This window comes from Solea senegalensis, unplaced genomic scaffold (assembly GCF_019176455.1).
Source record: "Solea senegalensis isolate Sse05_10M unplaced genomic scaffold, IFAPA_SoseM_1 scf7180000017714, whole genome shotgun sequence".
In the NCBI taxonomy this organism is placed as follows: domain Eukaryota; kingdom Metazoa; phylum Chordata; class Actinopteri; order Pleuronectiformes; family Soleidae; genus Solea; species Solea senegalensis.
In genome coordinates this window covers 3358-147536 of record NW_025322504.1, presented here as the reverse complement: position 1 = coordinate 147536, position 144179 = coordinate 3358, and the positions used below count along the sequence as shown (strand labels likewise).

The 144179-nt window shown below is 41.0% G+C and overlaps 2 protein-coding genes and 1 long non-coding RNA gene across 4 annotated transcripts; 1 reads left to right on the top strand and 2 right to left on the bottom strand.

Moving 5' to 3' along the window:
* The first annotated feature begins 51229 nt into the window (after positions 1–51229).
* Positions 51230–89924, top strand: LOC122764857 (NADPH oxidase activator 1-like). 2 transcript variants are annotated; one of them, XM_044018817.1, is made up of 16 exons: positions 51230–51381; positions 56789–56963; positions 57523–57605; positions 62326–62434; positions 71526–71660; positions 72760–72867; positions 73344–73403; positions 73484–73521; positions 74890–75028; positions 75356–75424; positions 75948–76038; positions 78085–78176; positions 84199–84359; positions 84800–84908; positions 87997–88120; positions 88224–89924. In XM_044018817.1, the coding sequence occupies exons 2-16, from the start codon at positions 56790–56792 to the stop codon at positions 88358–88360; spliced, it is 1629 nt and encodes a 542-aa protein (XP_043874752.1). In that variant the 5' UTR covers positions 51230–51381; position 56789; the 3' UTR covers positions 88361–89924. The 2 variants fall into 2 exon arrangements, with proteins under 2 accessions (XP_043874752.1, XP_043874753.1); XM_044018818.1 differs by lacking the exons at positions 51230–51381; positions 56789–56963; positions 57523–57605 and adding an exon at positions 62102–62234.
* A 3311-nt stretch (positions 89925–93235) lies between these two features.
* LOC122764854 lies at positions 93236–96286 on the bottom strand. The gene is made up of 2 exons (XR_006359891.1): positions 95988–96286; positions 93236–94397 (listed from the first exon to the last, which is right to left on the bottom strand). It is a non-coding gene; the product is annotated as an uncharacterized LOC122764854 (long non-coding RNA).
* An 8419-nt stretch (positions 96287–104705) lies between these two features.
* Positions 104706–138090, bottom strand: LOC122764856 (syntaxin-binding protein 1-like). Its single transcript, XM_044018816.1, has 15 exons — positions 137965–138090; positions 136561–136709; positions 136318–136402; positions 133569–133699; positions 132587–132694; positions 131797–131857; positions 126161–126226; positions 125755–125835; positions 124577–124715; positions 123852–123961; positions 123157–123258; positions 122159–122244; positions 120983–121137; positions 119771–119905; positions 104706–105142 (listed from the first exon to the last, which is right to left on the bottom strand). The coding sequence occupies exons 1-14, from the start codon at positions 138088–138090 to the stop codon at positions 119778–119780; spliced, it is 1527 nt and encodes a 508-aa protein (XP_043874751.1). The 3' UTR covers positions 104706–105142; positions 119771–119777.
* Between the last annotated feature and the right edge of the window lie 6089 nt (positions 138091–144179).

Here is a 144179-nt window from a genome sequence, read left to right as displayed (position 1 = left end):
TCTGGAGAGAGACTGAAATTTTGTTCTGACTCATGTCTTAATGTGTGTTGGTATGACAATAAAGAACTCTTGAATCTCTTAGGTGTTAGGTAGCTTCAGAACAACACTTGGGCACATATTGGTCAGAGCATATAACAACAATCTTATCAAGTAAAGTCTTTTCCTCGCCTTCGTATTTGACCACAACACCCAGACGCATGGTCCCATTTAATGCTAAACTTGGTGCGCATACAACCAATAACTCATTCCACGTGGATCCTGGCGTGAGCTAGTTTGCTGGTCTGTTCCACATCTTTTGCATCCAGTTGGCTGCGGCCCCTGGTGAATGCAGGGATTTTCAGTGTGGCACCCTGCTGTCCACCTGTGTTGTCCATTGGAGCAGCATCATACTGACATGTCTGTGCCTCTTAATCTGACGACCCTGTTTCCATCTCAGCTACAGATGAAGTGTTGTCTGATGGTGATAAGAATAAGAAATATTATTGTTATACAATATCATTTGAAATCCAAAAACAAATCACAAGGTGCTGTAATATTTATCATACAGATGCATTGATCAGTGAAACATCATATCCATTAATTCAGGGATAACAAAGTACCAAAACATTTACCTGAAAGAGCGGTAATTTCTGTGTAAGTCACGTTTGTTGCATGTGTGAAGTGATTTCCAGAAGCCCGCATTTTTCACAAAAAGAGAGCAAGAGTGGTTATTTATTTATATTTCCATCACTTAAGTTTCTCAGATTTCTGCTCTCTGAAATATCCAAACATCCAGTTCTGGTCTTGTATTACAATGTGTCTCATTCAGTGTGAACACGAACCGTAGGATGTAAGGTGGGGGTGCACCCTGGACAGGTCAATGTGACTTCTTAATGCACCGTGAATGCGTGTCGCGTTTCTTACTTCATCTGCCATGATTCAAACAATAACACCTTGAATGTTGATGTAAAAGCCCTGAAAAGGGGAGTAATGAGTGACAAATACACGGACACACACTTTCCTCAGATCACTGATGTTAATGACTGAGAGAAAGGAGTGAAGTGCAGCGTAAGGTAGCTCAACAGTGCTACGCTTCCCCGACTGTTGCCCTCAGGTAATTACAACAAAGCATAAGAAAATACAAAAATACTGATATTAAAATGGCATTTTGGACAAATTATTTAATAAAATAACAGCTGGTAATACAGAGACAATTCAATCCGTCACATTGACAGGTTTTGTTTATTCTATTCTCATATCGTAAGTGCCTTCGGACAATGACGCTCTCACGTTTATAGAAAAGAAGCCTTCACATATAAAGGGCACCGACAACGTAAAGGAAAGTAAGATTTCTTGAAGTGCATGTAAAATAAAGAACATAAAACAAATCATAAAAGAAAAGCATTATAATCTATACATTAGAAATGATATGCACATACATATGGATTAGAACAAATACAACAATAACTTAACAATGTGTCATCGAAAAAAAAAAACGCCACAAGATAATCCTTTGACAAACAAATGTTCACTCACTGACTAGCTGGTTGAAATGAAGGCAGATATGTCTGAACATTCAAGTCAACTACAGTGCATGTTTTTTTATATGTGGAAAAAAAGGTGGAGACTCAATGTATCTGTCTCTGGTAAAAATGAGCAGACCCTTCCAGGCTCATTTAAGTCCAATGTGTGGAGAAAATGAATCAATGTGGACTTGAAGAAAGTGCAGTCACTTTGGTGGCACTTTTTCTTTTTTTAAAGTTTCAGTAAACAAGCGAGTTGTTGACCTGGGCAGCAGCTGAGATCAGAGCTGTGCAGCAGTTTCACATGGCGAAGGCTTCACAGTGCATAAATATTAGATTGTTGCCAGGGCACAGTTCACCATGCTACCACGTTTACAGGTACCACAGGCAGCATTTCTAATCTTTCCACTGTGAATTAGTGTTCTTGTATAATTTTCAGAACATTTCTCTTTGTATTGCCAATGCACAATTAAAGGACGCTGCTGTCAGTCACTGTAAATCTGCGAGAAACTCCAATCAGGAGCCAACATTTCAAAAAGCTGATGGGGTTCAATAAGAGCAGTGTTTCCAGTCAAACTGACGTTTGATGTTCATAAATATGAAGGTGTAAGTCACTTTGATGAAATGTCTGCTAAATGACATGTAAAAGATGAATGAACCAGTCTTTCATTGCAGTTTTAAAAGTTCATATTACTCAATCAGCAAATACACACACACGCACGCACACACACACACACACACACACACACACACACACACACACACACACACACACACACATTCCTAAATTCACACATTCATTCCTAAACCCACATTCACACCATACTATGATAGCCCTAAAATACACCCATATCATTTTAGCTTCAGATATTTATTGAATTGGCTGTGTGTTATATGATAATGAAAAATGTTGATATTCCCTGACAGTGGTAGATTTATATTACATAAAAAATAACTTCACCTACACCAAATTTGAAGCAATTTGCATCAACACAGCCAAATATATCCTCAAAAAAAATCCAAAAGCACAAAGAATGCAGAGGATTAATCTGCAATGTTTTTATTACAAAAATTCTTGGAAGTGAACATTTCTGCCATGCATGTATGGTGAAAAAAAGGGGCAGTTTATTTCAACTACTACTGTAGCTTTAAGATAATTATCGACCATCATCACACTCCAGCCAAGCAACGTAGTTCCCCACCACAGCAGCAGCGGATTAATATCCAAAACGTTAACAGGTTAGTGTCTGCTCAGCAGGTGGATGAACATGTAATGGAGTTGCAGCATCAGTCGCTGACCAAGGAATTACTGGGGAAGTTGGTGGTAGAGGGAGGCTATTGACATGTCACAGGAAGATGCTCAAAAATTTAGAGGTAAGTGAAATTTTACATTATTATAATGAGCTCCTACACAAGGTGTATCTAGTGTAAAACAAGATGTGAATCAGTATATGAAATCAGTGTTTTTCTCTTTCTCGTTCTTAAATATGATGTCATCATCCCAGTTTCTTGAATGTCTAGTGAACTAAACATCATTTAGGGAGATAACCACGTCCTGTGCCAAATTAATAAAATGCACATGGAAAGTGTGACACTACTATTGTTCATGAAAGATTGCACCAAAACAACTCAAAATTAAGTGAACTAATTTCAAATGTACTGGTTTCTTAACAGTTGACCTTTCACAATGGCAGCATTCAGTGTTTTTTTTGTTTTTTTCTGGAGCCTTTAACTCAAATAATGCAATAATATATGAAGAATATTATCAAACCTCTTACTGACCTGAATGACGGTGGTCTAATAACCACAGTAGGCATGAATGATTGTAAAATTGATTACAGTCAAAATAATATAAGATGTAGCTACTTGATTGAATGACATACAGCATAATATTTTCATAGGGGTTAATTCAGTTATTTACCAATCAGAGTGACAGCTGACAAAATGGAATCATCAGCAGGATTAATCTCTACTGGCTCTTGCCCTGGTCTGGCAGAGCTTCAGATAATACATTTCCATGGCAACCTAACTTTATCAATTTATTACTTTTTGAGCAAGAGCTCATCATGCTTTTGAAGCATGATGATGGTCGCCACAGTGGTCATCTTCCAGATAGAGAGTAGATAGAAAATAAAAACTCCAAACTCAAGGAATAAACACTTGACTTTTGCGAGAACAGGGTCACATAGTGTACCCTGAGACATTATTGCTCTGGACCACAATCATGAATTGGACTGATAAGAGATTACCGGCATCTTGTGAAACGTGCCAGTACACAAATAAAAGTGCCGGTTCTGTGTACTGGACAGTACCGGGCCACTTCTAGTTAATAATTGTACTGTAGTGACAGTGATGGTATTTTATGTACACTTAATGTCTCTTATGTGATCTTATTCTTCAACAAACAAGTGCACAATAAAATTCACTGGGAATTCTAAACAGCACATTTCAATTTCTTCAATTATTATCAAAGTATTGATCAGTATTACAGTGAAAATGAGAGGAAATGTTTAAGGTGTGCGCCCCTAAAGGTTCTGCTTGTTCTCCTAAAACATTCAGTTATAGGGGGAGCTACTGTGCTCCTAGTAAAAAGTTAGTCTGGTGCCCTGCATACATTGTTTTAAAGGGTTTATGGTCTTAGTTCCTCTTCAGTCGAGCTGCATGTCCACAATGTAAATTTAATTTTACATTTAAATGCAGCGCTGTCAGTCCCACCATGTGTGATTGACAGCTCTGCATTTCATCTGCATTTCATGGTTGCAAAGTTGTAGTTATAGGTGGATTTGTAGTGGACAAGCTATTTGTATCCATCCCTTCTCTTATAACTATGGTTGTTTCTGGTTTCAAAAACTAACATGGTGTTGCCCAAAATACTAAACTCCAACATTTAAACAGGGGAGTCTACCCATCAGTGGCAACCCAGTTAGTTGACACTTCCCAACCTTATGAGAACCTGCCTCTCAAAATGGGTTATGGATTCATATTTTATCTCTGACAAATGGAATGTGAACTATGATGAGGAAGGCTTGACAATATTATATCTATATCATGACATGAGACAAGATATGATCTTAGAATTTTGATATTGTCATATGGTGATCAGGTATTTGTGGTGAATTTTCCTGGTTTGAGAATTTTGGAGAAAATCAAGCTCAAAAGTCAAGATTTTCACAATTATTTTGCCCTCTAATGGCCTAATATGATTTCCCATGAAATATGTCACATGCTTTGCATACTACAGCTCCTTATTTTTCCAGTGATGTCCATATCTACTGTGGACTATAGGAGGAAGTCCATCTAAAATATGAATGCTGACTGAATTCTATTGCAACCATTCCTGAATTTGCACTTCTCCCTACTGGCCGAAATGTGCATTTTCTTAAGGTGGAATCGAAACTTAATGAAAATCAGAAGTGAATGTGGAGCCACCTTCAGCATCATCATGTCATTGTTCCCAACAGAATGAGTGCGCACGTTTTTGGTTTTTTATATTAATATAATGTCAATGTATTAATGATATAAAGATAATGATGGTGATGATAACAATAATAATATTAACAGCAACAATAATAATAATAATAATAATTATAATAATGATATGATTACAATAATAATGTGTGTTGTGAAAGCAACACTTGTTGAAAAATATTTTTTTAAAGTTTGATTATGACAAATAACCATACAGTTAACTGAACAAATGAAGTGTTCAACTTATATGATATACTTTTGTACTCTTAGTGTTTAATTTTACAATGATTTCACTGTTTGGATGTGTTTTTCTATTGAGGTCTGTTTGTGTGCGCATTCAGCTGAGATAAGGCTGTTTTTGGATTTTTTTCATTTTTCTGCTGTCCCATAATATAAACCTCACAAATGAAGTTAACATCTTAAAAATTTAGTTCTGTATCTTCAGTCTTTGATTTTGCAAAGATTTCACTGTTGGGATGTGTTTTTCTATTGGTGTCTGTTTGTGTGTGCATTCAGCTGAGATAAGGCTGTTTTTGGATTTTTTTCATTTTTCTACTGTCCCATAACATAAACCTCACAAATGAAGTTAGCATCTTATAAGATGTACTTCTGTATCTTCAGTGTTTGAGTTTGCAATGATTTCACTGTTGGGATGTGTTTTTCTATTGGTGTCTCTTTGTGTGCGCATTCAGCTGAGATAAGGCTATTTTCTGACTTTTTTCATTTTTCTACTGTCCCATAACATAAAACTCACAAATTAAGTTAACATCTTAAACGATATACTTCTGTACACTCAGTGTTTGATTTTGCAATGATTTCAGTGTTTGTGAGTGTTTTTCTATTAGTGTCTTTTCCTGTGTGCATTCAACTGAGATAAGGCTGTTTTCAGACTTTTTTCATTTTGCTACTGTCCCATAACATAAACCTCACAAATAAAGTTAAAATCTTAAAAGACTTAGTTCTGTACACTCAGTGTTTGATTTTGCAATGATTTCACTGTTGGGATGTGTTTTTCTATTGGTGTCTGTTTGTGTTCGCATTCAGCTGAGATAAGGCTGTTTTCTGATTTTTTTTTTTTCTGCTGTCCCATAACATAAAAATAAAGATAAAATCTTACAAGATATAGTTATATACCTTCAGTGTTTGATTTTGCAATGATTTCATTGTTTGGATTTGTTTTTCTATTGATGTCTTTCTGTGTGTGCATCACACTGAGATAAAGCTATTTCCGGGATGCGGCATGAGACTGGCGTCGTTCCGCTGGACTTGGGACCCCAAACTTGGGACCCCAAACGACATGAAATGTAGTTCCTCCAAATCTTTCACTCTGGCTAAAGGGTCTAAGACTGTATAGAGTCTAACGCGACCTGATTTTCAGTTTTTCGACACAGAACAAACAGGACTTTGGGCTTTTTTCTCCCGGCCAAAAAAGACTGCCAATAAGACAGTCTGTAAAATTCAAACGTAAAAAAGATGGGAAACTGTCTTTTCTTCAATAATTCCTAAAGGCAATGAGCCAGGATGCTGATTTCTCCGTATGTGTATCAGGGACTATAGTTGATCCAGGGTGCCGAGTTTCAGACCTGCGCAACCTTCGGAAAGGTCAAAGGTCAGTCGTTCAGGTGTGTTTTTTGTAATAATTCTTAAAGGCATTAAGCCAGGAGTCTGATTTTTCCGTATGTGTATCAGGGACTAAGGCTAATCTAGGGTGCCCAGTTTCAGACCTGTGCACCCTTCGGATAGGTCAAAGGTCAGCCGTTTGGGTGTGTTTTTTGTAATAATTCCTAAAGGCATTAAGCCAGGAGTCTGATTTTTCCGTATGTGTATCAAGGACAAAGACTGATCTAGGGTGCCGAGTTTCAGCCCTTTGCATCCTTCGTAAAGGTCAAAGGTCAGCAGTTGGTGTGTTTTTTGTAATAATTCCTAAAGGCATTGAGCCAGGAGTCAAATTTTTCCGTATGTGTGTCAGGGACTAAGGATAATCCAGCGTGCCGAGTTTCAGACCTGTGCAACCTTCGGAAAGGTCAAAGGTTAGCCGTTCGGGTGTGTTTTTTGTAATAATTCCTAAAGGCAATCAGCCAGGATGCTGATTTCTCCGTATGTGTATCAGGGACTATAGCTTATCCAGGGTGCCGAGTTTCAGACCTGCGCAACCTTCGGAAAGGTCAAAGGTCAGTCGTTCGGGTGTGTTTTTTGTAATAATTCTTAAAGGCATTTAGCCAGGAGTTTGATTTTTCCATATGTGTATCAGGAACTAAGACTGATCTAGGGTGCTGAGTTTTGTTATAATTCCTAAAGGCATTGAGTAAGGAGTCTGATTTTTCTGTATGTGTATCAAGGACTTAGCCTAATCCTCGGTGCCGAGTTTTAGACCTGTGCAACCTTCGTAAAGGTCAAAGGGCAACCGTTTCGGTGTGTTTTTTGTAATAATTCTTAAAGGCATTTAGCCAGGAGTTTGATTTTTCCATATGTGTATCAGGAACTAAGACTGATCTAGGGTGCTGAGTTTCAGACCTGTGCAACTTTCGGAAAGGTCAAGGGTCAGCCGTTTGAGTCTGTTTTTTGTAATAATTCCAAAAGGCATTAAACCAGGAGTCTGATTTTTCTGTATTTGTACCATTGACTCAGGCTGATCTAGGGTGCCGAGTTTCACACCTGTGCAACCTTTGGAAAGGTCAAAGTCAGCCGTTTGGTGTTTTGTAATAATTCCTAAAGGCATTAAGCCAGGAGTCTGATTTTTCCGTATGTGTATCAGGAACTAAAGATGATCGAGGGTGCTCACTTTCAGACCCGTGCAACCGTCGGAAATGTCAAAGGTCAGCCGTTTGGGTGTGTTTTTTGTAATAATACCTAAAGGCATTGAGCCAGGAGTCTGATTTTTCCATATGTGTATCAGAGACTAAGGCTTATCCTGGGTGCCGAGTTTCAGACCTGTGCAACCTTCGGAAAGGTCAAAGGTCAGCCGTTTGGGTGTGTTTTTTGTACTAATTCCTAAAGGCATTAAGGCAGTAGTCTGATTTTTCCATATGTGTATCAGGGACTAAGGCTAATCCAGGGTGCCGAGTTTCAGACCTGTGCAACCTTTGGAAAGGTCAATGGTCAGCCGTTCGGGTGTGTGTTTTGTAATAATTCCTATAATATAAAACCCACAAATGAAGTTAACATCTTATAAGATATACTTATATTCCCTCGTCGTTCCACTCGTCTTGGGACCCCAAACGACATATGGAAAATTCACACTCCTGCGACCTGTAGTCGCAATTCCTCCAAAACTTCCACTCTGGCCAAAGTGTCTGTGACTGTGTAGAGTCTGACATGACCTGATTTTCAGTTTTTGGACACAGGACTTTGGGCTTTTTTCCCCCGGCCAAAGAAGACTGACAAAAAGACAGTCTGTAAAATTCAAACGTAAAAAAGATGGGAAACTGTCTTTTCTTCAATAATTCCTAAAGGCAATGAGCCAGGATGCTGATTTCTCTGTATGTGTATCAAGGACTCCTGGCTGATCCAGGGTGCCGACCCGTGCAACCTTCGGAAAGGTCAAAGGTCAGACGTTTGGGTGTGTTTTTTGTAATAATTCCTAAAGGCATTGAGCCAGGAGTCAGATTTTTCCGTATGTGTATCAGGGACTTAGCCTAATCCTCGGGTCAGAGTTTGAGACCTGTGCAACCTTCGGAAGGGTTCATTTTTCTACTGTCCCATAACATGAACCTCACAAATAAAGTTAACATCTTATAAGATATACTTATATACCTTCATAGTTTGATTTTGCAATGATTTCACTGTTTGGATGTGTTTTTCTATTTGTGTCTGTTTTTGTGCGCATTCAGCAAGGATACGGCTGTTTTCTGATTTTTTTTATTTTTCTACTGTCCCATAACGTAAACCTCACAAATAAAGTTAAAATGTTATAAGATATAGTTATATACCTTCAGTGTTTCATTTGGCAATAATTTCACTGTTTGGATGTGTTTTTCTATTTGTGTCTGTTTTTTTGCGCATTCAGCAGGGATACAGCTGTTTTGTTATGTTTTTCATTTTTCTACTGTCCCATAACATGAACCTCACAAATAAAGTTAACATCTTATAAGATATAGTTGTATGCCTTCAGTGTTTGACTTTGCAATGATTTCACTATTTGGATGTGTTTTTCTATTTTATCTGTTTTTTTTTATTTTTTATAACATTTATTTATCAAGTGCATGTGCAGAAAGTGCATGAATGAATACAACATATTTTTCTTTTTTAAACTTAAACATAAACGAACAACCCCCCCTCCCCCATCCATGGTCTTCATAAACAATTAAAGTATATCATGAAAAAAAAAAAATTACATACATGTGAAACAGGTAAGACACAAAATAAAAACAAACAAACAAATACATAAAATAAACACAAATAAATAAAAATACATATACACATACAAACATTTACATACATATCAAATAAAACAGAAGTAATTCAAGAATAAAATAAGAATGTAAGATGCTCATGCTGAAAATTAAATGTGCAAAGTATCAATGGCTGCCTACTCCTCAATTAACAAAATAAGTTTGTTATATTGGAGTAAGTGGTGAACAAATCATGGGGGAACCCGCCACAGGTGGACCGGAACAGAGGAAAGAGTACATATACACTCACACAGTGGAACATTACAGAGAAACCTCTAAAGCAGGTAGCCCATCTAAATAATCAAGTCGTGGTCTCCAATGAGTATAAAATCTGTTAGCTGACCCTCTGAGAATTTGATCTTCTCCAGTTTCAGAAGCCCCAAAATATCATGTAACCAAACTTTGATTGATGGTGATTGAAGAGACTTCCATAATAAAAGAACTCTTTTACGAGCAGTAAGGGAAGCAAAGGCAATAACATTATTTTGAATAGCTGTAGTACGGAATCCGTATGGGGGTGTGCCGAAAATATCGACATGCGGGGTTGGAACTAGAGTTACTTTTAATATATCTGAAATGGAATTCAGACAGCTTGGGACAAGCCCAGAATATGTGAGTAAGATTGCATGAGTTCTGCGAGCATCTATTACAGTTCTCATCAAATTTATCTGGATAGAGCCTTGATAGTTTTTCCTTACTATAGTGTAACCTGTGGAGGACTTTAAATTGTATTAACGACAATCGAGCACAACTGGATGACGAGTTAACAATCCCCATAGCTCTCTCCCAGAAGATCTCAGAGAAATCAATTTCGAGTTCTGACTCCCAGCTCACCTTGATCTTATGTAAAATAGATTCATTGGCCAAGGACAATAAAAATAGGAGATATGGCCCTTTGACAGGGTTTTAACTTTGAGAGCCAGGTCCATCCCACTGGGTGCAGGTGTCTGTGGGAATGATGTAGCGTGCGTTTTTACAAAGTCCCGCAACTGGAAGTACCGGAAAAAGTCTGATTTATGTAAATTAAAGATAGAAAGTAATTGGTTGAAGCTCGCAAATATACCATCAATGTACAAGTCTCCCAGACTACGTAGCTCCTTGTTTTCTAAGACGGAGAATCGTGAGTCAATCTTTGCTGGAATGAACAAGTGATTATTGCAAATAGGAGTTGCTAGAGGAAGGGTGAGCCAACCAAAGTGGCGTCGTATTTGTGTCCATATTTTTTGGACACAAAACAACCGGATTAGAGGTAAAACTTGACGGGGAAAGGGGCAAAGTACTACATGTCAAAGCTAGCAAAGATGAGGAGCAGGAGGCTGACTCACTCTGGCACCAGCTGGATTGAGGGAAAGTGAACCAAGAAATTATTTTATGCATGTTGGCTGCCCAATAGTAGCCAATTAAATCGGGTAGACCCAGTCCCCCAGCCGATCTATCCCTACAAAGCAGTTTACGACTTGCCCTTGGTCGTTTACCAGCCCAGATGAATGATGAAACAATATTATTTATAGCCGTGAAAAAGGATTTGGGAAGGAAGATAGGCAGACATTGAAAAACATACAGATATCTTGGTAACACATTCATTTTTATAATTTGTATCCTACCAGCTAGGGACAATGGCAGGTAATTCCATCTTTGTAAATCGGTTTTGACCGTTGTTGTTAATGAAGTAAGATTTTGCTCTCTCATAGTGCGTAAGGAACGTGTAAAGATATTTAAATCCTTTGTTTGCTAGTTTAAAGGGCATAACTGAAGGTAATATGTCTACAGCTAATTGGCTGATTGGGAATTATTCGCTTTTAGAAATGTTTAGCTTATATCCAGATAGATCACCGAAAGATTTTAATAATGTTAGAATGCGTGGGATGTTTAACACGGGATCACTTACATAGAGAAGCAGATCATCTGCGTATAATGAAACCTGATGTTTTATGCCCCATCTTTCAATCCCCCCAAATCCCTCCCCCATTTTTAGAGCAGCTGATAGTGGTTCAATCGCTAGTGCAAATAATAACAGGGACAATGGACACCCCTGTCGTGTACCCCGAAAAAGTGGGAATGGAGGAGAGCGTTGATTGTTTGTACACACTGAGGCACAGGGAGTGGAGTAGAGTAATGAAATGAAGTTAGTATTAAAACCAAACTGTCTCAAGGAGAAGAGGAGGTAGGCCCACTCCACTCTGTCGAAGGCCTTCTCGGCGTCAAGAGAAATTATTACTTGCGGGATGTTAGAGGTAGTTCGAGAGAGGATGACGTCAAGAAGCCTTCCTATGTTGGAATAAGAGTCTCTTCCCCTATAAATCCCGTCTGGTCCTCTGAAATAATCATAGGCAAGACAGATTCCAATCGTCGAGCCAAAATTTTTTCAAGTATTTTAACATCCACCGGGAGAAGTGATATTGGCCAATAAGATGCGCAGTTCAATGGGTCTTTACCCTTTTTATAAATCAGGGAGATGAAAGCTTGCGTAAGAGTGGGTGGCAGAATACCATGTCGAAATGAGTGGTGAAACATTTCGAGTAGAAGAGGAGCTAACTGATCTGAGAATTTTTTATAGAACTCGACCAGATAACCGTCCGGTCCTGGGGATCTACCGCTGTTCGTTGATTGTATCGCCTCTTTAATTTCTGAGAGAGCAAGAGTGGCGTCAAGTCTTAGATTATCATCGGGTGATACTTTAGGTAATTCCAATTTTCAAAGAAATTATTTAGTTGGTCTTCATCTGCGAGAGACTCAGAGGTATACAGCTGGGAAAAGAATGATCTAAAAGTGTTATTAATTATGTCTGGGTCAGAGGTTATTAAGCCTGAGTCGTCAGTTATCTGCGTAATTTGATTCAATGCTGTTCTTGCCTTCAGCTGATGAGCCAAGAGGCGTCCAGCTTTGTCACCATGTTCGTACACCAACCCCCGAGAACGAAGGAGAAGCTGTTCAGCTTCAGAAGTGAGAAGAAGATCAAGTTCCGTTTGGAGCCTTATTCTTTCTTTATATAAATCTGGTGTGTTTGTGGACGAAAGTGAACTATCTAAATCTGCAATGGCATCTTCCAGCTCCTTCTGCCGAGATCTGCGCACTTTATTTGCATGAGATGTGAAAGAGATAATTCTACCCCTTATGTAGGCTTTGAGAGTATCCCATAGTATGGATGGGGAGGTTTCATCATTTTTATTAGTTTCGCAGAAAAAAGTGATCGCTTCAGAAATCTGTTTGCAAAAGTTAGTATCTGCCAGCAAGAGAGGATCCAGCCTCCAATATCTGAATCCCTTTGTCTTCATACTAAAGTGAAGATCTAAGATTATTGTGGCATGATCCAACACTGTTATGGGTAAATACCAGGTAGAGACAACTGCTGGAATAAGTTTTTTATCTATCAATATTATTGTCTTACAGAAGGGTATGAAAATCGCCATGAGTCCACCAATCCAAATTGATCCATAAATGTGGAAAGAGCCTGGGACATTTTCATGGGCATGGTTGACCGTAGGCTAGACCTGTCCAGTGCAGGGTCAATCACACAGTTCATGTCTTTCCCCATTATCAGAAGGTGAGAATCTAAATTTGGAATAGTAAAAAATAATGAGCTTACAAAGTTATGGTCGTCCCAATTGGGAGCATAGACAGATGCCAGGATCACCTGTTTTTCATACAACATACCGGTAACAATGACATAGCGACCATTTGAGTCTGTCATTACTTTATCTAAGGTGAAATGAACATTTTTCCGAATTAGTATGGCTGTGCCCCTTGTTTTAACATTGAAATTGAGAGTGGAAAGTTTGGCCAATCCAAGGTCTATTTAATTTTCTATGGTCAGAGTTACATAAATGTGTCTCCTGAAGAAACATTATGTCCGCATTCAGATTTTTGATGTGTGTCATAACTTTTGTACGTTTGATTGCAGCGTTTAGCCCACCAGTGTTTAGTGATATAATCCTCACCCATCCACCCACGGCACCCCCCCGGTTATACTCGCCATAGTTCAGCATCCAACAGTAAGATTGTCAGGTCAGTCTCACAGAGTAAGCAGCGAAAAGCAAGTGAAATCCTCTGTACAAAAACAACACAATGCAAAATAAATACACACATAGCACAGAACTCAAAACAAACAGAATCAGGTGAAGACACTTTTCCCCGTCCCCTCTTCCCAGTCCCCTTTACCAAAACTAAACCCAAAGGAACATACTTCCCTTTCTGCGTTGTCCTTTCTCCTTTCCTTTACATGTCCCAGCACCCGCAGCTTTCAAAAGCCAGTTGGGACCCCTATAGTAATGAACATGAACCCTGTACATACTTTCCATAACACTCATGTAGTATGAGTATAAATCAAAACAACCTGAATATTAACAGTGATTCAGATGAGATAAAGTGATTAAATAAAAATGGTAAGATAAAATAAAAAATTTAAATAATAAAAAAAAAGTAAATGCAGAGTAAAAATAAAATACAGGGTATTGACCATCTAGAATTAAACATTGAGTGCAGAATAACAGTAAAGTTAAACCCTTTTCCATCATAATAATAGTTTCAACCATGCATAAGTTTGACAATCTGTTAACTTAAATAAAATTAAACAAGACAAAATGATACAAGCTGTTATGTTCTCTAATTAACATCAACTTCAAAATTAGAATCAGATTTAAATGGAGTGTAACGCAACCCCAGCTCCTGAACTAGCCGAGCCAGAGTCCAGCACATCAGTTAAATGGTAAACATCAAGCCCAGGCCCTACAGCGTTCAACCAGTCCTTAAGTCCCTTTAAAATAAACACAATAACTCACTCAGCATATCACTCTTGTAAGAACGATGAGTGCCTGGGGTTAGCAGGTTCCCGTTTCAATGTTAAGACTTACCAATACGAAAACAGCTCCCCCTGCACGAAGCTAGGTTAGCATAGTCCACAATAGCCGTAGATAAGCTAGCCATGCTGACGATGGCTTCCTCGGGAGAAGAAAATCTCTTCCTAGCCCCGCTCTCCAGAGTAATCTGCAAGCGGGCTGGGAAGAGAAGCGCTGGTCGAAGAGCGAGGTTGTAAAGATCAGCCATCACTGCCGGATATTTAGATTGTTCCCCGGCTACTTCTGGTGTGTAATCCACCAGATTGGTGACCCTCGGTACTGAAGTTTCCCACGACTCTTACAAGCCTCCCGAATAATCAGCTCCTTAATCTGATATCGATGAAGGCGAAGAATTACCGGTCTGGGCCGTGAGCCAGGTTGTGGTATAGCGGTGAGTGCTCTGTGCGCTCGGTCCAATTCAGGAGGAGACTGAAGGATTTGGTCGCCAAGTACTTCAGACAGGAGATCGGCAAAAAAGCTTGTGGGCCTGGGCCCTTCGATTGACTCCGGGACTCCGATTAACCTGATATTGTTTCTACGGCTGCGGCTCTCAAGATCGATAGTCTTCGATGTTAGCTTAGTGTTGTTTTCTGCTAATGCTACATACCTCTCCTCCAGTGCTTGAATTCGTTGGGCATGCAGCTCAGCGTGGGATTCCAATGAATCCATTCGCTGACCATGTTCCTTTATCGTTGTCTGCATCTTGTCGAGTCTCAGTTCCAAAGCAGCAAATGTTGACTTGAAGTCGACTGCGATGCTAGCTCTGTGGTCTTCTAGCATAGTGGCTATGCTAGCTAGCGCTGTGCTGTCGCCCGCAGGAGAGGCGTCCGCTTCAGCCTTTTTAGACACTTTTGTCGCTTTAGACATGCCTCTAGAGTATACAGGGTTCAAGTGTTAGGTCTCCAACTGTCAGTTGGTAGGGGTTTTGAGAAAAAAGTAAGTTTTCAAAGTTATCTGGAGGGGTGGAGTGGCGCAGTGGTTAAGACCGGTACCCTGTGTGCGAAAGACATCATAATCGCAATGGTCGCAAGTTCGATTCCACCCCTAGCTGATTGTAATCAATTCAATTGTAAGTCGCTTTGGATAAAAGCGTCTGCTAAATGACATGTAATGTTATCTTGTGTCTGTTTTTGTGCGCATTCAGCAGGGATCCAGCTGTTTTCTGATTTTTTTCATTTTTCTACTGTCCCATAACATAAACCTCACAAATAAAGTTAAAATCTTATAATATATACTTCTGTACCATCAGTGTTTGTTTTTGCAATGATTTCACTGTTGGATGTCTTTTTCTATTTGTGTCTGTTTCTGTGCGCATTCAGCAAGGATACGGCTGTTTTCTGATTTTTTTTATTTTTCTATTGTCCCATAACATAAACATCACAAATAAAGTTAACATCTTATAAGATATACTTCTGAACCCTCATTGTTAATTTTTGCAATGATTTCACTGTTTGGATGTGTATTTCTATTTGTGACTGTTTTTGTGCGCATTCAACAGGGATACGGCTGTTTTCTGATTTTTTTCATTTTTCTACTGTCCCATAACATAAACCTCACAAATAAAGTTAACATCTTATAAGATATACTTCTGTACCCTCAGTGTTTGATTTTGCAATGATTTCACCGTTTGGATGTGTTTTTCTATTTGTGACTGTTTTTGTGCGCATTCAACAGGGATATGGCTGTTTTCTGATTTTTTTCATTTTTCTACTGTCCCATAACATAAACCTCACAAATAAAGTTAACATCTTATAAGATATACTTCTGTACCCTCAGTGTTTGATTTTGCAATGATTTCACTGTTTGGATGTGTTTTCTATTTGTGTCTGTTTTTGTGCGCATTCAGCACGAATACGGCTGTTTTCTGATTTTTTTCATTTTTCTACTGTCCCATAACATAAACCTCGCAAATAAAGTTAACATCCTATTAGGTATACTTCTGTACCCTCATTGTTTGATTTTGCAATGATTTCACCGTTTGGATGTGTTTTTCTATTTTTGTCTGTTTTTGTGCGCATTCAGCAGGGATACGGCTGTTTTCTGATTTTTTTCATTTTTCTACTGTCCCATAACATAAACCTCGCAAATAAAGTTAACATCCTATTAGGTATACTTCTGTACCATCAGTGTTTGAGTTTGCAATGATTTCACTGTTTGGATGTGTTTTTCTATTTTGTTCTGTTTTTGTGCGCATTCAGCAAGAATACGGCTGTTTTCTGATTTTTTTCATTTTTCTACTGTCCCATAACATAAACCTCACGAATAAAGTTAACATCTTATAAGCTATACTTCTGTACCCTCAGTGTTTGATTTTGCAATGATTTCACTGTTTGGATGTGTTTTTCTATTTATGTCTGTTTTTGTGCGCATTCAGCAGGGATACGGCTGTTTTCTGATTTTTCATTTTTCTACTGTCCTATAACTTAAACCTCATAAATAAAGTTAACGTCTTATAAGATATAGTTATATACCTTCAGCGTTTGATTTTGCAATGATTTCACTGTTTGATGTGTTTTTCTATTGGTGTCTGTTTTTGTGCTCATTCAGCAAGGATACGGCTGTTTTCTTTCTTTTTTTTTCATTTTTCTACTGTCCCATAACATAAACCTCACAAATAAAGTAAACATCTTATAAGATATAGTTATATACCTTCAGCGTTTGATTTTGCAATGATTTCACTGTTTGGATGTGTTTTTCTATTTGTGTCTGTTTTTGTGCGCATTCAGCAAGGATACGGCTGTTTTCTGATTTTTTTTTATTTTTCTACTGTCCATTAACATTAACCTCACAAATAAAGTTAACATCTTATAAGATATAGTTATATAACTTCAGCGTTTCATGTTGCAATGATTTCACTGTTTGGATGTGTTTTTCTATTTGTGTATGTTTGTGTGCGCATTCAGCGAGAATACATTACATTACATTACATGTCATTTAGCAGACGCTTTTATCCAAAGCGACTTACAATGGAATCAAGTACAATTAGCCAGGGGTGGAATCGAACTTGCGACCATGATGTCTTTGGTACACAAGGTAGGGTCTTAACCACTGAGCCACTCCACCCACTCCATTTTTTGAAAGAAATCAAAAAATACGGCTGTTTTCTGATTTCTTTCATTTTTCTACTGTCCCATAACATAAACCTCACAAGTGAAGTTAACATCTTGAAAGATTTAGTTCTGTACACTCATTTTTATATATTTTATATACAATCATTATATTATTTTATAATGATTTCACTGTTGGGATGTGTTTTTCTATTGGTGTCTGTTTTTGTGCGCAATACGCTGAGATACGGCTATTTTCGGATTTTTCATTTTTCTACTGTCCCTTAACATAAACCTCAGGGAATAAAGTTAAAATGTTAAAAGATATACTTGTGAGCCCTCAGTGTTTGATTTTGCAATGATTTCACTGTTTGGATGTGTTTTTTTATTGGTGTCTGTTTTCGTGCGCATTCAGCTGAGATAAGGCTGTTTTCTGACTTTTTTAATTTTTCTGCTGTCCCATTACATAAACCTCACAAATGAAGTTAACATCTTAAAACATTTAGTTCTGTACCTTCGGTGTTTGATTTTGCAATGATTTCACTGTTTGCAAGTGTTTTTCTATTAGTGTCTGTTTGTGTGCGCAATACGCTGAGATAAGGCTGTTTTGGGACTTTTTTCATTTTTCTACTGTCCCATAACATAAACCTCACAAATGAAGTTAACAGCTTAAAAGATATACTTCTGTACCCTCACTGTTCGGTTTTGCAATGATTTCAACTTTTGAATGTGTTTTTCTATTTGTGTAACATAAAAATAAAGATAAAATCTTATAAGATATAGTTATATACCTTCAGTGTTTGATTTTGCAATCCCGGGTGCCGAGTTTCAGACCTGTGCAACTTTTGGAAAGGTCAAAGATCAGCCGTTTAGGTGTGTTTTTTTGTAATAATTCCTAAAGGCATTGAGTCAAGGACTTCCCGTTGGCTGCCGCATGGAGTAGACACAACGCGCGAGCGCTCCCCTTTACTCTGCATTTTTCTCACTTATTCGCTCCTTTATTTTGCAAATGTACAATTTATATTGAGCTATTAACTTTGGTTTAACATACACCTGCTTCGAAAATGACTTCACATCGTGGCAAGTCGGGGAAAAGAGACGACCAAGCCTTGACCATGGAGGCTATTTCGGAGCTACTTGAGCAGCACAGGCAGTCGCTAGCCGACGACTTTAAAACATCTTTCAACCAGCTGGAAAATAAATTTGACGAGGTTCGCTCCACAGTTGACGAGCATGGGCAGTGCCTTTCGTCGTTAGAGCTCGCTGCGGATGACCTGAGTCAGCGTGTCGGTGAGCTGGAAAGTGTCTGCGCTAACCTACAGGAAAGCAACTCCAAGCTAACGGCTAAAGTTATTGACTTAGAGGGTCGGAGCAGAAGACAAAACATTCGCATCTTGGGTCTAGCGGAGTCTATTGAAGGTGCGAAACCTACAGCCTTTTTTTCTGATTTGCTGTGCAAGGTTTTTGGACGCTTCCATCTCAGTACGAGATTGACAGGGCTCATCGCTCGCTAACAGCAAAACCAGCCCCCAGTCAGAGACTGCGTCCTGTCATTCTCCGTCTGCACCGCTATCAGATCAAGGACCTTCTGGTCCGCGAGGCCCACCGTAGAGGGAAACTGGCGTACCGCGGCCAGCAAATCCGAGTTGTCGAAGACTACAGTCCTGACGTTCAAAGCAAAGCCAGCATGCCGAGTACAGAGCAGTCATGGCAGATCTCTACAACCGAGGGCTCAAACCATCTCTCCTCTATCCTGCACGGCTCCGCATCACACTTCCAAGCGGAGACAAGAAGTGGCTCCGCTCGACTGATGAGGCACGGAAATACATCGATGACCTGCCTTCATCTGTTCCACCGTAAATGACTGCTTGACGGCTATGCCTGGCTGTTTGCAACTGCTAACATGCTATCTTTACTCTGGTCATTACCATATACGATTTCGGTGATCAGACCACAGCTGGTATGGAGCAGCTTTCTTAATCATTAGTATTACAATCACCCTGGCTGTAAGTATGTGAGTATATCACCCAACGTTGAACTTAGTTTGCTGCTACATGCGAGTGCGTACAACCTGCCAGAGTCTATGTTAATTTGTTGAAGCAGCATGTTTATTTATTTTTGTTCTGCGATATTACTTTATATGTATATGCATATATATATTTGTTATTATGTTTGTACTCGTGGAATAGTTCAAATGTGGTCCTAGGAGTGTTGAGTGCATTCTAACACTTCAATAAGGAGCTGAAGATATGGGGGTAACTGACAAGAAGTTCATTTTGATATCATTTCATAATGATTGCTTTGAAGAGCTTGCTGCTATGTTCTTTGTCAGCTGTCTTGTTGTGGGGTGGGTGGGTGAGGGGTTTCTTTTCCTATGCCAGTACTGTTTTATTATCCTACATGAGCTATGTACAGCTCATTCCTGGTTTATTATGTCCTTTATTCTCCTGGAGTTTTGATTTCGTCTGTGTTTATCATTCTGCGGTTTCAGTTGTAGACAGTGGATAGATCATTTAACTTTGTTAGATGGAATGTAAAAGGTTTGAATCATCCTGTTAAAAGGAGGAGAGTATTTTCGCATATAAAACAATTTAAACTGGCATTTGTTTTTTTACAAGAGACACACATTCGTGGTTCTGATAACTCTCGCCTGATGTCACGGTGGGCGGGGCAGCACTTCCATTCCTCATTCCAAGCAAAGGCCAGGGGGGTTTCAATCCTTGTTGATCAAAGTATCCCGTTTGTGCATCACAATGTTGTATCAGATACAAACGGTCGTTTTATCATTGTCTCAGGGAAATTATACAATACAATGATGGTGCTTGCCAATGTCTATGCTCCAAATGGGGTTTTTTTGAACCCCACATCGAATTCACGCTTTGAATTCTCTCCCGGACTTGAGCTCATACTCTCTTATACTGGGTGGGGATTTCAATTGTTGTGCTGGACCAGTCTTCGCCCAATCCTGTCTCAGTTGGTGGGTCTGCCTTATTCATTCAATCCTTTTTATCCAATTTCGGTGTCTCTGATGTATGGCGTTCCCTCCATCCGAATAAGAGAGAGTACTCTTTCTTCTCGCACGTTCACCATACCTTCACTAGGATTGACTACTTTTTCATTGATAATGCACTGATACCTTTGGCGTGTTCTTGTACTTATCAGGGCATAGTGATATCAGATCATGCTCCTGTTGTGCTAGCTTTGGCACTGCCTGACCTTCCTCAAGCTAAAAAACACTGGCGCTTTAATTCGACTCTCCTGTCGGACAATGATTTTGTAAACTTCATGAAAGAACATATATCCTTCTTCTTTCAGACAAATACCTCCCCGGATATATCCAGTCTAGTAGTTTGGGATGCTTTTAAGGCATACCTTAGGGGGCAAATTATTTCCTACACCGCAAATATGAAAAAAAGGCCCACCGTGAACGATTAAAATTAGCCGATCAAATTAAGGACTTAGATAATCAATATGCTCAAGTTAAAGACCCTAACCTATATAAAACGCGTGTGGAGCTTCAAACCAAATTCGATTTGGCCTCGACTTATCTGGTTGGACGCCAACTCTCAAGGAGTAAGAGTTTGTTCTATATTCATGGTGAAAAATCTGCGAAATTGTTAGCTAATCAGCTGAGAGGACTCAAAGCAAAGGGTCATATCACAAATATTAAAATGGAGGATGGTAAGGCTACTTCGGATCATGTAGAAATTAATAAAACATTCAGGAGTTACTACTCACAGCTCTATACCTCTTTTCGAATAATGCTGTATTAATGGATAATTTTCTGAATCGACTTAACATTCCCACGCTCTCCCCCGACAGTAGAATGAGATTAGATGAACCCATAACGACAGAGGAGATAGATGCTGCCATTTCCTCACTGCAGTCAGGAAAATCCCCGGGACCTGACGGGTTTCCCACAGAATTCTCTAAGACATTTTCCTCACTACTTTCATCGCAGCTAAGCATAGTGCTGTCTGACTCATTCAAGCAGAGTAAGCTTCCGGCATCATTTTGTGAAGCATGTATCACCCTTATTGCAAAGAAAGGCAAGGATCCGACGGAGTGCTCTTCATATAGACCGATCTCTTTATTAAATGTTGATGTTAAAATTCTGGCTAAAGTTTTGGCCCGAAGGTTGGAGAACATTTTACCCTCCGTCATATCTGAAGACCAAACTGGCTTTGTCAAGCATCGTTATTCCTACCGAAACTCCTGAGTGTGTCCTTTCTTTAGACACGGAGAAAGCGTTTGACCGGATAGAGTGGGTATATTTATTTAAGACCTTGGGGAAATTTGGCTTTGGTCCGAATTTTATCACCTGGATTAAATTACTGTACTCAAACCCCACTGCTTCTGTCCTTACCAACTCTCAGCTATCACAACCATTTACAAGGGTGTCCTCTAAGCCCCCTATTATTTGACCTGGCCATAGAGCCATTGGAACATAAAGTGGCCCTATATGTAGACGACTTGTTAAGTTTTATCTCACATCCAGATATCTCTCTGCCTGCCATGTTATCCCCACTGAATGATTTCAGCCAGTTTTCAGGATACAAATTAAATCTAAACAAATCTGAACTTTTCAGTGAGGGGACACCGGCATCAGACTACTCCAACCTCCCTTTTAGGATTGTGGAAAACAAATGCACTTACTTAGGTATTATAGTTACGAAGAAGCACAAGTGTCTTTTCAAAGAAAATTTTCTTACCTTGCTAAATCACACAAGGCGGTGCCTGACCCAGTGGTCACCCCTTTCTATGTCTTTGGTTGGCCGAATTAATTCTATCAAAATGAATATTCTCCCTAAATTTTTGTATGCATTCCAATCAGTACCAATCTTCATTCACTAAATCATTTTTTGATACATTGGATTCTGTTATATCATCCTATGGAAAGGGAAGCATCCTAGGTTAAATAAGGTCCATCTCCATAGACCTAAAGGAGAGGGGGGTATGGCGCTACCTAATTTTCGTTTTTACTATTGGGCAGCCAACATTCGTTGTCTTACATTTTGGTCTTATTTTTACAATCGATCTGAATGCCCTTCATGGGTGGCAATGGAGTTGGGTTCTGCTAAAAGCTGTTCAGTTTCAGCACTTATTGGATCTAAACTTCCTGTCCCACCAAATAAACCCACAGATAATCCAGTTGTCTGGCATACGTTGAGGGTGTGGGCTCAGTTCAGGAGACACTTTGGCTCCTTTGATTTTTGCCTCTTGAGTCCCATTACTGCCAATCACTTTTTTCAACCTTCCTTATTGGACACAACATTCCAGGAATGGTGGAGACTGGGTATTGAGCGTTCAGGGATCTTTTCATAGATAATAATTTTGTATCATTTGAGCAACTAACTGAGAAGTTTAATCTTCCAAAGTCAAATTTTTTCAGGTATCTACAAATAAGACATTTTCTTCGCTGTCAGATACCAAGCTTCCCTCAGGCACCTGATGTGAACATTGCTGATGCACTTCTCAATTTACAGCCATCACGCAGGGGTTTGATCTCAATTGTCTATAATAAACTGCTAGGTATAAGACAGGCCCCACTCGACAACATTAAAATTGCATGGGAGCTAGATCTGGGTTTGTCCTTGTCAGACGAAATGTGGGACACAATTCTTAAATTGAAAAACTCAACTTCGCTTTGTGCCCATCACTGCTTGCTGCAATTCAAAGTTGTACACAGGACCCATATATCCAAAGCCAAATTATCTCGTTTTCGCCCAGATGTGGATCCCTGGTGCGACAAATGTAAGAGAGCAGAGGCTTCGCTCGTCCACATGTTTTGGACATGTCCTAGCCTTGAGAAATACTGGAAGGAAGTTTTCCAAACCTTATCCCTGATTGTCAATTTGAACATAGAGCCCAACCCTTTGGTCGGTCTTTTTGGAAAAAAAGGGTGGGGTCGATGTGTGCCTGACCCCAGCTAAACGGCGAGCTTTGTCTTTCGCCTCTCTCCTGGCCAGGCGTGCAATATTGCTGCGATGGAAAGATGCTGTCCCGCCCACTCACGCTCAGTGGTTGAGAGATGTTATGTCTTGTCTAAATCTCGAAAAAATACATTACTCAATCTGTAACTCCAAAGAAAAGTTTCAGAAAGTGTGGGGACCCTTTCTGGAATACTTTCATAATTTTAAATCAACATAGGGACTGGATCCCTCACACTTTTCTTGTTTTTATGCTACCAATATCAAGTGTAAAAATTGGCCTGATGCCTGCTTTTGACCCATCTGTGGGTTCATAATTTATATGTACCGTATTTTCCGCACTATAAGGCGCACCGGATTATAAAGCGCACCGGATTATAAGGCGCACCGGATTATAAGGCGCACCTTCAATGAATGGCCTATTTTAAAACTTTGTCCATATATAAGGCGCACTGCATTATAAGGCGCATAGAATAGACGCTACAGTAGAGGCTGGGGTTACGTTATGCATTCATTAGATGGAGCTGCGCTAAAGGGAATGTCAACAAAACAGTCAAATAGGTCAGTCAAACTTTATTTATAGATTACAAACCAGCGTTCTGACAACTCCGTTTACTCCCAACATGAATAAACAGCTGTTTTATGTGATGTGGTATTTCGTTTAACTTTTAACAACAGCAGGGTATAACATGTAGTGCAACATTTATATCACATAGTGGAGGGGAACTTTTCCTGGATTCAATAAACACGTAAAAAACAGTCTGATACTGTTACGGTAAATCAAACGTTAGTGCTATCACAATATAGTAACACTCGAAATAGTGCAAAGCAATAACAATATATAAATAACTCAACGTTGCTCAAACGTTAATGTCACACAACACAACACACAAAATAAACATGTAAAGCTCACTTTATCAAGTTATTCCTCATCCGCGAATCCCTCGAATTCTTCTTCTTCAGTGTCCGAATTAAACAGTTGGGCGAATACGGGATCCAACATGCCCGGCTCCGTCTCGTCCGGATTATACGGCGCACTGTCGGCTTTTGAGAACATTTGAGGTTTTTAGGTGCGCCTTATAGTGCGGAAAATACGGTATATATATATATATATATGTATATATATGTTTATGTATATATTCTCTTTTCTATCTTGTTTTACTTAATTTTACTTTTTCAGAGTAGAACCTGAACTTCCAGCTGTTACCTGGACCACTCAAGGAATTAAGCACAGTTGGTGGTTATTCTGTTTATTAATTTGTGAATGTGTCTGGCTAGGTAATGGTTAATGGTGTGTTTTGAGGGGTGGGCTTGGGTTAGATAAGGTTTCTTGTGATTTTGTAAAATGTTAAAACTCAATAAAAATATCTTTGAGAAAAAAAAGGCATTGAGTCAGGAGTCTGATTTTTCCGTATGTGTATCAGGGACTAAGGCTAATCGCGGGTAACGAGTTTCAGACCTGTGCAACCTTCGGATAGGTCAAAGGTCAGCCGTTTGGGTGTGTTTTTTGTAATAATTCCTAAAGGCATTGAGCCAGGTGTCAGATTTTTCCATATGTGTATCAGGGACTAAGGTTGATCTAGGATGCTGAATTTCAGACCTGTGCAACCTTTGGAAAGGTCAAAGTTCAGCCGTTCTGGTGTGTGTTTTGTAATAATTTGTAAAGACATTAAGCCAGGAGTCTGATTTTTCCGTATGTGTATCAGGGACTAAGACTGATCTAGGGTGCCGAGTTTCAGACCTGTGCAACCTTCGTAAAGGTCAAAGGTCAGCAGTTCGGGTGTGTTTTTTGTAATAATTCCTAAAGGCATTGAGCCAGGAGTCTAATTTTTCCGTATGTGTATCAGGGACTAAGGCCAATCAGTTCAGACCTGTATCTTTCTAAAGGTCAAAGGTCAGCAGTTTGGGTGTGTTTTTTGTAATAATTCCTAAAGGCATTGAGCCATGAGTCTGATTTTTCCGTATGTGTATCAGGGACTAAGGCTGATAGAGGATGCTGAGTTTCAGACCTGTGCAACCTTCGGAAAGGTCAAAGGTCAGCTGTTTGGGTGTGTTTTTTGGAATAATTCCTAAAGGCATTAAGCCAGGAGTCTGATTTTTCCATATGTGTATCAGGAACTAAGAATGATCTAGGTTGCTGAGTTTCAGACCTGTGCAACCTTCGGAAAGGTCAAGGGTCAGCCGTTTGGGTGTGTTTTTTGTAATAATTCCTAAAGGCATTAAGCCAGGAGTCTGATTTTCCGTGTGTGTTTCCAGTGACTAATGCTAATCTCGGGTGCCGAGTTTCAGACCAGTGCAACCTTTGGAAAGGTCAAAGGTCAGCCGTTCCGGTGTGTTTTTTGTAATAATTTGTAAAGGCATTAAGCCAGGAGTCTGATTTTTCCGTATGTGTATCAGGGACTAAGACTGATAGAGGATGCTGAGTTTCAGACCTGTGCAACCTTCGGAAAGGTCAAAGGTCAGCTGTTTGGGTGTGTCTTTTGGAATAATTCCTAAAGGCATTAAGCCAGGAGTCTGATTTTTCCGTATGTGTATCAGGGACTAAGGCTGATCTAGGGTGCTGAGTTTCAGACCCGTGCAACCTTCGGAAAGGTCGAAGGTCAGCCGTTCGGGTTTGTTTTTTGTAATAATTCCTAAAGGCATTAAGCCAGGAGTCTGATTTTTCCGTGTGTGTTTCCTGTGACTAATGCTAATCCCGGGTGCCGAGTTTCAGACCAGTGCAACCTTGGGAAAGGTCAAAGGTTGTTTTCTGATTTTTTTCATTTTTCTACTGTCCCATAACATAAACTTCACAAATAAAGTTAACATCTTATAAGATATAGTTATATACCTTCAGCGTTTGATTTTGCAATGATTTCACTGTTTGGATGTGTTTTTCTATTTGTGTCTGTTTTTGTGCGCATTCAGCAGGGATAAGTACAGAGCCCCTAAAGGGACATTGAAAAAAAAAAGATCTGTGCTCTGAGATACTTTCTCAGAGCACAGAGCAGCAGTAACTCTGCCTGTATTGATGAAATGATCCGCTGACATCGCTGTCATTCGATGGTGATCGATAGATTTGTTGTTTGGATCCTGTGGACATACATATACATACACATGCTCTGCTGTAATATATCTATTTTCCACATGGTACTTGTTACATTTTCTATCTCTTCTGCCATTTTAGGAGGGATTAGTCAACACCATGTCTTGGCCACAGTGATTGCACTGTAGGAGACGGCAGCATTTCCAGTCGCTCCGCAGCACTTTCTTCTTTTCTACACTTTTACCTCTTTTTTACTCTTTTAAATACCTTTAAACTTCTTTGTGAAGGATTTAACATGTATCCCATGGATACACTGAACTTTAAAACACACACAGGAGCCAGCTCTCTCACTTATTCTCGAGAGAAGTTACTGGCTCTCAGGAGGACAACAGACGGACTGAGGCACAACATCCCAGCGGAGCTGCGGAGGAGCTACCGGGGCTGTAAGGCTGGGGCCAAGCTAAAGGCTAGGCTAGCGGAGAACCGGAGGCGCTTCAAACCATCGCTTCCCTCCGTGATTATGGGGAACGTCAATTCACTGCCGAATAAGATGGACGAGCTGGCCGCTTTGGAGAACCAGTGGATCTATCGGGAGTGCAGCTTGTTCATCCTGACGGAGACATGGCTAACCAACAGCATACCGGATGCTAACTTGGACCTGCGGGGATTTACTGCGGTGAGAGCCGACAGGAACGCGGAGGCATGCGGCAAATGCAGAGGTGGGGGGCTCATCATTTACGTCAACAACCGATGGTGTAACCCCGGCCATGTCACCGTGAAGGCGGCTTTGTGTGACCCGAATCTGGAGCTGCTTGCCGTTAGCCTGCGGCCATACTATCTGCCGAGGGAGTTCAGTCACGTGATCGCCCTGTGTGTTTACATTCCTCCGGAGGTCAAGGCGCAGGCTAAAGCAGACGCTGCTTGTGATGAGATTCTTAAAGTCACAGCACGGCTGCAGAGGCAACATCCTGAAGCCTTCATAATTATTTCTGGAGACTTTAATAATGTCACCCTGGACTCTACCCTGGCTGCTTTTCACCAGGTTGTTAACTGCCCCACCAGGAAGAATAGGATGATTGACTTACTGTATACCGTTAAACGTAAGCATACAGAGTCACCGCCCTACCCCCACTGGGAAAGTCAGACCACAACCTGGTGTACATACAGCCCCAATACACCCCCCTGGTCAAAAGGCAGGCTGTCATCACTCGCTCCATCAGGAGATGGACTCCTGAAGCTGAGGAGGCACTGAGAGACTGTTTTGATACCACGGACTGGGATGTGTTGCTGGGTGAGCATGTTGAGGACATTGAGGGGATGACTCACTGTCTCACAGACTATCTCAACTTCTGTGCAGACGTGGTCGCCCCCACCAAGACTGTTCGGTGTTATCCTAATAACAAACCATGGGTAACACAGGAAGTCAAGGCCGTCCTCAACAAGAAGAAGAAGGCCTTCAGGACTAATGACAGAGAGGAGATGAAAGCAGCACAGCGGGAGGTGAAACTCTGCCTGAGGGAGGCAAAGGATTCCTACAGGAGGAAAGTGGAGCAGAAACTGAGGGATAACAACATGAGGGAGGTCTGGGAAGGTGTCAAAACCATCACAGGCCACAAAGCCAAACCCAGGACAGAGGGGGGAGGAGTGGAGAGGGCAAACAATCTGAATACCTTCTTCAATAGATTCAGCCACTCCACCCCACCTCCCACCCTCACTGCGGCCCTCACTGAAGCCTGCTCCCCTCCCCCTCCTAGCACATCCCCACCCAGGTGGCACAGTGGAACCTTCCCCTCCTCCTCCCCTCCTGCGACCACAGCCACCCCCCAACCTGCCCTCCCACTCCCACCTCTCTCTGACACCAGCCATCCCCCCCCCTTCCCTCCTCTCAGCCACCTCCCTGCTTCACAGCTGATCAGGTGAGGGGAGAACTAAGGAAGCTCCGGCCCCGGAAAGCAGCAGGACCAGACCAGGTGTGTCCACGGCTCCTCAAAACCTGTGCTGCAGAACTCGGGGAGCCACTCCAACGGGTTTTCAACCTGAACCTACAACTCGGCATGCATCGTTCCAGTTCCAAAAAAGAACCGGCCCAGCGAGCTGAATGACTTCAGACCGGTGGCACTTACTTCACATCTGATGAAGACTCTGGAGCGGCTCTTCCTCAACCTCCTCAGGCCTCAGGTACAGCACGCTGAGGACACCCTATAGTTTGCCTATCGGGCAGAGGTCAGTGTAGATGATGCCATTCTCTACCTCCTACACCGAGCCCACTCGCATCTGGACAAGGGAAGTGGCACAGTCAGGATCCTCTTTTTGGACTTTTCGAGTGCCTTCAACACCATCCAGCCCCTTGTACTAAAAGAAAAACTCACCAGAATGCGAGTGGACCCCTGCCTGGTTGCTTGGATTTCCAGCTACCTCACAGACAGACCACAGTATGTCAGGCTGAAGGACATCACGTCTGACACGGTGGTCAGCAACATCGGAGCTCCTCAGGGGACTGTGCTGTCTCCCATCCTCTTCACTCTGTCACATACAGAAGTTCGCAGACGACACGGCCATCATGGGGTGTATCAGAGACAATGAAGAGGAAGAGGAATATAGGAGCCTGGTGAGGAACTTTGTTGTCTGGTGCCACATCAATAACCTGCAGCTCAACACCTCTAAGACCAAGGAACTGGTCATCGACTTCAGGAGGGACAGACCCAGTTCGAGACCAGTTCTAATAGGAGCAGAGGAGGTGGAGGTCGTTCAGACCTACAAATATCTTGGGCTGTGGCTGGACAACAAGCTGGACTGGACAAGCAACACAAGGCATCTGTACAAGAAGGCCCAGAGCAGGTTGTACTTCCTGAGGAGGCTACGATCCTTTAACATCTGCAAAAAGCTCCTGTGGATGTTCTACCAGTCTGTGGTTGCCAGTGTTCTCTCCTACGCCGTGGTGTGCTGGGGCGGGAGCACAACTAAGGCAGACTTCCACAGACTGGAAAAACTCATCAGGCGGGCCGGCTCGGTGTTAGGAATGAGGCTGGACCCTCTGGTGACAGTGGCAGAGAGAAAAACTGTGGACAAACTGCTGAGCATCCTGGACAATGCCAGCCACCCTCTGCACACTGTCATCAGCAGCCAGAGGAGCCACAGAAGCCTCAGCAACAGGCTGCTCCTCCCAAAATACAGGACGAACAGGCTGGGGGACTCGTTTGTCCCCCGGGCTATCAAACTGTACAACTCCTCACTGGGGGGGAGGAGGGCAAACAAATAAAAAAATAAAAAAAACGGTACGAACTAAACAAACAACAACCACAACAATAACATAATGTGCAATAAAACCATAGACATGTGCAATAAAACCCTGCATTACGGGGTAACTCTAGGTGTGTGTGTACCTATGTGTGTGTGTACCTATGTGTGTGTGTATATGTATATGTATATATATATATATATATATATATATATATATATATATATATATATATATATGTATGTGTATATATGTATGTGTATGTATGCATATATATGTATGTGTGTATGTATATATGTATACATGTGTTGTGTGTATGTAGGTATACATACATATATATAGCATGGGTCACTTTCATTGTTATTTTCATATTTTTATTTTTATTCCTATCTTATTTTATTCTATTCTCTATTTTTAACAGTGCTGTGTATGGATGCTGGAGCTGTTAATTTCCCCGAGGGAACCTCCCAAAGGGATTAATAAAGTCGTCTGTCTGTCTGTCTGTCTGTCTGTAACTTACATAGCTGAAAAAAAAAAAAAATCACAACACCTCATTGGCCCAAGAGACTCAGGTGACCTCCACTGAACATACAACTTCAAAATAAAAGTACAGAATAATAATACATGAGAACACATATTTCTATAAAAAATATATTAATAAATTAAGTTAAATATTTAAAATGAGAAAATAATATATACGCATTTATTAAGAGTATTTGTTATTATTTATTTATTGTTCATTTATCAACGCTCTGTGATGAGGCTTAATCTAATGACAGCGATGTCAGTGGATCATTTCATCAATACAGGCCGAGGTTACGCTGCTCTGCCCCACGCACTGTACGCAGTGAGTGTCCACGGGGCTGATCACCTCTGATAGCGTCGCTGCCAAACTATAAATACGTCATTATCATGAACTATGGCTGAACAGAACAAGGGACTCAAATGCAGGACTCAGAACACGAATCAGTCTGTAACAGAGTTTAATTCCAGGCAGAGTTTCGATACACGGGAGGTCAAAGAGATCAGGCAGAGGTACAGAAACGTTAGGCAAAGAGGCAAGGTCAAAAAGGGCAGGCAAGGTTAAAAAACACGAGAAGACAAGACTATGGCTGTGAAAAAGAGTGCTGGAACGTGAGCTATGAACTACAACGAACTGGCGAATATAATGGGAATATAGGCAGTGCTTGATTAGGGAGTGATAGAATGCAGGTGTGGTAGACACAATCAGGGATCAGGTGCACGCCAACAAGGAAGGGGGCGGGGTAGACAGGAACCTGAAACAGAGACAAGGGTGAGTGATTTCAAAATAATAGCAGGAAGACAAGACATGGAACATGAAGGGAGAAACAAAACAAAACACTTAATGGAGGTGACAGATCATGACAGTACCCCCCAAGGGCCGGCTCCTGAAGGCCCAGGCGCGTCAGGGTGGGCGGCATGAAAGTCCCGGATGAGGGAAGGGTCCAAGATGAACCTGGAAGGAACCCAGGAGCGCTCCTCAGGCCCATAGCCCTCCCAGTCCACAAGGTACTGGAGCCCCCGGCCCCGACGACGAGAAGACAGGAGCTTCTTAACGGTAAACACTGGGTCATTGTCAATGAATCGGGTGGGAGGAGGGGGCTTGGCCGGAGGGACGAGAGGACTAGTCTTGACGGGTTTGACGTGGCTGATGTGGAAGGTGGGGTGGACCCGCATTGACCTTGGTAGTTTGAGCTGGACAGAGACAGGGTTGATCACCTTAGTGATAGGAAATGGACCGACAAACCTGGGAGCAAGCTTCTTGGACTCCACCCGAAGAGGCAGGTTCTTGGTTGATAACCACACCACTCTTTGGCCGCTGTGATAGTGTGGGGCAGGGGTCCTCTTGCGATCCACGGCAGCCTTGTAGGATTTGGACTGCCGAAGGAGGTTCTGGCGGGCCCGCTCCCAGGTTCTCTTGCCTGGGCCAATGTGGAGGGCACAGAGGACTCAGAGTCTGTGGAGGGGAAGAGAGATGGTTGGTAGCCGTGAACAATGTGGAATGGGGACAGACCAGTGGATGAACAGGGGAGTGAGTTGTGTGCCATCTCCACCCAAACCAGTTTTTGGGACCAGGTTTCGGGGTCCTGGGAGGCGGTGATGCGGAGGCCCGTCTCCAACTCCTGGTTTAAGCGCTCCGATTGGCTGTTGGTCTGTGGGTGGAAGCCTGATGAGAGGCTGGCTGTGGCCCCAAGAAGACTGTAGAACTCCTTCTAGAAATGTGAGATAAATTGGGGTCCTCTGTTTGAAACAATGTCCAAAGGGAAACCATGTATCCTAAAAATGTTATTCAACATGACCTCCGCCGTTTCTTTGGCGGAGGGGAGCTTCTGCAGGGGAATAAAGTGAACCATTTTCGAGACTCTGTCCACCACCATCAAAACCACAGTGTTACCATAGGACGGTGGGAGTCCTGTGACGAAGTCCAGGGAAATATGGGACCAGGGGCATTGAGGGATTGGCAAAGGCCTGAGTTCTCCTGACGGTCTCTGATGAGAAGCTTTGTTAGTTGCACAAACAGAGCAGGCATTGACATAGTCAGTGACATCTGAGACCATCTTAGGCCACCAAAAACGTTGCTGTATTACAAACAAGGTTTTCTTTATACCCGGATGACAGACAGTCTTGTTTGTGTGGGCCCAATGGATCACTTCCCCCCTGAGAGCCTGGACCACAAAAAGCTTGTCCGCAGGGCAATCAGGAGGCACAGTGACACCATTGGCTGCCGCCTTAACCTAACTCTCTATCTCCCATGAAAGAACTGATATGAAGCATGTCATGGGAAGGATTGTCTTGGGTTCAGGATTAATTTGGTCACAGGTGAATATACGGGACAGGGAGTCAGGCTTGAGATTTTTGGAACCTGGTCGGTATGAGAGGGTAAAGTTAAAGCGGCTGAAGAATATTGCCCATCTAGCTTGCCTTGCATTTAGCCTCTTAGCTGATTTGAGGTACTCCAGATTCTTATGATCGGTCCAGACCTGAAATGGCTGGGAGGCTCCCTCCAGCCAGTGTCTCCACTCCTCCAGGGCCACCTTAACTGCCAGCAGCTCGCGGTCACCAATATCAATATAGTTTTGTTCAGCAGAAGTGAGTTTCTTGGACAAGAAGGCACAAGGGTGTAGTTTACCATCTTTGGAGCAAAATTGGGAGAAGATCGCTCCAACACCAACGTCTGAGGCGTCTACCTCTACCACGAACTGCTGGCTGGGGTCCGGGAGGATGAGGACAGGGGCGGAGGTGAAGCTCCTCTTAAGGCTCTTAAATGCAGTTTCACAGACAAATGGTCTGTGTGGAGAGGAAAATTTGTGCAGGAGTGAGGCAATGGTGCTGTAGTTACGAATACATTTTCTGTAAAAATTAGCAAACCCCAGAAACCTCTGAACCTCTTTACGTGAAGTGGGAGTGGCCCAATCTGCCACTGCTGAAACCTTCTCAGGGTCCATCCTGACCTCCCCCTTGGCAAGCACGAACCCAAGGAACGAGACCGAGGGGCTGTGAAACTCACACTTCTTTGCTTTCACGAACAGCTGGTTCTGGAGTAACCGCTGAAGCACAGTGCGGACATGGAGGGTGTGAGTCTCCTCATCGGGGGAAAAGATCAGGAAGTCATCTCGGTGCACATATACAAAAACATTAAGCATATCGCGAAGGACATCGTTTACCAAGTTCTGAAATACCGCTGGTGCATTTGTTAAACCAAAAGGCATAACCAGATACTCATAATGTCCAGTGGGAGTGTTGAAAGTGGTCTTCCACTCGTCCCCCTCTTTGATCCTGACAAGATGGTAGGCATTACGTAGGTCTAGTTTAGTGAAGATCTTTGCCCCCTCCAACAGTTCAAAGGCTGTGGAGATGAGGGGGAGGGGGTACCTGTTCTTGATGGTGATAGCATTGATACCACGATAGTCTATGCAGGGCCGGAGGGTCTTATCCTTCTTCTCCACAAAGAAAAATCCAGCTCCAGCAGGGGAAGAGGAGGGACGGATGAGACCAGTGGCCAGGGAATCCCTAACATAGTCCTCCATGGTTTTGCGCTCTGGGGCTGAAAGGGAATATAATTTGCCCCTAGGGGGGGTGCTGCCTGGTAGCAAGTCTATGGCACAATCGTAAGGACGATGAGGTGGCAAGGAGGTAGCTTTCGCCTTGCAGAAAACCTCAGCAAGGTTGTGATAGCAAGGTGGTACGTTGGTGAGGTCAGAATAAGTGGAGTGGGAAGTAGGAAGTGAGCTGTGGGGTTTGGGCAGGCAGGTGTTGGCACATTTTGGCCCCCAGCAGGTTACCCTTCCACTAGCCCAGTCAAAATTTGGGTTATGGGTGACAAGCCACGGGTGCCCTAAAATAACCTGATGAGCCATCGAGTCTAAGACATGAAAGCTTAGCTTTTCAGTGTGAGAGTCTGGAAAAACCAATGTCACAGACTGGGTGAGGTGAGTAATTTTACCCAGAGGGCTGCCATCTACGGCTCTCACTTCCGAGTTTCCTGGTGAGAGAAGAGTTCATAATGCTAGCGTCTGCACCAGAGTCTATGAAAACAGGCACGAGCAAAGAGCCAGAGTCAGAAATAATTTTTATCTGTGGCTGGTGCGGGGTGTGATGGTAGCCGAGGGTGCGCTATCGAGTGGGTGTGGGTTTGGCCAGGAAAAATCAGAGGCAGAGTGAGAGTCACAGTGCTCACACGCAACATGGTCAAGACTCACTGACATAGACTGGATGCACAAACATATAGCAGGTGGCCAGCACCATTTACACTTAAGGGGGAACATATAACCAGTAATTAATACATAAATAACAAGACAGACTCTAAACCAAAGTACATGTTCTTAGTTGTCAAAAAGAGACAGATTTACAAAATAAATACCAAACAGTCCACTATCTTGCCCATGAAAAAGGACACATCACAGAGGGGGTTTGATCAAGACCCACCTCTGTCATCCCCATGGTCATAATGACTGTGGACTAAGCCAATTAGGCCCGGAACCAAATAAATGTTCACGTTTCTGGCCGGCTACTTTTCGCTGCCGGACAGACGCGGCCAGACTGCGGACCACAACAACCCCTCCAGCACAACCGGTAAACCATGTCCATGCTACGTTTATTCCAAGCTCAAGGTTGCGCCCCTGCTTGAGCACCTTAACTATCCACCGCATCCTGAACAATCCTGTGCGTCTCCTCTTCTGCAGAGGCGCACCGTGGCTGCTCCGCACTCGCCCGCGGCAACCGCTGCATGAACAAGCACAGCTGCTAACATCCTTTTATAAGAAGGTGTGTGTGTGTGTGTGTGTGTGTGTGTTTCATCAGCCTGGAGGGCTTCTCTGTGCGGTCGCTCCGTGACCGTCACACTGGGCAGGACTGTTTAGCACCAGGCTTCGACTCACCATGAGAAGTCTTTTGGGCAGTGCTCCACCCCCCTTGATGTGGCAGGCACTTAGCACATGACCCAGTTGGGCACAGTAGTAGCATCTTCCGTCTCTTTGTCGACGTAGACGCTCCTCTGCGGAGAGATGAGCCTGTCCCAGTTGCATAGGCTCCTGAGGAGGAAGAGGAGAGGAAGGCGGGCTGGTTGTTGGTAGCTTGGCCGATCCTCAGGGCTGCTCCTCCATCCCCGGTGAGGCGATGAACGAGCCCGAAGACATCCCCGCTCCTGGTGCAGCTCAGTGAGACGTTCTTTACCACCAGGGCGATGAGGGAATCCAGATCTTCCGGAAGGTCGAAGTTGATCAGCTGGCCCTTCACTGACTCAGAGTCCTTGAAAAAATGCATCAGACAGGGCTCCACTCGCTCTCGGCGGCGAGGGTGCGGAAGTCTATGGCATAGTCCGTTACCTTGCGCCTTCCGTGCCATAGCTTGAGCAGCGATCTAGCAGCTTCTCTGCCTGGCGCGGTGTGCTGGAAAATCTGCTCGAGAGCCCGTGTGAACCTGACGAGTGAAGAGCAGGCTGTTGAACGTCAGCTCCATTCGGCAGTAGCCCACGCCTCTGCACATCCCGTGAGGTGGGAGATTATGAAGGTCACCTTAGACCGGAATGCAGGTGTGGTAGACACAATCAGGGATCAGGTGCATGCCAAGAAGGAAGGGGGTGGAGTAGACAGGAACCTGAAACAGAGACAAGGGTGAGTGATTTCAAAATAAAACAGGAAGACAAGACATGGAACATGAAGGGAGAAACAAAACAAAACACTTAACGGAGGTGACAGATCATGACAGTCATATCTTAATACACAAACCACATTTTTGAATTCTAAATGACTAATTTCACGCCTCAAATGAGCTTAAAACTGCGTTCATGGACATCAGGCGCGCATACAATGCTTTCTCGTGCGCACCAGAAAGTATCTTGTGCGCACCAGAAACATTTTTTTTTTTTTTTCTCGATGTCCCTTTAGGGGCTCCGTAGATAAGACTGTTTTCTGATTTTTTTCATTTTTCTACTTTCCCATAATATAAACCTCACAAACAAAGTGAAGGTACATAAGATATACTTCTGTACCCTCAGTGTTTGATTTTGCAATGATTTCACTGTTTGGATGTGTTTTTCTATTTGTGTCTGTTTTTGTGCGCATTCAGCAGGGATACGGCTGTTTTCTGATTTCTTTTCATTTTTCTACTGTCCCATAACATAAACCTCACAAATAAAGATAACATCTTATAAGATATAGTTATATACCTTCAGTGTTTGAATTACGCTGAGATAAGGCTATTCCCAGATTTTTTTTCTATTGGTGTATCTCTGTGTGCACATTACGCTGAGATAAGGCAATTCCCAGATTTTTTTTCTATTGATGTCTTTCTGTGTGTGCATTACACTGAGATAAGGCTATTTCAGGGACGTGGCACGAGACTGGCATCTTTCCGCTCGTCTTGGGACCCCAAACGACATATGAAATTTCACACTCCTGCGACCTGTAGAAATGTAGTTCCTCCAAAACTTCCACTCAGGCCAAATGGTCTAAGACCGTATAGAGTCTAAGTTTTTGGACACAGGACAAACAGGACTTTGGGCTTTTTTCCCCTGGGCAAAAAAGACTGCCAAAAAGACAGTCTGTAAAATTCAAACGTAAAAAAGGTGGGAAACTGTCTTTTCTTCAGTGATGATCTACGGTGCCGAGTTTCAGACTTATGCAACCTTGGGAAAGGTCAAAGGTCAGCTGTTCTGGTGTGTATTATGTAATAATTCCTAAAGGCATTAAGCCAGGAGTCTGATTTTTCAATATGTGTATCAGGGACTAAGGCTGATCCAGGGTGCAGAGTTTCAGAGCCGTGCAACATTTGGAAAGGTCAAAGGTCAGCCGTTCAGGTGTTTTTTGTAATAATTTGTAAAGACATTAAGCCAGGAGTCTGATTTTTCCGTATGTGTATCAGGGACTAAGACTGATCGAGGGTGCTGAGTTTCAGACTAGTGCAACCTTGGGAAAGGTCAAAGGTCAGCCATTCTGGTGTGTTTTTTGTAATAATTCCTAAAGGCATTAAGCCAGGAGTCTGATTTTTCTGTATGTGTATCAGGGACTTTTTATGTGCGCATTCAGCTGAGGGGTGGCAAAGTTGGCGAAAATTTCTATTTTTCGTCACGGGCAACAAAACTCTTACAACTTTGCAATAGAAGGTCCCATCCCAACCAAATGTGCTAGGGTTGATGATGGACCATGGCTGAAGACGTCTATGCATAAACTGTACATTTTGAAAACAGCGCCTCCTGGTGGTAACAGAAAATCCAAAGAATTCACGATTTCCGTAATAACTTTTTCAGAGTTCATCGTATCAAACTCAAGCACCGCAAGCGGTGAATAAACGAGAGATGAGCTAGAGGACTCGTGCGGTGAGCCCTTTTTCTACATGAAATAAAATGACCATGTTTTATTCTGTCGCTTATTATGCAAAGACAACACACTAGAGAGAGACGGACAGAGAAAGAGAGACAGACAGAGAGAGACAGACAGAGAGGGACACAGAGAGAGAGACACAGACAGAGAGAGACATATACACACACACATGCTCTGCTCAGCTCTGAAACTTGCGTTTCTTTCTACACAGTCTATGGTATAAACTCACTAACAATCGGCTTCTGATGGCAGTGGGACCCGCATCGCCACTCGCACTCAATCAACATGTCACAACGAGAAAAAAGAGCTTCTCATGTTCTGTGGACGGAAGTTTTTTTTTTTATTATTATTTTGCTGCGCCTTGTCTTGAAAACTACGGTAACTCTCCCAGGCCTGGGCCTCCTACAGGCCAGCAGCAGCTTGCTGGTGCTGGCCGTTTGTAAAAAGAGATAAAAAACAGTCTGCACATCACATAAGTGAATCCCTTGTGAATCACTCTAGTGATGAAGAGGTGTTTACACTGCACAATCTAACAGAGCCAAAAATAGAAAAAACTGACCCCATTACCACTCAGCTAAACCTAAATGGTCACATAGTCAAATTTGAAGTAGATACAGCTTGCAGTGTGACAATTGTATCAAAGATGGAGTTTGCTAAGTTATGGGCAACAGCAGGGGGTACCCCAGAGCTGCAAAATTGTTCACTGACCCTTAAAACATATACTGGTGAGAGAGTACCCACACTCGGTGCAGCAGAAGTAACTGTGCAGTTCAAAGACCAAAGTTGAAGAAGTTGTCTAGTGGTGAAAAGTTTAGTAAACTGGACCTGAGCCATGCATATCAACAGGTGATCCTAGATGAAGCATCAAAGCCCTTTGTCACCATTAACACACACAAGGGTCTGTTTCAGGTGAACCGTCTGCCATTTGGGGTTTCTTCCAGTCCAAATGTGCATTCATGGAACTGGAAGCAGAGTTCTTAGGACATAAAGTGGATGCCTCGGGACTCCATCCCCTGCCACACAAGGTTAGTGCAATACAGAAGGCACCAGCACCCACTAATGTCACTGAACTGCATGCGTATCTTGGGTTGCTCAATTATTACAACAGATTCCTGCCAAATTTGTCCACATTGTTATTTCCCTTGCACGAACTGTTGAGAAAAAGAGACCAAATGGAAGTGGGGAACAGAACAAGAGAGCGCGTTTGGGAAATCCAAACACCTCATGCAATCCTCTGAAGTATTAGACAGTCAAAAAGACTTGATCCTGGCCTTGATCCTGTGATGCCTCGCTCTATGGAGTAGGGGCAGTGTTGGGGACACTGACATCAGCTGAATCCAACTACTCACAATTAGACAAAGAGGGCCTGGCAGTGATGTTTGGCATTCAGCGCTTCCACAAATACCTGTATGGATGGAAGTTTGTCATTTGTACTGATCACAAACCCTTGTTATCCCTTTTCAACGAGATGAAGGCTGTGCCTATCATGGCATCTCCTCGTATTCAGCGATGGGCTGTAACGCTGAGAGCGTATGAATATGAGATTATCTACAAACCTGGAAAACATCATGGTAATGCAGATGCGATGAGTTGCCTCCCTCTGCTGCAACCTTCAGCCAAGGAAGAACAGGAGGAAAGAGTGCTCATGATGGAGACGGTAACACTTGTGTCAATGGTGGAGGTGAGCCGGTGGAGACCCTGTATTGTCCAGAGTTGCACAGTTGATCCAACATGGCTGGCCAATGTACGATTTGGATCCAGCTTTCCAACCTTATTCTGTGCGAAAAACAGAGTTAAGTGTACAAGATGGATGTGTACTGTGGGGGTCACGTGTTGTGGTACATCATGGTCACATTGGCATCACTAGGATGAAAGCTTTGGCATCACTAGGATGAAAGCTTTGGCACGAAGTTATTTCTGGTGGCCAGAATTGGACGCAGACATTGAAACTGTAGTTAAAAGTTGCATCACATGCCAAGAACACCGTAACCTGCCTTCTGCAGCACCACTTCACCCGTGGGAGTGGCCAAGCAAACCGTGGCAGAGATTACACATTGATTATGCTGGACCTTTTATGGGACACATGTTTCCAATACTGATGGATGTGCATTCAAAGTGGATGGATGCTAATCCTGTAACAACCTCCACCTCAGCTATCACAATTGAATGCCTGCGAAAGAGCTTCAGTAATCAGGGGATACCAGAGACAATTGTGTCTGATAATGGCTCGTGTTTTGTGAGTGCGGAATTCAAAGAGTTTCTAAAAAAGAAATGGTATTGAGCACATCACATCTGCTCCATATCACGCTTTGTCCAACGGCTATGCTGAGCGTGCAGTCCTGACGTTCAAGTCAAGCATGAAAAGGGGAGGCCGGGGAGGGCAGCATTGCCACTAAAGTGTCGAGAGTGCTGTTTAATTATCGCATTACACCACAGTCTACCACAGGGCTCTCACCTGCAGAAATGTTGCAAGGAAGGAAGTTGAGGTCTATGCTGGATCTGATTCATCCTGATCGCAGGGTAAAGGTGGAGAGGAAACAGAACAGCCAAAAGAGACATCATGACAAGCAGAAAAAAGGGAGAGGATTCCAGGAAGGAGATGCTGTGGTCACGAGAAACTTCAGTCATGGTCCTAAGTGGATTCCATTTACTTTTTTCTGCCTTGAAGGCAATTTTCTTGGTTTCTACTGAAACTATTATTAGTATATCCCATGGATACGGATTAGTTTACGGATTAGTTTAGAGACTTGTGTATTCAAGCAACTTTTTGCACGCTCTGAGAGCAAAGTCCCGCATCGGTGTGACTTTGTGTTTACCTGTGGACGTGAGGAAGCCGTACCGAGGCTGCAGAGCCGGCGCTAGGCTAAAAGCTAGGCGGCTAGCTAAGAAGTGGAGATTCAAGCCTCTGGTACCTTCTATGATCATGGGGAATGTGAACTCACTACCAAATAAGATCAACGAACTGGCTGCGCTGACAAAGAATCTCAAGATCTACAGGGAGTGCAGTTTACTGTGCCTAACTGAAACGTGGCTAACGGACAGCATCCCAGACGCTAACGTGGAGCTACCGGAGTTCGGCACAGTCAGAGCGGACAGGGACACAAGAGCCTGTGGAAAGCGCAAAGGAGGGGGAATCACGCTGCATGTAAACAAACACCGGTGCAATTCCGGACATGTGAGGATTAAAATCTCCACCTGCTGCAGGGACGTTGAACTCCTGGCGGTAAGTTTAAGACCAGGTAAGTTTCCTGCCCAGAGAGTTTAGCCACGCCACGAGTTTAGCTGACACGGAGGCTGCGTGTGACGTCATCCACAGCGCTGTGGCTAAACTACAAACACAGCATCCAGAGGCTCTTGTGTTAATCTCTGGGGACTTTAATCATGTTACTCTGGACAAAGTACTGACTGCTTTCCACCAGTACGTGGACTGTAACACCAGGGGGAATAGGACTTTAGATCTGATGTATGCAAATGTGAAGGATGCATACACAGCCACCCCCTGCCTGCACTGGGGAAAGCTGACCACAATCTGGTCCTGTTAAAACCTCACTATATCCAAAGAGTGAGGAGGCTGCCTACAGTCACACGCTCATTCAGTAAGTGGTCTCCTGAGGCTGAACTGGCCCTGCAGGACTGCTTTGAGACCACAGACTGGGATGCTTTACATGGATCCCACAATGAGAACATTGAGGCGGTGGTTGACTGCACAACTGAGTATATCAACTTCTGTATGGACGTTGTTGTTCCAGTAAGAACTGTACGCTGCTTTGCCAACAACAAGCCCTGGATTACAAGCAACATCAAGGGTCCTGTGAACCAGAAAAAGATGGCCTTCAAGGATGGTGACACCCAGGAGCTCAAGCGGATACAGAAGGAACTCAGAGTCCAGCTCAGAGAGGCGAAGGAGCAGTACAGGAGGAAGATAGAACAAAAGATTCAGGAAAACAACATGAGGGAGGTGTGGGAGGGCATGAAGACAATCACTGGCTGCAGCTCCAAGAGGAAACCCCCCATGGAGAGCGATGTGGGAAGGGCAAACCAGTTAAACCAGTTCTTTAACAGGTTTGATCATCCCATTCACACATCTGAATGCAGCTGCCCTCACCCCTCACCTCACCCCCCAACTCACACAAGCCTCCACAAACACAGATGAGGACAACTCCCAACCCCCCACCACACCACCCACAACCTCAACAGCTCAGGTTTATGGAGAGCTGAGGAGGCTGCGCCCTAACAAAGCCAATATGTGAGACTGGGGGAATGCAGGTTTGACACGGTGGTCAGCAACACGGGAGTGCCACAGGGGACTGTGCTCTCTCCTTTCTTGTTTACCCTATACACGTCTGACTTTCAGCACAACTCAGAGCTCTGCCATGTGCAGAGATTTGCGGACGACACTGCCATTGTTGGCTATATCAGGAGCGGAAAGGAGGACGAGTACAGGGAGCTCATCCAGGACTTTGTCAAATGGTGTAACAACAATCATCTGCTCCTAAACACCGCCAAGACCAGAGAGATGGTTGTGGATTTCCGGAGATCCAGGGTGCACCCAGAACCAGTTCTCATCAAAGGGGACTGTGTGGAGGTGGTGCACACCTACAAATACCTGGGAGTACAGCTGGATGACAGGCTGGACTGGACCACCAACACAGATGCTCTGTGCAGGAAAGGACAGAGTCGTTTGTACTTCCTTAGAAGGCTGGCATCCTTCAACGTTTGCAGGAAGCTGCTACAGACCTTCTACCAGTCTGTGGTAGCGAGTGCCCTCCTGTACTCAGTGGTGTGCTGGGGGGGCAGCCTAAAGAAGAAGGACGCTTCACGCCTGGACAAACTAATAAGGAAGGCAGGCTCTGTTGTCGGCACAGAACTGGACAGTCTGACATCCATAGCTGAGCAACGCACACTCATCAGGCTCCTGTCCATCATAGACAATCCACATCATCCACTACACAGCACCATACACAGACAGAGGAGCAGCTTCAGTGACAGACTGCTGGCAAGTGACTGCTGAGGAGATCACTCCTCCCCCATGCCATCAGACTCTTCAACCTGCATCATACATGACACATACACGCAAGCACACATGTACATGTTCATCTCCTTCTTTTTAAACGTCTTTATATTTTTTTTTCTTTTTTATACATGTTTCAGTTTATATTTAGACTGTACTAATTATGTATTAATGGTTGAATGTGTAATGTAGATGTGGGTTGTAAATGGGCAGAGAGAGGAGCGAGAGTGGAGCGGCTGCGCCAAGGAGCCTCCCACCAGCCCGACCAGAGCAGTGGAAGTTTCCAACGATCATCAAACTTGGCTATACTTCTAGCTCTCCATCACCTGGCCAATTCCGTTATTCAATCTGCCTCAATCTCCAAATCGTACGATCAGTGGCTCCGGTAGTACTCTTATGTTTCAACATTATGTTACTGCAATCCATTTAGTCCCCGGCGTGCTCCTCTCGCTGCTGCTGGCAGCGAGCCCCAACAGAGTTATGTTACGTAGCGGCGCAATGTGATGACGTAGCAGCATCATCTTACGTTGCACGAAAGGAGATAATAATAAAAATAATAATAATAATAATGGGTTTTTTCACCCGGGTTACAGCTGTTTCACCCACAGCAGTAAGGGATGTGTCAGAGACTTCAACTCTGGCAGAAAACAGCAGTAGACAGGTGAAGAACACTTCACTATCTACCTGATTATCTTAATTCCTGCTCCGGATGATGCATCTCCATCAGTGTCTAACGTTCCACCTCCAGATCCGGCAAGGCTGTCACAACCTGTGGTAGAAACCGCGCGCCGGTCACAAAGGACTGTGGGAAAACCAAGTTATTTGAAGGACTATGATTGTTAAATGGATGGGTTGGAAAAGTGACTTGGTGATTGTTGAGGGGTATTGTTACGTTGAAATGTGGGTTAGCCCTGCAAATTCCCACGGATGTGCTCCTGAGAAAGTTGCCTGAACAACTAACACTAACCACGTCGCCACAACATTACCAAGTTTTTACGAACGAACCCCAAAGGAGGAACGTTCCTTAAACCTACAAGGGAAAGCTCAAATTCTAATATGTGCACCGCAAACCATCAATACTGTCCCTTAGGCTATTTCAAAAACTATCTCCAGCTCTTTACAAGGTAGCACTAAACCTCTAACCTTAACCATACATGCACAACTGACAAACAAAGCCATAATATATGCAATAACCTTAACCAAAGCAACTAAACCTATTTAACCAACCAAACTAATGTTAACCACAACCAATAAACTATGTGGCCTCCCACAACTAGTACCTACTAGCTATAATATCCAGCCTACCAGCTCAGATCATACATAGCTAAACCGAAGACAAATTTACTCTCTATCCTAAAGGCAAAGCCCAAACCTAAACTAGTACATACTAATCTGAGATAGAGGTAACAAAAATAGTATCAGCTAGTTCAGACCTAACAGCTGATACACAAGCTTCTACTCAGTATTAGAAACCTACTAAACAAAGCCTTCGGACGAGCCCACACATAAGTCCACACATAATCTGAACATAATTTAACATATTTTAATTAAATTAAAGTAATCAAATATTTAAACATAATGTGTAAACCAAAACAGGAACCAAAATGTCAATCGGCAGGCCAGAGGACGAGGGGGAGCATCTGTGGCAGGTCTGCTTAAATAGCCTCTTGAGCTGTTTGCAGGTGTACTGCATCACTCACTCAGCCACAGCTCCACCCACCTGAAAGACAAGGCAGAAACAGCCCACAAGGGCAGCAAACATGACCAGCCCTGAATCCGTCACACTAGCTTAAGGGGGAGGAATGTAGAAGAGTGACAATGTTGTGTCATGAGGGGAAATGTCCTCAAGGTGGCAGCAGAGGCTAGGTAGATGTGTTGATTCCTTGACCTGTATGTATGCCGGCCATGTTAAAAATGTTTGAGTAAACAAACCCTAAACGGAGCTCCCGTGTCAGTCCTTCTTTCTATAATATCGCAAGGATCTTACAGCAAGTTAAATGTTATAAGGGTGATTATGTAGGAGCGGCCAGTGTGCACTCTTGACGGTCTACAAATGTTGCTGAAAACTGGCAACGCATTTCGGTATGTGTATGAGTCTGTCTGTGTGCTCTGTCAGCGAGTGTGTGGCGGCGTGTGTATGTGTGTGCGTGCACGGCTCTCTCTCGAGAGGGCTCTGGCTCTAGACCTGCACTGTCAGGACCCTTCGTTGCAGACCTGCACTGTGAGGTCTCCTGCACTGTCAGGAAGGGAAGTTGATTCGAAGCCTTTCAAAATAAAAGCGAGCATACCGGAAGCACGTATTTTTCGTTCCCGATGTTTATTTCTTGGGTCTTTATTTTATGTATACAATGTAAATATGTTTATGTGTATCCATGTGTTTAATTAAAGAGATTTAAAAAACCGTATATCTTTCCAGTTCAACTGGATAAGGTGAAAAAATGCAGGAAAATAATAAAGATATAAAACAAACAAAATATTATAAATAAAATACAAAACGTTATGCCCACTTCTAGGGTTATTCTACAGATAATCAGTGCAAACTAGATGTACAGCTATTGTTATGATCCCCTTAAAACATTATTAGCCTACTCAAAACATGCATTATTTTACTCCAGTATTTTGATTTAATTCATAAAAAGGACAGCTGTTAGTTTAGTGTGCACTACAAATTCATTTTGAAATAATAAATCTCTGCAAATACACCTTAATGTGTGATGGCATAATGCATCTACACTCCAACCTATTGCTGACTGTTATTTGCTTCTATACCATTATTTATCATTGAAAATGTAGCCCCCTGCACTGTTGGATCCATTTGCATATTGATTTACTCATTTTTTTATATAGGCATATCTTGTGTGTGTTTGCAATTGTAACAACTCATAATTCATTTAATAATTGCTTAATATTGCTTGCCTGTGCTGTCGGACCACATGGATTTGCCAATGGAGGGTGTGAGGGTTGATGATTACAAATTAACTTAGCTTTGTGTATTCAAAGTGAATTACTGAATACCTAGTTACATGACCCAGATAACCCATAACCTCTGTTACAAGAGAAAAAAGTAGACACAAAACAAAATGTCAAATGTCTTTTTCTTTTCTTTTTTGGCTCACATAACTCACATAAATTTTAACTTGCAGAGCAGAGAATCTGATTCTAAACTTTTCATTTTTTAAGTTAGTAGCATTGGCTCATACTTATGAGTACAAACACAGAGACAAATACATTATGCTTGCCTTTAAATAAAATGCCACCTTTCCTATGTACCTCTAAGGGGTTCTACAGATTGGACAATTTTGTTTGTTTCATTTTTAGGCACAGGGGCAGTGAAATTGCTTGCAGCATGACGTGCAGCGTTCAACTTTGGGCGTAGTGCCGGTACTTGAAATATAGATTGAAATATGCATCTGTAAGAGAAAATTATGTCATAATAAGTAAAACAAAATTATATAAAAACTATATGATATAACTCAGTTTTTGGTCTTTGAGTAGGTAAATGGCACATTTAAGTGAGCACTATCGATATGCTAACAACGCTAAAAACTACCAAAAAGTCCAAAACCCAATTCTTTCAAATTAATATAACTTTAAAGGGCAATATATAGTGTGCAACATAACGTTCTAGTGAATGAAGACTGTTTCTGTTTCTTCGTATGACGCAAAGTTGTTGTCACTTGACTTTTACTCACCTCGTCATCGCCACACTTCACATGGGGAATGAAAAATACGTGCTTCCAGTATGTTCGCTTTTATTTTGAATATGTGCTTCCGGTATGCTCGCTTTTATTTTGAAAGGCTTTGAATCAACTTCCAGTCCTGACAGTGCAGGAGACCTCACAGTGCAGGTCTGCAACGAAGGGTCCTGACAATGCAGGTCTGCAGCCAGACTGTCTTGGGCTCTCTCAGTGGGTGTGTGTTGGAGTATGTGCGTCTTTGCACTATACTAGCGAGTGTCATGTCAATGTCCTGTCATTTAGCAGACGCTTTTATCCAAAGCGACTTATAATGGAATTGAGTACAATCAGCCAGGGGTAGTGTCCTGCGACCAGGATGTCTTTCGCACACATGGTACCGGTCTTAACCACTGAGTCACTCCACCCCTGTGTGTGCTCATTAGTTACGAGTCGCTCCGTCACAACATTATACACGGACACACACACAGATCAGACACTCAGTTACTTTTGCACAGTTTTGTGTTTTTCATTTTGAGTCAGTCCTTTTCTTGGAGTCAGGGATTGGATCAGGGCAGTCAGTCCACTAAACCTATATTAAATGTATGTAATTTGTTCTATATGAGTGTCAATCAAGAGGTCTGTAGCAACCGATAACGTAATAGCGACCAATAACGTAATAATTTAAATGTAATAAAATCAATAATGTAATACATTGCCAATAATTTAATATATAATATATATAATAATAATAAAGTTGTTGAGCCAATAACGTAATAACTTTTTGTTTCTGGTTATTATGTTATTGGCCTTGCATTAAAAAAAATCCTTTGATAATGTAATAACTGAGCCAATAATGTAATAACTGAGGTATCACTTTCACATTTCTTGAGAGAAAGTGTCACACTTAGTCTTAATATTGCATCTGGCAAGCTTAAATAGCCAACCTTATAAATATCCCTCCACCCTCAAATCCCCCTCCACAGGAGGCTTAAAGGAGCAATTAAGAGTCAATTTGGATTTATATGTCACTCTTAAGGTTCCATTACTGTGACCATACAGACGCTTTGACGGGGTAGTGCGTTGCAGTTTTCAGTATGGTATTGCAATTCACCGCCAGAACGCTAGGGCAATTCACCGCCAGAACGCTAGGGGCTGCGGGAATTAGTCGTTGACTGACCAATGACAGCACCGTGGTCTCCATTGGTCTCAGTTGCCTCGACAGATGATAACATTTTTTGGAAGCACACGTCGGGCTACAGAGAGGCTCTCTGACAGGGTTGCATATGCTCTAGATATGCTGCTCCTAAATTGATTTAATGCACTCATTCACCCACATATGTACAACCATATGGTTCTTGAATTAAAGAAATCTGTTAATTCCATAATGATAGTTTTAACTTCCTGTAATTCCAGAGGTTTTTGCAGTGTCTTATGTGTACGTTTTTGTTTAGTTTTTGTTTTGGTATAGTGGATTACATTACATTACATGTCATTTAGCAGACGCTTTTATCCAAAGCGACTTACAATGGAATTGATTACAGTCAGCGAGGGGTGGAATCGAACTTGCGACCATTGCGACCATGATGTTTTTCGCACATAGGGTACCGGTCTTAACCACTGAGCCACTCCACCCCGTGGATGGCATAGTCACATAAACACATGTCATTACCACTAGCCATACTGGGCACCTCTCTTTCTTAGGGTCAGTCTTTTTAACAGCTATCTGCTCATTTGGGTCTTTAGTCATTACAATTCTTACAGATATTGTTGTATAAATAGACAGTTGCTCATAATGGTGCATGTAACATGAAATCATGTCATCATGAGGATATTGCATTCACAAATGATTTCAACATATTTTTTCTTGGAAAAACATTTTTAATTTTTAAATAAACCATTTTAGAATCTCAAAATGCCTCAAAGGGGTTTTACTGAGGGCTACATAACTCCAAGTGATTTATTGATGATTTGATTTATTCTGAACAAACTGTAAACTCTGAAACTGTCAAACTGTCATTGTCATTACAAATGTAATGCACATGTTGTAAAAAATGGAACTTAGCATCTCAAAAGAAAAATGATCCAGCATTTTACAAATGTAAAAAAGGAGAAAAAAGCTTGAGCAGGGTAAATTTGAATAGGGCAAAGTTATCAAAATGGAACTTAGGCTGGAGGTCTCAAATGAAAAGTAGCTCTCACTCCTTTACTACTGTAAATAAGACAAAACATTAAAATAAAATTTAATTTAGGCCTACTTTTTCCAGAATATGTTTTTGATTTTTGTACTTTGTAATGCCCTCATCCAGCAGCTGACAACAACAATTACTTCAAATGCATACTGAGGCCACTGTTGCGTCTAGTGGCCTTGTAGAGCTTCATAACGCTAATTGAAAAGTCATTATCTTTATCTAAATCTAGGCTCTCCAATATAAGTTGGGGTGGAATGATAAGACTTGATTGAATGTCCCAAGCATTGACATATCTTGGATTAGAGACAATTCTATTATTCTTGATAGGATCTCTGTGGGTAGGTATTGAGCTCCTGGCTCATTAACGGCATCCCCAACAACATCAAATGAAGGGTTAGCCATAGGCTGAGCATCAGCATTAGGTATAAATACTGATTCAGGTTCAGACAGAGAGTCAGATTCATGAGATATAGAGTCACGTTCAACTGGAGACATAGAGGTAGGTTCGGCATCAGACAGCGAGCCAAGGTCAGTGTCAGACAGAGGGACAGATTGAGACACTCACTCTTGAAAATGTGTGATACTCTCTGATGCCATCCTCTGTATATAATAATCCTCCCATGGTTCCTCAACATACACTGAAAGGGGTGTCCCATCCATTCCATTTGGATGAAATGTTAGGTCAGCAAGTACTTCTCCACACAATCTTTCTGCAGAGAAAGAAAGAATAGTGGCCAATTGAAATAATCAGAAATAGCAGGTTAGGTACATGTGTGCTGTATTTAGTATTTAAATATATTTTATACACATTGATGAATACAATTAAATACAAGTAAAAAAATTTTTTCAAACAAGACAGCAACAACAGTATGTTTGTGTGTGTGTTTGTGCTAGCCTGGATGAACCTCACCTGAATCTGCAAGCAATTTAATGTTGCTTTGTAGATCAGACTGGCCCTAACACTGTTTTGGCCAATTCAACAATCCCAGATTAAAAAATTAAGTGCTCTCTATAGCCACGCATAGCCCTCTCAATCGTCGCAAACCCTGTCAGAGAGCCTCTCTGTAGCCCGACGTGTGCCTCCAAAAGAATTTTATCATCCGTCGAGGCAACTGAGACCAATAGAGACCACGGTACTGTCATTGGTCAATTAACAACTCATTCCCGCAGCCCCTTGTGTTCTGGCGGTGAATTGCAATACCATACTGAAAACTGCAACGCACTACCCCATCAAAGCGCCTGTATGGTCACGGAGAGTACTATAACGGAACCCTAAGAGTGACATATAAATCCAAATTGACTCTTAAATGCTCCTTTAGGCCTCCTGTGGAGGGGGGTTTGAGGGTGATTATTTCTGTGCCACAGGCACTTGCATGAAACTGCTCTTGATCTGTTCCTATAAAAGAACACTAGACTACACTTTGAAAACTCTTAACAATCAGAGACATCTGCCTCCTGTGAGGCAGTTTGTTGCAGCAGCTCTAGCTTTACTGTAAATTTCCTCACTGTTGGACTGATAAAGCACAATCTCATTAACCTTGAATTTATGCGAAAGCATGTATCACTCTTCAGTTACTGTGCTCAACAAGCAGCGGGTGCTGCCGGGATCCCCTCCCCCTCCCAAAGTACTCACAGGCGGGCAGTCTCACATTAGCCTCCACAGCAGTCCCAGACATTGGACATTACAAAAAACTAGGGTGATGAATTTTCACATTAATTTCACAATCATTTAGCGTCTTCTAGCTATTTTTAGGACAGCCAATAGTTACTATCCTTACTGAGGAGTTGGCAACACTGGCTAAAATTAGACACATAGACTGTAGCGTGTGGGTTGTTGCACTGATGCACTTAAACCAGGGGTGGGCAATTATTTTCCCCAAAGGGGGCCACATGAGAAACATAAAATTGCTAAAGGCCATACCAATGGTCTGAATAAATTCTGCTCAATACTAATTATAAGAAGCAGTAAATTGTATTGTTTTGGTGTAAATTGGGCAGCATACAAACACACAATAAATTAAATTAACGTAATTGCAGATTTTATTCAATTATAACTAAATAATTAAAAAGATTACTACACTTTATATTGAATGCTATTATACTATACTACTGTGGTGACACAACCACAGCAACCTCCAGGGGAGGGAGATAATGGTGACTCCTGAACTTAAACCAAGACACTTGACTTCTTAATGTTGACTTTGATATATGCTGCACAAGCTGTGTGTGGAGAGAAGGAGCAGACAAATCAGCTGATCTATTTGAGTGTGTGTGTGTATGTGTGTAGGAGAGAAAGCTGCGGGGCAGGGAGATAAATGAAAGGAATGTCAGTGTTGATGTCGCCACGCATAGATTGACGTGGGAAACTCTGGAAATGTTAGGAGCATGTCATATACTCTATAACCCAGTTATTAACGTTCATTTTCTAATTTCTAATTAACCTCATGTGGGCCAGTCAGGGAGGGTGAAAGGGCTGCATGTGTCACGTAGGCTGTATAATGCCCAGGTCTGAATTAGGCTGTCCAGATGAATTGAAGTCAGTGAGAGTCCTTAACAGGTTTGTTATTATTATTATTTTTTTGTTTCGTAAAAATGTTTCACTGGTCATTTTATTTATAAAGAAAATCAAAATTCAGTGAAGGCTCAGATCCAGTACAAAGTAAAATAACATATGTATACAGATAAGATGGTAGGAGGACAGTGCTGTTCTGTGTTTATCTGTGGAATTTCTAGGAAGGGCAGGGCCACATGAGAGCTAAAACAGAACAACAAAACAACCTGTGAAGCAGGTTAGTCAACACAATGTGCTGGTGTGCTCCTTGTGCAATGATTAACCAATGGAGTAGGGAATTTCCTTGTTTACAACATCTTTGTTCTTACATGATTCATAGAAAAAGCTGTCAGTGAATGAATGGATCTCATTGAAAACTCATCAGTAACACAGTATTGTAATTCTATATTGTAACTTTGAATTTTATTCTGTGTGACTCTGTCTGTGTGTATGTTGATATCACTTAGCGCATGTGCCACAGTGGTGAGTGAATTCCAAAGCGATTGCATCTCTGTGGGTTTTTCCAGGAGAGTAAGGCTGAGAACTTCCTTATTGCAGCAAGGGTGGAGTCTCAGCAGGAGGCTTGTTACACCCACTTTATAGACAGTGTAGAGGACAGCAGAAAGGAAGCAGAGCTACACTCAACTGGTACTGGCCTCTGGTTCAGCAGCAACAGGTAAGCACTCCAAATATAAGTTATATGGTTTGCGTAAGAGCCATGCATGTAAGTTTTGCTACTTTCATTAAAGGTTAAGTTTATAGTTCCAGGTGACATCTAGACTCTAGATGTCGCCTGGAACTGAAATTTACAATGATGTCTGCTCACCCCCTCCCTTACTTGAGGGCTACGGTGGCCTCCACCGATCAAGTGCCGCCCTCGTCATCTGTGACCACATCAATAGATGAGGTTCCCATATAAAGACATGAAATACATTTTACTTGAGTATATTGTTAATTGTATAGATCATAGACGTGTATGATACTGAAACTTATTGTTATTTTTTTCATATCCTGTTAGGATTTGAGCGCTACTGTGGGCTAGCTGTTATCAACGTAATCGTAAATAATAATATGCGATAATTGCATTTTACGTGGACACACATGGTCAGTCTCGTTCAGACTGACCACGTGTTTCCAGAAGCGGACGAGACGGGAACAAACGTCACCCGAAAAGAGAAGCTCCTCACACATTGTAGACAAGTAACACAGGTTTGTTGTGTTGTATGATTTTCTTACCTGGTCTGCTCAGTAACAACAGAAATACAATATGTATTTATATAACGTTGGTGTCTCTATCACATCATATTGTAAATGACAGTGTAATCTACAACATCAATTTGATGTGTTATCTCATCACAGTTGTTGCCTGTGTAACTTCAGCTGAAAGATTTTATGATGTATTACATGAAAAGCAGGAGGGAGATTTAATATTAGAGATTGATATTTATGCACAGAGCAAATTATGTTCCATACTTTTTTTATTGTGGGGCCAAACTGTGGTGTAGTGGTTAGCACTCTCGCCTTGCAGCGAGAAGACCCGGGTTCGAGCATGGAGTTTGTGTGTTCTCCCCGTGTGTGTGTGGGTTCTCTCCGGGTTCTCCGGCTTCCTCCCACAGTCCAAAAACATGCAATGTGGGGATTAGGTAAATTGGACACTCTAAACTGACCATAGGAGTGGGTGTGAGAGTGAATGGTTGTTTGTCTCTAGCTGTGTGTGGCCCTGCGATGGACTGGATGTAGCTGAGATTGGCACAGCACCCCCCGCGACCCTCTGGTGGAGGATAAAGCGGTAGATAATGACTGACTGACTTTTTTTATTGTAATACTGAATAACCTACTAACCATAATATGCAGTACATTGTCATTTCATCTATCAAACAAACACTTTATTTTTCTCTCTTCTGTTTTATGTTAAAAGACTTGTGGTGAAGACGGCTGGAGGAGCACAGAGATCTAACAGCTCAGTTGCTGGAGACTAAACCAGGTCTAGTTTTTAATGCCCTGATGACGCATTAGTGCGGGAATGATAACCCACCTTCTGCTGGTGTGTCAGGGGTAAACTGGTGTTCTTGTGCCAACATTCACAGACACTTACCTTATCCTGCCAGGAGATATTTCATATGTTAATTTCAATTCAATTTATATAGAACCAATTCATAACAGATATTATCAAGATACTTTACAAAGTGACAAGCTGCTGTGTTTAGAATATCAGGGAGAAGTTTCCTGATCCTCAGGGACAGTACAATGGTTTCACACTGTTTTCATACCTGGCCTCTAAGTCTCTGACATTTTCACATAAAGCCACAAGTATTCAAACATCACAATTACTATAATTATTGGTAATGTATTTTATGTTAAAAATGTTTTCTGTATTTTAATATAATGTTACACTATGTACTTATATTTATAACTGGATATTTTTCTGAAGAGGAAAAGGCAATAAATAATAAAATATGAACAGATATATGTGCTGTATTCCTTTCAATAATATCACATAAATATCTGTACTGTAACAGGAAAAAAAACTGAGACTTGCATAATTCATGGTTTATTGTTGTGAAACAAAGTGTGGTGCACTCCAGCTGTTTTCAGTCCACATCAGCATCAGTCTGGAAGTCAGGTCCTGTTGAAGACAGTGATTTCATATATTAGAATCACCTCAGTGTATGATTGTTGTTGATATGCCGCAGTAAAGCCAGTCAGGTAACACTTATAAGGGTCCCTTAATTAACGTTAGTTAATACTTTATTAAGCATTAATTAACTGTTTAATAACATATTATCTATCATTATCATGTATTACTTAGCATTGTTAGCACATTAGTTAATGCATTAATAAGCAGTTAATTAATGTTTACTACTCAGTTAATAAATTATTAAGTGTTAATAAAAGTTTAATATTGTAATTAGTTATCATTATGTATGCATTATACAGCATTAGTTAACATATTAGTAACTGTTAATAATGGCTCTAGTAATCACAGGTCTTCTTCCAGGACATACACACTGTATCTGCTGGGGGGTTTTCTTCTACAGTATTCTGAAACTGTAATCACAAACATTTTAATTCAATATCTGTTATCTATCATGACGTACAACATTGAGTCAACATGTCAACAAATATCACTTATGTACAAAAAGTAATATAATGGACGTGTCTATCCATAAAGTGAAACGAAATATTTCAAATGTAAAGACGCATACATTATTATCTTTGTCTTGAACTATTCAACTTTTTCCATTTAAATCTTTATTTCATTTTATTTATTCTTTGTCATACATTTTAGATAAGATTTGGTCTGTCTCTGGTTTAACTGGTAAGCCTGATGTACAGTGTGAAGCAGATTTCTTGTAACCTTGGTTGGGATGAAGGAAGAAGGGGCTTTTTTGATGCGAGGGGTTGTGTGAAAGAATGTGAATGACCTCAGTCTTGAAGAGGTTTATCGGAAGGTGGTGGTCCATGATCCATGTCGCTATATCTGCATTAAAAGCTGGGGTCCATGATGAGAATGTGGAAGTGTCTGCCTAATGAAAGAGATACAGTTGGGTGTCATCAGTCGAGCAGTGGTATGAGAAATCATGTGAGCAGATTGGACACAGGGAAGTAGTGTTAAAAGAAACAGGCCCCCTGTACTGAGCACTAATGGCGCATGTCCACTGGCTCTACCTGCCTCGCCTCGCCTCAGCACGGCACGACTAGGTTACATCTCCTCTGCGAAAAAAGGTACCAGGTACCAGGTACTAAAAATAGTACCAGGTACTATGCTAGTGGAAACACTACTTAAACCGTTCTGTGGCGTGGCGAGGCGAGGCGAGTAGAGCCGGTGGAAATGTACCATATGTAGACTGCACTGAAAAGAGGATAGGAAGAGGATACATGTCCTTTCCATGCAATATTATAGGAGCACACTTATTGATATTCATATTGTTTTTTTATATTCATAGAACATCCCACTAATCCATATATACCCAACAATTGCACATTACTCTGTAAAAGGAAAAAAAAATCTACTTCTGTACATATATACATATTCTTGCACTTTCTGCTTGTTGCACTTCTGGTGGGATGCAAACCTCATTTTGTTACCCAAAACTGGTATTTGAGTAATGACAATAAAGTTGAATCATCTCATCTCATCTCATCTTAGGTAAGATTTTATCCAGGAGAGAGCAGTGCCTGAGATATGTTATGGAGCACAGATAACAGGATGCAGTGGTTAATTGTATTGAGGGCCAAGAAGACTAGTTGTGTCAGACAATATATTAACTACACTACACCACAGAAGTATAGTATTACTACACTATATAATGAATACTATTGTATTCATTATATAGTGTAGTAATTTGATATTTTCAATGGAGTTAGTTAAAATCTGCATTTACCTTAATTGTGTTTGTTGTGTGTTTGTATGCTGCCAAATTTACACAAAAACTCCTTTTTTATAAAGAGATAAAATTAATATTGTTTATTTCCGGGTTATGCGGCCCATAAAGCATGCTCAGTAGTGTTACTCCCATAATGCCTATCGCCTATGTGAATGAGCTGTCTATGTTATCAACTTGCTCCAAGTGTCCATTCCATGGATGTACATTTCTCTTAAAGTTTTCACATCTTACGGTTCCCTGACAGTTTTTCTGGGCTTTTTATGGCCATTTTTACAAATGTGAAACTCCATGAATTTAAAATATAGTATTATTAAGATCTATACATGCCTATGTCCATGTCTCGAGGTGTCTCGGGACAGTTTTATAGGTGTCTTTTTTACTATTGCTGTCATTGCTTTTTGGCCCGCATGAGTATTTTTTGTTGCAGTACCACGAGTGGCCACCATGACAAAATTGTCTTCAAGGCAAAGGGGGCGGTGCTCTATCCAATTCTTATAATACATCCATGGTGCAGCAACCCACAGGCTACAGTCTATGGGTCTAATTTTAGCAACTTTAGCCTGCTGGGAAAAGACAACTTCAACCAATCATTGCACTCGTTCCAATCCCGAGCCTCAAACACAAGTGGAGAGCTGGAGAGAAGCCAAATTGCAAGGAACTGATCAGGAGCAGTTTCACACAAGCGTATGTGGCAGAGAAATAATCCTATACAAAAAATATGGGAATAATTTTGATTATGGTGTGTGTGTGCCTTGCAGTTAATAAGCAAGCCATCTGATGAGGATACTAACGGGGAGAGAGAGTGCAGCAAACCTAAACAGAAGAGAATATGTCTGTTTAAGAGACATAAAATGCCTTTTGTGATTTTTAGTTAGCTTGTGTAGACCTACATTTAAAGTGAATCACAATAAGATAGACAACTTTATGGGTTTAAATCAAATATTAAATAAGAATTGCCTTTTCATTAAAAACACTTTTTCTTCACGTTTTCTTCATTGTCTATTTGTATGTTGAATACCTGACATAGAAGTAATTGGGGAAGTGATTAGTAAGCATGTGAGCGATACATCATCAGCCAAAATTACAAACCAAAAAGGGAAAGAAAAGGGGTCCCTAGACCTTCCAGACAGAAACGGCTCTTAGAAGAGCAGGTGAACAGCTACCACTGTTCCCCCGCAATAGCCAGCGTTTGTGCGCTGAAGTGTGCTCCTTTTTAACCGACTGTCAGCCTGTCTGTCTTCCGTTACAAAAAGCACTAGAAACTTGTAATATACAGTACTTAGGGTCAAATATGGATACATATTTATAATATCAAATAAAATAAAATACATTTAAGTCGCTCTGTGGTGTAGTGTGGATGGATTAGTCGCTGAATGAGCTCCTGTGGCTGATCAGCACATTGTGAAATGCAATACAGCTGTAACAATTACAGTATATAGATATATACAATAAAGTCAGTTATAGAATCAACACTGAAAATAATCTAATACTGATGAAATCATTGGAAAAGTGTAAGTGACAAGTAACAAGTATTTAAAAATAAAATATGTGCAGCTGTATTTATGAAGTTTAAAAATAAAAATATGGGTAAAAGCACTTTGTATGTATGAAGTATGAATATGCAATGTCAGCTACAGTAAATGTGCATTTATGTGGGTGCACCTTTGTTTCTGCTCTCCTCTCTCCAATCTTTAGGATGCTTTACACTGAGTTATTAGAGCTGTGGGATGAGTCTGTGCAGGCCATGAATATCAAGGACTGGCAAGGAGCTCTGAACAAACTTGAGCAAATTACTGAACCCACATCTCGCACGCTGTTCAACACTGCTTCAGCTCACCTGGCTCTGGGACAACTGGACCTGGCCCTGCAGGTCGTTGCATACATTATTATAACTTTACAGCAATTGTTGTATAAACACAAACAAGGAAATACAGATAAACAGCATGAACACATAATATTTAAGTCCTTTAATTGGTTACTTTAACTCCTCTTGAAGACAAATACATAAAACAAAATGTCATAGGTCAAGTCTGCAGTGTAAGATAAATATTTATTTTTATATATTTATACTGTATATAAATAATTTTTTTGGAATGATCCCTTGAGATGTAACATCTGATTCTCAGAGTGGGTCATGCCAATTAATGCATTTCAAACGCAATATTTAAGAGATAACAAAATAGTTATACAATAACAAGTGTGACAAAACATCAACAAACATTTGGATATTCACTCCCAATGGAGCCAAACAGGTTTTACATAAATATACTTTTCATACATTCACAATGTAGCATTATAGTAAGTATAGTAGTAAGAATTTGATCCAATAAGATTTTGCGAAGTGGCTTCCCATCTGTGATGTCATCAAATCACTGTAAAAACAAGAAACATTCAGTGTAACCTCATATTTTCCCCTCTCTGATGCCCAGGCTTTAGACCTCACCATATGCAAGGATGAACGACTTGCTATTGCTTTCTTCCAGAGAGGAGCAGTGATGATGCAGATTGACAGGTAGGAACTATCACAAATACTGTCACAAAGAATATACTTCTTCTCCTTCTCCAGGTATGTCATCCCCTTCTGCTGTCCCCCCCTAATCTCTTCAAAGTACACAATCTGTTCACTTGTTAGAACATTTCTTTCTTCCCAGCTCTGTCGCTCTGTCTAGACAATGGAGACAACAAGTCTCCTTCCTTAGGGCATGTCCACATGGAAACTTACCCACAGCTTTGGGAAGATAGTATAAAATAAAATTGAAAATTATAGTTCCACATCTCTCTTGCACTGATATTCACTGTCCCTATCTTGTGTTTGGAGTTTGCATGAAAAGATGCTTGATATCGCCAGAACACGTTCTGTCCTCAGTGAGTTCAGTAATGTGATTGAAAAACTTTTTTGTCACTGGGTTGTCTGTAAAATCACTAAATATAGTGACAAAGTCATGTGGCAACACATGATATGTCCTTGGGCAAGATACATAAACCCACGTTGCTCCTAACGGCTGTGTCGGCAGCGTATGAATGGGTATGAAAGATGAGTGATAGAAAATGCACTCCACATAGATGCGCTGTATGAAAGTGTGAGTGAATGGGTGAATGGCAAAACTCCAGTGTAAAGCAGCTTTGAGTGGTCAACAAGTCTAGAAAAGTGCTATATAAATACATACCTTAGTGTCCAGCCACCAAAAGAGTATAAGCCTTTTCCTTTGCCACACATGAACATACACACACACTCAAAAATACTTTGCATAATTAAGCATAAAGTCAAACACACACAATTCCACACATTGATAAAACATCCTGAGTTTTTACAAATTGAAGGCAGTTCGAAAGAGGTGGGTTTTGATGAGCATTTTGAATGTTGGGAGGTCAGCGTAGTCTTGAATATTTTTGGGGAGAGAATTCCAGGTTGGCTTTGTAGGACTTTAAAATTGATGTGTTGTTGGACCGGAGGCCACTGGAGGTATTGGGGATTGGGAGTTATGAGGATTATTGAGGACCTTGGGAAATGTAGCATGATTAATGCTCTTGTAGTAATCTGTTCTGAAAGAGATGAAGGGTTTTAGCAGCAAGGATGGAGATGGACTTTGTTTTTGGGACAGAGGAAAGTGAATTTGGTGTCATGGTTGACATGGTGTTCAAATGAGAGATTGCTGCGAAAGTTGAAACCAAGGTTGTAGATGTATGGGGATTATGGGTGATGAGTGGAGCGAGGACTGAGAGACAGTTCTTGATGATATCAGATGGGATGGCATCGCATCCAGAATATAAGTGTGACTTCTCATTGTTGTAACAAGAGTTCACAGCTCCATTGGGATACTAGGGTAAAGTGAGACAGAGGTGGGGGAGGTGTCCCCTATCCATGTTTGTGTAAATAGAATTGATTTTATTTTGAAAGAATGAGAGGAAGGACATTTGTGCCCATGCATGGAAAAAACTGGCACAAGTCTCCTGAGGGACATTTTGATTTATTAAGAGATTCTGAAAGTGTGAATTCTAAGCTTTCCAACAATATCTAACACATGGAAAATATTCGAAGAAGATGTGGCCATTTGAATTTAGGCACTCCTCAAACTGCTTTAGGGAAAATTTTAGCCTCAAAGATTTACAATTTCAGGGGAGTTAGGTGACAGTATCATCACATTTACATAGACCAACTCCCTCCTGGTCCCGCTGTCAGTGACATCTGATATCTGTTAGCCCACAGGACAGAGACTATTAGTAGTATAGTTTGAACAATGAGTATTAATAGCAGGTCTAGGGACCCAGAGCGTTCCCAGAGAAAAATAAAATGAAATATGAATATACATATCATAAAAATGAAAAACAAGAAAGGTTAAAGGCTAACTTAAGAGTTAGAAGGATCAAATATAGATACATATTTCCAATATCAAAAGTGGCTCTGTGGTGTGGATGGATCAGTCTGTTGCCAAATGAGCTCCTGTTGCTGAATGAGCTGATGATGTCTCTAACTCTCAGCTAGTTGCTAAATCATTAGCATCACAGTCAATACTTCATACCCAAAGCTGTGTCATTCACACATTATTCAAGCACATCAGGTAGGTTTGTTATACATATTATTAGCAGATGCTCACATGCTCCCGTTACAGCTTAGTACGATCAACTGATCGAATAGAAGTTTCAATGTGCATATCATTTGCATTTTAAAATTAACTTACTGAGCTAGCTAATAACAATGTTAGTCACATAATGTTTCCTCAAATTAAACAGTGATAAAACAGAAATCGTCATTATTGGCACCAAATTGTCAAGACTGGCTCAGATGACTTGACAAAAACAAAGAGGTACAAGAGATGGCGGCAATTTGATATTTATTTATCAAAATAATAATCTAAACCAAATACAACCTATATCTGTAATCAGGTGAATATGTTGTAAATGCAGGTGCATGAATGTGTGTGAGTGTTGGATGTGAAACTAAGAACAAACAATGTGAGCTGCAGGACGCCAGGCCGGAAATGGTGAGAGAGAGTGAGAGCACGGCTGGATTGCTTGGCTTTAAAAGCAAAGCCCCGCCTCCTTGGAAACTGCATACATCTGCGATGCATAGGCTTGAGTGCATGCCTGTGTAAAATGGAGAGAAGGGGAGAGAGGCACATCGACACAACCCTGCCCACTTGGGGTCGTCACAAAATCCACACACCTTTATCCAAAGGTGACAGTTTTTCCCTCACCATTGACAGCTCCTCCTGTATATTTACATATTCACAATATTGATCAACTCCTCCCTTCCCTTGCCTCGTCACCTCCTGCATTGATTACTGTAACTCTCTCCTCTCTGGTCTCCCTCACAAATCCCTCCATAAACTTCCAGGTCCAGAATTCAGCTGCCTGCATCATCACCAGTACCCACTCATTCCACCACATCACCCCCATCCTACAACAACTCCACTGGCTCCCGGTCAATTCAGATTGATACATTTCAGAATTCTATTTAAAATCCTCCTGCATGCCTTCAAAGCCATCCACTTTCACTTTTACTCCTTTCAGCCGCTCTGCTCTGAATTCACATGCGCAACTCTGACTCTCTTCCCCTCTTTAATTCCAGACTCAAACCCCACCTGTTTATACTCTGTAATCACACTCCAATTTATGTTTACTGTCGTCCTGTTTACTGTTTTTTATTGTTGTTTGTTTGTTTGTTTTGTAAATTGTCCTTAAGGGTTGAAAGGCGCTTATAAATAAAATGTACAATTATTAGGGTTCGAGCACAAAGTGTGTAGAACCCTGTTGAAATGCAAAATATTATTATTCAGGTTCAAGCAACACAGTTGCAAGAACCCTATTGAAATCGCTAGAGTTATTAGGGTTTGAGCAACAAGGTTACAAGAACCCTATTGTAATCGTAAGGATTTTTCTTCTTCACCAAAGTAAATCGCTCCACCCCCTAAAACTTGTGGGCCTGAGGAGCAAGTTTAATGTACATGCACAAAACTTGATACACGCCTTCCTTAGGTCGGGACGGACAAAAAAGTCAGCGCAGCCTAAGCTCTAAAACGAAAAGGAAGGCCGCCATCTTGGATTGAAAGTTAATTTTTTGCCGATTTTGGCCATTTTGCACCAATGGTATTTGAACGAACTTGTTCTAGAACTTTCATGGAATCACCTTCAAACTTAGTGAGGTCACTGTGGACAAGTTGAGGATCTAAAGTTATCAAAAACTTTTCAATAAGTATCATGGCGTACAAGAAAGGGGGCGGCAAAGTTGGTGAAAAAATTTATTTTTGAACATTTTGAAAAAATATGAATATGAATATGAATTAACGCCAACTTTAACGCCAACAATTAACGTCAAAGTTGGCGTTAATTAATATTTTTCACAACAAAAAGCAAAACTCTTATAACTTCGCGATGGAAGGTCCCATCCCAACCAAACTTCATTTGATTGATGACAGGTAGTTGCTGAAGATGACTATGTTGCTGAAAACAATACATTTTGAAAACAATGCCTCCTGGTGGTGGTAGAAAATACTAATACTGATCTGATCCAAACCTGCTAGGATTGATGATAGTCCAGCCCTGAAGACGTCTATATGAAAATATTCAATTTCAAAAACAGCGCCCCCTGGTAACAGCAGACAGAATTACACTTACAGTTTGTGATGCTGCTCTAACAAGGATTGTTGTATCCACTTGAAACTTGATATGTAGTACCTCAGACCCGTCCTGAATATGTCTGTAAAAGGTTACCTCCCTATAGGTAGTAGAACGCCCGAAACAGGAAGTAAAGTCTAACATTGTCGGATCTGCACAAAACTTAATATGTGAGTCACGGGACATTCCCTGAACATGTTTATGGACACCCCTCCCACCCAACAGGAAGTCGGCCATTTTAAACAAGAAGTGCCCATTAACTTGGCTGTACATTGTCTATTCTGCACAAAACTTGATATGTGACTCAAGGGACCTTCCCTAAACACGTTTACAGACATGCCTTTCATCCAACAGGAAGTTGGCCATATTTGCCCTCTAACTTGAGGCCACCGAAAATAACTAGGACTGAAAATAACTAGTACCACAAGCGGTGAATGAACAGGATATGAGCTAGAGGACTCTGTGTGCCCACGTCGCCATGCGAGCCCTCAAGCTCGAACCCATTCAGAACCGGTTGCACTACTAGGTATTATTATTATTATTGTTATTATTATTATTGTTGTTGTTATTGTTGTTATTATTATTATTATTATTTATGAATTCCTTTTTCCATCCAGATTAGAGGAGGCTCTGTCAGACTGTATCTGGGCACAGGAACATATGAGAGGAAATGTGGTTATTGACTACAGACAACTGGGACTGCAATTTAAGCTGTACAGCTGGCAGGTATGACAAAACTTATTTACATTCTTGCCTTTCTATTGTTGTCGGGACACTAACTTGAAAGCCCCATGAGGTTCATACACACACTCCAGAGATGTTCACAAGTCATTTTTTGAGTCACAAGTCAGATTGTCTCAAATCTTTGAGCTAAAGAGTCCAAGTCAAGTCTCAACCAAACATGGTGCAACTGCAAACATGAGGACCAATCTAGACTTCTATTGATTTTGACAAAATAAAGTATTATCCATAACCTTGACATTGATACCTATACCTAACTGTAACCTAATCACAATTCAAAAGTTAGCTCTAAACTTAAGATTTAGTTAGCTCTAAAATTAGGTTTTACCTCATGAGGACCAGGTTTTGGTCCATGTGAGCATGACCCACAAATACATTACACTATATACTATATGAGTAAATATAAAACCTAGTACTACAAAATAATGCTCTGCCCTTTGTGCTGGTATATAAAAAAACTCCAACAGCCCTGCATTCACAGAGGGACTCCAGGCTTCATTATTCTTTTTTTCTGCAAATGGAAATGGAAATCCAACCCCTTTACATCTGTCAGTTGTGATGAATGAAAGCAGTGAGATACTGACATGTCATCACCTTGATCGTGTAGTTCAAACAGCTCAAAACAAAGCGTCATTGATGGTGGCTGAAGGAGAGGTTGCACAACATAACATATTTCTCATAGGGCAGATAAGACATCCTGGTCCATCCATTGTTAATGCACCTGTGCTCCACATATATAACTCTACCATTTATAAATTAACAAAACTCTGGGCATGGACATGACAAGCAATCATGCAAAAACTGAAATAATGTAGCAGCATGATTATGAATTAGGCACATCACTGAAACCTTAAATTAAAGTGAAGTGAAATTTTGAAACAGCAAGATTGGAGGCCAATGCTGATTTTAAACACACGTCTAAATATCTGGCAAAAAGATTATCAGTTGTTTGCCTTCTAGGCAGCACTCAACACTCCACCTTGTACCAAATGAAAAAAGCAAAACGCAATACCAATATTCATCTATACATCAATCTTCTACTCTTTTATCCTCCTGAGGCGGTATACACCCTGGAGATAGGTCACAATACCACTATATCATTACCAGATTTTCTGCTGGTGCCAGTGTGTGTGTGCCTGAGCTTGTTATTTTTAAATCAGAGATACTATAGTTTATAGTTAGAACACTCATTTATTGGAACCAAACACACCACATCTGGATGTTTCCAACCCAAGTTACATCCAACATGCTGGTTCCTTGGCCTTTGACCTTTCCCTATATAATTTTACTCCCACAAAGCAAGCAAATTATTTTTTATGGAAAGGAATTCTGGGCCTATCTGATTAGGAGGGTTTGTAAGATTATCAACCATGGCAAACAGGGTGCGAGTATTGTTGATGTTCTGATTAATAAAAGTGTTGCTGTCTATCATTGAAAATGTTTGTTTGTAGAGGTCATAGTGAATTTGAAGTTCGTTTTTTCTCCACTTGTGTTCTGCTTTCCTGCATTCTTTTTTTGTGATCAAGATTACACACCAGATGTATAGAGGAAATCGCAAACAGATATGGGAAGTAATTAAACAACTCAAAGAAAAGAAAGTAAAAGCCCAGTGCCTTTTTCTCTAACTAAGAATGCATGTGGACTACGGCAGTTTCTCCACCCTGGCAGATGTGGTGCCCACACTAAAGGAGCTGGGGATCAGCATAAAGGTGGATGATGGAGAGGCCTTTCAGAAGGACCTGCTGCCCAGTCACTGGGAGCTGTTACAGAGTACACAAGTGTTTTTTTCTGAAATTAGATTCATAAGACATATCTGATTAGTTTACAAAGGAAGATACAAAGAAACTGAAACTGAAAGAGTTATTATTATTCTTCCCAAAAATTAATCGCATTTTTGAGGCCTTTCCCAATGCAAAAACGGAACATTTAGAAAACAGCACCTCCTGTTGGTGACAGAAAATACAAAGAAAATTCCCTTTCTTCACAATTATGTGAATCACTTTTACGGAGATCGTTGTATTGAACTCAAAATTGGTGAAAACACTCAAAACACATGGTAGATGATGCATGCTGAATATGATGACAAATCGTTTAACAGTGTTGCCATGGCAATGATGCAAATTTGGATTTTTGCGACAAAAAAACAAACTGCTACAGCTTCGCGAATCCTGGTCCAATCTGAACCAAACTTGCTAAGATTGATGATCGTGCGGCCCTGAAGACGTCTATATGGAAATATGCCCTGGTGACGGCACACAATATGATGGTGTGATACAAGCTTGTCCTTATATATGTGTATATATATATATATATATATATATATATATATATATATATATATATATATATATACATATGATATATTTGGTATTTGAACAAGCTTGTCCTAGAGCTTTTGTGTGATCACCTTCAAACTTGGTGAGGTCACTGTGGACAAGTTGAGGATCTTAAGTTATTTAAAGTATGTTGGTGATAATTCAGATTTTTCACAACAGACAACAAAACTCTTATATAACTTTGCGATGGAAGGTGTGATCCCAACCTTGCTATGATTGATGATGGATAGTTGCTGAAGCCGAGTATGTTGCTGAAAATGGTACATTTTGAAAACAGCGCCTCCTGGTGGTGGCAGAAAATACTAAAAAAACAAACTGTTACAACTTTGCCGATCCTAGTCCGATCTGAACCAAAATTGCTAGGATTGATGATCGTCCGGCCCTGAAGACGTCTATATGAAAATATTCAATTTCGAAAGTGCCCCACGGTGACAGCAGACAGAATTACATTTACAGTTTTTATAAATAAATGCCAAATAAATGAAATCAATAAAACAAAACGAGTCCTACTCTAAACCTTTGTTACCAAACAAAAAAAAACCTGTCCTCTCTAAAAACAAGAGTTCAAAATAATTGTCAAAATGTTACATGGGTGGCAACGCTCCACCGCTAAGCTCGGCCTCATCTCCTCCCAGGTGCAGCTCATGATGATCAGCACCTGGTGGAAGGATAGGGGAGGGAGAGAGGAGAGAAGAGGACAAGAAAACTAACATAATGCCCCTGCTGGGCATGTAACACCCCCACCCATACAAGTCCAAACACCTTGTTTGGAACGAAACAACAAAATCTCCAACCCTACTAACTATGCTGCACTTGACAGTGCGTCAGCAATAATATTTTCAGATCCCTTCTTATGGCTGATTTCCAGATTGTAATTATGAACAATAAGTGACCAACGCATAAGACGATGGTTATGGTTGTACATGTGATGAAGGAATACTAAGGGGTTATGATCTGTAAAAACCTTGTAGGCTTTTCACTTGACCCTAGGTAAACTTCGAAATGCTGCAAAGCAAACAAGAGTGCAAGAGTTTCTTTCTCAATAGTAGAATACTTAAGTTGGTGTTTATCAAACTTGCGAGAAAAGTAACTCACTGGGTGGTCGATGCCCTGGTCATCCTCCTGCAGAAGCAGTGCCGCAGCACCAACTGCACAGGCATCTACTTCCAGCTTAAAGGGGGAGGTGAAATCTGGGGCAGACAGAACTGGAGAGCAACAAAGAAGACCTTTCAGGCTGTTGAATGACCGCTGACACTCACCAGACCAGACAAAGGGCTTGGAAGGACTGGTTAAGGTGGTCAGTGGGGCTGCCACAGAGGAAAAGTTTCGGCAAAACCGGCGATAGTACCCAGCCATCCCAAGGAAGCGGCGCAGCTCTCTTCTGGTAGTTGGTACTGGAAACTCAGAAATGGCGGGGGTTTTCACATTTGCTGGACACACTTTTCCTTGACCAACCTGCTGACCCAGATAAAGAACAGTACCTTTCCAAACTCACATTTGGCAAGGTTCAGTGTAAGAGATGCGGCAGATAAGCGCCAAAAAAACCTCCCTCAGTGTGGTTATGTGGCTAGCCCAGTCATTTGAATACACCACAATGTCATCTATAAATAGGCCTTACAGTTTGAAACATCTCCTAAAACCTTATTTACTAGCCTCTGGAAGGTAGCAGGAGCATTGCATAGTCCGAAAGGCATAACTGTGTATTGGAGGAAGCTGTCAGGGGTTGCATAGGCTGAAATTTCAGACGTCTGGGGGAGGGTTAAAGGAACTTGCCAGTATCCCTTTAACATGTTGAGTTTGCTAACATACCTCGCAGGTCCAATCTCATCAATGCAATCGTCAATACGAGGTAAAGGATGTGCATCAGGGACAGTAATTGAGTTTACCTTTTGGAAGTCAGTACAGAATCTCGGACTTCCATCAGACTTGACGTCTAGGACACAAGGAGAACTCCAGGAACTACAACTCGGTACTGCAAATCCATTCAGCAACAAATAGTCAACCTCCCTTTTCATCATCTCTCTCTTAGCTGGACTAACCCGATAGGCCCGCTGTTTGATTAGTATAGGGTTCGTCAGGACGATGTCATGTGTGATGACCAAGGTCTGGGAGGGAATATGACTGAAAAGGCTCGTATGAGTCATGTATGAGTTTGGTGATGTCAATACTCTGGTCACTAAGGAGACAAATAGTGAGGCAAATCAGACAATACCTCAGTGTTGCTAAGTCTCGCCCCCTGTGGTGTAGCGTTACGCATCACCAGGCCTTCAGCAGCAGCGGAAGTCGTCACCTCCGAAAGTGAAGCCATAGGTGAAAACGTTTGGGTTGTAGGTGGCCCCTTTTCATCCTCTCTTGGGCGGTACAGTTTCATCATGTTGACATAACATACTCTGGTCTGCTGCCGGCGGTCAGGGGTTTTGGTGATGTAGTTTGTATCACTCAGTTTGCTCTCCACCACATAAGGCACCACATAAACTTTACCAGGGCTTTGGTGATCACTGGAGCTGTAATCGTCCGGAGGGGTACAGCTTCTTGGAACCTGGTGGAAGCACACATGACGGTTAAAAGAAACTGATTCCCAGCTTTAGTTTTTGGTTGTGGCCCCACACAATCTACAATAACCCGATCAAATGGTTCATGTGTTACTGGAATGGGACAGAGAGGAGCGGGGGGAATTACCTGATTTGGTTTACCAACCATCTGACTTACATGACAAGAACGACAGTACTGCACTACATCAGATTTAAGTCCTGGCCAAAAGAAATGTTTAAGGACTCGGTTATAGGTCTTTGTGACCCCCAAGTGTCCTGACCATGGGTCATGAGCTAAGGACAATACCTGAGAACGAAAAACCATAGGCACTACAACCTGATAAATCCCACCCCAATCACCACCAGTCCAGCGGCGCATCAACAGGCCATTAAGGACATAGGCTATTTTCTTCTGCTTAGCTTCTTCCTGGCCAACAACTGTTGATGGACATTTTAAGAGTGTAACATCAGCTTGTTGGGCTGCAATAAACTCTTCTCTAGTAGCTGGCAAGTTTCCAACCAGAGGGACGATCTCATGTCTCCCTGCTGGGTGTCAGGTTGATGGTTTCTTTGACTGAGCTCTTGTAACCGCACAAGCAGGAAAAATCTAAGAAAGTGGGTGTGTGATGCTCGCTGACTCTAAAGTTAAATCAATTTCAATTCAATTCAATTCAATTTTATTTGTATAGCGCCAAATCATAACATATATTATCTCAAGGCACTGTACATAGACAACATCAAGGAGAACATAGAACCCCAACAGTTCACACAATGAGCAAGCACTAGGCATCAGTGGAGAGAAAAAACTCCCTCTTAACAGGAAGAAATCTCTGACAGAACCTGGCTCAGAGATGTGCAGTCATCTGCCTCGACCGATTGGGGTGAAAGGAAAAATGGGGGAAAGGTGGGGGACAGAAAGGGGGGAGAGAAAGGACAAGAGGGAGATGAGAGAAGACAGAGAGAGACTAGGAGCAGATACACAACAACTGTATCAGGTTACAAGTTTATACAGTTAATGATATTGATTTTTTAATTATGGCACAATAATAATGGTGATGATATGGATAGCCTCAGAAACTTGATCTTGATCCCGCAACCTGCATGATGAGAATACAGAGAGAGAGAGAGAGGGAAGGAAGGAAAGACACAAACTAGGGAGAGAAAGAGACAAGGTTAATGACATATAAAAAGTCATAATCATATCCTGAGTGTGAGAGAGTGAATGTGCATGCACCACAGGAAAATCGCCCCGCAGTCTAGTTCTATAGCAGCATAACTAAGAGATGGTCCAGGTTTCCCTGAACCAGCTCTAACTATAAGCTTTATCAAAAAGGAAAGTTTTAAGTTTAACTTTAAATACAGAGAGGGTCCGCCTCCCGAACTATCATTGGGAGCTGGTTCCACAGGAGAGGAGCCTGGTAACTAAAGGCTCTGCCTCCCATTCTACTCTTACAGACTCTGGGAACCACAAGTAAACCTGTATTTTGTGACCTAAGTGGTCTATTAGGGTGATAGGGTAAGACTAGGTCTTTCAGGTATGAAGGGGCCTGACCATTAAGTGCTTTGTATGTGAGGAGGAGGATTTTAAATTTAATTCTAAACTGTACGGGGAGCCAGTGTAGAGAAGCTAATACTGGAGTTATGTGGTCTCTCTTTCTAGTTCCTGTCTGAACTTGTGCTGCAGCATTTTGAATTAACTGAAGGGTTCTAACAGACTTGTTGGAACATCCTGATAATAAGGAGTTACAGTAATCTAATCTAGATGTAACAAAAGCATGAACAAGTTTTTCAGCATCCTGTAAGGACAAAATGTTTCTAATTTTCATAATGTTCCGCAGGTGGAAGAAGGCTGTTCTGGAAATTAGTTTTATGTGTAAATCAAATGACATTTCCTGGTCAAAAGTAACTCCAAGGTTCCTCACAGTGGAACTGGAAGCCAGGGTGATGTCATCTAAAGTGACAATGTGATCGGAAAGTTTTTCTCTGAGGTGTTTAGGGCCGAGTATAATGACCTCAGTTTTTTCTGAGTTTAAAAGTAGAAAGTTATAGGTCATCCAGGACTTAATGTCTCTGAGACATTCCTTGAGTTGAACAACCTGATTTATTTCATCTGGCCTCATTGATAAATATAGCTGTGTGTCATTTGCATAACAATGAAAGTGTATGTTGTGCTTTCTAATAATGTTCCCTAGAGATAGCATATATAAGGTAAAAAGTATAGACCCAAGCACTGAGCCTTGTGGAACTCCACAATTAACTTGTGTTTGTAATGAGGCTTTATCATTGATTTAAACCAGCGGAGGGCAGCACCTGTGATAACAGGTCCAGAGCATTTATTTGCGGGAGGGGGGGTCATGTGCAAAAGTACAGTCCATGGGGGGTGGGGGTAGCAAGTATGTTACCATGTCTGGTCTGGTTAAGCCTTTTCCCCACTCATGGTCACAGCTGTGTTGACCTGTTGATCACTTTTCAGCACCTGTGTGATAAACAGCGGCGTTTGCGTCATTACGCACGGTGGGAGCTCTCCTCTGATTTTATTGACAATGCCAACGAGGCTTGTTTTCTTGGCTTGTAATGTTTTTGCAAACTCAAGGGAAGTAAACAAGTGTAGTGTTCCTGCCCTTTCCTGTGTAAAGCTCCACCAATTTCAACACCACACTGTCTGTGAGCCTCTGACCTGGCCTCTGCATCTCGTCTCTAAATGGCGCACCATTTACCATGTATTTAATGTTGCCGTCAGCAGGGGGGAGTGGGGGACAGCAGGAAATAGGGTAAGATGGCGTAGTGTTGGTTGAGGAGTTGTTGGTGGATGTCTTGGATTTTGGAGTTGAAAAAAGACATGAGAGTGTCGCAGTGGGCAGTTGAGAGCAGATGTGGGGCGAGAGTATCAGGGGGTCGTAGGATATTGTTGAGGATGGAGAAAAGGGCTCTGGTGTTTCTTTTGTCAGAAGTGATGATGTTGGCATAGTAAGTTGGTTTGATCTGTGGAGAGAGCGTCTTTGCAGAGAAGGATGTGGTCGTAGTACATGTCGTTGTGAATTGTGAATCCGGTTCTGGTGTGCAGGCGTTCTAGGTGGCGCTAGGTCAAACAATAAATTAACAGAAAAGATTGATTGATCAATGGGCTATAAAGTCTTGCAAATGTTATCATCGCCATATGCCTCCAAACCAAATCTCGATCATTCACAATCTAGCAATAAAATGATCAGGGCAGTTGTTCCCTATCCTAAAGTACTCAAAGGTTTGTGTAATGATTTTTGAAATGTAGGACGACATTGTAGGACATTTGAGAACAAATGAGCCACCCACTCTCACAATCACACCTGTGGTCAATTTAGACTGTCCAATTTACCTAATCCCCAAATTGCATGTTTTTGGATTCTGGGAGGAAGCCGCAGCACCCGAAGAAAACCCATGCACACACGGGGAGAACATGCAAACTCCATACAAAAAGGCCCTTGTTCGTACCGGGTCTACTTGCTGCAAAGGCCAGAGTGCTAACCACGACACCAACCATGTGGCCCAAACCATGTGGAATCCTTGCATTTAAATAGCAGAGCTGCCAACCTACGCATTTAAATAGCATTAGCATTAAATAGATTCACATTTTGATATTTAACCACACTGCTACGATGTGTCAATTCAAACTATGTGAAAATGGACGGCTTTGAGTTCATCCGTTCACGTGCAGCAGCCCACAGGCTACAGTCTATGGGTCTAACTATCAACTTTAGCCGGCTAGAAAAGACAACTTCAACCAACCATTGCACTCATTTCCATCCCTGGAGAGATGCCAAATTGCAAATGACAAAATAGATTTTATCCTCCTCAGTCCATCTTGATAATCCTGCTGGTTTTCCATGGTAGGACTGTGCTGAACTCCGTTCCAACACTAAATGGACCGGGTTTGAGAATGTGAATTTGTTAAGTGCATTCATTTTAATTATAGACCTGTAAACTTCTAGATGATATATAAGATTATAATGACGTGACCGTTTTAACGCCACAGCTGAAGAAATGTAATGTTAGTCCCACAATGAGGAAATTTACAGTAAAGCCAGAAAGCAGCAAGAGCTGCTGCAACAGGCTGCCACACAGGAGACACTGATTGTTAAGAGTTTCCAAAATGTAGTCTGGGAAGTCTTGTAGCCATTAAACAACCTTATGCATTTCCTTTGTTTGATTTTTTTTTTTTTTTTAATCCTCTAGGTTTTATATAACACAGCAGCTGTGTACTGTCGAATGGGCCAGTGGGATCAGGCAAATAAAGTTCTGCTGTCAGCCAATCAAGAGAGAGGAGGCAGTCGAGGAGGAAACATAGAGGTGGCCCTGGACAACATCCTGGTGAGTGTTAACAGAGTCCTGCATGCAGGGCCGGCTCTACCTAATTTTGTGCCCAAGGCGAGATTGCTCTCCGGTGTCCCCCCCCCCACACACACACGAATTACACCAGCCAAATGAACAATCACACATGTTTAATTTGAACAACAACAGCAAACAGCAAAAAATCACAACTTTCAAGTATTGAATTACAGCAACCACAAGAACAATCACAACAGTTTCATTTGAACAACAACAACAAACTTTCAGGTAACTCTTTCCAGCGTGTCTTTCCTGGACTTCCTTGCAGCAAAAGCAATCTGATCCCTGATCCCTGCTCTGACCCTGAGGTCACCCGTCATGTGTTTCAGCAGCACCACATTTTAGGAACATTATTATTTATTCATTTGTTAATATTTATTATTTTCAAGAGAGAACACACAAATGAGGGCGACTGGGAATAGAAAATCATTTTTATTTTCATTGTTTTAAAAAAATGGCACTCTAGGCGACCGCCTATATCGCCAATGCCAAGAGCCGGCCCTGCCTGCATGTATCAATTTTTTCAAAACCCAGCGCTGATACTTGCCAAAATCTGTAACGGAACTTAGTAACTTAGTAGTAATAGCATAAACGGATTTATTGGACATGAACATGTATGAAGTACTTTTACTGAGTATGTTAGGAGAAATCCAGGGTCAAAATTCACTTTTCACAACAAGAATTTGTATTTGTAGTAGTTTATGATTTTACTTTTAATTGATAAAGTACCTCTTCGTACACAAGTATTATAAAGTACTTTTACTTTGTCCTGGTTGATATATCAACAGTCAAATTTCATTTTTGACAACAAAAATGTTTTGTTTTTCTATCTTTCAAGTGGTATAAAATTAGTAGTTTATAATTTCAGTTTTATTGGATAAAGCTTTTGTACTTCATACACAAGTCGTATGAAGTGCTTTTTCTGTAAATCCAAGGTCAAAGTTCACTGTCCCATAATAATAGCTACTAATACTACTCCAAAACCACTCAGTAAATGTTTTTCCAACCATGGTCCTCAGGGAAACACAGCATAGTACACACATAATGAAAAATTTAATTATATCTCTTCCTGTAAACAAAGAGGAAGGAGGTCCTAGCTCCTGTCCTGGTACCTGGGGGTGTGGTGTTTCGTCCCAAAAAAGAGGATGTGGAGCAGCTTCAGCAGAGAGACTTTTTGGGCAAAGCAAAGGTAGTGTGTCCATGTGTGTTTGAAATTTATATTCATATTTTTATTTTTCTCCTCTTCAGAACCCTTGGGGTCCCCAGACCTGCTACTGATAACAATTGTTCAAATGACTGCAATAATTTAGAATCTTTCTAAATTGTTTACTCTTACATCTCATGGCTTTGAGAAAAAATAGTGTGAGAGGTGGGGTACACTTTGGAGACATCACCAGTCCATCACAGAGCCAACATATAGAGACAAGCGACGAGGAATCATTATGCAGCCTACACATTGGGTCTTGCTTGGTGTGGTAGACTCCAGTGCTGGGCATGTTTTCTGTGCATTTTCTATTTTCTATGCTATGCAATCATTTCTTTTCAGTCATCTTGTTATTTACTCAAGGAAGAGACAGAATCGTTAACATCTTTTTATTACTTGCAAAACAATATATGTTTCTTTAAAGAAGCAAATACATTAAATTTATGATTATATGCTTGCAGGTGATTTCCTCCATGATTCCCAATGATGATTTTGGAGGCTTTGAACCTCTGAGGCCACAGGTAAGGCTAACTAGCACTGCCCATTAAGATGTTGTTGTGAGTGTGTCCCTTTAATAATTTTCACTCTGTCTTCTACACAGAAACCTGGCTTCTATGAGCCTAAGGTGGACGGAGCTCGGTTAGTATTATTACTGATCAATCCCAAATCACTAATATACACTGGGCAGGTGCAAGTGATTACTTAACAATCACCAGGTGAGGTGCATGAGGGAATTAGGGGAAGACAGATGACAAAACAACGTGACAGGTAACATGAACGTTTACCAAATAAAAGGGGAAGTGAAAATCAAACCCAACACCAAAAGTGACATGAACTTAACATGACTTTAAACATAAACTAACATAAGAACTGACTAAGCTAAGAGACTATGAGAGAGAGAGAGATATTAAAGGGGACATATTATACCCTATTTCCCCAATTAAAATAGTTCCCTGGTGTCATAATGAACGTGACATGCTTTGGTCAAAATACCATAAGGATGAAGCACCATAGCGATTCAATAACCCTGCTAAACCCGCCCCTTTCAGAACACTCGGTTTTGGGGATCCAGAGCTGGGGATCAGCGGTGGCGATCAGTGGTGCTGTCCCTAAGTCTTTTTAACTGATTTACTGATTTAGCACAGGGAATTCAATTTCGCCTATACTTACACTAAGGGGGACCACGAAAAAAGGACTGCGTATTCTTTTTCCACACTTTGGCGACTGGTAGGGCCTCCAGAGTCCCAAATATAAGTATTAAAATGGTTAAAAAGTTGATTTTGCATAATATGTCCCTTTTAATTATTTGGGAAATTAAATACATCACCGTTTAACTAAAAGTACAATAAATTCGGATTATCCATGACAATACTGGTCAATACAAAAACTGGCTGCAATTGATTGGCAAGATTTTGTCAGCTATAGTCAACAGGGAGAAATAGACTACACATGTAATAAAAAGATATTAAAAATAAAGTAACAACCGTCATTTAGCCAAATGGAACGGTGTAAAAGTACCGTTCTTTCTTCAAATATATACTCAATTCAAAGTAGAAGTATGTTGCAATAAAAATACTCTTACAAATTACAATTCATGTGGGCAGTCTTTTAACTTTTGCATTACAAGGGTGTGCCTGTGTGCATGCGTCAATAGCGAGAGTCTATGGTAAAGATTTGTGCGCCATAAAGGAACTGGAAATACGCTGTAAACAAGCGAGAGAACGTTTTTTAACTACATTTGAATGCAGATTACACAGACTGTCACAGTCACAGACTGTATTATGTGTAGCTCCTTTATTTAAATGTTCCATGTTTTTATAAATTTTAGATGATTCCTATCTTCTTCTTCATGTGAGACTGGTGGGGCAGTGTCCTCTATGGATGGGCTGCCACTGATGGTTATAATAATATAAAATATTGGTTACTATCTGATGATATTACTATTTCTAAACATTATGTGAAATAAAATGGTTGTGGATCTGTGACTTATTCTTTTCATTGACTCAGGGATTCTCGATACATGCGCCTAAGTGTACCTTACGTGGCTCAAGAGCAAGGACACCTGACTGTGCCAAGAGGGGCCGTTGTGTTCATATTAGCTGAGGAAGACAGGGATGGGATAGCAACTGTCATATATGATGGACAGGTGAGGTGAGATATACACCAGACATGAAGTGACTATGTAAGTGTTGTGTACATACATGATAGAAAAAGCTTGACTGATTACAAAACAGATAATGATAATAATAATAATAATAATAATAATAATAATAATAGTCATGATTGTTTAACAACTGCAAGATTAATCTAATGTTAAGACATTTAATCTTTGAAAACACAATTATTTAGTATTTAGTAGACAGAGCGTTTCTTTCATTGTACAACCCTGGTTGCTGATGTGCGAAAATCATTATTTGTTATTATCTGCTTTTTTGTTTATATTTTCAGTTTTGTATAATTTTTGTTTTTCCAGAGAGGACTTCTGCCAGTGTCCGTGCTTGAACCAATTGATGTCAGGATCTCCAAAGGCAAAAAGGAGAATGTAAAGATTTACTATCTGTGTCCATAGAATAATAACAATTGTTTACAAACTATTTTCTTTATTTTATTGTCATCACAATGAGAATTTTAAACCAAAGAGTTGTCTGTTTCAACTTTAAACAAAAGAAAATGTTGTACGCCTTCCGATATGACTCCACCATTACATTACATTACATTACATTACATTACATTACATTACATGTCATTTAGCAGACACTTTTATCCAAAGCGACTTACAAGGTAATTGCCCTGAAATGGTTGATAGATTGATCAATATCATCAGTCACGGCTCCTCAATTTAGAAGGTTTGATTTGTACTTTTTTTTTGCTTGGGTCAGGGGGTTAAGGGTTTGTTAACCTCAGTAATAACATGGTGTTTTGGCAGATATGTATTTTGTTTGTGTTGATAAGCGATGAACAGAAATGGAGTGAACTAATTAATCCCATTAGTCATTATTTTATGTTATGGAACCTAAAACCATAAAAGTGCTCTTTCATGTAACTTTCTGTCTTTCCTTCCACAGAAATTTCCCAATGGGATTCCTTTCCCACCAGGACTCATGCCACCAACACGTCCACGTCCACCTAACCCCAACCCTGCACCTCCTCCTCGTGGTAAAAAAAAATCCAGATATCTTCTTCCTTTTCGCAGATTTTAAGACAGAAAACACTCCTATAATTGTAATACTAATTTATAGGGATGCACGATATATCGGCATTAATATTGTTATCGGCCGATGTTCGTCATTTTTTAACATATCGGCATCGGTTCAATGAGTAAAACTGCGCCGATTTTAACAACCGATGTTTATACCCGTCCAATTGCTGTTTGTGTATGGGTGTCGGGAAGGGGAGGCCATGCGGCATTTGTTTGGGCATATGACAGTGTCAGTGACGCAAGCGCAGCACAAGATGTGTGTGTGTGTGTGTGTTGAGGAGAGAGAATGTCAGCGGTGTGGGTGATTTTTCAGGGTGTCAATAGAAGATACGCGAAAAGCATTATGCAACACTTGCAAAGTCGAGGTAATGCGCGGAGGGTTCCGCGTCAAGTCATTCAATACCACAAATTTGATTATGTCATTTAAAAAACCGCCACCCTGAAGTACACAAACAATGGCAGGAAGCTAACGCTAGTAACATTAGGCGGCAGACAAAAAGAAAGCAGCGCAGCTGGGACTCGACCAAAGGAAGACATTGGCCAGGGCAATAACGATCAAGGTAATGGAAATGATTGCTCTTGACGACCAGCCGAGGGTTCCGACGGTTGATAGCGCATATTGAACCCCGCTAAAAACCTGCCAAGTCGGCGCTACTTTTCCGATGTTTTGCAATTTAATAAATATCTGGTTTCCATGAATACTGGCAAGTTTGATAAAGTATTTTAACATGTTTTCTTTTATTATGGCAGCTCTTAGTAGAGCTTGTCAGGTATTGTTTCTCATATCTGTTGTGTAGTTTTATTGTGTAGGGAAGTGGCGTGGTTGTTGTTGCCGGGAGGAAGGGTTGTTTATATTATTATTTACGTTTTTTTTTTTTTACGTACCCAGTATAGACGCCGTACCCAGTATAGATCTCGGTTACAGTAACTTTGGCAGGGTATTATTTTTATTTATGTTCATGTTTGTAATTTATGATCAAAACTTTCTCACAGGAGTTTAGTGAGTTGAGGGAGTTAAACTGTACTTTAATTTAGTTACACACTTGCTACAAGTGGTAAAGGTTTCTAAAAACCTTTACTTGTAGTTGGTTACTTGTGTCTTATGTGACCTTGTTATTTGGAGGTAAAACATGTTTTGAAAATAAAGGAAGACATTCAAAAATTCAGCTTGGATGATTTTCATTCTGTACAAACTTTTATCATCTCAGAAACTTTTTTTGTAAAACATATATCGATATCGGTAGATATCGGTTATCGGCCATAGCAGCAATATTAATATCGGATATCGGTATCGGCGGAAATAGTCATATCGATGCATCCCTACTAATTTAGTATCATAAATTAGGCTGATTGTGATGTTCAGATGAGCTGCTTAAGTGTTATTTTATTTATATTCAGCTTCATGAATCATCTCTGCATGCACTGCTGTTAAAACTCCCCAAATAGCTCAGTTATAGTAAAATAGATTGTTATAACTGATAAGCACTGAGGATGCTTATCAGTTTTTCTTACTGTGTTCTGTGATCATGAATCCGCACAAATATTATCTAGAAATGTGAGTTTTTTTAACTTATGCATGAGCATTACATACAAATGTTTGTATGAGTTAACCCATTGACAGATTGCTAATATATGAATAATTGTACACACATAAAAAGTTGTACAGTAGTGATTGGAAGGTGAAATGTTGCATATTGGACTTTTAATGTGATGAAAGGTCCAATGTGACTGATTAGTCTTATGACCACTTGAATAAACAGAAAACTGCTCTTTAGTGGCATGTGTCTAATTCAAAATATCATCAGAGTAATCATCATTCAAAATATGGTTTGTTAAACCATAAATATTACTTTATTTGATATTGTGAGACAGTATCAGGAATGATTGAAAATGTAAGTACTTTCTACAATATATTATATATAATATAAAACATGGAACACAGTCCAAGCGGACATCTGACTGCCTAACTTTTCCTGACAGTACCTGTGCTGTTTTCTTTGCAGTGCAGTTCACCTCAGGCTCCCCACCTCCATCCTACACTACTGCCACCCACAAGTCGCCTGCATCAGAGCTACCCAACATAACCAGCAACCAGGTAATATCCTCCTCTCACTCACATGTGCCAGCTTAAAATCCACACTCTATAGATCATCATACCGTAAAGATTGAAGGTGTTGAACTTTCTAAACATCAAATCACACTAAACCTTTCTACAGCCCAATCTTATGAGCAATTGTATAACATGATTTGAGCTCTTTTTATACAGCCATTTTATTCTGACATTTAAAAAAAAAAAAAAAGTATTTCCACCTCAGCAACACCGAGGTAAAATAAAACCTAATGGCATATTTGAGGTGACATTAGTAGAATAAAGAAATATGAACAGGATGTACCATGCTGTCACTGATTTATACTCCCTTTGAATCAAAAGGAGTTTTTTTGCGTTAAAACCCAAAAACCAAGCAAGAAATCTTGCTGTTGTCATGGACTCTGACTTTAAAAAGCCATATGAAAACATTCACAAAGTCTGTGTACTATCATCTGAAGAAACTCATGGCACGACAGGACTTGGAAAAACTGGTCCAGGCTCCTGCAATTCTGTTCTCACCAGCCTCCCAAGAAAATCTATTAGACAGCTGCAGCCAATTCAGTATGCTGCTGCCTGTGTTCTCACAACCAAAAAGGTTGAACACATAACTCCAGTTCTGAGGTGGCTTCCTGTCACCGGATGGGAAGCCATCCGGTGCTGTCTATAAAGCACCGGATGGTTTAGGTCCAAAATACATTTCTGACCTGGTGGCTCACTATGAACCCTCCAGACCACTAAGAAGATCTGGGTCAGGTCTTGCTCTATTAACAATCCTTTTTAGGATTGTTAAGTAGTTTTAACTTATCTGCAATTCCGCACTGTTCGGCTTGATTTCTGTCCACACGTCTCCAGAGTACCAGAGAACAGCTTCCTACTCCACAGACGGCAGTGGTCTGTGATCCCACTTGTGATCGCTGGCGATGTCCCTAAATACACCACTCCACTTTAAATATAGAGGTTTCCCTGGTAGTTGCTGGAAATTAACCCACGTTTTTAGGATTATTAAAGGGGACATATTATACAAAATCAACTTTTTGACCATTTCAATACTTATATTTGGACTCTGGAGGCCCTACCAGTCGCCAAAATGTGGAAAAAGAATACTCAGTCATGTTTTTGTGGTTCCCCTTAGTGTAAGTATAGGCGATAAAACGCTCGATGTTGAATTCCCTGCGCTTATGACGACAGCATGCGCATTTCACCGTGAATGTTACCGCCCCACCAGTAAGTTTACTTCGTGAGCTCCACCTTAGCTCCACCTTGTCCCTGCGAGAGTGCAGGCGAGGGGGGAAGAGCGGTATTATGTCAACGCGAAGGGACAAGTGTGCGGTTGGTGGCTGCACAGTGGAGCACAGTGTTTTACAGAGGATTTTATATATGAAGCTAATGTGCCGGATAAAGTCAGCAAACGTGTGTTCGTGTGTTCGCACCACTTCCCATCAGACTGCTGCCAGCGGTCCCCGTATTTAGTCAGGGGACGTATTTCACCGACGTACAAACACACAAATTGTTAAGAAAAGATCACGCAGAGCTCATAACTGACCATTCTGACACGTCCTAATTAAAAATATTTGTTCAGTACGTCCTCCATGACCGGAGCACAGACTCAGTCTGATAAAATCACATAAAGCAGCAGTTTATGCAGCTCGCCGCTGACGATCAGCGGTGGCGATCAGCGGTGGCGATCAGCGGTGCTGCACTCTCTGTGCAGCGGTGCTGCACTCTCTGTGTCACCGCTGATCGCCACCGCTGATCGCCAGCTCGCCGGAGCACCGGAGCCAGCTCGCCGGAGCACCGGAGCTGGTCAGCAGTGGCGATCAGCGGTGGTGAGGTCTCCGGAGTTCCTAAGTGTTTTTAACTGATTTACAGTTCGGCACTGTTCGGCTCGATCCTTATGTAGGACGTCTCTTCCTGTGACGGCACTCTCGCTGTTTTCTGCGCACGCTGCCATGTTGATATTGTCAGAGAACTAGTGGAGGGAGGGGGGAGACGAATAGAGCTGTAAAGCGCTGTAAAGAGGACAAATCAGAAACCCCCTGGAAGAAGTGGGTGTGTGTTTGCCTGTGTCTCATTTGCATTTAAAGGGACCATGCATGAAAACCGAGCGTTCTGAAAGGGGCGGGTTTAGCAGGGTTATTGAACTGCTATGATTCTTCATCCTTATGGTATTTTGACCAAAGCATCACTAAGCGTCACTGACATGTTCATTAGGACACCAGGGAACTATTTTATTGGGGGAAATAGGGTATGATATGTCCCCTTTAAGTAGTTTTAAGTGGTCTACAGTTTGGCACTGTTCGGCTTGATTTGTGTGTGGGAGGTCTCTTCCTGTGACGGGACTCAGCGGCCGGCAGTCTGACCAACTAATGGCGCATTTCCACCGTCTCTACTCGCCTCACCACGCCACGGCACAGTTTAAGTAGCGAGGTTCCAAGTGTGCTTAAAAGCAGGTACTATGCGATGATTGGTCAGACTGCCGGCTGCTGACTACAAAGACTACAAATACTAGCACAAGACCCCCAATCATAATATCTGTCCAAAATAATATATATATTTTTTTTTAACCATATTGTGCAGCTCTATTTGTGTATAACACAGGCACTTACTTTAAGAATCGAAAATATTGTGTGAGAGAAGAGGAAAGGGTTACCTGCAGTGAAGTTGTTGAAACTAGCAACCCACAGTACATCACAACAACTCCCTAGGAACTTCTGGAGCTCATGCTGCATTTTCCCTTTTGCAAAGAAAGAGAGGACAGAGACAGGATAGGTCATGTTTGTCTTTCTTCTACTAATTTCTCAACTACTTGAACAACACCAAATGAGAGATGAGGGTGGTATTTATGCTAAGCAGGCACAGTCATTCAATCTCTTAGACTGATCAGGATTTTTTAATGGGGAAAATAGTATGATTTATGTAAATAACGTTTAAGCATTCACATCTTTTATTGTCTTAGAATGGCCTGTAGTATAGACTGTATATATAAATTACTTACCTTTCCCTCTGACAAACATCACCATGCCTTTGTAGGGGGTTAGTACTAAGTGTATAGTTGAAATAATGGTGCGCACACAGACAGCCCCACCCACATTTAATGCTGATGAGAAACACAGACAAATATAGTTCTCCACACCAGCTCTCAGCATAGCTAAATACAGCAACACTGAAATAAAACGACATTAAATAAATTAATCTTGCTGCTCAAACAGTAACACCACAAGGATTAGCTTAGCCACGGCGACATTAAGCTAACAAAGTTATCAACAACATCAAGCTAACAGAGTTCGCAACATGTACAGCAACTTGCGCTTTATACATTTCAATCATCTAACGTCACCACAAACACTCGTTGTTGTCATCGGGAACTTATCTCTACATGTACAGCTAATAAAACACACCTTTGTCGGTAAAATTAATAGTATTTTGGCGGAGATCTGTACAACACAACATGCCATTGTGTGCACCTGTCTGCAGGGACGCGTCTGAGTGTGGTGTTCAAATACCGTAGTAAATCTCAGTGGCATGATACAAAATAATAGAGACAGTAATGGAGACAGCAAGACAGGTAGAAATGGCAAGTGAGATCATTAACTATACTAACTCCGTTACACCCTGATGAACGTCTCTGGAATTAGAGCTAATCTGTCTGAAAACACCATCATTGTAAGTTAGGGACTGGACACAAACATTGCGTTAGGTTATGAATTTATAGAAAATAGGGAAATATTTTCTTACCTGATATAGCAGGAGAACAATTATAACCCTGAATTTCACGGTAAAATTATCCAGGTAATCCATTTCCATTTGTGGTCAGACAGCCTGACTGACGCCTAGCACTCAAACTGACATATTTTCAAAAAAGAAGCCCGCACAGTTGTCATTGGCCAGTTTTCTTGATGACAGCCACATCAACCAGTCACCAGACCTTCAGTTTTTATTTTTTCAATTCATCATCATTCAATTACATGAGCATCTCTTTCTCTTTCTGTCACACACGATCTACTGCATTATGTGTAAAGCACTATATAAACAAAGTTGAGTAACTTCACTTGAATTAAGCAAAATATCAAAAGTATCAATATTTTTACTTGCATTCCAGAATCTGGTCATCATTTAGGTTTCATTTTCAATTTGCTGAATAGCAGATGAAGCCCTATTCCAAAACACAATGGATAGACATTATTTTAATCTACCTTGGAATTTACAAATGCTAACCCATTCATAACTTTTTATTTCGCAATAATCTTTGTTATTTAAGCATTATCGGAATTTAAGCTTATGTGAACGTGCCACTGCCCAGTTTTTGACCTTACAATTACAGAGAAAAACATTAGATTGTTAGTATGGACATAAACCTTTATATAAAAAGCTACATATTTAATTACAGGTTGAATGTATAATTACATGCAAATAACAAAATAATAAGATTTATCTTAAAATTACAGAGAAAGGTGTGAATAAACTTTAAAATACCAGGCTACATATTTATTACAGTTAATTACTGTAATTTTCCGTGAATTTGTATGTCATTTAAGGAAACAGAAAAGATAATGTAAAATTAATATAGTGTTGTTCTGTAAAAAAATTAATGTAATGTAGTTTGTCATTACTGTCATAATACTGAAAATAACAGGCAGGTTGTTGACCCATGAATGCCAATTGAATTACCAATTGGCATTGAAATCTGACCAGAACCTAAAAATAATTTCTGAATATTTGGCCAAGCCTGGGGATCCAAACACAACACAAGGTGCTACAGTATATACTGTAAATACAGGCCACTTAATGCTTACATTGATATAATTAAAAGGTATTCACAGAGAGAAGCACCGATCAAGATTTTTAAATTTAGTTTTATACAATATGTGGAGGGCTATGCGGTGGTGTAGTGGTTAGCACTCTCGCCTTGCAGCGAGAAGACCAGGGTTCGAGCCCCGGTTGGAACAAGGGCCTTTCTGCATGGAGTTTGCATGTTGTTACAACCCTAACTCGTTGGGAAGGGGAAATAACATAAATTACCAGATGGAATTGGTTTAGCAAAAATTAGGTGGTTTTATTAACACGGAGGGTAAACTTAGAATAAATCAATTACAATAAACCAAGGGAGGAGGTGGCTATTCCCAAAATCAAAATACCAAAAACACATCAAAATCAAAACACCAAACTGGGAATAGCACCCCTAAGTCCGATTTACCAGGGACAGGGTTTAGTACCAAACAAAACACCGGCTCAGGGCCGTCAACTTAGAATACACACACTTAAAACCAAAAGGAATATCTCAAATCAAAATCTGGCGCGCAGGCCGAGCCAAAGTGGCTAACAAACAAACTAGTATTCACAGTAGTCAAAACTCACAAATATCGAAGTGAATACTCAAGAGCAGATACAAAGTCAGAGCAACAAAGGGGTCAACTGTTCACTTGGAAGCACAGTGCCCCCGAGTGAATCTCTGCTGCTGGTTCTTAACAGGTGTGATGGTGAACGAGCTGAGGCAGGATTGGTTAGGTGAAGCTGGAGCCGGGTGACCCAATCACAGTGCAGGGGACAGGCAGGCCGAGGCAGGCAGGTGACTTGGTGGAGGAAGACCAGGCAGGAACCAGAGCCACCAATCAGGAGCAAGGGCTGGCACATGTCTTCTGCATACTAACACATGAGAGACACTGGTGGCAGGGCGTCACAGCCAAGGGCCGTGACACATGTTCTCCCTGTGTGTGCGTGGGTTCTCTCCGGGTTCTCCGGCTTCCTCCCACAGTCCAAAAACATGCAATGTGGGGATTAGGTAAATTGGACACTCTAAATTGACCATAGGAGTGAGTGTGAGAGTGAATGGTTGTTTGTCTCTAGCTGTGCGCGGCCCTGGAGAACTGTCCAGGGTGTACCCCGCCTATCGCCCGATGTAGCTGAGATTGGCACAGCTACAGAAGCTCCACCACGCGACCTTCTGGTGGAGGATAAAGCGGTAGATAATGACTGACTGACTGACAATATGTGGAAATAAATGATGTTTCTGCTCTCACTGCTCTTCCAGACTGCCAGCTCAGCTCATCTTCAAGATGTGGGCTCTGTGGTGGTGAAGGTCCACTACACGTACACTGTTGCTCTGTCTGTGCCGCTAAACGCACCATACCATGAGGTGAAGGAACAAATTGCACATAAACTGGGCCAGCCCACAAATCAACTGCGCCTCAGGTAACCCTGGGTCTGCTCACCTACTTCTGTCTTTCTAAGTTTCTACTGCATTTTTCTAAAATATACTTTTTTTTCTCCCCTCAACCTGAGGGTCCAAATCATTCATGCCTAACATAACATGAGCTATAGGACACTGCAACTGCAACTTCAGTCATGAGAGCAGCTATAAAAAGCAGAGTATGAAATATGACATCACACAAAACAAGAACAGTGTGACTGATAACAGTGGGAGCTGGTATCAAAATCAATCCAGGAACTGATAAAAATATTATAATATATGTATCAGAGGCTTGTTTTAAGGCTTGACGTTTTCTGTTTTAGAAAAGAGTAATTTCATTAGTTAAGTGATTATCTGCCAGTCCAGGTTTGCCCCCATGATGCCCTAAACCTTTTTATTCCCTCACCCATTCATCCCCTCATTTTTCCTTTTCTTTATCCAGGCATAAGCCACATGGCTCCCAAGTGCTCATACCACTGAATGGAGAGGTGGAATCAGGTCCCATGATGCAGGATGTGGCTGAGGGTGGCAGAGTCACCCTATGGTGTCAGGTGAACATTAAAACTCCAGGGGTTTAGTTCAACATATGTCTGTTCTATTATTGCTAAAACTTTATTATTGGTTGTGTGAATAAAAGGCCCTTATCATCCCAGCAAGATTCCAAAGGTTTGTACTGACCTGGGAAAAAGCCCTTTCTTACTTTGCTCATTGGTCTTGGAAGCATTATAAAGCTTGAAGGGATGGTTCAGGGTATTTTTAATGTGATTATATGATGCATTTACACATAGGCCCCCTTTATATCTGGCACAGGTGTAACTACAATCCAAGACGGATTGTTATCTGATCTGCCAAACCACTTCGGGAAGCAGTGTGACAAGATTGAACAGAAATGTATGTCATAAATCTCCGATGCGTCTCTGCTTCACCCACAACTGAATGGAGCGGAGGTAACTACGCTTTTATCCAAAGTGACTTACAATAAGTGCATTTAAACATTTGGGTACAAACAAGAGCTAGTTGTAAGTAAGAGCTTCAAGTAAGCCAAACTATAAAGTGCTAGTCATAAGTGCGATGTACAAGACCAGTCGAGCTGCTGCATTCTGGATGAGCTGCAGAGGTTGTATGGCACATGCAGGGAGACCAGCCAGGAGGGAGTTGCAAGATCGAGCTGTTGCAGCAATGTTGGCAGTGAGGGAGAGGTGATCATCCAGTGTCACACCCAGGTTCCTTGCACTTTGAGATGGAGCTACCACAGAGTTGTCGAGGGTAATAGTCAGGTCTGTGGTGGGAGAGCCCTTTCCTGGGAGAAAAAGAAACTCGTTCTTTTCGAGATTGACTTTTAGATGATGGTCAGACATCCACTGAGAGATGTCGGTCAGACAAGTGGAGATCCGTTCTAGTACACGTTATAGGAAAAGAGAGAATGAGTTGGGTGTCATCGGCGTAGCTGTGATAGGAAAAACCATGAGAGTGAATGACAGAACCAAGAGAGTTGGTGTACAGAGAGAAGAGGAGAGGGCCCAGGACAGAACCCTGAGGGACCCCAGTAGTTAAGAGGACAGGGTTCCCACACAGATCCTCTCCAGGTTACTCTGTATGTTCGGTTTTGAAGATAGGATGAGAGTAGGGTAAGTACACCTAGTTCCTGAAGGGGGGAAGTAAGGATCTGGTGGTTGACTGTCAAACACTGGAGAAAGATCCAAGAGGATGAGCACAGAGGAGAGGGAGGCAGCCCTGGCAGTGTGGAGTTGCTCAGTGACAGCAAGAAGTGCAGTTTTGGTTGAGTGACCTGTCTTAAAACCAGACTGATGAGGATAGAGAAGGTTGTTCCGGTGAAGGTAGGAGGAGAGTTGATTAAAGATAGCACGGTCCAGCGTTTTGGAAAAAAAAGGAAGAAGAGAGACAGGTCTGTAGTTATTTACTTCAGACGGGTCGAGGGTGGGTTTTTTAAGGAGGGGGGTCACTCTGGCCTCTTTAAGAAAGTCAGAAAAGCAACCAGCCGCAGGGGTGGATGTGTTGGACAGTGTAATCCAAGTCTCAGTGAGAGCAAGGAAGTCTAGGCATTGCTCTGTAGCAAAGCCAGAGATGAACTCAGTCTTGCTGGTAGCTGGCTGGCAGTTCCACAGGCCCCCTACAACAAGGTGTTGGATGTGTGTGGAGTGGGAGGGGTAGATAAATGAGGACAGATTAAGGTGGTGCTGTGAGTGAATGTGAGGTTTGTAATATCTACGAGAAGAAACATGAACAGGAATGGTATGTGAAAAGGTAGAAAACAATTGCAGACAGGCCTCATTAGCCTCCTTGTTAGACTCCGGTGTAGACTCCTTTGTCTTCTTGAGTCTTGACTCCGGTGTAGAGTTCGGTGTAAAGTTCTGTCTCGCCCAGACGCTCGCACGGCTTACAGTCACAAACATGAGACAACACACTCACCATGGCAGAAGCACCGGGCTCGAGCAGCGAGTCTGCCGTGGCGTCGTCGTCACTGGCACCGCTTACTTTGCTCAAAAAAAACAAACTCCAAAAGTCCCATTTGGAACTATTTTGGCTTTAAACGAGGCACAGACGGTAAAGCAATAGACGATGGCCGTCCACTATGCAGGCGCTGCCACCAAGCTATAGGAGCCAAAGGAGGGAACACATCCAACCTCATAAAACACCTGCAATGTCATCATGTTATTATGTTGGAAAATAAGCATTATTGTCAAATAGATTTTTTTAAAAGACAGTGGATTTGTTAAGTTGATTATTTATATTAGTTAAACATAAATTAATGTGCAAAGGAAACTGAATGATTATATATATACATATATATATATTTATATTTTTTATATATATATATTTTATAAATATATATATGTTATATGTTTATCATGCACCAAACAACATTATAAGTAATTAATAAGTATTTATACATTTCACATACTGACTTCACCTGCCCTATAAAGAGAATTCTCAAAAACAGTACAGCCAGAAAAAAAACGTAATTAGCAGAGAAGAGCCAGGCTAAGGTTTGCTAAAGGTCTCTAAACCTAGAGAGGCTTGGCTCACGCTGTTTACCATATTCTGTACAAACACTGATGTTAAGCTGCAATGCTCTTTAATAGGCTGTGTTGTGAGCAAAGAGAGTTGCTGAGTTTTGCATTATTTGAAACCTAATTTCCTGTTGGTTGCCGTCAGCCAGATTGTATGCCTGTGATTACATATTAGGCTTAATCCACCAAATATTATTTCTGAATGATACCTCAGTTTATATATGAGTAAAGGACTGAACTCATTGTATATTTTTGTGGTTTTGATTCTTTCTTTTTAGAGGTGTAGCTCTTGATTTGGATAAAGCTTCTCCTAAGATTTACTGTGAGACCCATGCCTGTCACTGAATAAACATTTTAGATCAAGTGTTAGAATATCTAATAGATGTTGGGTAGAAGTTGGAATAACCAATACACTGTTGTAAACTTCACATTGACCGGCTTGGTCAATGTGAAACTGTGGCGCTACGATTGTCCCAAATTGTATTTTCAGATACACCATCAAATTATCTTTGCATTGCAAACTTATTAAGAAAGAACATTAAAATTATTTTATTGCTCCCTTGAATTTATAATTTTTTGGTAATATTAATGATAATACATTTTGCAGAAAGAAGACCCGCTGACCAACTATACCATCCTGTACCAGATGGTGGCACTGTATGACTATATGGCTCAGGGTCCAGAGGACTTGGAGTTCAGTGAAGGTGACACTATTGACATCTTGGGTGAAGGTGAGTTGCGAGGTTGAGGGGAGATTTAAAAAAAAAAGAAAAGTAATTTTCCTGCATTACACAGACATTTTCTTCATACATCTTCTTCACTTCTCTCTTCTAGTTAATGAAGAATGGCTGGAGGGACATTGTGCAGGAACTACTGGCATCTTCCCCAGCAGCTTCGCCTACAGGGAAAATGCCAACATCAACAGGGGTCAAGCCAAAGAGGAAGATGATTTACAGTATAGTAGCATTTAATAAACCTGATTATGTTATTTTATGTTTATCGTGATACAGCATCACTTTAATAATAATATAGAGGGCGAGAATGTCTATTCTGAGGTGTATCTTTATATTAAATCTGCTGTTATTTCCCTGCAGTGTTCTACTGTAAATCCTATGAAATCACTATAGTCCAGTGGAATGGTTCAGTTTGGTACAGTATATATTTTTGGGGAATAACTCCAGAATAACCAGCCCCAACCTTTTCATTTTTGACACAGCTTCCCTTGGAAGGCCAGAGTAAAATGGTATGGGTGGGTGACAGAAAAATGAAAATCCGACCAATGTTTCTTCGGTGCCCACAGTCTATTCTCATACAGTGCTTGATGTCTAGCTGAGACAAACAGCCACAAACTGAGCAGGACAAAAGATAGCTACTAGATGTGGCATTGTTGTCTGTTGTGTCACGTTCATTCCCTGCTGTAGCAACGGTATGGGTCCGTGTATCTTTTGGTCATTCGATTTTCAAGTCAATTCAATTCAATTCAATTATATTTGTATATGATGCAAAGCCCACACGCCATACACAAATGTACCATTTATTTTACCATTCCAAACTGTACCAAGCTGAACTGCAACATAATGGAAACACTACTTTTTGATGTTCAAGTTATACTTGTGATGTACTGTATACATTTCTGAAATTGTTTATCATTTCTAGAGGTTTATAATACCTCAGGGTCTTATTGAATATGTTTTCTGAATCTCAGTGTTTCCTGAGAATTGTTGAATTTTAAAAGATAACATGTTTAAAAACTGGCAGACTGATTGCTGATTTTGCTTAATAGCAAAAACAGCAAAAAAATCAGATATATTTAAAAATCCATCCATTTTCTACCACTTTATCCTCCACATGAGGATAAATGCTAACATTTACGGTAAAAAAATTAATGAAAAAAATATGATAAGTATTAAAATGAGGTGTGTCCTGATTAGGCAGTGTAGTACTTTGGTCCTTCACTGATTTCAAGTAATTTTTTATACTTTATACTTTTTTTCATTCATCTTTGAATGTAAATATTAGCATTTTAGCTCAATAGCCTCCAGGTCATGTGACCTAATGACTTGAAATCAGTGCATAGTACCACACTGGCTGATCAGGGCACACCTCTTTTTATTCCATTTTAATACTTCTCATATGTTTCATAAAGTTTTTAATGTTAATATTAGCATTTAAATATGGGGTTAAATTTGTTCCAATAATATTTGTATATGTGCAGAGGGTGATCCACACGTATTTCTTGATTTGCATGCATGTTTTGAGATCCACAAATAGAAAAAAATCACATTTGTAACTTGTATATTGATTTTTACAAATATAGATGTGTATTTGTAAATGAAATGACATTTGTAAAACTGAAAATTGCATTTGTGAATTGCACTTCCGCATTTGCATTCCTCTCTTTCCACAGTTACGGATTTTTGAGACAGTGTTTAACGAGTACAATCTAGCTAAAGTGACAATGCACTCCATGGCATGGATGTATTACAAGAACTGGATAGAGCACCGCCCCCTCTGCCTTGAAGACATTTTGTCATGGTGGCCACTCGTGGTACTGCAACAAAAATACTCATGCGGCCCAAAAAGCAATTTTCCCATTGACCACAATAGTAAAAGATACGCCTGTAAAAGTGTCCACAGGACACCTCGAGACATAGGCATGTATAGATCTTTATGATCTAGATTTTTAATTCATGGAGTTTCACATTTGTAAAGCCCACAAAAATTGTATTTCCCAGAGTGATGTCACAGCTGTGTACGAGCACAGCAAAGCGCGGTCATGTTGAGTCTCGGGAACGGCGCCACTGTCAGGGTACGTACATTGTGAAAACTTTATGAGAAATGTGAACACAGACGGCTCGTTCACATAGCATAGGAAGTCAGAAACCTTTTCGATGTATGCACTGGGTGAGCAGCTCATGGATGTATTAAAAGCACCCGATAGAACACTATCCCTTTGGCTCCATTAATTCCTATGGAGTTGCTCACCCAGTGCATATGCCAAAAATGTATTTTGTGTTCTCTGTTCTTTGTTTTTCCTGACACATGTTACAGGCATTGTTTGGTTAATGATTAGAATTACTTTGACACCCAAGGGTAAACAGGTAGGGAGCAATATTGTAAGATTATACGAAGTCCATGGCTGAGCTGAATTTCATAACTTATAATATAAGAGGAATTAATAATCCAATCAAAATGTTTGGGACAATTTTGGGACAATTAAAGAGGTTACAGGACAGTAGTAAATTGAACTAATTTTTTTTTGAGTCATTTCGTTCATTTCGTTCATTTTTACAGTGGGTGGCGCTCTTGTGGGCGTTGTAAAAAAGACTGCGGTTCTCAAACACTTAACACTGTAGGCAACATCGTTTTGCTTCAGCTGACAAAGTATAATAAACAAAATGCAATTCAAACCATATGAAACCCTAGGAAAACAAATACACACCTCAATAAAGTGACAAGTGACTTGTGTCCTGTATCCTCTCTGCCATTGTTGTTTAACAGCACGACAGTGACTCGGTAGCTGTCACGTGACCTGTCCTGAGGACGGACGCTCGCTCAGTTGAGTGAATCCTGAACTAATCATTTCTGTTTCCTTGCCTGCTGAGCTTATGCAGCTGCCTGCCATCATGTGGCGAAGGAAGGTACTGCATGAAAATGAACGAACGAACCACTCGGTTGAGTGAATCCTGAACTAATCATTTCTATTTCCTGTTCTGCTGACTGAATTTATTCAGCTGCCTGCCCTGTGGCGAAGGAAGGTACTGCATGAAAATGAACGAATCACTCACTGAGATGACTCATTACTCCCGAGTCATATAAAAGATTAGTTCATTTTGAACGAATCGTTCACAAACGACACATCATTATTACACTGCTCTGTTGCTCTAATTCAGGAAACACTGCATCGAAAAAATCTTTCAAGACGATGAAGGCTGGTATGTTATGGTGATCGGCACAATTGGGGGAATAAAGATGATCATACTTAATGTGTATGCCCCAAATGAGGATTGCCCACATTTTATCGAAAAAGTTGTGACTCTACTAGCAGATAAAAGTGAGAGTATTATGCTAGTGAGGGCGATCTTAACTGCACTCTGGATTCAAAATTGGACAGGTTACCTGTAATATTACATTACATTTCATGTTATTTTATCCAAAGCGACTTACAATAAGTGCATTTAAACATTTGGGTACAAACAACAGCTAGAAGTAAGTAACTGCTTCAAGTATGCTATGTACAAGTAAGTCATTTTTTTATGAGTGTAGTGGGCTTTGTATGCTCTCATAATATGTCAAGAGAGGGGTCCAAGTTCTCTCAAAACTTTGTATGGAGCCTTCAGAGTGTATCTGATTTTTTCCAATTTCAGAAATGACATGTTGTCTCTAATCCATCTGTTGAATGTTGGTGGTGTCTGTTCCTTCCACTTGAAAAGTATCAGACATCTAGCAAGTAGAGAAGTGAAAGCTATGACAACCTGAAATTTGCCTTTGAGAGAGCGAGTTTCATCAGTAAAACCAAAAATTGCACATATTGGGTTTGGGGTGATGGTCACTCCACACATTTTAGAATAGGCCTGAAAAATGTCTACCCAGTATGTTCTGAGATGTGGGCAGGACCAGAACATGTGTATGAGATCAGTAGGGATGGGTGTCAAAAGAATTGAGATCCATAGGAAGGAGATCGGAGTCAGCTCAGTGTCCAAACAAGGGTTGGCTCTTGTACAAGAGGAGCATTCACAAAGCAACACACACAGGCCAGTTACAAAGTGAAGACTCCCTGTCTTGTAGGAATCGCAAGGTATTTATCTGTCTCAATGGGTCAGCTATCACCCTGCCATAAGGTGCAGACCCCCTCCTCTGTGGGTTTGTTATCACCTTGCCCTCAGTCGCAGACCCATTGTCTCTATTCACAAGTTACTTCAAACAGTTCCTAAAACAATACCTATGGTCACTGGCCAAAAGTCGCATCCAACAGTTACATTAACAATACAAAGAGTGAGTGGTCTCAGGTCACATCAACGGTTGCATTGAGCATTTGTCTTCATGTATTACATGAGGTGCATAATTCCCATAACATATCCCTCCTGTTTATGCTTAAGCATAATTATAACAAATGTTTTAGAGTGTGAGAGCGAAAACCCTATCGAGCAGTTCAAAACATTCCAATTATCAATTTTCCTTCTAGATAGGGAAACTCTCTCACGGTCCCGCTGCCCCGGCAACCACACACAGGTACTCCATTTGATCAAGGCATAAAAGCATACATTCAAAAACATTTTGATTATATTGTTACCCCAAAATGAATTCAATGGTGACCAATTCAGAACACTACAACTTCTAGATTTCCTGTAGTACCATCATAATCAATAGAGTAAACAGCAATTATCCTTTAAACCATGGTGTTATCTTCATCTAACATGTATCCATATAGATCATCATTTGTCAAATCAGTCGAACATTTCTGGTGCTGCATTCTTGTCGTCCTCTCGGTGGTCATCAGTGGTTGGGACTCTTTCATGCAGCATAGTTGTTTTTTGTTTTGTTTTTTTTCAAAGCGGTGTCCTGAGTCTCTGTAACAGTCCTTCTACATATAGGGTGATTAATCCATTCATTGCCTTAGATGCTGCCATCAGGTGCTGTATTAGGAATAAATGTACAACACATATCTCCAAACATTCTACATTATACAGTATTCCTCCCTTTTCAGCAACATCATGTCTCAAGCCATCCTATTCTGCCATGCCATTAAACTAGTCTTATCTAACTCTTGATGCATGCTTCCAATTGCTTCCTTAGTGAAGTCAAAAATCTCTGTTGATTATAATACACATTTTTATCAATCCACATTTTTATTAACAGTTCCCCATCAAGCCAGGAGTGATCAAACCAACCTGCTGGTGCATTTCTCTTTATAACACTCCTTGAGTATTTTACACATATTTTACACATCTCTTGTTTCTCTCAGGACACAGGGAGGATTCTCGCTCTTGATACCAAACGAGGCAGTCTTTTTCAACCCCCCAAAACTTTATTTTCCAAGGTTTGGATCTCACAAGGTCCCCTGTGACGGCCACAGCTCTAGGCTGCCCTGGAAACTAAATCTAACTTAAACTCACATAATTGTGACAATAGTACACGGATTGTCACTGCACCTCTCCTAGTGTCCCATCTAGATTGTTCCTATTGATCTATTCCTCATTTTATCATACCTGGCCTTATGTCACTATATTTAAAATAAGGAATGCAATTGTGGTCATACATGAAACAGTTATAAACACAGTTTTAATTCTGGCATGGTGAATGCTTCTACTTATCTGACTGGCATTTGTGCTCTTTTGAAGTGTGTGATCCATTGTCTGTCTTTCAGCTATGTGTACTGCTGTAGGTGTCGACAGTAGTAGTTGATAGGAGCCTTCCCAGCATGAAGCTGACCACTTCACCAACACCCAATCTCCTGGATTGATTGGCCCTCCTGTGGGTGCTGGATCTGGTTTTTGATGTAGTCTGCCTTGAGCATTGTGCTTAGAATACATTAATCATGAGGCACAAACACATTTTAGTGGTTTTAACATCCATGTAGTCTAGTCTATCGTGGATACCATCCCTCCTGTTGAGACATGGGTAATCCCATGACTCAATATTGTAACAAATTTAAACAAATTCTTTTTGTCTTAGATCAGTGTCTCAGATCTCACCTTCATACCATTACAGTGTTGAAGTGGCAATTTACTACCGCCTTCATCTTCTTCAATTATTATTCTGCATGCTTCAGTATCGTTTAGAAAACAAGTTTTACGATTTTTTTTAACCAACAGGGTGACTATGGCTTTTGGTCCATACTCAAAAATACTTCAGTGTTTTCTAGTTAACATACTTCTTCTTCCTCCTCATCTTCTGTGTCCTGGTATGTATGTGTGTGTGTGAGTGCATGACCTGGTTTATTGACTAGTCATGCCGATGAATCGTCAACTCGTCTGGGTCCCCCATTTCTTCTTTGCTCTGGAATCCCTGAAGAGAACACAGCATCCAACGTCTCTCCTCGTAACTTCTGATATCTCCTGAGCTAATTGTCAAATACACTTGAGAGATGTTTATGGAAATATATATTTTATATTATTTCAGCCCTATAATGACTTAGTTTATGACCGCTTTAGTTATCTTCTTACCCCAATTACTTTATTTAATTAATGTTATTTTTTAGTACTGTTGTTTTTATTTCATTTTAGTATTATTATTATTTTTAAACATTTTAATCAAACCGCCAATCTATTCTTCGGTTCTTGGTCATTTCTAGTTCTTCCTTTGACTTTACCTCTATCTTTTCTACCAGTTTTTTACATTCTTCTACCTGTAATTTTCCTCTAAATCCATATTTATTTTCCCATCTTTTTATATACTTTACATTATCTAGTGCCTATTAGCCCATTCGTTTTGCATCACATTCATATTGAACCTCGTCAGGTTCACAACAACATTTATAACAACTATTACCATTTCCCATTTTGATATAAAAATTACCTTCAATTTTATTCATACTTTTATTTTAAGGTTCCTTTTTATTATTATTATTATTATTATTACTATTATTATTATTATTTTATTTTATATATTTTCCCAACTTTTAATCTGGATTATCAGTGTTTGCCTGTTTTTTCTTTTTCTTTCCAAATATTGTACATATAATTTCTGTCCAGACTCTAAATTACTATTTGTTTATTTATCTATTCTTGTTTTTAACAATGCATCCACTATCAGGAACAAATCCCAAATAAAATTTGGTATTTTGATTGTCACTGAAAAGGACCAACACTCTGCAGCCTGAGCCTATGCTACCAGGCACATAAAACAACACAAAGCCATGGCGCACACATTAAAACATCACAAAACACAAAACAACACAAGACAACATTTAACACACAACATATATATGTCGACTTTAAAAGAGTTCGTATCCTAAGTTTTCTAATTTTATGCTAAATTTTCACAAAGTAGAAGAATACCATGACTTACAGCTTCTTTCGTTACTGGCACCGCATATTCAACTTACTGTTGTTACTTATTAGCGGAAATTTGATCTATTTATTTTACCGGTTTGTCTAAGAGAGTTCTGCTCCCCCAAGTCCCTGACTTGCTTTGGATCCCAGACCCCGACGCCTGTTGTTTTCTCAGCCCTGAGGGATTAGTTTAAACCTTGTCCTTCCAAAGACAGTAATCATTTTTAGGTCCCTGCCCTAAATCTAAGAGAGTCCTGCTCCCCCAAGTCCCTGACTTGCTTTTAAATATAAGAGAGTTCTGCTCCCCCAAGTCCCTGACTTGCTTTTTATCTATTTTAAATGAGCTAGGATCGATCCGTTTCTGTACCGTTTTTTTCACTTCAGTAGAAGAATACCATGACTTACAGCTTCTTTCGTTACTGGCACCGCATATTCAAACTTACTGTTGCTACTTTTTATCTGCCGAATTGCTATGCTCAATTTTCACTTCAGTAGAAGAATACCATGACTTACAGCTTCTTTCGTTACTGGCACCGCATATTCAACTAACTGTTGTTACTTTTGAGCCGAATTTGTTTTAAATTTAGAAATGGTTATTTCTTACCCTTTTGAAGATTTGAGTCCCTGACTCAATGTTTGTCTGGCTGATCCGTCTCCCCTCCTTGGTTGGCCCCGTCACTGTCCCACTCTTCACGGAACCTGGCCTCCCTGACCAAACGGAGCTTTAAGAGCCCCGAGGGGGAGGACTTTTAGGAGGATTTATTTTTCTTACCCCCGCCTTGCAAGGTCTTCAGGTCCGCTGATGTGAAGAGAGCGACAGGTATTGGGGCCCCACGTTGGGCGCCAAGTTGTCAAAAGAATTGAGATCCATAGGAAGGAGATCGGAGTCAGCTCAGTGTCCAAACAAGGGTTTAATCTTGTACAAGAGGAGCATTCACAAAGCAACACACACAGGCCAGTTACAAAGTGAAGACTCCCTGTCTTGTAGTAATCGCAAGGTATTTATCTGTCTCAATGGGTCAGCTATCACCCTGCCATAAGGTGCAGACCCCCGCCTCTGTGGGTTTGTTATCACCTTGCCCTCAGTCGCAGACCCATTGTCTCTATTCACAAGTTACTTCAAACAGTTCCTAAAACAATACCTATGGTCACTGGCCAAAAGTCGCATCCAACAGTTACATTAACAATACAAAGAGTGAGTGGTCTCAGGTCACATCAACGGTTGCATTGAGCATTTGTCTTCATGTATTACATGAGGTGCATAATTCCCATAACAATGGGAATTCTGGCTCTTTGAGGAGAGCCGGCTCTTTTGGCTCGGCTCACTAAAAAGAGTCGGCTCCCAAGCGGCTCCTCAGATTTTTTGTTACTTAAATTAATGTATTACCAAATTATGTGTAAAATGAATAACTAATGTAAAAAAACATAAAATATAACATTATGTATATTACTTGTATGGCTTTATTAATAAACTTAACATAACTTAACATATACATAAATACATTTTAAATCTGTTGGGGTCATAGCCTTTTGCAAAAACTGGCTCATAGAGCTCTGGGATGTAGGTCTACTAGGTAGCTGTGGTGGTGATATACTGGCTGATGCTACAGACATAGGAGCAGCAACAGTTGCAGGAGTTGACACACTGGCACCTTCATTAGCAGAGTTCTCCAACTCCATTAATTGCACTGTTGGATGATTAGTTTGCATATGCCTGTGCAGGATGTTTGAGGTAAAATCCTCTTGCGCTCAGCCTTCTTATATTAGAACTAGAGAGTCTGTTTAAAATGAGATAATTAACCGAGTCAGATTTCAGATGAATTTCCTGTATAAATGCAATATCTGCCTTTAGTATACTATTTTCTGTCTCCTCACTGAATTATTAAGTCCCTTCGCATTAAAGGGGACATATTATGCAAAATCAACTTTTTAACCATTTCAATACTTATATTTGGGACTCTGGAGGGCCTACCAGTCGCCAAAGTGTGGAAAAAGAATACTCAGTCATGTTTTCGTGGTCCCCCTTAGTGTAAGTATAGGCGATAAAACACTCGATGTTCAATTCCCTGCGCTTATGATGGCAGCATGCGTATTTCACTACGAATGTTACCGCCCCACCAGTAAGTTTACTTCGAGAGCTCCACCGCCAGCGGTCGCCATATTTAGTCAGTGAACGTATTTCACCGACTTACAAACACACACATTGTTAAGAAAAGGTCACATAGAGCTCATAACTGACCATTCTGACACGTCCTAATTAAAAATATTTGTTCAGTACGTCCTCCATGACCAGACCACGGACTCAGTCTGATACAGTCACATACAGCAGCAGTTTATGCAGCTCGCCGCTGGCGATCAGCGGTGCTACACTCTTGTGAAAATCAGTTAAAAAGACATAGGGACAGCACCGCTGATTGCCACCGCTGATCGCCAGCGGCGAGTGGTGGCGATCAGCGGTGCTGTCCCTATGTCTTTTTAACTGATTTACAGTTCGGCACTGTTCGGCTCGATCCTTATGTAGGACGTCTCTTCCTGTGACGGCACTCTCGCTGTTTTCTGCGCACGCTGCCATGTTGATATTGTCAGAGAACTAGTGGAGGGAGGGGGAGACGAATAGAGCTGTAAAGCGCTGTAAAGAGGACAAATCAGAAACCCCCTGGAAGAAGTGGGTGTGTGTTTGCCTGTGTCTGATTTCCATATAAAGGGACCATGCACGAAAACCGAGCGTTCTGAAAGGGGCGGGTTTAGCAGGGTTATTGAACTGCAATGGTGCTTCATCCTTATGGTATTTTGACCAAAGCATGTCACTGACATGTTCATTAGGACACCAGGGAACTATTTTAATGGGGGAAATAGGGTATAATATGTCCCCTTTAAGAGACACACACTGTATTGATCGAGAGTGAGAGTTATTAACTCTAGATGTCATTTCAACTGTGACCTAAAATGGGATATGAAATCTTTTGAGTGCTGTACGAAGCCACATTAAGATGTTGAAATCAATAATTTGGGCATCAATAATTAATACAAAATGAACTGATCAAAATATAACCAGCCATCAAATCACAACATAAGCAGTCTTTTTTTAAACAAACAAACAAATATATATATATATATATATATATATATATATATATATATATATACATATATAAATATATATCTATATTTCCCTCATAGGCCTACTGTAACCTATTCTGTTCAAGCCACCAGCACCTTATAACATCCCATAAAAGACAAAAAATAGAGACGAATGGCCGTTTAAATTATAGTCTATTAGCCATAGATCAGAGTTCCGAGTTCAGAAAATGAGTCATATTAGTCGGATTTTAAAAGGAGTTTGGTCGAATGTGAACAGAGTTATCCCGGTTTGCAACCTACTCCTCCATGTGTCAAACCGGAAGTCATGAAAATGAATTTAGGAGTAGACAACCACTTTAGACACTGGAGACTTAATGTCTTGTTACTAACACAAACATCAGGCAAGAAACACAAGGAGCTCTAACTGACTATTTCACTATAAATGACGATGATAGTGTCTTCCCCTCAGTTGTATGGGATGCCAGTAAGGCCACAATGAGAGGAAAGATTATTTCTATAGGATCTACAACAAAGGCTCCCAGAACAACAAGGATTGGAAACTGAAATAAAAAAGTTAAAGGTGACATAGAATGCTCGTATCGCACATACAGTATGTTAGTTATGGAGGTCTACTTACATATATTAACTTGTTTTCATGGTCAAAAACCTCCTAATCGCTGCAAACGAGCCGATCGAAATATCTCCTCACTGATGCTCTCGTCAGCCGCGCTGTTTCAGACCAAAACCACACCCCCAGAACGCAGACTGTGTTGTGATTGGCCAGCCAACAAGAGCTTTCCCACTGTCCTGTGATTGGCCAGGTACCTGGAAATGACATAATTAACAGGTCAGCTCTCAGATACACAGCTCCCCCTCTGGCACGGTGGATGCTCTGCATCTCAGCAGCTACAACGAGAGTAGTTCTTCTTCTTCTGCGGTTGAATGTACGCAACCGGATGTGCCCAGACTAGTGCCCGCACCAGGAGGCGCTATGGTGGTTAGAGGAGTGGTGAGGTTTTCTGATGACATCATCCACAAACAAAAGTGCTTTTCCACTTTGCAGAGCCCAGGAAAACAATAAAACCCTATTTTCTCAGCAGTGGCTGAACTGTTTTTTATGAAACTTTAGGGTTTCACAAACGAGGTAATAATGCAGATACACACACAAAAGCAGCGTTAATTGGAGCTTCAGGTCTATGTCGCCTTTAACAAGGGAACATAAACAATTTGGTAGATACTCTTAAAAACACGTACTTAGACAATAATTGGATGAGGACATATAAGACATATAAGGCACAGGGAGTGGTCAGATATATTAATAGAAATATTATATTATGAAATGGGGAATAAAGTTAGTAGGCTTTAACTCAGAAAGGCCTAGTCGTGCTGTTCCAAAGATCAGGATTCCTGAAACCACTAGTTTTGAGACCGATCCCACTTAAATATCAGACTCATTTGCTACATACTACAAACAGCTATATACAGCTGAAGAACTAGAATTTAAGGAAGAGTAAATTAGTTTTTAAGACCCCTTAAAATGAATAAACTATCAAGTGAGGAAGCAGAACTCTTAATAAAACCCATCACAGAGAGTGAAATTAGGGAAACCATCACCAAACTAAAAAAACAATAGAACAGATGGTTTCTCTGGAGAATACTAATCTTTATGAATGAGTTCACTTCCATATTATGTAAATTATATAATTATGTTCTAACATCTGGAGACCCCCAAATTCATGGTTAGAAGACATATTAACAGTCATACATAAGGAGGGGTAGGACCCCATACAATGCACCAGCTACCGCCCAATAAGTTTACTTTGTGTAGATTATAAAATCCTGACTTTTACAACCATTCATTGATACAAAGTCAGTCAGTAAAATCAAAATAAAGAATGAATGGATAAAACACACTTTAAAAGTCTGGACAATAGTGAAAAAAATGCTCAGGAGACCGGAGTCGATATCTCAGGCCATGTTGATAGTAGGAAATATAGAATTCCCACCCTCCATGTGGGTTTCTGTACAATTAATCAACTTAAAGAAAAAGAATTCTAATCATTTTCTCAACTTCAAGCACAATTAACAGTATGATTGGTTATGAATTTAGATTTTTTTAGAATTAATTAATTATGAAATAAAAATTTTTGTCAAACTCAAATTGGGGGACCACTCCTCTCAAACAGGAGAATAATTTGGATTATGATTAATAATTAACTTAATAATTGATAAATCACAATACTACATCAATAGTTAGGTGAATTGAAGTATTGGAGTTCTACAGGGAAGAGGTACACAATATTAATCAGACCAGACTGTATATTTTAGAAAAAAGATTTATTAAAAAGACATCAAAGATTTAAACAAGAATATCTACTTAATGTTACTATATACAGTGTGTGCGTGAAAGGGAGAGAGAGTCTGTGTGTGTACAGGTCAAATGGTCAAGTCAGATAGAGGTAGACTACAAATCAAGATGGTGGTTGACAAAGAAACTACAACAAGATGGCGGAATCAAAGATGGCTTCTTGACCGCATGGCTGCTGTGTTTCTTGGTAAACGTTTGTAAACTGAGATGCCAGGTTAGACGAGAGGTTAGAAGCATGCACATCTAGAGCTGAAAGCTAAGAAGAATGGACATCACTAACATCATATTAACCTAAATCTAGACATTACAACAACACTTTGTGTGAGCAAGTAAGCTCAGTACAACATTTCATCTATGCTTAGCCAAGTAGCGTGATGCTATGCTAGGCCCAGTCACGTTACCAATTCCTTAAAAGATGCAGAAATGTCCTTTTGTGGTGCTGTCTGTTGGTCCAGGAACGGTAGCTGGTTGACTGTGTTTCTGGTGTCTGTTGCTCAGGTTCCTCCTTACAAAGTTAGCTAGTTGGACCTAACCTGGCTCTGGATCCTTGGTTGATCCTTAGGCAGGTTCTGTTGTCACTGCCTCTGATGAGAGGATAGCAGACTGCTATGAGTGAGAGGATTCTCTTGCTGCTGGAAGCTTGTTTAGCTCTGTGCTGAAGAATCTTCAGTTGAAGAGCAGAGGAGCCTGTGTCCCCCGGTGAGATTGAGAAGAGCAAGAAGGAGGGGAAACCTGGCTAATGTATTGTTGGTTACATGGAGTCACATGTCAAAAAGTGACCACTGAGATGGGTTTCCCACTGATGTGTGAAAGATAAGGGATCTTTAGAGACTGAGTTTTATGACCCTCTTTGTCTTTGAGCAAAGGGCTCATCTGGTCTCCATCCAAGATGGATGTGACTCCATCTTGAATGAGCTAATCCCCAACAGCTTGATTTTTGCGTGGAACATCTCTTACTGTGACGGCAGTCTGACCAATCATCGCATAGTACCTACTCAGCATGCTTTTGGAACTTTGCCTGAACAGGTACTAAAAATAGTACCTAGTATCGGCATTGTCGACATTTGTGTGTTGTTATTCAGCACCATTTTCTGTATGTGTTCCGGGACCTGTGTCCGTCTCATCATCCCTGCGCTGTCATATGTAAACAAATTACGCGCTGGTTGTAGGCTATACCTGGTCATATTGCTGTTGGTTATGTTTAACATGATGATTACATGCTGCATGGATGATAAAAAATACAAGTACTTTAGGCTAATAATTGTGCCCCCCCATGCATTTCATATGCCCCCCTTAAAACTGAGGTCTGGCAACGGGTCTGGTCCATGTATTACCAAGAGAGACCAATGTGAAACTATTTCAGTTACACATGAACACGTTAAGGCGTCTGAAGCGTTGGCTTTAGTACAGTAGTGACACACGTGTTAATGCCTATAGCGTGTGCACGCCTATAACGGGATGTTGAGGTATAACAGGGACTGTACCATGGCTCAGGCGCCAAACTGAGGAAGAGGCTGTCCGTAAATGTGCACAGCCTCTTCCTCAGTGAGGTACACTGGATCATCAGGACCTGACAGTTATTCATTTTCTATCTACACAGATCAGCTGGTACACATAGTCTCAGGTTCATACAGGATTGATGAGAAGAAAGCAGAATCCCAAGCCCCATAAGAGCTGTCAGGATATTTTTATTTTTAAGTAGCTGAAATTATTCCGTAAATAAATAAATTAAAATTAATAATTACTTTAAAATAAAAAAATGTATTTCAATAAAAATAAATAATGAATTAAATTAAATTAAATTAAATTAAATTAAATTAAATTAAATTAAATTAAACTCAATTCAATTCAATTCAATTCAATTCAATACTAAATAATTATATGTACATTGAGACTAGCGTGCGCACAGGCTGCGTTTGAACGTGGCATGACACTTATCACCCTTCATCGCAATACGCGTGCCTGTATGCAAGTGTATCGCACACGTGTTTTTCAGTCTTCATGCAGGCGGAGGTTTGTGCTCATGTGCTGGCATTAAATGCCCCTGATAGTGTGTGTGTGAATAGCAAAATTGTAGTGTCAAGTGCTTTGAGTGGTCATCAAGACTGGGAGAGTGCTATATGAACATCAGTTACCCTCTCCTATCCTGTAGTGAAGCACCAATTTCAACTAGTGAAAAGAGTTAGAGGTCAGGAGAAGACATTTTATTAGCTTAACATACACAACCTGCAGCAAGTACTGTTGAAGCAGTACTGTTATCACAGAAACTCAGACGTGATATACTTTGATATACTGATACTCTCTCTTCAAACACACACACTGAATAACTAGTTACAGAAAATCTCACTACACTGCAGTTAACAATAAAAATAGGATCAAACATTTTTGGAGACACAAAAATAAACTTAGTCACTACCAGACAAAAATACGCCGTAAACATCGCTATTGAGCATTGAGACGATGCACAAAAAGATTACTATACCAAACACTAACCTTTCATGTGCTTAAAGGGGACATATTATGCAAAATCAACTTTTTAACCATTTTAATACTGATATTTGGGACTCTGGGGGCCCTACCAGTCGCCAAAGTGAAAAACAATACTCAGTCATGTTTTCGTGGTTCCGCTTAGTGTAAGTATAGGCGATAAAACGCTCGATGTTGAATTCCCTGCGCTTATGACGTCAGTATGCGCATTTCACCGCGAATGTTACCGCCCCACCAGTACGTTTACTTCGCAAGCTCCACCTTAGCTCCACCTTGTCCCTGCGAGAGTGCAGGCGAGGGAGGAAGAGCGTTATTATGTCAACGCAGAGGGACAAGTGTGCTGTTGGTGGCTGCACAGTGGAGCACAGTGTTTTACAGAGGATTTTATATATAAAGCTAATGTGCCGGATAAAGTCAGCAAACGTGTGTTCGCACCACTTCACATCAGACTTCACAAGCAGCTGTTTATGCCGCTCGCCGGAGCACCGGAGGTGGTCAGCGGTGGTGAGGTCTCCGGAGCACAGTCTCCAGTCTGATACAGCAACATACAGTTTATTCAGCGCGCCGCTGGCGATCAGCGGTGGCGATCAGCTGATCGCCAGCGGCAGTTTAGGCTATCGGTGACACAGAGAGTGTAGCACCGCTGCACAGAGAGTGCAGCACCGCTGATGGTCAGCGGTGAGCTGCATAAACAGCTGCTTTATGTGATTGTATCAGACTGAGTCTGTGCTCCGGTCATGGAGGACGTACTGAACAAATATGTTTAATTAGGACGTGTCAGAATGGTCAGTTATGAGCTCTATGTGATCTTTTCTTAACAATTTGTGTGTTTGTACGTCGGTGAAATACGTCCCCTGACTAAATACGGCGACCGCTGGTCGCAGTCTGATGTGAAGTGGTGCGAACACACAAACACACGATCTGATACAGCAACATACAGTTTACTCAGCGCGCCGCTGGTGATCAGCGGTGGCGATCAGCGGTGCTGCACTCTCTGTGTCACCGCTGATCTTCTGTTCCTAAGTGTTTTTAACTGATTTACAGTTGGACAGTGTTCGGCTCGATCCTTATGTAGGACGTCTCTTCCTGTGACGGCACTCTCGCTGACATGTTGATATTGTCAGAGAGCTAGTGGAGGGAGGGGGAGACGAATAGAGCTGTAAAGCGCTGTAAAGAGGACAAATCAGAAACCCCCTGGAAGAAGTGGGTGTGTGTTTGCCTGTGTCTCATTTGCATATAAAGGGACCATGCACGAAAACCGAGCGTTCTGAAAGGGGCGGGTTTAGCAGGGTTATTGAACTACTATGATTCTTCATCCTTATGGTATTTTGACCAAAGCATGTCACTGACATGTTCATTAGGACACCAGGGAACTATTTAAATGGGGGAAATAGGGTATAATATGTCCCCTTTAATTCCAGCTAAAAATAACAACATAGTATATTTTCCAGCTCAGACACAGTGTTGAGACTGAATTATTTGTACAAGATTCTGATATTTATCATTTCATAGAGAATGGTATGCTCCAACTCCAACAAATGTTACATTTTTAACCAAAAAAAAATCAAAAACTTCACACAGCAACACAATAGATGAGATAAAATACAAAGTCTTTTCAACATCAAAGCATTCTATTTAAATCCAACTTTGATAAACCTGTGAAGTGTAAAGTTCATATTTGATGTGTCTTGCTGGGGGGGATGCTACTCACATATGAGACTTGTGGAGGGAGCACTACAAGAACTTAAATGTACTGTGTTTCTTTCTCCAAGTCTTTAAGGGTTTTCAGAAGGTGAGCAGGAGTGTGAAGATTTCAGTTGATCCTGAAAGACAAAAAATAGGATGTGTGATTACTTTTTACTTTTTTCACTTTGTAACATGTGCAGACCTGCCAACCTTGAAAATGTTTCTTGAGTAGCAACTTACCGGGGATTTCCATTTCCGATTACCTTTTGGTTTGTTTGTGTTAGTTTGGCTGATCACTCATAATTAATATGTATGTATCTCTCACATGCGTACTAATCACTTCCCCACTAACTTCTATGTCAGATATTCAACATACAAATAGACAATGAAGAAAATCATCTTTTTTTATATTGTATTGGATGTGACATCCTGGAAGAAAAATGTGTACCCAGATATCGAATGTTTGTTGATTTGAGAGGACTGGATGGTGATGATTTGAAGCCATAGTTGATTGGTAGGATAATCAATTTTGTTCAATTTCTTGAGGAATCTCATATGGCTGAAAATATATTAAAATGCATTAATAAATGTAATGGTTTCAGAAAGAGATCTGAAGGAAACATAATACATCATAAGCATAGAGGCTTATTTTGTGATGCAGTTTTTTGTTGGAATACCATTTTGTTTGCATGAATTGCAGCTGCAAGAAGAAGGAAAACAGTGAAGGAGAGAGTGGACAACCTTGCTTGGTGCCTCTCTGGAGGGTGAAGCTTGGAGAAGTTTGATCATTTGTCCTGACAGAGGCACTGAGTGACTGTAAAAAATTTCGATCCAGAAAATTTTCAGAAAAAACGTTTACTCTATCAAATGCTTTTTCTCCATCGAGTGAAACCACTGCTGCTTTAAGTTTATTGATTGTGCAGTAGTCTATTACATTTACTAATCTGCATGTGATATAGAATAGAATAGAATAGAATAGAATAGAATAGAATAGTCTTTATTGTCATTGTACTTTTACAACTTAAGTAATGGGTGCTCCCACAGAGCCACCATGCACCACAAAAAGATAAACAATGACAAAGAACACATGGGACATCATTAATGTAGCATCAACCGGGTGAAAAACAATACGGCAGATCAAAAAGTGGCATTCTCTGTGGAAAGTAGTGCAATATAAAAATATGGATATATATATACATATTTATATGTATATATAAATATACATATAACGTATATGTAACGTATTAGTAACGTTCAATATATATATGTATATACAGATATATATATATATATCTAGAGTCGGTCACGGCGCACCACCGGCGGAGGAAATTTCATGTCAAACTTATGTGTGTATAGAAATGACTGAAACATGACTAAAACTAATAAGCGTTTTAGTCCAAAAGACTAAAACTAAGACTAAATCTAGAATGGCTTCCAAAAACAACACTGCACAGTACACCATCCAGAGAAACATCCAGACCAGAGGAGAAAACTGCTGAACAGACCAGGAGCTGAGCTGCTGAGTGTTGAATACCAGAAAATGGAAGAGAGGTGATGCTTGTCCAAGAAAATAAACCTCTTCATCACTACAGCACAGTTTCTCTTACTGCACATGTTATTGGTCTTTGTATATTTGACTGCTTATAAAACTATTCAATTTAATCAACACATTTAATTATGATTTTCTGCTAAATGCAATAGCTTATAACATTTATCTTATTTGCTCTGTTTACATAGTAATGCTGACACCTATTGGTGATTTACTGGTACTACTGCCTTAACAATGACACTCGCAATGGATAAGATAAGGATAATTTAATAGCATTTAATAGAGCCTTGTAGTAACGTATAAATACAGTAATAAAAATCAAAAGATAGTCTGATAGACTGTTTAATATACGACACATGACTTATTTTGGCATACAAAGAACCAACTCAATGTAAAATGTGAATTAACTTTTATTAGTAACGTTGGTAAGTTTCAGATTTCAATTCATAAATACATCGATGGAGGGGGGGCCCAAAAAATACAGTCTGCCTAGTATAGTCCATTTATTTAATCCGGCTCTGGGTGTTATATATGGTAATATTACCATCTATTTCCTGGATGTTCACCAGTGATGTGATCATCCCCCCTCCTTTCCTCTTACTGCTCTCCACAATCCTGTCTGCCTGTATCAGCTGGAATCTGTCCAGCACGGTGACCGTGCCGGGATAGCCCAGTGAGGCATGTCTCCGTAACCAGCATGATGCTGCAGTGAAAGGATCCCTCTCATGCCGGGCCAGCGCCGCTAACTCGTCCATCTTATTTGGGAGAGATCTTAAATTTCCCATAATAATGGACGGGATAACAGTTCTGAAGCATCTCCTTCTCGCACGACGCTGGGCTCCAGCACGACACCCCCGTCGCCTCCTCCTCAGCCCATGGAGAAAATCAGGTCGCTCCTCGGGTAGCACAGATGTACAGTATAGTGGAGCGCTAACAGTTGATCCCTACTGTAAACAATAGAGCATAGTGCACTTGGTGCCCATGGTCAAATAATAAAAAATATATTGATGTATAGTACATGAACATAGAAAAACATAAACATGAAAAACACATAGGAGAATAAACCAACAAGAATCAACCAACCAAAACCAACAAGATATTCTTACTGTGATTTTACTGAGGGGTACACTATGGAGACATGCATTGATAGTATTATTATGTGAAATTAGTGACAGTATTAAATAGGTAATGAGAGGGGGAAAATCATTTCAGTGAAGGTTTAATTATGGATAGATCGTTTGGGTTTATTGAGGGGAGATATGTTTGCTTTTTGTGTGTTTGATAGAGCCAGGGAATTACCTCTTTGGCCTGGTATAACTGACTGTTAATGTAGAGCCATCAATAAACTTTCTTCAGTGTCCTGCTCCAGGATCTCTTTCGGAGCTGAAGTCCGTTTCCCGAAGTTCCCTGCCTCGGCTCTTGACCAACTCCTTATGTTAAGTGTTCAAACATGACAACAATCGGAAGTTCCAGTCGTTTTCCTCCCAGGCAGTGCGCCCAGTGGAAAGAGTTCTTTTTGACTGTGTCTGCCGGAAGTCTCAGCTGTTTCCCTATGAAGTTCCATACTGTCGCTTCTGTATCCTATTTTTTCCTGTTCTTCCTCTTCCTGTTTTTTTTCTGGGATCCCTGAGAAAACCAGATTGTCCCTCATACTGCGTGCCTTCAGATCAGTAATTGTGTCCTACATGTGATTATATTCCTCATTGAGAAATCTTGTTCGGGTTTTTTCCGATCCTTTCAGGGAGTAATTTTCAGCCGCAAGCAGGGACACATGTTGCTGTCTAAACTCCAGGGATTCTCACAGCGAATTGGAATTCTTTGTGCAGGATTTCTACCAGGGAAAACTCCAGGCGACTAATCCTCCAGATCCTCCAGTCTCACCTTTTTGCCCTTTTCCGCTAAGAAAGGAAATGTGAAATATTTTTTCTTTTTTCCCACTTAATTTGAAATTAGTAGGCGATGTGGAGATGTTTGGGCTAGATGTGCGCCACCATGTTTGATTTTGAACAAGTCTCACGCAGTCTCGTACCACATGCTACCCTATTTTAGAAACTGTTAACAAAGACACAGCCGACAGGCTGCAGGCGTCTCCCATGTGGCAGCCTGATGCAGCAGCTCTCGCTACTTTCATCAGGGACATCAGGGTCTCAGACATGTAGCATTTCTAAGTGAAATTGTATACATATATTTATATATCTATCTATATATATATGTATAAATATAAAAGTATATGTTTGTTTTGTTTGGCAGATTTTTCAAGATATAAAATCTAAAAATTAAATGTTACAACTAAAAGTAGCCTCCAGACTATGCAACGATGAAACCACATTAACTGCAGCAACAACAAAAACAGATGACGGAAATATGACTACACTAGTGTAAGGACAAGAAATGATAACAGAATAAGCCACCCCCCCTCACTATATATTTTTTATGTTATTTCAAATGTTAAGAGGTTATAATGTCCAGTTTCTTATGTATTGTATATGTATTGGTCTGTGAAGCAGTGTAGCTCACAAAAATAGTATCAGTGCTCCAGCTTCAGTGATGAGAAGTATCACACACAGAGAGGTGTGGTTTCTCCTTTTGGCCACAGGGTGGAGTATCTGCTAAAGTGAGGACTGCTTTTCCTTTGTTTTTGATTGACATGTAAGTGGCAGGCTCGACTCAGAACTCCATGGGAGACGTACTTGATTCCTCCCGGTTTCGTAGCGATAGCAGCGTGCCAGAGTAATTTATAAATCTTTTTGTGCTGAGGACTATCTCAGCTGTTGTTGTTTTTTTAATGAAATTTGACTGGTCACTCAGAATAATGTATGGGAGATGGGCTTTTGTGATGGTGTAATAGCCAGCTTTCGCAGTTCAAGTGCCCAAATAGGGGGTGTTTTGTTTGTGGCTACTGACACCTTGTTATACGTTAAAATGTTAGATTACTTATTTCTTCTTTATTCTTCCCTTTTTCTATGGCGACATTGGGTTGTATATTTGGATCTCTACGTTTCTGACTAATGTATATGCAAGAACTCAAGATTTGCCCAGTCCTGTCTATAATAATGACTAAGCTACACATAGCTAGCTGAAATATAAATGGTCTTAATGCCCCCATTAAGCGTTCAATGTGTCTTGATTGGCTGAAAAGACACAAGGTGGACGTGGCCTTCATTCAAGAATCCCATTTTAAACACTCTGATAAACAACGCCTGTCGAACCGTTATTATTATACCTCAGCTGCAGCTACTTTCGGCTCTAAAAGCCGAGGGGCCCTGGTGGTGTTGAGGCACAAACTATCCTTAACAAGAAGTGAGGATGGTTGAAATGCTTATATTAAAACAAATATATATGGTCAGAAAATGTCTGTGGATATATGCCACTAATCAATTTAGTCCACATTACACAATTAGCAAGACGTTATGTGACCTGCAGGATTTTTCAGTTATTATTGGCGCTGACATGAATGCTGCCCGTGATCTTTTACTCGATAGATCTAGTGCATCATCTCAACATATTCCTCCTTCTACAGTCACCTTCCAAGGTTTAGTTGACGATTTCAGTCTCACAGATCTATTTAGAGCTATAAATCCTTCGCCAAGACAATATACTTTGTATTTGCGCAGACAAAAATCGTATTCAAGGATAGATCATATATTAGCTTCTGCAACTTTATATAAAAATGTATGCAGAGCTATACTAATCTGAAATTTCAAAAGATAAAACTACAGTAAGTGTGAAACCTATTTACAGGATTTAGAGCAGGGGTGTCAAACTAATTTTTGTCTGGGGGCCACATACAGCACAATTTGATCTCAAGGGGGCCGGACCAGTAAAAATAGTAAAATAATAGCATAATAACCTATGAACAAGAACCCCTTTGTTTTTTCTCTTTTGTTTTACATTTACTGAAGGATAATTTTACAAAACATGAAATTTCTTGAGAAATATAAGTGCAATTTCAACAATATCATGCCTAAATTTACTATTTACACAGCACACTGGATCTATAAAGGCACAAACATTTAGTCATGGGTATCTGGAGCATTTGACATTACGTTTAGATTAGTGTGAAATTTTAACAAATTCATCCTGTGGGCCGATTGGACCCTCTGGCGGGCCGGTTCTGGCCCCCGGGCCGTATGTTTGACACCCCTGATTTAGAGCTTCCTACGCTTCAATGATAAACACGAATGGTGTCATATAAAACAAGTTTAATTTATCACGCTCATGCCGACAGGAGTGCCCGTTAAGCCTTTTCTTTTTGTTTTGTCATTACAGCCCCTCGCACAGAAAATTTGTCAACACCCAATCATTTCATACCACATGTGCAAAATCAGCTCCCAATCGCTGTTACAGCCATATCATTGCCTCATATTTTGGGCACCTTTGACAAATTTAGCTCTCTATCTGGTGATAAAATCAATTGGACAAAATCTGTGCTTCTCCCTTTGAACTCTAAATTGAATTTGAGCTCACTACCTCAGTGTATCCCAGTGGTCAAACACTTTAGGAACTTGGGGGTGGACATTTTTCCTTCATTAACTAATACTGCCAATAAGAATCGTCAGGGCATCTATAATAACATTGAGGCCGATCTCAATAGATGGTGACATTTGCCAAAATCACTGCAAGCTTGTGTGTCACTTGTGAAAATGGGTATTCTACCACGCATACATTTCTTTTCTTCCATGCTGCCTTTACCACCCCCAATTGATTACTGGAAGAAAGTCCACTCTTTGGTCTCTAAATTCACATGGGGAGGGAAACGGCCACATACAGTTGTGCTCATAAGTTTACATACCCTGGGAGAATTTATGATTTCTTGGCCATTCTTCAGAGAATATGAATGATAACACAAAAACCTTTCTTCCACTCATGGTTAATGGTTGTGTGAAGCTATTTATTGTCAAACAACTGTGTTTACTCTTTTTAAATCAAAATGACAAAAGAAAGTACCCAAATGACCCTGATCAAAAGTTTGTTACCCCAGTGACTTTGACCTGATAACATGCACAAAAGTTGACACAAACAGGTTTGAATGGCTAATCAAGGTTCCCATCCTTTCCTGTGACCTGTTTGGTTGTAATTAGTGTGTGTGTGTAAAAGGTCAGTGAGTTTCTGGGCTTCTGACAGACCATTGCATGTTTCATCCATGTTTCTGGATTCTTAGGCATGGGGAAAGCAAAGGAATTGTCAAAGGATCTGCGAGAAAAGGTAATTGAACGGCATAAAACAGAAAAGGGGTATAGAAAGATATCCAAGGAACTGAGAATGCCAATCAGCAGTGTTCAAACGCTGATTAAGAAATGGAAAATGAGGGATTCTGTTGAAACCAAACAGGTAGACCAGCAAAGATTTCAGCCACAACTGCCAGGAAAATTGTTCGAGATGCAAAGAAAAATCCACAAATAACTTCAGCTGAAATACAGGACTCTCTGAAAAATTGTGGTGTGGCTGTTTCAAGATGCACAATAAGGAGGCACTTGAAGAAAAATGGGCTGCATGGTCGAGTCGCCAGAAGAAAGCCATTTCTGCGCAAATGTCACAAAGTATCCCGCTTACATTACGCCAAACAGCAGAGAGACAAGCCTCAAAACTTCTGGAACAAAGTAATTTGTAGTGATGAGATCAAAATTGAACTTTTTGGCCACAACAATAAACGTTACATTTGGAGAGGAGTCAACAAGGCCTATGATGAAAGGAACACCATTCCTACTGTCAAACACCGAGGTGGATCACGGATGTTTTGGGGATGTGTGAGCTACAAAGGCACAGGGAACTTGGCCAAAATTGATGGCAAGATGAATGCAGCATGTTATCAGAAAATACTGGAGGAAAATTTGCACTCATCAGCCCGGAAGCTGCGCATAGGACGTTTGTGGACATTCCAACATGACAATTATCCAAAACACAAGGCCAAGTTGACCTGTCATTGGCTACAGCAGAACAATGTGAAGGTTCTGGAGTGGCCATCTCAATCTCCTGACCTCAATATCATTGAGATCTCAAACGTGCAGTTCATGCAAGACAGCCCAAGAACTTACAGGTACTGGAGGCTTTTTGCCAAGGAGAATGGGCAGCTTTGCCATCTGAGAAAATAAAGAACCTTATCCACAACTACCACAAAAGACTTCAAGCTGTCATTGATGTTAAAGGGGGCAATACACGGTATTAACAACTGGGGTATGTAAACTTTTGATCAGGGTAATTTGGGTACTTTCTTTTGTCATTTTGATTTAAAAATAGTAAACACAGTTGTTTGGCAATAAATAGCTTCACACAACCATTAACCATGAGTGGAAGAAAGGTTTTTGTGTTATCATTCATATTCTCTGAAGAATGGCCAAGAAATCATAAATTCTCCCAGGGTATGTAAACTTATGAGCACAACTGTATGAAGTTAACGATGCTTCAACAACACAAAACACAGGGCGGTCTTTCTGTGCCTAATTTTAAGTACTATTTTTGGTCATTTGTTTTGAGACCACTTACAGATTGGCTTAACCCTAATTCTCGTCCTTGTTGGAAATCTATAGAAGAGAACCTAGCATCTCCACATAGACTAGAGGATCTGATTTACTCCGTTGTCCCATTGAAACGAGTAAACAAGCTTACGGTTTGGTCCCATAATGTGTTTCATCCTATCAACATGGGTTAGTGCTGAGAAGGAATCTAAAAGTACATGAAAATGGCACCTGAATAGTCCACTCTTTAACAACTACTCCCCACTCAGTGGGGGGGTTCCCATTCTTATGACCGGACTGGAGTGTTAGGGGTATTCCTGTTTAAGCTGATGTATATAACGTGAATGGGCTTTGTGACTTCAATGATTTGAGACTGTCTTATCAATTGTCTGGAACATCTTTATTTCTGTACTTTCAACTATGATCTTCTATGAATGCATATGGGGTGCCCGCAGTTCAAACACCCTGGATAAAACCTTCCCACGTGACAGTCATCGGAACTCGCTGTGAAACAAAACAGCTGTGTAGGCGGATCCCATTTCCTCGCACAGCGCGGAAAATAACCACGATTTGACAGGTCTTGTTTTGATGTAGTTTACAGTGGCAATGATGTCTGTCATTACATCATTCAGCTCGTGACTCAGCTGTTTAGACACTAGCGCCTCTCGGTGTATCATACAGTGTGTCCACTGCACATTGGGGGAGACACGCTTGATTGGCACTTGCAGCCCTCCTCGTCTCCCAGCCATTGCCTGAGCCCCATCTGTGCAGATACACACACAGTCCTCCCATTTCTGATCAGCTTCTGTCAAGTAAGTGTCAGTAATTTTGAACAACTCATCTGCAGTAGCTCTGGTAGTTACATGTTTGCAGAAAAGCAAATCCGCCCTCAAATCTTTGCCATCAATGAATCTGACATATTGTGGCAGGATGAGGAAAGGCGGAGACGTAGGTGAGTTTCACACACCCCATACAGCAAATATATATATCACAGAACCACCCCTTACCAAGAAACCAACTGGGTGAGAGAACACACCCCTGAGTGCCCGCCACACAGCCCCCCCCGAACACCCAGAGGGAAACCCCAGGGTAAGAATTAGTACCTCACAGGAGGCTTAACAAGTCTGCCATAATGGTTACGCTACCCCACGTCCGAAACCACAGGGGGGGCAACGGGCAGGAGAGACACCGACCACAACAGGGTCCAACGTAGGACACACAGCTGGAGAGGACACAACAGGGGCCTTGGAAGGGGGGCGAGCCCGACAGGGAACCCGGGCCGGTAACACCTCTTCACCGGCCATGAAATGACCCGGCTTGAGTCTATCCAACGAAACACACTCTCAACGGCCGCCCATATCCAGCACGAAACTTTTAAAACCCGCCTCTAGCTCCCTAAACGGGCTATTGTAAGGAGGCTGGAGGGGCGACTGGTGAGCGTCATGCCGCACAAAAAAAAAAACGGGCCGTCCCGAGCTCAGCAGGCACAAACGACCGAGGAGGAAAGTGGTGAAAACGTTCACACAAGCCGTTAGGCTGAGGATGGTACGGTGAACCTGCGTGCTCGGAGACTTTGCCAGTGTAGACCAGAGGTCCGAAACGAACTGAGCGATCCTGTCAGAGGCGATGTTCAACGGGGAACCGAAACGCTCGACCCAAGCAGAAAGAAACGCACGTGCCACGTCCGCGGATGTTGTGGAGGACAGAGGAACCGCCTCTGGCCACCTGGTGGTCCAATCCACCATTGTGAGCAGGTGCGTGAAACCCTGGGAGGGAGGTAGAGGTCCCACCAGGTCAACATAACAACAACAAAACGGCTAGTGTGTTGGTGAACTTTAGCGCGCCACACACGTGGCTGCCCACTTCTTGACCTCTTTGCGCAGGCCAGGCAAGACAAACTTAGACGCCACCAACCTCACCGACGCCTAGACTCCTGGATGAGAGAGTGAATGAACCATATCGAAAACTCGACGGTGCCAAATGACCGGCATGACCGGCTGGGGCGGCCAGTTGAGACATTGCAAAGGAGGGCGGGACCACCATCTTGCACCACCGCCTCCTCCAATGTGCGACCGGTACTGGTGGACCTAAGCGTAAGGATATCCGGGTCACCAGGCTAATCGGCAGCCATAGCGGAAAAATCAACCCCAAGATGCACAGGACACACCAGCACCCGCGACAGGGTTCGCTTTACCCACCACATGCTAAATGTCCGTCGTGAACTCGGAGATGGCTGCCAAGTGGCGCTGCTGGCGAGCAGACCATGGCTCAGTCACCTTCGCCATAGCAAACGTAAGCGGTTTGTGGTCGACATAAGCCGTGAAAGAGCGACCCTCCAGCACGAAACGGAAATGGCGGGTAGCCAGGTAGAGCGCTAACAGTTCCCGGTCAAAAATGCTGTATTTGCGCTTGATGTCTCGCAAACTACGGCAAAAAAACCACGAGAGGCTGCCATGCACCAGCCACACGCTGCTCGACCACCGCCCCCACAGCCACGTCCCACGCATCAGTTGTGAGAGCAATGGACGCCCGAGGCGCAGGATGCGCTAGGAGCGCCACGTTTGCCAGGGCAGACTTAGCCCCGTCAAAGGCCTGAATGCGTTCAGGGGTCCAGTCGACCTAGTCGTTGGCCTTTTTCAGTCTCAGGGCCCCGTATAGTGGCAACAGGAGGTGGGCAGCACGAGGTAGGAAATGGTTATAGAAGTTCACCATGCCCAAAAACTCCTGAAAGGACTTGACCGAGACCGGACGGGGAAAATCCGCAACTACTTGCACCTTAGAAGGCAAAGGACCCGCACCCTGTGATGAAATGCGATGGCCCAGGAAATCAATCACCGGCAGTCCAAACTGACATTTTGCTGTGTTGACAATCAAGCCATGTTCATCGAGGCACCGGAAAACTCGCTTAAGGTGCGACAGGTGCTCATCAGCCAAAGGGCTGGCCACCAAAATGTCGTCCAGATAGACGAAAATGAACGTCATGCAGCACCGAGTCCATCAGCCTCTAAAATGTTTGTGCCGCGCCCTTGAGGCTGAAAGGCATGCGCAGGAACTCGAAAAGCCCGAATGGCTTATTCTCCGTGGTTTTGGCTACGTCCTCTGCATGCACGGGAACCTGAAGATAATCCTGAACTAATCATTTCTGTTTCCTTTCCTGCTGAGCTTATGCAGCTGCCTGTCATCATGTGGCGAAGGAAGGTACTGCATGAAAATGAACGAACGAACCACTCAGTTGAGTCACTCCTGAACTAATCATTTCTGTTTCCTGTTCTGCTGACTGAACTTATGCAGCTGTCTGCCATGTGGCGAAGGAAGGTACTGCATGAAAATGAACGAATCACTCACTGAGATGACTCATTACTCCAGAGTCATATAAAAGATTAGTTCATTTTGAACGAAACGGTCACGAACGACACATCACTAGTCGAGGCGCCATGCACGCGCGAAAACCAGTGGACCGATAGTTGGAATGAAGTGTTTTACGCCGTGCTTAGTAACCGCTGTAGAAAACGTGGGGGTTGTTAAAGACGGAAAATCTGCCAGTAAACACTGAAAAACATCACCCGATGCCGAAAAGTTAGCATGTGTTAATTTTTTCAAACCATTAGCACACAGAAAATCTGCCCCCATAATGGGAACTGTAATGGAGGCTAACACAAAGTCAAACTGAAATTTGCGTCCATTGAAACAAACAGTCACAGACCTGGTACCAAATGTGTCGATAGAGGAGCCGCTGGCCGCACTCAACCGTGGGCCGCTGCCATGGGCTGACAGGTCCGCTGTTGCTGTGGAGAGAAGACTCTTCTGGGAGCCGGAGTCCACCAGAAACCGTCCACCTGACAGGGAGTCTTTAACAAACAGCAGCTCCTCTCGATCACCGGCGCCCAAAGCTGCTACTGAGCGCCGGCTCCGCCGTTTCCCTGTGCCTCGAACGCACACGGAGGAACGCAACACCGAGCCGGGAGAGTTACTGTAGTTTTCAAGACAAGGCGCAGCAAAAATAATAATAATAAAAAAAAAACAAAATCGATCAGCCCACCGGGAAAACTCCTGGTACTCCTAATGGCCAGTCCCCTGGTTCGGGCTTAAAGACCCGCAGGTCGGGTTGTAATTTTCAGGCCCGTTGAGAACTCTACTACTGGGACAGGAGGTCAAGAGGTCGAAGTACGGTCCGGTTAAAGGTTATCGTGCCCTCTCTGTGGTAATTTTGATGCAGAAAATACCTAACTCACCACGGTGGGGATATAGTTAAAATAGAGGATCCAAAACAGCAGGAAGTCGAGCAAATAGCCTAAGGGAATGGGCTACTGAAGCTCAGAAAAAAAAGGGGGCCCTTGTAAAAACATACAAAGTAAATGTTGTGTATAAAATATAAAAGTATATGTTAAATGTTGTAAATATTATTGAAAAAGAACATGTTAGGTGTTTTAATATTATTAGGGCTGTCAATCGATTAGAAAAAAATTAATTAACCAATTAATCGTGATTAATCACAACAACAAAAAAACCTGAAGCTTAGAAAATATATTAATTTATATAAAATTATGGAATGAATGTATCATTAACGGCATTAATTTTTTTAACACGTTAAATTATTTAAATTTGTCTCCAAAATTAAGCTTCCATCCTGTGACTAGTCAGGAGAGAATGTGAGGCACAACACAGCCCATCATCACCAGGTCAGAGCATCTACAGAAGCAGTCCCAGTCACAATCACATGCTCAGTTCAGTAATTTTAAGTTAAGTTTTCGATATTTGAAATGTTGGTTACTGATGTGTGTTGTTTTTTCAATGGTGGTTGCATTTCTAATATTAATATTTTAATACAATGTAGTTCCATCGAAGGAGGACACAGAAGCCTCTGATTCTGATGAAGATGTTGGTGAGCAAGAAGAGCCAGACCCGGAGCCAGCTGTGTCCAGCGTAGGTGTGTGTGTGAGTGGGTAACTGTGTGTAAGTGAGTACCAGAGAGAGAGCATTTTCATAATTTTTGTAAAAATGATGTCATCATTGAAAAGTTGTGTTTTACATTTTGTACATTGTTAATAAACTGCAAATTAGACACACAAATCTGATCTCCTGTGTGCTTAGTATGTACATTTTAACATTAAGAAACTCAGATTGCAATTCATTGGTCGAGAAACAATTTCATTGTTATAGTCTGTGGACCCCCTGATATAGCCTTGCGGTGAGATTCACATTAATGCAGCTTTCAGACAAGCCGAATCTGATTTGATACAAGCAATGCAACTCCTAAAAGAAGTAGCCATAGTCAAATGTGCAGTGCACCAGACACTGATAGCACAAGGAAACAATCTAGCTGATGAGGCAACCAATTTTGTGCTGTGACTGTACCCCAATAACTGATAGAAGTTCCGAACAATGTCCCAGAAGCAGAAAAACACCTCTGGGTCCAAATAACATCCCACATGCAGTGTTGTAGAGAAGGTTTTTCAGGGCTCCTCTACACATTTGAGATATTTTGGTCATCTACCCAATATTTTAATCAATTTTCCAGTGTTATAGCATATATATCTCCATCTGGGATCCTCAGGATGACAAAAACTAAAGCTGAAAAGGGAAGCTGCAGGAGAAAGCCTCAGACAGTCAACCACTCCCGCAATTAGCAGAGCTAATGACTCCGAGATGCAGGTGTGAGGAGCGGCTTCATCTACCCGGCTCAGGTATTTTCTTCCCCGAAGGATGTGGAGAATTTTGGTGAAACTTTGGCTTGAACACTAATTACCCATCCACCGACATAGCATACTATGGTATGTGACTTTTACTTTGCTTGTACACCAGCCGAGACATTTTCATGACTTTTGTAAGTCGCTTTGGATAAAAGCGTCTGCTAAATGACATGTATATATATACATGTGTGCTTGTGTACTGTATATATATATATGTATATATATATATGTACTGTATATATATATGTATATTTTGTTGTTGTTTTCCACACACAGTTTCCCTCATTAGTGGAGAGGGAGCAGGGATCCCTGTGTTAACTTAGTTGCCGTTTAGTGGTTCCTGTATGGTCCGGCAGCTCCTAAGTGAGTATGTGGGGTTTACAATCACACTTTGTTTGGGAAAGTGGGACGGGGGTGGAGGGTGACTGCTACTCTCCCAATTAGATATGCATCCTAGTTTACCTCTGTTAGGTTGGGGCCTCACTTTTACTAGTTGGAATGTGCGTGTGCTGTGTTCAAGAGAGTGAAGTAAAATGGCCGATTTATCTTGGTAACTGGCTACATCTACTCATGTCACACTCCTCAATGTATATGGTCCAATTTTTTATGACACAGCCTTCTTCCGCAAGATATTTAACTTACTGCCTGATGTGAGGACCTATTGTAATTGTAGGAATTATTAGTTATTATTAATGTGCAGCTGCCCAACCAATCAGGTTAAAAGTTGATACATGCACCTTTGCCAGAAAAGTTTGTCTTACAGTAATAACACCAGGATACAAAGTCCACTGAGGAGGATTTTTATCTATCACCTCCAACCCCCACAAGTGCGAGTTATCTTGCATGCAATAGCTTGCAATGAATACATTGATGATTTCTTTAACATTAACTCTGTCAACAAGAAAAATTACTCTAAACACTGATATAATTCCTTCAATACACACTATGAAACACAATGAGCAGAGTCAGTCACTTCACAAAGGCAGCATTTGTTACTACTGGGATCAGTGGGACTGAAGTTAGTCACCGGGTAGATGGATTAACACAGGGATACATGAATCACATTCTGACCTGTGTATTAACTTCCAAATGTTGTTTTTTCTGCAGGTTGCTCCTCTGTGCCTTCTACTGGAGCTGTGGGATCCAGGAAATCTGGGTGCTGGAGTTCCTTTAGGTATTTAGGTGGGGTGAGAACATGTGTGGAACCTACAGAGGACAAAAAGATGTTGTCCCCCAGGGGGAAATTGTGTTAATTAATTGTATTCATCATAATATGTATTAAAATTACTCTAAAAGAGCGAATTAGTGAGAGTTGGCAAATGCAAGCCCATTATTTGTTTTCAAAATATGCTGATGCTTCATAGCATGAAACATATGTCAATTCAATGTCAATGTTTTTATAGGGATTATACTGTGGAGCCAGAACAGTCACAAAAGTAATAAATGCACACCAACAAGAATAAATGCACAAAAAGGATTTGCAAATATATTTGGGGATTTATATATATGTACATGTGATTCAAAACACAAAAACATTTTCAATGCACATAAAAATATTCCATAAATAAATACAAAAAAACCCACATGTAAAAGGTTAGATTTATAAAGATATTTGTGATGCAAACACAAATATTTCTTGTTTTCAGAAATGTATTTGTAAATGTAAATGTATATATATATTTCATATATATATTGTCTGCAGATAATCAGATGTCTCACTCCTTGATCACCAATCACATGAGTGCCTGCCTACGAGGGTGTTATAAGACTTCATTAAAGCGCAAGCATGTGACCAGAGGCTGGATATAGATCATGTAAGAACTGGATAGAGCACTGCCCCTTTGGCTCCGTTCAGTCATATGGAGTTGCTCCCTCAGCGGCCCATAGAGCATGCGCAGTAGAACAGCGAACGGCATGATGGGAGTATGCTACTAACGTGTGCTAGTACATTTCATGAATACTGATGGCACGTTTGCTTCAAGCTTTAAACTGACAGTCAAACAGGCAAAACAGGCAACTGACTGGCAAAAGTAAGCTGAAAAGTATAATGACGAAATTAAAGGTTAAAATTATCAATTTAATGGTGTTGGAGAGCCAATTGATCGAGGCCAATGTAGAAAGAATTACAGTCGTAATTGGAGATAGCCTGGAGCTCATTTCCCCAGTTTAAAAGTGCTGTCCAAAATTACACCATGTTTCCTTGTGACAGAATGAGTTAAACAGGCCAGTGGGTAGGTAAGTGTACATAGGTGTTAAAAACTTTTTCTTCTGTGCTGAACTCACCAATTAGGGCCTCCCACTTTCCATTGGCCTGGGTGACCTCATACACGCAGCGCATCTCACTATATGTCATCCCTCCAATGATAAAGATGATGATCCTGGGTCCTGTCTTCATCTCTGTGGGACCTCTGTTCTTGTGCCAGTTACCATAGCGAGCACTGGATGGTGAGAAAAATAGAAAGTATTTAAGTAAAACACTGAATGGTAGTGAGTCAGTAGCAGTAGTTTTAAATTTTTATTCAAAAACAAAAAATTAAATTACATAGATCCAAGGCACTGGCACTACACCTTCAAAGAATAGATTCTGTACATGCTAACATGCTGCAGTAATATATTGTGTTACTTAATGTTTCACAAGTGATCATTGCTCTCTGGACACTCAAAATTGACAATAGGTGTGAGTGTGTGAGTGAATGGTTGTTCGTCTCTATATGATGACCCTGCAATGGACTGGCGACCTGTCCAGGGTGTGCCCCACATTTTGCTCTGTGTCAGCTGGGATTGGCACCAGCAGCCCTGTGACCCTCATGTGGAGTATAAAGTGGTTGACAAAGAAGGAATTGGTAAATGGAATAACAGAATTAAATGTACACTGTAAAAAAAGAAAACTATGAAGTTATTTACAAGAAATGTGAACACAGTAAAGATGAAAAAAAACTTCAGTAGACAAAAGTTCTGTACAGATCACTTCAGCACCTGAAGTGAGCTGATTGTACTCATACCCATTGTAAGTCGCTTTGGATAAAAGTGTCTGCTAAATTACATGTAATGTATCCCCCACGCTATATGGGAGCTCTCTTCATATAACACTTTTTAAAAATCAACTGAAAACCTGTCTTAAATTTAACCAACATTGCACTCATTAGAAGATAAGCACATGAAAAACATGGATGTCTCTGTATGTCACACTTGTTGAATGTAATTTGTCACTTTGTCTGTTGTGCTGTTGATATTTATGAAATGTACTAATGTCCTTTTTTTTATTATTATTATTTACTAATGTACATGTCTTTTATTGGCATCTCCACACCTTTGCCCAGGGACTACAGTTGAAAACTAGCTTTGCAGCTAGGCACTTTTACAGAAATGTTCATAAATATGCATTGTCCCTGATTCAAATAAATAAATATGTGATTTGGTGCTATACAGATAAAAAAATATTTGATTTGATTTACACACCTTGATGGAGCACTGGCTTTGGCAGATGTTTGACGTTGGGAAATGTAAGGGTACTGTTTGAGGTCAAGTTTATCTTCAATAGCATCCTGTGGGAAAACGAAACAGTCTCATTTATATTATTGATCAAACACACCTTATAAAGCCTCATTCTGAAAGGACATTAGTATAAACATTTCAAATATTATTCACTGATCCTTCACCCCCCGATCTCACCCCCCATCTATCACAAGCTTTTCACCACAGCCCGTTCTAACTCATCCTGATCCCACACTCCAGTTCGTACTCCCTTCACTGGCTTCCTGTAGCTGCTCGCCTCCGCTTCAAGACTCTAGTGCTTGCATTCTATGCTACAAACGGATCCGGTCCAGCCTTCATCCAGGACATGATCAAAACCTACACCCCAGCCCGCCCACTCCGCTCTGCATCGGCAAACCGGCTTGCTGCCCCCTCACTGAGAGGACCGCAGAGGCATTTGCAGAACTCAAGACTGTTCACTGTCCTCGCTCCCAAATGGTGGAACAAGCTCCTCATCGACATCCAGACAGCGGAAAGCCTCCACTTGAAGCTCTTACTTAGCTCTTATCTGTACCCAAATATTTAAATGCACTTATTGTAAGTCGCTTTGGGTAACAGCGTCTGCTAAATGACATGTAATGTAATGTATGTGTTGTGGGGGATGCCGCGGTGGCCTGGGTACGGGCCCTACCTCGTCGGGGGTGGGGGCTGTGCTCACTGGGGGTCTAGGTCTGATACTGAAAATAACTAGTACCGTGTGCGGTTCTGAACAGGTTCGAGCTCGAGGAGGCGTGGACACACACCGCTCGTGGTACTAGTTGAAATTATGATTCCTTTAAAAAAAAGGTGACACCTTGATGAAAGATTGTAGTACTTTGAGAAACATTTAAAGTATCAGCTCTAGATCCATCTCTAGTAGTAAAAAACAACAACAGCACTATCACCAACAATACTGTGTAATCATACTGTCACAAGAGAATCACCTCAATGAGATCCTTGACCAGAGGAGTCCACCTGGAGAGTTGGTAGGTCTGCTCACTGACTCTTTCTTTACGATCCAGTTTCTTGACCTTCTTGGCGGTACCCTGTGAAAAAAACATCATAGTGATCTGTGTGTCGCGTGTCCGCATCAAGCCAGATGTCAGAGTATTGTATATTTATAATATATAAAATTCTTCTGTGCTTGCTACTTAGTTGAGGGAATAATTCTTATCTGAACCCCCGTTTCCATTTTTAGGAAAATCCCTTTGATCTAAGCAAACGTGTTTGAGTTAAAATTGGCTTAAAACATGCTGTGACAGTCTCATGCTAGTGCTGAGTGACCAGCAACAGGGCATGACACAGTAAATGATCTTTCACCAGAAAGAGCTGCTCTATTAGTAAGTTTTTTTCATGAAAACATATAAGGGCACAAACAATATTCTCTCTGATGAGCTGCTGTTGTATTCTGGTCTCGGATATGCCGGCATGGTTTGGCAATATATATCAGTCAAGATTTGCTCCAGCAATCTCAGCAATCATATTTTACATATAACCTCTTAAATGCCCTTTAAAAGCCAGTTGTGCCTATATCTAATACATTGCTATCTAACTGTATCTGGGATCTGCCTTGTCCAAGGTGAAAGAGTGTAAAGCTTTTATTAATGAGACACTGAGGTTATAGGTCAGGACAGCTCACCTCAGAGACAACAGCTACCCCCATGTGAGCCATGTTGGAAATTATGTCACTGTCCTCTGGTGGGATGTTGGCATGCTGAAGGAGCTTACAAAGGTTCTCCTCTGTCACTCCTGACGCACACACACACACATAGTTATTCATAGTTACAAATATGATGCCAACACAAAAAACTGACAATCACCATGCAAATAATATGATCTGACACCAGAATTCATAAGTACATTAACATACAAAAATAATGTTTTTAAAAGAACCAAGAAAAAATGAGTTTTGTTAATTAAAACCTGACAACTGTTATATATCTGCTCCTGGTCTCTCTCTTCTGTCTCCACTTTGCATCCCTCTTTTACTTTCTCTTCCCCTTTTCTGTCCCCCACCTCTCCTCTGTCCTGTCTGTTTCTTTCACCCCAACCAGTCAAAGCAGATGGCCTCACATTTTTGAGCCTGGTCCTGTCAGAGATTCTGTCAGAGTTTTTTTCTCTTCACTGATGCCTAGTGCTTGCTCATTGTGTGAACTGTTGGGTTTCTCTTCTCTCCATAATATTGTTAACAGTAATGATTCTGACATTCATTTGTATAATAGGAACAGTTTCTACAATAATCATTAACAACCACATTAAGAAAAGGTAACTGTATCAGTTTGAATTTATTTTATAATGTAGCGGTGTGTGTGTGTGTGTATGTTTGTGAGGACGCTAATCTGTGTATGTGTGCAGGTAACTAACCATTCTTAAGGAAGATGTAGAGCAGGATGATGCGGATCTTGTCAGAGACACTGACGTTGGCATCTAGTAGAATAGGGACAATGAGCCGCATGGGATCCTTGATTTTCTCTCCTTCTGCATCTGTGCCCATTGCCAAATCCTTCAACAGCAAAGGACAGATAAGGCAATAGTCAACATGCATCCCAGTAGCTTTTTTTTTTTTTGTAACCCATTACCTAGGACATGTAATATGATTGACTGCATGCCTCGTAGTGTCGTATAGATTTGCTGTGCATAGGACGAGTCTGTGATACTGGGCCTGTAGTTATTCTTATTTTTGTGTTTCTAACAATACACTTAATTAATATTAATACATTAAATGTGTACAATAGGTACAGTTTTTATAGTAATCGTTAAACAACCACATTAAGAGAGGGTAACCAAGCTTACAACAGCTGCATCAGTTTAGTTTTATCTTATAATGTAGTGGGATGTGTGTGTGTGTGTGTGTGTGTGGTGTGCGCGCGTGTGTGTGTGCGCACATTTCTGTATATGTGCAGGGATTGTCATTAGATGTTGGAATCTGATTTGGGGACTGAGCCACGTCTAGGATGCCTAGCAGTCGCACAGGCCAGGTGAAACCTGCAGCCACCACTCTCAGGGTTAGCTACGCATCCACCCCACAGAAAACCAGACGGAGGGATGCGTGCAAGAGCTCCCCCAACCCAGGCAGGAGCTCTTGCACGGAGCTATATATAAGGAGCTCTTATATAGTTCAACAAGTGTTCATCTTGGGATGCAGCATAAACCGTCTCCAATGTTTTTATGTTCTGTTCTAGTTGTGATTCCAGTAAATTGTCTTTCTTCTTTTTAAATGAGGAGTAGGAGGTTATTCATATTTTTCGCTTAAATTGAAATTAGTAGATGTGGAGATGTTTGGGCTAGATGCACACTGCCATGATTGTTTCTGCCAGCATAATGATGAATTATTGATGGCTATGACATGTTAGATCATTGACTTTAGTGAATCAACCAAATTCTTTCCAAATAGAGCTACTGAAGCCATCTAGTGAGAATTCTTGTATTTTTTAATATCCCAATGTGCATCACAAAAAAACAACTGCAATGTCCTGAAGGGACTGTCCATAAGCATATTTCATTTAATTTGTAAGTAATAAATTGAGGTTTCTCTCATTTACCTGTTCCACACGACAAAGTTTGTCCACAGTGCCCTGGTACCGGTTCATACAATCCTCAGCCAGGTGGAGGTGAGTTGAATACTAACATTCAGAGAAGAGAATAGCTGTTCTCAAAATCTCAGATGATCAGCTGCAACTTGCATCAAAATGAGTAATGTCGAGCATCTTGTGAAATTACACTTTGGTTTGAGCTTAACAAATAAGTAAAAAAAAACTTTTGGCACATCAGCACCACATTAGCATCAGGACTTGATTGTGGAAAATATTGTGCCACCTTGTTGGCAATCTATTACTCACACATAGTTGAAATCTGTTTCATACCATAGTCGAGCATTTTAAAACAATTCTACAGTCTATGTTTTCACCTCAACCTCATGGTCCTGACTGTAAGTGTGCAGTAACCTACCTTACTAAGCTCTTTCTGATACTGAGGCATCTTCTTTAACATCTGAGACAATTCCTTCATGGTGGTCTGAAAAACACAAATGAGGGACACAAGTTATTTATAGTGGACATGACAATCCTATTCAATTATTTTGATAAAACTCGATATTGGTAGTTGCACCAGTGTCGTTGTTTTTTTATTATAAACTTCAACAATTTAACTGGGAATGAAGATAGACGAAAGGCAGTGAGTCTGAACTGTGGTACCAAGTTTACTCTAGTGGATTCTTTAGTCCTACAAACATTGTCACTGTTTGGACATAAATATCATCTGAGTGGCTGCTGAATTATGAATAAGTTATACACTAGGGAAACACTAGCCTTTTCGAGGACTTTACAGAACTAATTCCCTCAAATTCAAGAACTGAATGACCTAACACAGCTCAAGCTAGAAATATTGTCTTCCCTCCTGTGTTCTCTTTCTCTTCTTGCTCTATGGTTGTTTGTCTTGTTTCCCTGTCTGTGTGAGAGGGTGTGTTTGTGGGAGTGGCTGTTGCTTTTTCCTCCCTGCAGGCTAAGTGGAGAGTTCCTTTAGCAGTGTCTCATTTCAGGGTCTAGATCAGGGGTGTCAAACTCATTTTTGTTCAGGGGCCACATACAGCACAATTTGATCTCAAGTGGGCCGGACCAGTAAAAATAGCAAAATAATAGCATAATAACCTATGAACAACAAGAACTCCTTGCTTTTTTTCTCCTTTTTACATTTAATGAAGGATATTTTTACAAAACATGACATTTCTTGAGAAATATAAGTGCAATTTCAACAATATCGTGCCTAAATGTACTATATACACATTACACTGGATCTAAAATGGCACAAACATTTAGTCACAGGTATCTGGAAGAATAAATATTGTATTTGACATTACGTTTAGATTGTAATCGTAGTGTGAAATTTTAACAAATTCATCCTGTGGGCCGGATTGGACCCTCTGGCGGGCCGGATCTGGCCCCCGGGCCATATGTTTGACACCCCTGGTCTAGATCCTGTGAAGTGTGGATTCGTCCGGAAGTTGTCACAGCACTGTGCCGTGGGCTGTAGTAATTGCCACACGAATTGTTGACTCCTTTTCAAATGGCCAACAAATGAAGCTGACGTTGACACGTTTCTGAAGGATACATTTGTGTATCCTTCACAGCAGAGGCTATCCCAGAAACTGTTTGCACTTTATTTTTTTTTAAACTTTATTAAAACAACATACATATGGATTCTGTGGAGCCTGGATAATTGTAAACCAAACACAAATGCAGAAAAGAATAAATAAATGAAATAAACTCTAAAATAATAAGATTAAAAAAATAAGATATAATCATGATTTATTTAGATATCATTTCAAAGCTTGTTATCCAAGTAATTTCAGCTGATGATTCATATTGTTGAATTTTCTTTTTTTTTCTGAATTAAAGAGAAGTGTTAAGAAGCCTGTTCTTACATATTACTGTTACTATTGTTGTAGAAATAATGTCTGTAAGGAAAATTCCATCTTTTCCATTTTGACACATGACATTTACTCCAGTATTACATGAAATATTTACAAAATAATAACTGGAGGTATAAAATGGTACAACTCAAAAATTCCCTGAATACTACTACTATTAGGGGCCACACGGTGGTGTAGTGGTTAGCACTCTCCCCGTTCTCCCCGTGTGTGCGTGGGTTCTCTCTGGGTTCTCCGGCTTCCTCCCACAGTCCAAAAACATGCAATGTGGGGATTAGGTAAATTGGACACTCTAAATTGACCATAGGAGTGAGAGTGAATGGTTGTTTGTCTCTAGTTGTGTGTGGCCCTGCGATGGACTGGCGAACTGTCCAGGGTGTACCCCGCCTATCGCCCGATGTAGCTGAGATTGGCACAGCACCCCCCGTGACCCTCTGGTGGAGCGGTTAGATGATGACTGACTGACTACTACTATTAGTTGTATAACTGTTAAATGTGTTGTATAACTGTTAAATGTCAAATACCAGATGTTTCGGCTAATTAGAGCTTTGAGGGGCAGAAAAACTATGATTCAGGACTTTGGGGGCACTTTGGGGGCAGTGTTTAGCCTCTCGTGTGCAGCATGCCAGAATTTAATAGGAGAAGAAGAAAACCCTGTTAACCTCAGCTGCACACTTCACAGGATCCAGAACCTAAAATGAGACACGACTTGTGTCTGTTTCCCTCCTCCAGCCTCCACCTCACCTGCTACTTATCTACTTGATTACCACCATCCATCTGCTTAAAGAGGCCATAGCCTGGAAATGCCAATTAAAGGTGACATAGAATGCTTGTATCACACATATATGTTAGTTATGAAGGTCTACTTACATATATTAAGTTGTTTTCATGATTAAAAACCTCCTAATCGCTGCAAACGAGCCAATCAAAATATCTCCTCACTGACGTTCTCGTCAGCCGAGCTGTTTCAGACCAAAATAACACCCCCAGAATGTGGACTGTGTTGTGATTGGCCAGTCAAAGAGAGCTTTCCCACTGTCCTGTGATTGGCCAGGTACCTAGAAGTGACGTAATAGATAGGCCAGCTCTCAGATACACAGCTCCCCCTCTGGCACGGTGAATGCTCTGCATCTCAGCAGCTACAACGAGAGTAGTTCTTCTTCTTCTGCGGTTGAATGTACGCAACCGGATGTGCCCGGACTAGTGCCCGCACCAGGAGGTGCTACAGTGGTGAGAGGAGTGGTAAGGATTTCTGATGACGACATCAAATTAAGGAAGTGCCGATCCGCTTCGCAGAGCCCAGGAAAACAATACAACACTATTTTCTCAGCAGTGGCTAAACTGTTTGTTCTGAAACCTTAGGGTTTCATAAACGAGGTTATGACGCAGATACACACACAAACGCAGCGTTAATTGGAGCTTCCGGTCTATGTGGGCTTTAATGCTGGGTTTTTGTGTGTATCTGCGTCATTACCTCGTCTATGAAGCTCTAAAAGTCCATAACAATCAGTTCAGCAAAAATCAGTATTATTGTTTTCCTGAGCTCTACAAAGAGGCAAGGCACTTCCGACGACTAATAACGTCACTGGCGAATCTCACTACTGTATACAACAGCACTTCCTAGTCCGGGCACATCCGGTGATGTACTTTCAACTGTAGGAGAAGAACTACTCTTGTTGTAGCTGCTGAGTGTATTGGTTGAGAACATGTCCAAAAAACCTTCAGTGAGTGTTTGCTCTGTTCTGGGTTGTGATAAACAATACCAGATTCTCTACAAGCTCCCTGCCAATGAGCAAAGAAAAGCTCAGTGGATATCTTTCATATTTGATAGGAATATCCCTGCTACATTTCCCAAATACCTCCATGTAATGCAGCTGTTGGAGAAAATCAGTCTAAAAATAATGAAGTTAATAATAATAATATTCTTATAAATGTACCCTGTTTTGTATATCTTTATAAATGTAAACTGCTTTTGTATTGTTCCACAATGTTAGTGTGCTGCAGATAGGAGCATCTGAAAAAGTTCACTTACAGGCCATGAAAAGTTCACTTGGAGGCCATGTTAGCGTGTTAACTGTAAGGACTGGCACCTGCAAAATCAATTGCAGGTGCAATTTGTTAAATATATAGATATCGCCATTAAGGTCAGCAACACAACAAATTTAACAAAGCATCGGAACATGCACGGCATCAACCTCAGAGCAGAAAGTTGCTCAGTATTTGAATGTAAGAAGAGCGGAGTGCAGCCATCCACCTCCTCTCAACCACAGCTGTACTGTAGATGTTACAGAGCCCGTGAGGCCTGATTTAAAATCACCACCACCAGACTCCGCTTCATACATGTTGAGTACAGAGTGCTGACGGCACCGTGTCTGGGATTTCAACAGGTATGTTTACGTGTTGTATATTTGTTTACTTAAGTTAACGTTACTGCAGCGTAATATGTGCTTAAACTGGGATCCATGTAACACTAACTTAAGATATTAGTGTGTCGTTTTATATTATGGCTATATAGCTAACTAACTGAAAAGCTAACTGAATATAGACAGTAAGTAACTGATAAAGTTTAACCTGTTAAAATCTATTGCATCGGCTGTTAAACAGTTCACTGTTATGTTTATCTTACAGTAGCCTCTGAACCTGATGTGAGGAGGACAAGGAGTGCCACAGTCACAACTTTATTGTTAAAGGTTTGCTACCCTTTTCTACAGTGGAGGTGAGTAAACTGTTGCTATTGTTGACCAGTTAAGCCTAGGTTATCTCAGCCTACATTATGGTTTTTGAGTAATAATAATACAACCATGTTATTGTTATGTTTTGTGTTCTAATGTCGAAAAGACATTGATTTTACCTCTGTAAGTTTCTTTGAGATCCTTAGTGAAAATGACTTGTCACTTGTTTGCAATTGTTGTTTTTGCACTGAAAATAATTTGTAGTTAATTTCTTTTAATGCATTGAGTGTAAAAATGCCAATTCTGAAAAATTAAAACTAAGGATGGATTTTTTCCTTAATGAGTAATATAATCTTCTTTTTTTTTAAATGATATTATATAACTGGTATTGAAAAAAGTATCAATAAGGAACCAGTATTGAGATGAAAGTATTGATATTAGTACCGGTATCGAAAAGTTTGATACCTAGCCCTAACCTGACAACGGCATTACTCAATGTTTTGATAATTGCTAGCAGTGCATCCACCTTTCCAGAGGGGGAGCTGCGGGTCTCCCACCATCTTAGTTTTTCCATCCATTATCTACCATTATTTATCCTCCACCGGAGAGTCACAGGGGTTGCTGTGCCAATCTCAGCTGACATGGGGCGATAGGCGGGGTACACCCTGGACAGTTTGCCAGTCCATCGTAGGGCCACACAGAGAGACAAACAGCGATTCACTCTCACATTCACACCTATAGTCAATTTAGAGGGACCAATTTACCTTATCACCTTAGTTTTTATTTTGGAAAAATAAAAGGACTTTTTTGTTTATATTCCTACCCAGTGTTTGGTGTCTGCATGTTGGGGTTTTATTCCTGCCTGGTGCTTAGCGTAACAAATGGGAGGGCAACATGTAAGCGCCGCTTCACCCATGGCGTCCACTTCCATTGATTTGCAGCATGCTCTCTTCTGGTCAGTCAGGGGCGAGTCAAGTAAATAAATTTTTTTTGGGAAAAGCAACAGTTGTGGTGGACATTATGAGCTCATATCATCAATATGCAGTATTAATTCCTTTTTTATATGTACTCTATTGCCTCGTGTGAGATTTTCTGTCTTTTACTTCTTCTGTCTTTTATCCATTATTCTGTACAGAACTTTGGTCCACTGTGTTTGTAAAGGGCTTTACAAATACAATTGGATTGGATTGGATAATTTCAAAATATAAGTGGTTGTTTTAATATAATAACAATAAAAAAAAAAAACATATTTATAATGCAAAATTAATCTATTAATTTAAACATATACAAATGACTCGTTGCAACTTGATATTGAAAAAATAGGGGCATGGAAGTTGTCTGCTGCATGTTTAAAGTAAAAGTAAAAATTAAATCAAAGTAGAGGACAACTAAACTAATCTTTGTCTCTGCTTTTGTATTTGAGAAGCACATTTTGTCGAGCACAAACACAGATCCTGCAAACATTGCAGAGGGACAGTGTACTTTACCTTTTCTCCAGTGTTCATCTTTTTGCTGGCAGAAAATTCTTTCAGAGAGCCGGTCACAGCCCTGTGCAAATGAATAAGAATCAGAAAAGCAGGTAACACAAACTGTGGAATTCTATGTGCAGATGCCTAACATTAAGAATGATACTGTGACAGCTTTGTAACAGAGCTTTAGGGTTTTTCTTTATCATACAAGTTATCATCCTAACATCCTGCCTCCATTCAGTTATATTTGTATGCTGCGTCCTTCTTCTGAAAACAGGCTCTGGCAAGCAACACCATCAGACCTGACTGAGGGAGGAGTTTGTGTGTATAGAACAGATGTACACAGGCAGGTGGGAGCAAGAAGCATTTATCCCATTAAACTGCTGAATGAAAAGGTTTTTTAGAAGAATTATTAGAATGGACTTTTTTATATTGGGAACATTTGGGTGCTTCTTTATATATATATATATATATATATATACATATATATACATATATATATATATTTATTTATTTATTTATTCAGTCATACAGCAACTTAATATGTTGCTGTTGCTTCCAACAGTTGACATGAAATTAATAACTTCCTGTAAGCAGCAGAGGAAACTCACTGAGAAACAAAGAGAAAGTCATGAGGAGCTGACAGGTTTAATCAGCATTGTGTGAATTAAGATAACAATTATTTAAATCTGACAATTAAAACGTATATTATATATAGTGCTGTTTAAAATGAATTATTATTACTATTATTATTGTTATTATCTGACCTACTTTCACTTTTGTTACTACTCATTGTTTGTCTACTCACGTTGACACCTCTGCAATGTGTTTGTGTCTCAGTGTCAGCCACAGGTCATCATCTTCATCCAGCACTACCTCTTTCATCCTTGTTTCTCCCATCCCACTCGTCTCAAAACTGACACAGAGCAGGAGGCAATGTCCGTATAAGAGATAGTGGAGATAACGTTTGGAAAAGAAGGACAGATGTAAAACGGAACACAGTAACCCAGTGAAATGTGTTTTGTTATTGTTATTTTATTTTTTTCATTTTGTACGAGGTCAGCCAAGGCGTGGAGTGTTGAGAGCTGTGAGTCAGTTGTAGAAATGGTGAGAGTAGACACCAGTAGAAGGCTGGAGTATAAGCATGCACCAGCAGCACCGTTTCGTTATTCTGCGTAGGACCATTAAGGATTCATGTTACCTATGCAAGTACTGTGCAACACATGTTACGCTAGGCAACACTTCAAATATGTTGGCTCATGTACGGAGACATCACCCCAGTGTGAAAATTGACAGCACAAAGAGGAGCAAGGTAAGAAAGGGCAACTTCTACTCATGCTACTGTAGATTTTAGATATTACTAATGCTGATAGTATGGTATTTATGTGTAAAAAACAACAAAGCGAAAACGGTGACAATAAAACCATGATATGAAGTGAACCATGGATTCTGTGAACTGTAATTTGTGATTTTGTCCACCCATAACATGCAAATTTATGGAAACCCCTTTACCCTACCAAGCCACCCTGCTACCACTGAAGAATATGATCTAAAGTCTTTGAGCTTAAGTTTCATTCAGTCAGACATGTCAAGGTAATCAAAAACCTTATTTTTCTGTCTGACGGAACAAAACGTAAGCGCAAGTATATTACCAAGAAAACAGTATGAACCTTTTTGGACTGATAATCTAAAGGCATGGAGACAATAAAATATAAAACCCAAACCAAAAAAAACCAAAAACATTTGCTTGTGCACAGACTGAGGGCTCAGTCAGTCAGCAGCTGTATTACCTGTAGACATCGTTCTCGATGGCCAGCAAGTCATAGGCCATGGCCTGCAGCGTGAGCTCATGCAGGAGAGGAGACACAGGATCAAAGCCTCGATCCAGAATGAGCAACTGAGTACGAGACTTGTCTGGACCCTGGAGGAGTAAACCAAGCACTGCACATACAGGAGCGCTGACATTTTTCTACTGTATTTTACAAAATTATCAATAACAACAGGTCTTTACAACATGTGATTGAAAACACAATATCTAATGCTGCATTCACATCGTCTGTCTCTCAAATTTTTCAACCTTGGCGGTTAAAAGTTTTCATTGATGCGATGGCCAATCAGTGTTGAGATTCTGACATACTTTCCAGTGGCCAGACTCTGCTCATAAAGGAGGGGGAGACGTATTATTTTTGTGTGTGGGCACTCAGAGCTCTACAACACTATATCTTGTGGAAATGTCGTCGGCCACGAATGGTGTTGTGAAACCACATATAACGGCTGTAGATGTTTACACAACAAAGAATGCAACAATGCTTTGGTCGATGGTGAAAAGAAATGCCCTCACATCTACTACTACTCACATCTTATTCTACAGACAGAAGATAACATCAGATCTGCACAAATATCATTTTAAATTTGAATGAAAATGAGAATAATACCATTCCGCAATTCCCGTCAAAATAAACACAGCATGTAAACACAGCGTAAGTTAATGGTATTTTACTGTTCCATTCCCACCAATATTCCAGAAGCTTTATCTTCCTTCATCTGAGGAAAGTGTCGCTTTCATGTCATCAACAACCAAAAGAGGATATTTTGATGATGCATGCAAACAGGGTGTTTACAGGTATAAACAAGTTAAATTTAATACTTTTCAAGACCTTTTAATACAACTTGTAAATGAAATTTAAGACCAAACGGACGATGGAAATACAAATAAATATACAGTCATATTTCCAAGTAAACACAGTGATGTCTGTTCAATATGAACAGTATGGTAAAATGACAAATGACGGTTGAGTCATTGCGCATGCAGCCATACAGAATTGGCATAATAACTTATTTTAGTTTTTGGCCAAGTGTTTCCTGATATTCGGATTCAGTTTTGGCCAGCAATTTTCAATTCAGTGCAGAGAGTAGGCTATTAAGTTGAAGTTGATAACGGAGCAGTGTAGGCTATGTTGCTGATCTCATTGCGCCAATCAACTACTAACATACCAAACCGAGTCTAACATTCCGCTGTCCATGGTGCTAATTTCCCGCATCTTTCCTTCTGCTGTTCGTGCTTTCTCTCTCTTGCTTATAAAAATTAATATTATATGAAAACAATAAATGTTCAGAATGCCAGTGTGTTTCATTAGTAAGAAGCTGTAGGCCCCAGTAACAATCAAACACAGTCTAGGCTATTTACACGATATACACTGCTTTACGCGATCAGGATTTCCGATCACCAATCACTGATAAGTGAGTTTAAATAAACTCATAACTAATCATGTGAGGGAGCAATATGCCTATTTAAATAACTTGGTTATTTACTGTATATACTTATATATTGTTTTTGAGTATCAACAAAAGTATGAACAAATATGTGAAGATTAACGAATGAACATTGAATGAATGAATGAACGAACGAACGAACGAATGAATGAAAAAACGAATGAATGACTTTGTGTCATTGAAATATTCCTGATATGCCTTTGAAAGTTCTCATGGAAGTTACCAACCTGTTATGTTGGTAACTTAACAGGTTGTTAAGTTACCAACTTAACAACCTGTTGGTAACTTAGGTTACCAACAGGTTTGAGACCACATTCAGTGGTCTCAAAATGCACTAAAGACATACATCGGCTTGAAAATGTACACCCCCTCACCCCTGAGGGTCAGAGACCCTCCCATCACATTCTCCCAAAATCCTGTGGGAAACACTGTGTTTGGTTATTCTTAATTAACTGGATGACTGCAACAAATAGTGCATCATTCAGTGTTTATATATGAAAAAGAATTGATCATCAGAGTCTAATCATTTATATTATATACAATACTTTACAATACAGTACTAAAACTCACATCAAATAGATGTCAATATACTTTCTGGTTAGATTTAATTACAGCAGTGCTCCAGTTTCTGTGATGAGAAGTAACACATACAGAGAGGTGTGGTTCCCCTTTTGGCCACAAGATGGAGTATCTGCTAATATAAGAACTGCTAAACAAGCACATGTGTATGAGAACAGTTTCCTCCCGGTTGTGGGTGGGAGTGTGTGACAAAAGACCGAAAAGCGTGACTTTCACACTCAATGCGTAAGACTTCACAGCCCTGCTCAGATAAAGACTGCATATCCTGTCTTCTCATATATTTCTGCCTGTTGGGCAGTCAACCTTGAAGTGCTTGTGACAGCTGTTGTGGTGACGCTGGAGATCTAACATGTCAGAAACTATTTGTCATGATCGAAAGTTGTAAAATAAAATGCATTCATTGGTGACAATAAGCGTGCGGACTGCATTATTACAACATGCGGCTCACGGGCCATTTATGTGCAGGTTGATGACATGAAAGCTCAGCTCATTCACAGAGGCAAAAAGCTGCATTGACTCTGAAATGACTGTTCTCATCTGATCTAGGACCACATGAAGTAATGTGAAAATTGGTGATTGGATTTATGTGTCCTCACAGCCCTGATCAGATTTGAGGCACAGTGATTTTTCTGAGCTGCATTTGGTTATTGAAATTTAGTCTTTTTTTTTTTTAGCTTCACATCATACCTCTCCCATAGTAGGGTCATCAGCCTTGTAGCCATCCAGCTTTTCCTGAAGCATCTGGGCCAGGACTGCACAGTCTTTGTACTCCCTAAACCATCACACACACAACCACCTTTAGTAAAGAGAGGCATTTATTCACTGTGAATAGCCTTATCTCTTGAGCACATAGGACAAATGCTACAATTAAAACAGTATTTGGTATATAGTTTAGAATAAAAATTAGCAAAAAGGTTTGGTGGTTCTCACCCTTTATATCGGACTCCAGGATACTCTTTGAGTGTGGCACAGAGGGTGGCAATCTGCTCTGCACAACGCTCCAGCATGTTAATCTTCACATCAGCCTTAAAGGGGCTGTAGAAGTCCTGAAAGGCATCCACTTTGTCCAGGGAGAAGACCTGGACACATAGGACACAACAGAGACACAAAATTACATTGATTAATATGTCACAGCAGCCATTTCCAAACTAAGAGATCCAGGGCCCATTTTGAAATCCTGAGAAAAGTCCTCTGAGGCCCACCCAAACTTTAAAACAGTGTTTCCCAACCCTGGTCCTCAATGAATGTTGCCAACATCTAAAATATGCAGGGCAGTGTTCCCTGAGGACCAGGATTGGTAAACACTGTCTTAAAACACAACTCTGTCTTAAAACACAACTCTGATGAACACACAAGGCTGGGATCAAAAGTTCCCATATATATTTTTCTTCATTCATGTGATCATAGGGTCCTGACTGTCCTTTTTTGGAGGCCCTGGGATGGGTGCTGGATGACGCCCCAGTGCAATACCAGTGTGACCTGAAGGGGCGTGATTGGGAGGGTAGGCCAGTGACGTGCAGTCAGGGGAGGCAGGCGAAGCACAAAATATTAACAATGATAAGAGAAAATCAATTTGTCCACTTGTATGTTCTATAAATTTGTTTTCTGTATGATTTCAACATTTTGCTCTTTTCACGCATTTGCTGTTCAAATATATGAGAGAGCGATGAGCTGGGCCTCAGCTGTGACGGCACTGTGCTACACACACTGAACGAAGCAGGCAGTTGGCGCATGCCCATTGCTGTCTCCCTTTATATCACCAATATACATGTTTGATTACACATGTACTACATATGCTGACGTTCCACAGTCTGTCTAATATATTTAATGAATGTGTGTGACATGTCTTTCTGATCGACCATAAATGCAGTGAAAATGCACAGAGTGAGGCACAGTGCTGAGCCCCATAAGCACAATGGGTTACAGGTCTTCTACGCAGAGGGCGGTTTTTACAACAGAGTGACGGAGATTTTCTTGGAGAAGGATTAGACAGGGGAGAGGACTCAATGCCTCACCAGTCATGAACCACACCGTACATCACTGGGTCTGATGTGAACCCGAGTGGTGTTCAGTTATTGGACCCGCTGGTGGACACCAGAGGTCAGGTGAAGGAGGAGGCCTGTGGGTCTCTCGAAGCAGCTGACAGGTACCAGCAAGCCAAGCAGGACATGGCTGTGGCAGTTGTTGAGGCAAAAGGGAGTTCAATGAGGCCATGGAGGAAGACTATCTATCAGCTCTAAAGAAGTTCTGGCAAACCATCTGGCACCTCGGGGGTTGTACTGATGCCAACTGGGGAGATAGTTAGGCAGTGGAAGAAATGCTCCTGAATCCCACCAACACATATTCCATTGAGGAACCGGAGCCAGGGGGCCTGGGGATGAGTTGGCCAAAATCTGGGGCAGAAGTTGCTGAGGTGGTCAAACATCTGGCGTTGTGCCAGGGGTGGACAAGATTGGCCATGGGTATCTCAAGGCTATGAGTGTTGTGGGGCTGTCTAATCCAGTGTTGCCAATCTTGGATGAAGACCACATGGCCCTTTGCTCAAAGACAAAGAGGGTCAAACTCAGTCTCTACGATCCCTTATCTTTCACACATCAGTGGGAAACCCACCTCAGTGGTTACTTTGTGACATGTGACCCGATGTGACAAACAATACAAAAGCCAGGTTCCCCTCCTTCTTTCTCTTCTCTTCTCCATCTCAGCGGAGGACACAGACCTCTGCTCTCCCCTGCCCTTCTGGGTGCAGGAAGGACACAGACATTAGCTCTTCAACTGAAGATCCTTCAGTACAGAGATAAACAAGCTTCCAGCAGCAAGCTGCTATCCTCCCCATCAGAGGCAGTGACGCCAGAACCTGCCTAAGGGTCAACCAATGATCCAGAGTCAGGTTAGCTCCAACTAGCTAACTTTGTAGGGAGGAAGCTGAGCAACAGACACCAGAAACACAGTCAACCATCTACAGTCTCTGGACAAACAGACAGCACCACAAAAGGACACTTTTACGTCTTTTAAGGATTTGGTAACGTAACTGGGCCTAGCATAGCATCACCCTACTTCACAGTGTTGTTGTAATGTCTAGATTTTAGGTTAATATGATATTAGTGATGTCCATGCTACTTAGCTCCTCTCCCCCTCCTCTCAGTCCTCCCTCTTCTGTTGTTGCCTCAAATGTGACACTGGCTTTGAGTGTGACCGGCTGATGATTGGCTGTTTTGCCTTAAGTCCCGCTCAAGCTGAGGAGGCAGGAACTAGCTGGTTCGTAGTTCACACACTATAGAGTTTTGACTTATTTTCCATTACTGTCAGTCACTTTTGGTAATATGGAAGCCCGAAGTTGTAAATACTGATAATAAAATATAAGACTTTATTTAATTATCATATCAACAAGCTGTGTTAAATGTCTATGTGAAATAATTGAGAAAATTGTCCAAACCCGATTAAGCATTCATTTTCATAGATACAATTTTTATTGTTTTTCATTTTTCATTAAGTCCGTTTTTATTTTTGTTAAAATTTTATTCACATTGTATTTTTGAATTAATTGCTGTATGTTATTGTCATGCAGGGAGGAGATTTGTTTTATTTTTTAAGAAGCATTTTTATTTCAGTGACCGCTGCATTTGGCATTTGGCAAGCTTAAAACTTAAAACGGGCTGTTTGTTTATTTTTTTAAAGGGTTTGCCTCTGGAAAACATTTTATCTAATATGCAATAATGCTTTGGGGGAAACCCCAATTACATCACAGGAAAAATACTGAGATATATATATCGAGTATCGTCATTCAGCGAAAAAATATCGAGATATGACTTTTAGTCTATATCAATGTGGAAGTGTTTGTGGAAGTGGGATGGGAGGACACTTTTATTGTTTCCCTCGAAAAATCCCACCACACCGTGATGACTAGCAGGGCCGGCCCGAGGCACACAAGGGGGCCCCCAATCGAGTGTTTGGGTTTTTTTTTTGTTTGTATATTAAATAACAAGTGACATGATTGATTGAATGAATTAATAAATTTTTCAATTTAACTTCAGTAAACCATACATTCATATACTTTGAATATGAAAGTTTTAAATAAATCTGTGAAGTGCCCTCTAAGGCTAAAATGTGTCTGGTTTGGTGAAAATAGCGACTATATTAATACAGGGGTCTACCAAGGGCCAGAAGTAGAGGGGAGCCCCAAAACATTGTTGGCATGTGAGCAAGGATGGATTACTGAATGAGCCGACCGGGTCCAAGAGGTCAAGGGGCCCTGAAACCCAAGCCCAAGTCACTACCTTAATAAGTCAAAAAGCAAAAGGCTATGAATCTGAACAAATTTATGTATTGCCCTTTCCCAGCTGGCCATCTCAAAAATGCACCAGATTCACAATTTTCTGCCCTTCCCATATGCACCCACTCTTGAACAAATACAGTGGTCCTTATGCATCTGTACCCAGGTGAAGAGAGGTTCATAATCCGTCTGTATTACAACTGATAATGTAACATTATAGTGTGACGTGAATAATCGTCAAGCACAGGTGACTCCTCATAGTTGGAGGGGGAGCCCCCATCAAATTCTGTTTATGGCCCCCTAAAGGCTCGGGCCAGCCCTGCCTACTAGCATAATTTTTTGTCAAAAGTGACTAGTGACAAATCTAGTGACTTTTTCTGGTGTCAGACTTTTGTGATGTTTGTAGACTCTCATGTGAATGCACGTATCACTCTGCAATTACGGTGCTCCACAAGCAGCGGGTGCTGCTGGGATACCCTCCCCCAACCAAAACACTCACAGGCGGTCAGTCTCACAGTAGCCTCCGCAGCAGTCCCAGCCTGCAGTCAGAACAGAGAGGAGACCCTCACCACTCCACGTCCAGGCTGCTCCCGGCGTGGCTTACAGAGCGGAGTCTAAATGTCTCAGTGACACACAAAAATAAATCACTGCATTTGATACATAATTCTTTTCCGTACCTGTAGTGTGAAGCAGTCGATTGAACGATATAGTAATTTCAAATAATAATAAATGTTCTTTGTAATTGAGTCAATATGGGATTTAAAGGATAAATGACAGTCAAGCCAGAGGCCCAAGTATTAAAATTTTGTAGTGGCGCTTCATCAAGAAAATTTAAGGACCAATCTTCAGATGGCCTATCAGATATTTTACTGAAAAACATGCTGTGAGATTTCTTCTTATTCAGGAGAAGCTTGTTTGATGGAATCCATTTTTTAATTAGGTTAAAATTAGATTGTAAAGGAGTGCTGAAATTTTGAAATTTCAGGTTTAGACGTAAATTACAGTATCATCTGCATCAAGATTCTTGTATCACACATATATGTTAGTTATGGAGGTCTACTTACATATATTAACTTGTTTTCATGATTAAAAACCTCCTAATCGCTGCAAACGAGCCGATCAAAATATCTCCTCACTGACACTCTCATCAGGCGCGCTGTTTCAGACCAAAACCACACCCCCAGAATGTGGACTGTGTTGTGATTGGCCAGCCAACAAGAGCTTTCCCACTGTCCTGTGATTGGCCAGGTACCTGGAAGTGACGTAATAGATAGGCCAGCTCTCAGATACACAGCTCCCCCTCTGGCACGGTGGATGCTCTGCATCTCAGCAGCTACAACGAGAGTAGTTCTTCTTCTTCTGCGGTTGAATGTACGCAACCGGATGTGCCTGGACTAGTGCCCACACCGAGAGGCGCTACGATGGTGAGAGGAGTGGTGAGGATTTCTGATGACGACATCAAATTAAACTAAAGCCTTCTGCAATTAATATTGAATCACTAATAACTTCATTATTCATTTTAATATGAGAAGAATATTTTTTCGTAGAATTATTAGTTACACTATTGATTATCTTCCAGAATTGTTTGGGGTTCTAAAAGTTGGTTGTTAGGGAATCTTTATAATAATTGGCTTTAGCATTTCTTGTTTTCGTTGTACATTTATTCCACAAATCTTTATAAGCATTTCAATCAGAGACATCGTTAGTTGCTCGATATTTTTTCCAGGCTTTGTCTCTTTGTTTGAATAAATTAGTAAGTTCTTCTTTAATCCACAGTAAATGTCTACCCTTAACTCAAATGGTTGACCAGGGTGCGTGTTTCTTTATGACCTCGAGAAACTCAGTGTAAAAAAAATGCCACGCATCTTCATATATTTATTTATTTTTTATTTATTCATTAGTTTATAATGTCTCAGTTAAAAAGATCAGGATTAATATTATTAGCTTTCTTTAAATAAATACATTTAGGAGGAAGATGAGGCATTTCAATTTTCCAATCACAAAAGACAATGGTGTGTTCACTAAAAGAATCAGATAATACCCCAGACTGAATAATTCAGACGGACAGACAGACAGACAGACAGATGACTTTATTAATCCCTTTGGGAGGTTCCCTCTGGGAAATTAAAAAAAATTCTATCAGGATGGGTGACTAGTATCAGATCAAGCAGCTGAACTAGAACATAGTGGGTTCAGCTATAAGTTGTGTGAGGTTTAAACTGTGAAAAGATTGTGATCTTTGAGAGAAGATCGGTCGAGCTAGTTAGAATTAAAATTCCCTAAGAGAATTTTCTCACTTGAGTGGTCTAAGGAGTTAATGTTAGACAAAATACAATCTGTCGATTCTGTAGAAGATCTAGGAGGTCTACAGAAATTTCCAATAATTATTTTTTTGTTTTCATGAAAAATTATCCTGACAAAGAGACATTCAAAATACAAAGGATTATCAGTTGGTATGACTACCTCTGAGGTCAGACTTGAGGAGATATATGTCATAAGTCCCCCTCCTCTAGAGCACAATTGTCAAGTTTAACATCATTGTCAGGAATATTACTGTTCAACCAGGTTTCTGATAGAGTGATTACATGAGGTTTGTTGTAAGTAAGCCAGACTCTTAAAAGGTCAATTTTAGGAAGCAAACTTCTTATATTCAGGTGAACAACTTGCAGACCTTTAACTAAATTTATAATTCATACGAAACAAATAAGTATCTGACTATTGTGACAGCAGAGATGTACATAGTAGGGGTGCAACGGATCAAAAAACTCACAGATCGGATTGTTCCGCGGATCAGAGTCACGGATCGGATCATTTTTTGGATCAGCAAAAAAAGTCTGACACAATCTTTTCACAGAGGACCATTTCAAACAAAAACTAGTTACACATTTCCCCAAAACAACGATGGGAGAAGGTGTTTTATGTCACTTGTTTTTTCGTGTGCAGTGTTCGGCTTAATATGTTTGCCTTATTAGGGTTCGAGCAACAAGGTTGCAAGAACCCTATTGAAACTGGAAGGATTATTATTATTATTATTAGGGTTCGAGCAACAAGGTTGCAAGAACCCTATTGAAACTGGAAGGATTATTAGGGTTCGAGCAACAAGGTTGCAAGAACCCTATTGAAACTGGAAGGATTATTAGGGTTCGAGCAACAAGGTTGCAAGAACCCTATTGAAACTGGAAGGATTATTAGGGTTCGAGCAACAAGGTTGCAAGAACCCTCTTGAAACTGGAAGGATTATTAGAGTTCGAGCAACTTGGTTGCAAGAACCCTATTGTAATTGTAAAGATTATTAGGGTTCGAGCAACTTGGTTGCAAGAACCCTATTGAAACTGTGAAGATTATTCTTATTATTAGGGTTCGAGCAACTTGGTTGCAAGAACCCTATTGAAACTGTGAAGATTATTCTTCTTATTATTAGGGTTCGAGCAACTTGGTTGCAAGAACCCTATTGTAATCGCTAGGATTATTCTTATTAGGGTTCGAGCAACAAGGTTGCAAGAACCCTCTTGAAACTGGAAGGATTATTAGGGTTCGAGCAACAAGGTTGCAAGAACCCTATTGAAACTGGAAGGATTATTATTATTATTATTATTAGGGTTCGAGCAACAAGGTTGCAAGAACCCTATTGAAACTGGAAGGATTATTATTATTATTATTATTATTAGGGTTCGAGCAACAAGGTTGCAAGAACCCTCTTGAAACTGGAAGGATTATTATTATTATTATTATTCTTATTATTCCCCCAAATGAATTGCCTTTTTGAGGCCTTTCCCATACCCCAAAACTCACCAATTTTTGTGACCGCATCAATCCTGGTGTAAATTTACGTCTGAAAAAGGTTCGGGGAATGTGCGTCGAAAATTGAATGTGGGAGGGGCCAATAAGTGCGGCGCCACCTGTCCAAATTCACCATGACCAACACAAATATCGCACATGCACGAAATTCGGTACACATGTGTAGTGGGTCAGGATGAAGAAAAAATTACATTATGACCATGATCAAAACCCAACAGGAATTCCGCCATCTTGGGTTGATTGGCGATTTTTTGGCGATTTTGGCGAATTCGCAGCAATGGTATTTGAACTAACTCCTCCTAGAGTTTTCGTGCGATCACCTTCAAACTTGGTGAGGTCCCTGTGGACCAGTTGAGGAGCTCACGGTATCAAAAGTTTTTTCAAATGTCACATGGCGCGCGAGATAGGGGGCGGCAAAGTTCGTGATGATTCTGATGTTTCGCATAAGAAAAACAAAACTCTTATAACTTTGCGATGGAAG

Excerpts from the sequence above, each read along its gene's own strand:
- LOC122764857 (XM_044018817.1), top strand. The coding sequence starts at position 56,790 with ATGCTTTACACTGAGTTATTAGAGCTGTGGGATGAGTCTGTGCAGGCC. Across the intron at positions 57,606-62,325 it reads GTGATGATGCAGATTGACAG|ATTAGAGGAGGCTCTGTCAG; the intron begins GTAGGAACTATC and ends TTTTCCATCCAG. Across the intron at positions 73,404-73,483 it reads TTGAACCTCTGAGGCCACAG|AAACCTGGCTTCTATGAGCC; the intron begins GTAAGGCTAACT and ends TCTTCTACACAG.
- LOC122764856 (XM_044018816.1), bottom strand. The coding sequence starts at position 138,090 with ATGGCCAATCTTGTCCACCCCTGGCACAACGCCAGATGTTTGACCACC. Across the intron at positions 136,710-137,964 it reads CCTCAATGGAATATGTGTTG|GTCTTCTCCCTGGACAAAGT; the intron begins GTGGGATTCAGG and ends CTATGTGTCCAG. Across the intron at positions 136,403-136,560 it reads CCTGGAGTCCGATATAAAGG|GGAGTACAAAGACTGTGCAG; the intron begins GTGAGAACCACC and ends GTGATGGTTTAG.